The sequence below is a fragment of the Cydia amplana genome, chromosome 25 (genome assembly GCF_948474715.1).
Source record: "Cydia amplana chromosome 25, ilCydAmpl1.1, whole genome shotgun sequence".
In the NCBI taxonomy this organism is placed as follows: domain Eukaryota; kingdom Metazoa; phylum Arthropoda; class Insecta; order Lepidoptera; family Tortricidae; genus Cydia; species Cydia amplana.
The window spans coordinates 5,370,595-5,509,370 of NC_086093.1; the positions used below are offsets into that span (position 1 = coordinate 5,370,595).

General features: G+C 40.1%; 11 protein-coding genes across 12 annotated transcripts; 6 read left to right on the forward strand and 5 right to left on the reverse strand.

Moving 5' to 3' along the window:
• Nucleotides 1–2,571: 2,571 nt before the first annotated feature.
• LOC134659666 (gastrula zinc finger protein XlCGF57.1-like) lies at nucleotides 2,572–6,261 on the forward strand. The gene is made up of 5 exons (XM_063515347.1): nucleotides 2,572–2,750; nucleotides 3,144–3,279; nucleotides 3,831–3,884; nucleotides 4,384–4,440; nucleotides 4,678–6,261. The coding sequence occupies exons 1-5, from the start codon at nucleotides 2,622–2,624 to the stop codon at nucleotides 6,243–6,245; spliced, it is 1,944 nt and encodes a 647-aa protein (XP_063371417.1). The 5' UTR covers nucleotides 2,572–2,621; the 3' UTR covers nucleotides 6,246–6,261.
• Nucleotides 6,262–7,174: 913 nt separating this feature from the next.
• On the reverse strand, nucleotides 7,175–10,498 carry LOC134659682 (lactoylglutathione lyase). Its single transcript, XM_063515366.1, has 4 exons — nucleotides 10,418–10,498; nucleotides 9,179–9,402; nucleotides 7,861–7,971; nucleotides 7,175–7,344 (listed from the first exon to the last, which is right to left on the reverse strand). Exons 1-4 carry the CDS (start codon nucleotides 10,481–10,483, stop codon nucleotides 7,230–7,232), a joined length of 516 nt encoding a protein of 171 aa, XP_063371436.1. The 5' UTR covers nucleotides 10,484–10,498; the 3' UTR covers nucleotides 7,175–7,229.
• A 6,405-nt stretch (nucleotides 10,499–16,903) lies between these two features.
• On the forward strand, nucleotides 16,904–35,602 carry LOC134659407 (zinc finger protein 845-like). The gene is made up of 10 exons (XM_063515051.1): nucleotides 16,904–17,080; nucleotides 17,454–17,589; nucleotides 18,092–18,145; nucleotides 18,472–18,528; nucleotides 19,609–21,188; nucleotides 25,305–25,451; nucleotides 25,951–26,086; nucleotides 33,083–33,136; nucleotides 33,450–33,506; nucleotides 34,364–35,602. The coding sequence occupies exons 1-10, from the start codon at nucleotides 16,952–16,954 to the stop codon at nucleotides 35,587–35,589; spliced, it is 3,576 nt and encodes a 1,191-aa protein (XP_063371121.1). The 5' UTR covers nucleotides 16,904–16,951; the 3' UTR covers nucleotides 35,590–35,602.
• Nucleotides 35,603–37,650: 2,048 nt separating this feature from the next.
• LOC134659408 (gastrula zinc finger protein XlCGF57.1-like) lies at nucleotides 37,651–46,636 on the forward strand. Its single transcript, XM_063515052.1, has 5 exons — nucleotides 37,651–37,837; nucleotides 38,246–38,381; nucleotides 40,979–41,035; nucleotides 41,542–42,405; nucleotides 46,575–46,636. Exons 1-5 carry the CDS (start codon nucleotides 37,709–37,711, stop codon nucleotides 46,634–46,636), a joined length of 1,248 nt encoding a protein of 415 aa, XP_063371122.1. The 5' UTR covers nucleotides 37,651–37,708.
• A 1,305-nt stretch (nucleotides 46,637–47,941) lies between these two features.
• LOC134659667 (zinc finger protein 271-like) lies at nucleotides 47,942–52,639 on the reverse strand. Its single transcript, XM_063515348.1, has 4 exons — nucleotides 52,509–52,639; nucleotides 51,859–51,994; nucleotides 49,954–50,010; nucleotides 47,942–49,566 (listed from the first exon to the last, which is right to left on the reverse strand). The coding sequence occupies exons 1-4, from the start codon at nucleotides 52,635–52,637 to the stop codon at nucleotides 47,972–47,974; spliced, it is 1,917 nt and encodes a 638-aa protein (XP_063371418.1). The 5' UTR covers nucleotides 52,638–52,639; the 3' UTR covers nucleotides 47,942–47,971.
• A 6,860-nt stretch (nucleotides 52,640–59,499) lies between these two features.
• Nucleotides 59,500–63,371, forward strand: LOC134659409 (gastrula zinc finger protein XlCGF57.1-like). Its single transcript, XM_063515053.1, has 4 exons — nucleotides 59,500–59,509; nucleotides 59,986–60,042; nucleotides 61,126–61,188; nucleotides 61,810–63,371. Exons 1-4 carry the CDS (start codon nucleotides 59,500–59,502, stop codon nucleotides 63,369–63,371), a joined length of 1,692 nt encoding a protein of 563 aa, XP_063371123.1.
• Nucleotides 63,372–66,535: 3,164 nt separating this feature from the next.
• LOC134659664 (zinc finger protein 271-like) lies at nucleotides 66,536–71,831 on the reverse strand. The gene is made up of 5 exons (XM_063515345.1): nucleotides 71,656–71,831; nucleotides 70,280–70,415; nucleotides 70,042–70,095; nucleotides 69,151–69,210; nucleotides 66,536–68,224 (listed from the first exon to the last, which is right to left on the reverse strand). The coding sequence occupies exons 1-5, from the start codon at nucleotides 71,782–71,784 to the stop codon at nucleotides 66,573–66,575; spliced, it is 2,031 nt and encodes a 676-aa protein (XP_063371415.1). The 5' UTR covers nucleotides 71,785–71,831; the 3' UTR covers nucleotides 66,536–66,572.
• An 8,805-nt stretch (nucleotides 71,832–80,636) lies between these two features.
• Nucleotides 80,637–88,331, reverse strand: LOC134659665 (zinc finger protein 271-like). The gene is made up of 5 exons (XM_063515346.1): nucleotides 88,196–88,331; nucleotides 87,342–87,522; nucleotides 85,793–85,855; nucleotides 85,662–85,718; nucleotides 80,637–82,254 (listed from the first exon to the last, which is right to left on the reverse strand). The coding sequence occupies exons 1-5, from the start codon at nucleotides 88,319–88,321 to the stop codon at nucleotides 80,657–80,659; spliced, it is 2,025 nt and encodes a 674-aa protein (XP_063371416.1). The 5' UTR covers nucleotides 88,322–88,331; the 3' UTR covers nucleotides 80,637–80,656.
• A 763-nt stretch (nucleotides 88,332–89,094) lies between these two features.
• Nucleotides 89,095–93,902, forward strand: LOC134659412 (zinc finger protein OZF-like). Its single transcript, XM_063515054.1, has 5 exons — nucleotides 89,095–89,276; nucleotides 90,978–91,122; nucleotides 92,279–92,344; nucleotides 92,713–92,790; nucleotides 92,872–93,902. Exons 1-5 carry the CDS (start codon nucleotides 89,148–89,150, stop codon nucleotides 93,900–93,902), a joined length of 1,449 nt encoding a protein of 482 aa, XP_063371124.1. The 5' UTR covers nucleotides 89,095–89,147.
• An 883-nt stretch (nucleotides 93,903–94,785) lies between these two features.
• LOC134659413 (zinc finger protein 91-like) lies at nucleotides 94,786–97,374 on the reverse strand. The gene is made up of 2 exons (XM_063515055.1): nucleotides 95,543–97,374; nucleotides 94,786–94,893 (listed from the first exon to the last, which is right to left on the reverse strand). Exons 1-2 carry the CDS (start codon nucleotides 97,208–97,210, stop codon nucleotides 94,786–94,788), a joined length of 1,776 nt encoding a protein of 591 aa, XP_063371125.1. The 5' UTR covers nucleotides 97,211–97,374.
• A 16,883-nt stretch (nucleotides 97,375–114,257) lies between these two features.
• Nucleotides 114,258–127,477, forward strand: LOC134659775 (zinc finger protein ZFP2-like). 2 transcript variants are annotated; one of them, XM_063515476.1, is made up of 5 exons: nucleotides 114,258–114,511; nucleotides 116,283–116,418; nucleotides 118,939–119,004; nucleotides 119,445–119,522; nucleotides 123,205–124,559. In XM_063515476.1, the coding sequence occupies exons 1-5, from the start codon at nucleotides 114,344–114,346 to the stop codon at nucleotides 124,524–124,526; spliced, it is 1,770 nt and encodes a 589-aa protein (XP_063371546.1). In that variant the 5' UTR covers nucleotides 114,258–114,343; the 3' UTR covers nucleotides 124,527–124,559. The 2 variants fall into 2 exon arrangements, with proteins under 2 accessions (XP_063371546.1, XP_063371547.1); XM_063515477.1 differs by lacking the exon at nucleotides 123,205–124,559 and adding an exon at nucleotides 126,180–127,477 and having other exon boundaries at nucleotides 114,262–114,511.
• Nucleotides 127,478–138,776: the final 11,299 nt, after the last annotated feature.

Consider the following 138,776-nt stretch of genomic DNA (forward strand, 5'->3'; position numbering starts at 1 on the left):
TATTTGGATTTAATTAATAAAACTTTTGAGTCAGGTGATGTCCCTGAATTGTGGAAGCTTCAAATCATTCTTCCTATCCTGAAACCGGGAAAAGATCCTGAGAACTTCAGCTCTTATCGTCCCATTGCTCTCTCCTCGGTTCTATGCAAGATAGTTGAGCATATGCTTAAAAACAGATTGGAATGGTATGTTGAGAGCTCGGGGCTTCTCTCGGAGACCCAATTTGGTTTTAGAAAAGGAAGAAGTGTTACTGATAGCCATGCTCTATTATCAACAGATGTCAGAATAGCTTTTTCTCAAAAACAAGCCGTTGTTGCTGCTTTCCTTGACATATCCTCTGCCTATGACAATGTTCTTCTCCCGGTACTCTGCAGGAAACTGCGTTCCATGAGAATTCCGGAGAAAGTTGTTCTTTTCATTAATAATCTCTTATCAGGCAGGAAAATTTCATTAAGAGTAATTAACATGCATGATAATTCAAAACTTGTTTGGAGAGGTCTTCCACAGGGCTCGGTTTTAAGTCCATTACTTTATAGTATATATACCTCTGACTTAGATCAGTCCATCAATCAGCATTGCAATATCCTCCAGTATGCGGATGACATTGCAATATATTCGGCTCATAGGAACGTCGTTGATGCGACCCATTACATAAACAATTCTCTCGCCTCTTTGGGTCTTTGGCTAGAGGCCCATGGTTTAGACTTGTCTCCTTCTAAGAGCTCAGCTCTAGTCTTTTTCAGAGGCCGAAATTGCCCTCCTATTAATGTGTTTTTTCGTTCTCAAATCATCCCGGTCCATAGTAATGTAAAATTTCTAGGTGTTATCTTTGATTCCAAATTATCATGGATCGAGCATATTAAAAGTTCAATTGGAAAGTGTGAACATTTTTTAAATATAATCCGGGCCCTATCTGGCTCCTGGTAGGGAGCCCACCCATATTCTCAGAAATTATTATATAACGCCTTAGTCAGGTCTCTTCTCGATTTCGGTTCTATTATAATTGAGCCGTGTCGCAAAAAAGATCTTAAGAAACTAGATAGGATCCAATCTAAAGCCCTCAGAATAGTTACCGGTGCCATGAGATCTTCCCCCATTAGAGCGCTTCAAGTAGAATGCGCTGATCCCCCCTTAAAGATTCGTCGTCAGTATCCAGCTGATAGATATTTATTCCGTGTTGCTCAATTAGAAAACCACCCTATCTTCCCAAAGCTTCAAATATTACAATCCCATGTTGATGTGAATCGGTTATGGCTGAGAAGACCAAAACCAAATCTTGTTACCAGTCTAGTTAGATTAAATAATATTGAGGTTCCCTTAACTAAATTCCCTAAGATCCCCATTTATACAGTTCCTTTCGAGGCCCTCACGTTCCAGCAGAAATCAGTGAACATTGGCGTCAACCGTAGTTCGACTGACGTCAATGACAGATTCCTGTCTTCAGTAAGAACTAAGTGGCAGGAATGGGATTTACTCTTCTCGGATGCTTCAAAATCTAACAATAGTTTAGTTGGATGTGCCTTCATTCATGATAATTTGATGACAACCCACAAATTTCAACTTCCCTCAGTTTGCTCTATCTTCACCGGAGAATGCGTAGCCATTTTGAAAGCAGTTAAATATATAATAGAACTCAAGGTGCCCAAATCGGTGATCTTTTCTGATAGTTTAAGCTCGATCCAGGCCATTACCTGTAATTCTATCAAAAATTGCTCAAAAGCCCCTATAATTTGCCTAATTAAAGAAGCTCTTTTTTCTTGCCACTTGTTAAATTTAGAAGTACAGTTATCATGGATTCCAAGCCACAAAGGAATCCACGGTAACGAAAAAGCAGATGAAGCTGCCAAAGAGGCGGCTACAAATGGTAGTAGGTCCTTTTTTAAATGCTTCAGTAAGGACTTGGACGTAGTTTCATCATCAAAGCTACTTTCTGTTTGGTCGGATCTTTGGGTTTCTAATAACAAATTACAATTCTTTCAAATTCAAAAAAATATTTATCGTAAACCTTGGTTTTATAAACATAGGTTCAAAAAAAAAGTAACAAGTGTTCTGATTCGCCTTAGAATGGGTCATGTGTGCTCTCCGGAGTTTCTATTTAGGATTAATGTAAAAGGTAGCCCGGAATGCCAATGTGGGTATGGTGTAGGTACAATTGAACATATATTTTTCGAATGTCCGTTGAACCGTCTTTCCTTATACGATCTCTTGATAAAATTCAAAGTCTGCCTCCCCTGTAATGTCAAATCTCTTCTGGCTAGTTCTGAACCCAATGTATTAAAACTGTTGGCATATTTTATTGATAAAAATAATATAAGTCTATAAATATTTCTTATGTATGTTCAGCTATATGTGTTTATTGCTAATGTTATATTATTAAAACTATCTTTATGTGTATAATTCTCTAAATTCAAAATTCTGGGCTAAATCATATTAGGTGCACTCCTCAGTTTGTCCTTATATTATAACTAAACTTGACATTGGCAAAGTGCCCTGGCAGCAAAAGCCATTCTAACAAAAAAAAAAAAAAAATCGCCAAGTTTACGATCGATCGATATATCTTTCGTATTGAAAAAGTAAATTTCTGTTGTAAATGATAACCGTAGTGATTCCCAAGTAAGAAAATGGAGGAGTTGCACTCGTGTAGCTGCTGCCTGGTGCGGCCACCAGAGAAGGGACTCAAGACTGTGTATAAACATCTCGGCAAAACAGAAATATATTACGACATGCTGAAAGCCTGCTTCGATATTAATGTAAATATAGCAACTTCATCGAGAAATATTATTACGATTATGTTTGGATTACATATAACTTTCTGTAGCTATATCGTGATTTGCTTACATTGCAGGATTTTATAGTTTTATTTGATGCATCCATTTCTCAATCAACCAGTCCTATTGGTGCTTTAGCCTATTAAATGTTTTTTTTTTACAACAAAAATGTAACCAATAAATTTAGTTATTGAATAGATTGCTTATATCTATTCCTAAATAACCGGGTCCACACAGAGCGAGCATACGCGCGCGAGGCATTCCCTCGCGCACAAAACAGCCAGTGTAGACGTGCCGTGACTTGTACTTGTAACATTGCAAAGTTGGTACCAGTTAATTATGTTGTGTTAATTTATCTAGTATGTTATCTTGCAGCTCGGTATAGGAAATGAAGAGTGTGGTATCTGCGAGGTGTGCGTGGGGCGGCTGCGGGACGCGAACGACTTTAAGCTGCAAGTGCAGCGCTGCCAGACTGAACTGCATGCTCGGTTCAAGGGAGTACTCTCTACCAGTAAGATATTACACATACAAGCTTGAAACAGATGATTGGACTTCCTTGTTCTCCGTGTTTCCTCTGCAGTTAATGAAACTATGGAATACTACAACATAATAAATTGATTTTTAAAAAGTTTCTCAGGTGGACTTCTTACAAAATATTATAAGATTTGATTCCATGGAACTAGGGGTAGTTATTTTTGTATAAAATTAACTTTAACTTGAACTTCATGTGATCTAAAACAACAATATAATGCCTTGATGCTTAATAATGCCTTAAGGTATTAAGTCTGCCATTTGTGCTATTTTTTATTGTGCAATAAAGTTAAAATAATAATAATATACAAAAATAGGAAACTGGTGTTAAAGAGACATTTTAAATTGCAAAGTTTTGTAAGATATTCTAATCCGATCACATTAAAATATGTATATAAATATATAATAAAAGCTGGTTAGGTACCAGTTTAAAGAACTTACTTTGTAAAATTACTTTTAACTCATTTTTTCCATAAAGCTTAGTCAAACTCTTAGTACTGCGCTTGAGATATTTATTTATCCTTGTTTCAGGTGACAAGTTCAAAATTAAGTTGGAGAAAGCGGCTGGAGATGAGACCATCAAATGTAAGTGCAGGTATTATGTACTTGAATATTAACATTAAATTTCATGTTATTTCAGAATGTTGTTTTAAAATCAACTTTTAAAACTATTTTTGTTTTGAATGTATGTGAGCGGATTTCTGGTGGTGGATTCGTGTTACTCTTAAGGATTCTAGCTTCGTGCCAGTCGTGCCGCCCACCATACAAATATGGCCAAGGAAGTTTGAATCTTGTTGTATTATCAATTGGGTTGAATTTCATTTGTTCGAAAAGTTTACGAGACAAATGAAATGCTACCTACTTTTTTTTTAGTTAAGGTTGACATTCCATCGAAACTGAGTGTACATCCTAATGTACATGTACATTGGGCGGCACGAGGCTAGACAAATACTGTACAAAGTATACTAGTGAGACAGAGTGGTTCGAAATAACTAATTATGTGTAAAAATAGTGAAATTTTTTAATCACTGTTATAGTTGGGTGGGTCTAGTTGCCATATATAAAATAAAAGTTTGTGCTGCAGGTGATATCAAGCTGGAGAAGTCGGAGGTGGAGATGGCTGACGGCGAGGTCGTATCAGGTGTGTAGTCAGTATGTCTATAAAGTAGTTTTTAGTTTGTCTTTAAATATTAAGATTAACCTGTCGAATCCCACGATATGACGTTACCATAAGCGTTCTGGCTCATACAATCTGTTCTGTTCTGGTTCTGGTTATATATGAGCCGTGGGAGCTGACAGATTAAGCGTCTCGATAGGATCTCTTACACGTATTTCGTGAACACTACCTGATTTTAAGCTTTAATTCTTATTGTCCTAGTGGCCATATACGGCGGGCCACCAGGGCCTTCAGCGAAGCCCGTTTCTACCGCGAGCAACCGCGACACTTCACCGGCGGATACCGTCACCGATCTCGACGACTCCAAGCCGGCTCGAGCTTCTGGCCGCAATAAAGTGCACGAGTGCGACATATGCCACAAAAAGTTCGAGAATACAAACGCTAAAACCAGACTCATTATCCATCGCCGCTCCCACACTGGAGAGAAACCTTACTCGTGCAATGTATGCGACAAAAAATTCGCACAAAGGAGCCACTTAAACACACATTACGCATATCACATAGGGAAGTTCAAATTCTCCTGCGAAGTGTGTGGTACGCGATTTATACAAAAAAATCAATACGTTGTACATATGCGTGGGCATACAGGTGCAAGACCGTATTCGTGTGACTTATGCAACAAAACTTTCAGACAAAAAGGCCACTTAACCGTTCATATGAGGAAACATTTGAAATATGATCCTAGTAGCGTGGAGCCGGGAGAGATTACATGCAAATCAGAATTTGCTGATGAAACTGATGACTTTACATGTGATATATGCAGAAAACAATTTGCAGAGGAAAGCGCCTTAAACACTCATAAAAAAAATCATTCCGGTGATTATCCATTCACTTGCGATATTTGTGAAAGGAAGTTTAATACGCAGTTTGCCTTGAATAATCATAAATTTGACCATTCTGGAGGGAAACCTTTTAAGTGTGAAAAATGCAATAAAGGGTACACATCGAAAGGCGCTTTAAATCTACATTTGAAAGTTCACACTGAGGATTATAAGCACGCATGCCTTCTGTGTAGTAAACGATTCATAATAAAGGAGAATTTAAATGTACATATGCGCGTACACACGGGGGAAAAGCCTTATACCTGTGCAACTTGTGAAACTAAGTTCCGCTATAGATATAGCTTGAAGAAACATTTATTGGAAAAACACAACCAAGTTATGGACAAGCAGTTCTGTTGCGACATTTGCGGGAAACGATTTGCACTACAGGGGACATTAAATAAACACATGGAAAAGCACGCTGAGCAAAAAAGGGAGGAAGAAGCCAAAAAGGAAGGGCGGACTGAAGACAGGCCATTTATGTGTGAATTATGTAGCAAACGATTTTCAACAAAAGGTATTTTAAGAAATCACAGAGAGACACACTCCGAAGAAAGACCTTTCGAATGCGAAATATGTCATAAGAACTTCAGAATGAAAAAAAGTTTGCAAGATCACATGAAAGTTCACGAGGACTTTAAACGACACTCGTGTGAAGTGTGCGGACAGCAATTCAAACATAAATCGGCCTTAGCAGTTCATATCCGACGAATGCATTCTAAAAGTATGCCTCACACTTGCGATGTGTGTGATAAAGCGTATCCAGTTATCGCTGAATTAAAGAAACATTATCGAGTACACACTGGGGAGAGACCATTTGCTTGTGAAATATGCTATAAGAGGTTTCCACGGCAAGATGGTGTAAGGAGGCACCTTAGAAAGGTTCACCACGAGAAACCTTCGAAATATATTAAATTAAAAGAATTTAATAATCCTTACAATAAATAATACTATGTAGTGATATGCAAACCAAACGTCGTTTAGGACAAGGAATATTATACGCCAATTTTATTATTGAGTCCACACCACCTGATTTAATCAGATTGTGCAAAAAAAACATTACAATTAATTTATTATTCCTATAGGTATAGATGGTCAAAGCAATTTGTCAGTAAATAGAAACAAAAAAAACTATACTCATCCTTTTCTTTTGGGTGCTCTTACTAGTGTAAGACAAAGATAGTATGACTCTCTCCTTCTATGTTTGAAATAAAACAGTCCTTTGACACACTTTAATTATTAAATAAAATGAAATTTTATAGTGTTCAATAAGTACTAACCATATATTTAAGTTTTATTTGTACACGTGTTCATGTTATTGTTAACAATAATGATCTCAGTTAATCTTTGAATAATTTGAAATATTTAATAAAACTAAATATTATGGTTCATTTTATTTCCTTTAAGTTTTTATCGACGATACGACGGAACTATTAGTGTGAGAAGATAGGGCATGCAATGCAACTAGTAGTGTCATTCTATGGAACTTGCTAACTATATGTAAACAAACCGCCATATTAAAATTGTCTCTGAACGTTAATTTACTAGTGACTTGTTTACATAGTTAACAAGTTCCATAAAATGACACTTTAAATACAGGTTACTAAGTAAAAAAGGAAACACGTTTAACGTATATATTTTATTACATAACATGATACAAAATTTAAATTCTCACTTTTTCTTATTAATAATAATCTTTATAACACTTTGGGCCGAAATAATTTAGGTATAATGATTTTTATTAGATGATTTAGATGGCACATCATTAGTTACTACAAAAATAAACCACGAATAAAGTGACTTTAGAATTAGATAGACCGCAATTAGACTATCATAGAAATGTTCATATACAGGATCCCTTATATACGTACATATGTATAAGGGATCCGCATTTCGTAAGCGACATTCTCGTGGAATGCTCCGTAAGTATTTTTACATGGCCTTGAAGATCTCGATCCAGTAACCGTCGGGGTCCTGGATGAAGGCCAGGCCCTTCATGGTCCCGTCCTGCGGGCGCTTGATGAACTTCACTCCCTGCTCCTCGAATCTGTAATATTTTTTATATAATTATTTATTTTTGTTTTTATTCAGAAAACATGATCCTCCATTAAGTACTAGTGGCTGACGACATAATCTTTTCGAGCAATGGCCCCATACCTTTGGCCTATACTCGAGTAGGTGGCGCCATTTTTTGATATTTAAAGGCCCGTCTCCATATTGCGCGGCAAACTATCGAACATTGGCTCGCGAGGCAGCCGCGCGCAATGGATACCGGGTTGGCTCGCGAGCCAACGCGATCTGATCGAGTTGGCTCGCGAGCCAACCCGGTATCCATTGCGCGCGGCTGCCTCGCGAGCCAATGTTCGATAGTTTGCCGCGCAATATGGAGACAGGCCTTAACACATATCAGTGAAAGAATAAGGATCAAAATCAAATGGCGATCTAAAAATTTTGATCATGTGTCGAAAGATGGCAGTAAATTTGCTGACTGCAAAATTTACTTTGACAATCAGCCTCTATACTAAATTCTCTTTGACGCGGCCCTTCAGTCGACTCGACTTACTTAGCGCAGGCCGCCTCTACATCAGGCACTAATATACCGATGTGCCCGTAGCCACGGGGCTCGCTGTTGCCGTTGTGGTAGCTCGAGTCGTCGCTCTCGGTGCCCCAGTTACTGAAATAAACAACATTTCCTTAAATCGTGGTTAACCCTTTACTTTTAACCCCACTATTGAACGTCACGTCCATCGTAATCATCGGAAGTCATTAAACTGTCTTTAACAGGGGGCCTACTCTCGTATTAAATTGCAAATCCTATTGCGATCAATAATCCGATCTAATTACATACCCATGAAATATATAGGTACGACAGACGAGGCCGGCACCATTACTACTAAATTATTCATTCTCAGCACTACCAACTTGTATTGCTGTACGCTGTACATACAACTTTACTTCACCGAAGCACATGAGCAAACCCGATTCATAGAAAATTAGGTTGGCAACACTATAATAAATAAAATAAATTTATTTCGGATATGTAAATCCATAGAACAGTTGTTAGTAACATTTAACTTATAAATATTATAGTGTCAGTAGAATTACAATCTAATCTTAACCTACAAACTCGAACTATAGCGTAGCGTACTCTGCGTACCCTAACTTCACCGATGGCCCGCCCCCACCCGCTCCTGCCCCAAATAATTAAATTTTCCTAGATATTTGTTTGACTCATACGAGTAATAAGTATATCTAGATATAGGCTAAAGTAGCCGGTATCATATTCCAGTTTGTGAAGGCTACATGACACCCAGGCCACATTACGCAAATCTGCACATTATGTTTAACAATCTTTACATTCCACAGCAGTAATTACTACCTAGTTGGAATACTTTGTTTCTAATTGAAAATTAATAGATCAGCATTTTAACAAGCCCCAAATGATTAATCTTAAACCACTTTGAACATTTATTGTCCCGACGTATGTATAATTATATAGGTATACTTTATTGCACATAGAAATAAAAACACGAGAAACGCACAGCTACAGAGGAAATTAAATACAACAAAGGCGAAGCATTCTTAGCATTTTGGTTGCACCCTAGCCTAGCGAGCATAGTATTTAGAAACTTAATTCCGAAAATTGGCCCCAGGAACTAGTTTTTATAAACGAGGCTACCATCTGACCTTCAAAACCAGATACACAGCAAGTATAACTGCCAAAGCTTTAACACATTCACTGCTAGACAAAAAACGGCGCACTACCCCAGAAACTGGTCGTCTATGGGTCATCCGACATCTGAGCAACGTTCACGAGCGCCCACCAGGTGGGTTCCTGGCGGCGAATGTGTCAAAGGAGAAGGGTGATATTGAAACCTTACTGTGTCAACTCCAGCGTAGCTTTCCTTGTCGTAGCCCAAGTCAGCCTTTTTGCCTCATCCTGCGGCACCTCGGCCGGGTTCTCATAACCCATGAAGTACAGAGAGAACTTCATAGCGGGGAAGTCCAGTTTCTTGAGGAGGATCATCCCCAGCACGCCGGTGTAGAACGGGAGTGACTTGCGGGGGTCCTTGATGCGGTACATGGTTTGTTGGAACATGAAGTCCTGGTGGTGTAAGACATTTTATGAATTTAGTTAAAAATAAATTGCCTTGTGTTCATTATTTTAGTTTTATTTTAAAATAAAAATTTTTCTTCTTGTGACATAGCCATGTTAAGGATTCTAGCTTTAAAATAATTTTGCCTGGCAACATTATCGTTCAATCTTAAAAAAAAAACCGTCACCAGCGCCCCATGTCACCGCAGCGACGCGCCCAGAGCGGAATCCGGCCACACCAACACGACGGCCCCGCGCGGGGCGCGACGGAGGGGAACACCGACGGAGCTATATAAGCACGCGCAGCGCACAGTCCCGCCAGTCGCGGCCGGGGTGGAATACGTGCGCCTAGGCCAGGCTCTTCCCTTCCCCCACGGGCTGGAGCGGTCACCGCCTGCCAGTGGTATCCTGACATGGGCTGGAGCGGCTATCCGCCCGCCAGTGTATTCCCTTCCGTCACGGGCTGGAGCGGTCACCGCCCGCCAGTGAATCCCCAACATCCGCATACGCAGGGCCTGTAGCGGACACCGCCGGCCGGCGTTATTCCTGTCCCCGATCTTCCCTATCATTCCCTTACGTCCGTGTTACCTAGGGAACCCGCGTATCGACCCGCTACCGTATAGTCCCCGACCGATCGGGATTAGTTAGTGATAAGAGTAGTTAATAAGTGTTTACAATAAACGTCATAAAGCCCCGTCTATATCAGTGTACTATCCGTGTTTGTATTCACAACCCGTAAGTCCCCTTTCTCCCAAATCTGAGACTAGCTCGATAAACCTCTCCAGCCCTTCAGGCCGAGAGGATATGTGACTCCTGCTCAAGCAGCACATCACATTCTTATTACCAAAATCGCATAATGTGACAGATGGATTTACCTGAGTTTGAAGTCCATGAATCTAGCATTAGGATGCTACCTTCTATGTTGAAGTCAGATGTCAAAAATCAAGTGAAGTGGACACTTGATTTTCTTATCTTTACCACTTAGAGAAAAAGATAGTCATAAAAAATCATTATAAATATTTACCTTAGTTCCTTCATGAGGCTTCAGACAGAGGGCCTCGACCTCTTCGTTAGTCAAACCTTGAGCCATGGTCCTAAAAAGAAGTATAAATAAAGTTGTAGTTTCCTTTAGGTTATGTTGAATATCTATGTAAAGATTGAAGCATCGAACGTTGCTAAGGATCCAGTAAGAAAGGGATTAAGAATTTGGATTGGAAATTAGGTTATTTACCTGCAGTTATTGAGATAACGTATATACGTGCAAGTTCTAGAAGAAAATAAACTCGATAAGCGAATTGATAGGTGATTGTGCCGCTTTGACAGTTTGAGGGTGACTTTTTTTTTTTTTTTTTTTTTTTTTTTTTTTTTTTAATTAGTATGCAGTTTGGTCGACCTTGTGACCAGCGACTGCTCTTGTTGGGAGAAGATTGGTAACGTGGCCGTAAGGGCCACGTCACCACCAAGGACGAAAGGGAAAGGAAATTCACAGGAGTAAGAAAAGAGAAAAGCAAGAATAGAGAAGAGAAGAGAAGTTAATTTGTAGCAAAAACAATAACGCTAGGTACAGAATGTTTTGAGTTGTACAGAAGTTTTGAGTTATGAGTTCCTGGTCTTTTCCCAATGGGGGCGGGTAGAGTAGTACCCCACAGGTCTGCGCAGGTTAGGTTTGTAACGAATAGTAGGAGAATTATTCCCACTATTCGTCACAAACCCGCCTTTGTCAATTTCTGCCTCTCTTATTTGGTCCAACGTTGTTTGATCGTCTGGATCCAACAAGACATGCCTCGGGCGACGCACACGTTTTCTGGGCGGAAGCTCGGGAGTGTACTCCGAGGCATGACTTATTAGATCGTTGACGTGATTGGACGCTTTGTCAAAGTAGCGTCTGCTCAACACTTTAAAGTGTTGAGCCACAGTTGTCAGTCTTAAGTCCTTGTGCAAATCATTGTTTCTCACATACCACGGTGCCCCGACCAACTTCCGCAAGAATTTGTTTTGGAGAACCTGTAGGCTCTTCAGCTGGCGGGGGGAGGCCTGGGCGAAAGCAACCGAGGCATATGAGAATACTGTGCGGATACACACTTTGTAGATGTGCAGCTTACTGCGGACCGATAACTTGCTCTTCTTGTTAAGAAGGCAGTGAAGTCGGCATACATAATAAGCTGCACGATCGCGTACTGTCTTAATATGTCGATGGAAGTTTAACCGTTTGTCTAGAACTACCCCGAGGTATCTGGCCTCATCTCGCCATGGAATGGGACGATCGAAGAGGGTGATGTTGGAAATGGATGATATTAAGGATTTATATAATGTAGTGCGTGAAAATATGACCCCTACACTTTTGTCCGGATTGACTTCAACTCGCCACAATCTGCACCAATGCCCAAGAGCATCAGATGCAGACTGCAGGAGTTGAGCAACCCGAGCAATACAGGGGGATGTGACATAAATTGCCGTATCATCGGCAAACAGAGCATAATGAGTGTCAGGAAGTTTTGGAATGTCGTTGATGTAGATGGCGAAGAGAGTTGGGGAAAGACATGAACCTTGTGGGACGCCGGCCTTAATTGGATGAAAGGCGGAACGCGATCCTTCTACTTTATAGCGAAAACATCTGGCTGTGAGGAAGTTCTCTATCAACCGGACAAGCCGATTGGGCAATCCAATATTGTAGAGTTTGTATAGCAAGCCCGGATGCCACACCTTATCAAAGGCCTTCGCTATATCAAGGAAGATCGCTCCAGTAGGGATCGCATGGCGCCCGCTAGTCATCCAAAAGAGGATGTGCTCCACAAGACGGTGAACTTGATGGACACATGAATGACTAGCCCTGAACCCGAATTGTTCAGGTATGATGATGTTATGAGCAGAAAGATGAGTGTGAATACGGGTAAGTATAATGCGTTCATAAAGCTTACCCAAAGTTTGAAGAAGACTGATCGGGCGGTAACTAACTGGGTCCGTACGGGGTTTACCGGGTTTGGGGATGCCAATGACGTCAGCCTCCTTCCAACATGATGGGAAATGGCAGTGGATGAGAGCAACGTTGTAAATGATGAGTAGGAGAGAGAGGATTCTGTCGGGTAGCGTTTTGATTAATTTATTGGTGATTCCGTCAGACCCAGGAGCCTTGCGTAACTTGAGTCTTCGGATCTGCATCTTCAGTTCCGTCATAGTTACCTCGGGGAGCGGTGTCAGTTCGAGTGGGGTTGTGGCCTTCTGAGTTAACTCCTCAGTTACCATTTTAACATGGTTCTCGTCAGTCGGCTGATTACTTGGAGAACACTGACCTTCAAGGCTAACAGCCAGACACTCAGCCTTCTCCGAGTCATCAAAAGCGGGTCCTTGTCCGTCAGGTCGAGTCAACGGTGGCATAGATGCAATGCCGTCCGTTTTTAGAGATCTCACCAGCCTCCAGAAAGCCTGATGGCTAGGTGTGATCTCTCTTAGTGTGCTGTCCCATCGCTCGTTCCTATAAGAAGCCAGCTGCCGCTTCAGATGAGTCTGAATGCGGTTTAAAGCGTTCTTATTAGAAGGAGACGGGAATGCGTCGTATGCCCTAGTGGCAGCATTTTTCGCCCTCACCAGTTCTCTAAGATACTCTGGCAAGCGCCAGCGTTGTTCCCCTCCATTAGGAACCTGCCTGGAGCAGTTATTAATAACTGTACGAAGACCACTGGTGAGAGATCCAATTGCTGCGTCAGTCTGCTCGACAGTATAGATGCCATTTAAGCCAATGTCGTTGAGTGGAGAGTCATGTCTCTCGAGAGATTTGCGCACTTCCTCCCAGTCAGTAATAGACTTAAAGGAAGGTGCGCTATCTGGGTCAGGTCCGAGCGCTATGATTAATGGCCTGTGGTCGGAAGTCAGCTCATGAACGACCTCGATGGCGCGAAGACGAAGGGACACACCCTTGAAAAGAGCAATGTCAAGAATTTCAGGTCTGTGTTCAACTATTGACGGAAAATGAGTCGGCTCCATTGGAGCTATTATGTCAACGCCAAGATTGTCAGTCAGTCTGTACAGTAACCGTCCATTAGTCATTGTTACATTACAGTTCCAGAGCTGATGTTTGGAGTTGAGGTCTCCAGCCAAAATGACCGAGTCATCAATCCCAAACACAGCTTCCAAATCAGCCTGACGAACTGTTTTGTTCGGTGATAAATAGGCAGAGATAATGGTGATAGGTCTGTGACCCGTAAGCGCAATGCGACATGCTGAAACCTCCAGATCAATCAAATTTGGAATGTCAACCGGTGAGGCATGTAATGCGCGCCTATAATAAATGAGGGTACCACCGCCCTTGTCAGAAAGCCTATCATTTCGGATAAGAACGTAATTGGCTATACGTGGATCCCTTATGTTGGGTTTCAGGAAGGATTCCTGAACCAAAAAAATATCAACATTATGTTCTTTGAGGAATAGAGCCACTTCATCTCTTTTGTATCGAATACCATTTGCGTTAAAAACGCCAATAGTTAGCGATTTAGGTTTCAGTCGAGATCTTGTGTTCTCCATTATGGCCTATTAAGTAATTTAATCGCCTTGAGTAGAGCGGCATGTTTGGCGAGAAGAGCAAGTTGCTCCATCGGAGAAGACACTCTGCGAAACTCGGCAGCGAGTTCGCAGACCTCTTCAATATCGATGGAGTTGGCTAGGTTGAAAACAAATCGTAAATCTGCAGTGAGATCCTCACTGGAGGTTGAACAAAGAGCTCTCGTGTTAGAGCGTGAAGCAGGCTTAATGGTCGGTGCTTTAAACTGTGGAGTTTTAAAGGTACATGAAGTTTCCACTTGCGGGACTATGGGGGTAGAGGAGACTCTCAGATTGAGTGGTGTATTGGGCAGGTCTCTGTGCGACGAAGAAATGACTACTGGATTTGTCTGAAGGTCGGGAGCTGGGTCGCAACTTCTAACTCTCAAGGTGGGAAAGTCAGCCGGGTTGTAGTCAAAGTCACGATAGTTATTATTTTTACTACTATTACGGGGAATACCAGCATTACGAGCATTACGCCACGGGTTTCTGGTTTTATTCGCTTGGGGTGCCATAGGACAACCACCATAGTTAGCGGTATGTACGCCTTTACAGAGAGTGCATCGCACCGGGTCCACAGATTCTTTGGTGCGTGTACACTGTCTGGTATGGTGGTCTTCAAGACACTTCACACATCTGGAAGGCAGGAAACAATATCGGGCAGTATGCCCGTAATACTGACAGTTGTGACACTGCGGGATACGGCCATTCTTATAAGGGCGTTCTACCTTCAGCCCTTTTAAGCCACAGACGTCGGAGACGTTAAAGATGTCTTTACCTTTAGGGGTTTTATCCAATATTACTAAGACCGCGTCAAATGGCTCACGTCCGCGTGCACGACGCATGCGGTGTATTTCTCGAATGGGAAAGCCTTGCCTTCTAAGGTCTTCTAGAATTTCGTCGTCGCCGATCTCAACCGGGAGGCGTTTAACGACGACTCTGAGTTGTGCGTCATCTTTGTAACGATAAGTATAGTACCCATCTTTCATAAGTTTGACCCATGCCCTATACTGGTCAGGAGTCTGAGTGGTGATCTCTATTCCACCACAGCGCCAGCCTCCCTCGTCAGAGATAGGTCGAGCACTGAGGAAACCAATCCCTCTATTATTCGCCTCCGTTGACAACTTCATCCACCGACTCTTATCCTTGAGGACAAGAACCGGAGGACGAGGAAACTTCTTTGGTTGTTGTTCATTTTGGGTATTGGGAGGAGGATTGGTCTCCTCAGCTTGAGAAAGAGGCCGTGGTGAAGGTCTATCTCCCTGATTACGAGGGCGCTTAGAATTATCATCCTCCTGAGATAAGAGAGACACAGGGGAGTTAAAATTACTGGAAGGAGATGTCAGCGATGGTGGTGTCGCAGCTTTACGCTTATTGCGCTTCCTAACGACCTTTTTAAAACAAATTGCAGTGCCGTCCAAATTAACATCAGCATCGGCGTCGGTACTAGCGTCCTGATATTCCATTTCAGAGTCGGGTCGATCTCTGGGAAGTGACTCAAAAACATTCTGACCCAGCGGTATAGAAGCTGACGAATTAGAAATCTGAGTGATCGGTCGGGAGGGGGTAGTACCAGGCAGTGTCGCCTTTGCCTCATGGGCGTCTTTATGACATCTAACAAAAGAACCAACTCTATTTAACTGATTACGGTTACGCGAGCTAGAACGACTACGTGCGGTAATTTTAGTCTTGAGGGTAGACTGTGCGACAGCCAACGGCAAAGAAGGAGAGGACTCTTTTCCTCTTGAGGCTCCACCTCCTCCATCCGATAAGAACTCTTCCATGATGTCGGGACGGTTTTGTGAAATCCAGTCCGCCAACTGGAGATGGATAAAACCTGAGTCAAAACTCAAGGTACTTGGTAAGCTATTGCGGGCTGCTCCTCCGGATTGCGACAAGGCGTCCTGCCATTTGGGGCCCTGACCGAGGGGCAGTTCAGAATCTTGTGAGTCCGTATGGGGAAAGGGTAAACTTGACAGCGATTTCCGGGGCACGGCTTCCGGGACCGTTATCGCTATGTCTTTCACATCTTGAATGGTAACGAATGCACTAGGAGATGGTGGGGTTTGGAGGGTCAGGTTGTTCGACCCTCCAATTGCACCTGGGGAGCTGTCCCCCATAGCAATGGGGTTGGGTGTATGTTTTTACAATCCAAAAATGGGTTTGCAAATTTTTCAACTTGGAGTAACGTATACGATAACTTGATGCTTAAAATATTAATTAATATTCAGTAAGCGAAGAAATATTTCAGTGACTTAATATAACTCAGTTTGAGGGTGACCACTCTCGCCCCTCGACATTGATAATTGCGTTTCGTTTCCGCTTTACACAAAATTGTTTTTAAGTACAATGGTATCTAGATCGATTTGAGTCCGTAAAAATTGCGTGTCAACCTCCTAGTGAGTAATTGTTTGGTGTCAACTTATACTTTGGTTTAGCAAAAACTTGACACATTATTTACAAACTTGGCCTAAAAAAATGTCGATACAACACTAATAGGCAAATTAGACTCTCGCGCGAGCCACGAGACGAGCCGCGAGCCGAGCCACGAGACGAGAGTGTAAGCGGTGGGCTCGCGGCTCGTCTCGTGGCTCGCAAGCTCGTCGAGCTAATATAATTTAAACACTAACGGCACGGCATAAGGTTTATAACCGAATGACAAGCCGAACGCGAGTGTAAGCGGTGACTCGCGTCTCGTGGCGCGGCTCGCGGCTCGTCTCGTGGCTCGCGCGAGAGTCTAATCTGCGTATATAATAAATAAACAAAAAAAAAACAGACTGACATTAGCAGTCAGCGAGTCAGCCATTTTGCCCGTTTTTAGTGAATGACTGCGTTCTGCGCTGTAGGAATCGCTCGCCGATGGCCGATGGCTCGCCGACACCTATACTTGCAATCAGAAATCGATATTTTGCTGTCGTTATCTATATATGAATGGAATTGTAAAAGTAGATTTTAAAATGTGTATTATGTATTAGCGAAATCAGTTGTCTGTGACCCAATATCACAGTGTTTTATAATTTAAACAATGGAGGAGTTACATTCGTGTAGCTGCTGCCTGGTACGGCCCCCGGAGAAGGGGCTCAAGACGCTGTATAAACATCTCGGCAAAACAGAAATATATTACGACATGCTAAAAGACTGCTTCGACATAAATGTAAGTACAAACAATTTATTGATCTTGTTTTTCATAAGCTATTATGGATCTGATGCTCATTTTGCTGTTTGTTGTTTGGTTTTTGTTTAATGAGCGTTTTGTGATCACTGCTTCTGTGGAGATATGATCATCTTAATACCATTTTCCACGGAAGTCTGATTAATCAAATATCCTTAATGATAAAAAGATCAATTCCCAGAAATGGTTAAGTATGCCAATTGGGGTCATTTTGTCTTTATGGGCAGGACTGTTTTAGCAAAAGCTTTTAAAGCTGCAAAGAATTGAAAAATATTGCAAAGTAGTACACCTACCTTTAGATTATCTTATGAAGTCCAACATTTGAAAATATTACAATAAAGTTTTTATTTTGTAGCTTGGCATAGGGAATGAGGAGTGCGGGATCTGCGATGTGTGTGTGGGGCGGCTGCGGGAGGCGAGCGACTTCAAGCTGCAAGTGAAGCGCAGCCAGGCAGAATTGCAGGCACGGCTCAAGGGAGTAATCACTGCCAGTAAGATATATCAAATATCAAACTACCATACCCTAGAGCAGCAACCTTTTAGCAGCCAAGGGCCACATAGTAGTTAATGAAGTTGAAGCGGGCTGTAGTTTGTTAATATTTATGACTTTATCAGACATTGTCGTTTGTCAATATTACATACAAAATAGTCAGGGAGGGACAGTTCACGGGCCGCAGGTTGCCGACCGCTGCCCTAGAGTATGCTACGCTAGGGTATATTAATCATATCATACAAACTTATCCCTTCAACTAGTATACATAATTCTGAGTTATTGGAATTTTATCTTTCTATCAATTTCTTAAATTTAATTTCCAATACCGCTGGAGGTTGCCAGACACAGGGATATTCTGGGTTTTTTCTCTCTGTGGGTACTTACATTGTGGATATTATTATTTTACCACATGTATTTAGATTTCCATTTGTAATTGTGGCAATGAGACCTCCCAGTTCTTTGGTTCAACCTTTGTAAGGTGCAGTATTTTTTTGCTGCAGGTGACAAGTTCAAAATAAAGTTGGAGAAAGCTGCTGGAGATGAAAACATCATAGGTGAGTATAGTTGATGTAAAATAATTAGGGGTTCTATACATTTTTGCACACATTTACCATATATTTAAAAAGGTTAGGGACATTACTAATTATATACATAAATATTTTTTTTTTTAGTGTTAATTCATTATTTCGCTACTTAAATGACACTTAATTGCGTGTAATTAAGTTTTTAAATCTCCAACGTTTAGAAGACAACATTTCTAAACTAAAAATATACCTACTTTTGGTTTTTGTAAAAGCACTCACCTTTTTGGTATTTCCATAAACTTGATTAATCTTCGTAAGATGTCTATCAAAGTATCACATGTGTTATTGTGCTCCAGGTGACATCAAGCTGGAGAAGTCTGAGGTGGAGATGGCCGATGGCGAGGTCGTATCAGGTATGTACTGGACTGAAGGTGGTACAGTCAGCATCAGATATAATGGAGCAGCTGAGGTGCTCAAACATATCTGAACATGACTAAATCTAACGCCTTTACATTAGAGGCGTGTTCAGATATTTGCAGAGCCCGGAATTCTCGTAGCATTTTTGAGCTGTCATAGGGACTTCTCGTTTATCGACTACCGAATATACATATGTATATCAATAAATACAGTATACAATATGTAAAATTAGGGTTTGCTCCCGGTACTGAGTTTGTATGGCGAGAACCGGGAATTCCCGGTTCTCGCCATACAAACTCAGTACCGGGAGCAAACCCTATGTAAAATATGATTACGAGTAGAAGTAACAAGTAAATTTTTGAGCTGTCATAGGGACTTCCAATTATACATATCGATAAATACAGAATACAATATGTAAAATATTATTACGAGTAGAAGTAAACAACATGCAGTCTTATCGCGAATGAGCTATCTCTTCGAGATAACATTTGGATACCGACTTTTAGGAAATTATAAATAGAAATTAAAATAAATAAATTATAAATTAAATTCGCGATAAGACTGCATGTTGTTTACTTCTACTCGTAATAATATTTTACATATTGTATTCTGTATTTATCGATATGTATAATTGGAAGTCCCTATGACAGCTCAAAAATGCTACGAGAATTCCGGGCTCTGGATATTTGTGTGCGCCTTGGCCGTAGTACTCCCCTTGGTGTCTCGTTGTCGTAGGAATTATTAGGAAGCATTTGAAATTCTTTCCATGGCAGGTTAAAAAGTTGGAAGAGACTTAAAGATTCGTTGTTTTTAGAGTATTTATTAGGAAGTATCCTACGAAAAGACAACTTACTAGGAAGATATTAAATTCCGTTTGAATCAAATGGAATCGTTTGAAGCAAGTGAATTATTAAGATACATCTGTAATGCGGCACTATTTTATTCCATCAATATTTTTGCATGAGGGCTTATGCTTGTGTGTTGTCTTGTCAGTTATTAGCCAGCCCTTACATTTTCATTTTATTTCATTTCCTCCTTTGTATCTTGCATATCTAAAATTTGACTTATTGCTTCAGTGGCCATATACGGCGGAGCACCAGGGCCTTCAGCGGAACCCATTTCTACTGCGTCAAAACGAGTCACTTCCCCAGTGGACGAGCCTGACACCAACCCCGACGACTCCGATCCGGCTCCGGCTCTAAGCCGCGGCCGCGGTAAAGTACACACCTGCGACATATGCCAAAAAACATTCAAGAACCCTAATGCAAAAACCAGACTCATGATCCATCGCCGCTCCCACACTGGGGAGAAGCCATACGCTTGCAATGTATGCGATAAAAGATTCATACAAAAAAGTCATTTAAATACACATTACGCATACCACATGGGAAAGTTTAAATTCTCCTGCGAAGTATGCGACAGGCGATTCGTACAAAAGAATGAATTTGTTATACATATGCGGATACACACAGGTGCAAAACCGTTTTCGTGTGATATATGCAACAAAAAATATAGACAGAAAAGTCACTTAACAGTTCATAAAAAGACACATTTGAAATTTGATCATAGTCAAGTAGAGCCAGGAGAAATAACAGTATGTAAAACAGAGTTTGCAGATGAAACTAAAGATCAAGTATCCGCAGACCAGCAAATATTCACTTGTGATATATGCAAAAAACAATTTGCAGAAGAAAGCACCTTTTACGCTCATAAAAATAATCATTCCGGGGATTACCCATTCACTTGCGATGTTTGTGAAAGGAAATTCAACACGCAGTTTGCGTTGAAAAATCATAAATTCGATCACACCGGAGGGAAACCTTACAAGTGTGATAAATGCAATAAAAGATATACATCAAAATGTGCTTTAAAACTACATTCAAAACTTCATGATGAGGATTATAAGTACGCGTGTGTTGTATGTAACAAACGATTCATAAAAAAAGACGCGTTGAGTATACACCTGCGCGTACACACGGGAGAAAAGCCTTATAACTGTGAAATATGTCAAATGAAGTTTCGCTATAGATGTAGCTTAAAGAGACATCTATTAGTCCAACACAACCAGGTTATGGACAAACAATTCTGTTGCGATATTTGTGGAAAGCGATTTGCACTACAGGGGACTCTAGCTAAACATATGGATAGACATGCCGAGAAAGAAATGGAAGATAAAGCATTAAGGGAAGGAAGAAAGGAGTATATGTGTGAAATATGTAGCAAACGATTTTCAACAAAAGGTATCCTAAGAAATCACAGTATAACACACTCTGATGAAAAACCTTTTGAGTGTGAAACTTGTCATAAGAAATTTCGGAAGAAGAGAAATTTGCAGGACCACATGATGGTGCATGAGGACTTTAAACAACACGCGTGCGAAGTGTGCGGCCAGCAATTTAGGCACAAATCTGCCTTGACAGTTCATGTTCGAAGAGTTCACTCAACTGTCAAGCCACATGCTTGTGATGTTTGTAAAAAGGCTTTTCCAGTACTTGCTGCATTGAAAGAACACTACCGTGTTCACACTGGGGAAAGACCATATGCTTGCGAAATATGCTACAAGAAATTTCAGCGTCATAGTGGAGTTAAGAAACATCTTATAAGCGTTCACCATGAGAAACCTACTAGATTTATTAAATTAAGAAACATGAATAATTATAACTAATTCAGTAAAGAGAGTAGTGATGGCATTGAAAATATCCAGGCTATTTAATACAGTTTATGTTATAAAGAAAGCTTACATAGATTCGTAGGCGAAACATAGAATTAATGAGAACAGTAAATAATGGAATATTTAACTTAATTGTAAATATCCTCAATTTTATTCTAATCATTCAGATATACCGCGGCGCTACGCCAGTAGGCTTCAAAATAAGCTGGTGCAGGCCATCCCTTCAAAACTAAAACTACATTCAAACATGTAATATTTATATTGTTTATGTCCTGTCTGTTTAATCTATGTGTAATTTTGATAATTTTCTTATTCCTCTAATTATTACATGTACTAGGTACCTGTTTCAAAAACGTTCTGTTCTTTATATCCTGCTTCCTTAAGGTTGTCTGGAAGAGACCGCTGTCAGCGATGAGACCGCTTCTTGCTACCTTTATTTACATTGTAAACCTGTTTTCTTTGTGTTGCAATAAAGAATATACACGTAGATTCAAAAAGTCCTTTGATGAAGAGTTTTAACTAAAAATACGTGTTTAGTTAACCAAAACAAACGCGCAGCGACCAAGTGCAAGCATGGGGTCTAAAATGTCACATAAAATGACAGGAGCAAAACTTCGTAGAGTCCAAAATGATGTTTATAATGGCATTTTGTTATTTTTAAGTTGGTGCAAAGTTATCTTAGACGGAATAAGTTAACATACAATTTGATGTGCAATACAGAATTTGAGTACCTACCCTATAAATAGGTTTCTATCTGTGTAACTTGGGAAGTAGCTGTACCGTTCAGAAATGTTCTTTCACTTCTTTTTCTGTACATGGTGGCCCAAAAATATGTTGAAATCTTTTTTACTGCGACATTGTTGATAATTTTAACAAACGTTTGCGTTTCTTTGTTAAAGCCTATTTAAATTAATTATTCGGAGTTTGTGAAATTAAGGATATACGTTTTGTTTTCTTTTTTAATGATTGTAGTGTGAATTTTTAATGAAATTTTGTTAAAAGATGTGTATTTAAGAAAATTATTTGTCATGTATTTTTGGGCTTTCCCGTAGGTATGTGTGTTGGCTGTAAGGGGCCTACATTTGTTCCTCAAGTGTAAAAAAAATGTATCCTGAATTTATGTCTTGATAAAACAGTGTATGTAACTGTACATAATTAGGCATTATAGCGGTCACATAAACTACTAAAACGTGATAACTTTGTTTACATTACCTATTTAATATCCCTCTTATTTATTTATGTTATGTATTTATTTATTTATTATTCGGAGAACTAACAGCTATCAATTGCACATTGTACAATAGTTATATATGTACCTAAATAACAGAAAGCCAATTATAGGTTCCCATCAATAGCAACAGGTTACTACTGTTACTAGCAAGCAATTGGTGGTTAACACTAAATTTTTATATATCTTATAAGTACTACAAACTACTGATACGTTTTACGGTATACCCTAAGTATTTACATTTAAAGGGTTATTCGTTTATCTGTACTTGCAAAATAAACACGTACATTTTAAAATTATCAGTATTTATTTATTGTTAGTATCTACGTGCGACTGAGACGAAGCAAGTTCCAATTTTGTATATATGTATCAGGCGCTAGTCCTCATAGAACTAAAAAGCGTAGATCTGGGAATGGACATATTAATCGATCATCATCATTCCACGCAGAAGTCGCGGGCAGAAGCTAGTTGGAAATAAATCTTGTGTCTGTAAAAAGCGGTTTAGTTAGACTCTCGCGCGAGCCATGAGATGAGCCGCGAGCCAAGCCACGAGACGAGAGTGTAAGCGGTGGGCTCGCGGCTCGTCTCGTGGCTCACAAGCTCGTCGAGCTAATATAATTTAAACACTACGTGGCTCGCGGTTCGTCTCGTGGCTCGCGCGAGAGTCTAAATCGACTATAACACTTGAGTGCAACGGTATTTCCAAGCAAATAACGCTGGCTTTATAATGCTAGTATGCTGAGTTGGGTCCATTTCGTGACGCACAGTTAATACGCGGATTAGACTCTCGCGCGAGCCACGAGACGAGCCGCGAGTCCACCGCTTACACTCGCGTTCGGCTTGTCATTCGGTTATAGACCTTATGCCGTGCCGTTAGTGTTTAAATTATATTAGCTCGATGAGCTTGTGAGCCACGAGACGAGCCGCGAGCCCACCGCTTGCACTCGCGTCTCGTGGCGCGGCTCGCGGCTCGTCTCGTGGCTCGCGCGAGAATCTAAATTCCGGGACGTCGCTCTACAAATGTTTATCGCTGTCTTGCTTGCACATGCGTGGAAAATTCAGGAAAATTCCGTGCGTGTGCGGCCCAAAGAGAATATAACCACTACCTGTGCCCTCGGTCTTCATAACTATAGCTGGTTAAGCAAATCTTGTCAGTTAAAAAGGCGCGAAATTCAAATTTTCTATGGGACGATATAGTCCGTCAACCAAATCTTGTCAGTAGCAATGTAAAGCAAACTAAAGTAGGGCAACACTCAAAGAGCAGTATTGCGCTAAGAAAAGCAGCAATGTACATCGAACCAAAAGATTTTTTTTTCCGCTGAGCGCGCCCTGCGTACGTCAATTCAAATTGTCACTCGCGGTTTATTGAAAAAATTTGAAACATGGACGGACAATTTAAAAGCGATGTTAAACCAATGTTAATCAAAATGATGAACAAATTTGAACTATCGTAGTGCTTATATTCTCTTTGTTCCCTATCTATGTCTTCTCACTTCTAAGTTTACTAAAATAAAATCATATCAAAATGCAGATAATTAGATAGTGCATATATTTGTTATTTACAATATAATATGCCACTTGTTAATGTAAATTAGTGTACTCTTCTGGATGAATATGACATACCTGTGTAATTTTTTTGATTGGTATATATTGTACAATAGGATTACATATTAAAAATAAAACAACTGATATTTGGGTGTTTATTTAATTTAAAGGTAAATAAGAAATAAGATAAGGGTCACTTTAGCTTACACTATAATTCAGGTCATTAATTGAAAAAATATAATGAAGTTACCAATGTTACCGGGTCACTTCAACCAAGCATAATACTCTGTAGTAGGTATTCTATTGCATCTTTGTAAATAGTCACAACTGATTGCTGAAAATATTAGACATGTGGGCCTATGGACGGTTTCCAGGACACAATTTATGGTCTTGTTGGATAGATTTAGGCATACGTTTTAATTTTATTTATGCCTTTTAACCCTAAAACAAAAAAACTGAACATAATCTTAAAAGTTCGGAAGAGTCCTTCCAGTACGTACTTGTCATAAACTCAATTTTTAGTCATGTTTACCATGAACGAGCATGATTGTACATTGTAGGCCCCTTAGCTTTGCTTATTCTTATTTAATGTATTGGTATTTAATGGTGACAGCAGAAATATCTCTTGAAACAGAAACGATTCAGAATGAAAACCAAATGAAAACAAATAAGGTGACGGCTGTCATTCACGATCCCATCACTTTTCTCTTTTCTTACTCCTGTGAATTTCCTTTCCCTTTCGTCCTTGGTGGTGACGTGGCCCTTACGGCCACGTTACCAATCTTCTCCCAACAAGAGCAGTCGCTGGTCACAAGGTCGACCAAACTGCATACTAATTAAAAAAAAAAAAAAAAAAAAAAAAAAAAAAAAAAAAAAAAATCACGATCCACATTCCACAGATAAAACACAGATGACACGCATTTTGGAATTATTCGAACACAGTGTTGCTAACCCGCGATTTTTCAAATTTGCCGCCTTTTACTACTGACAAGATTTGGTTGACGGACTTTATATTATATTCTTTGGACGATATCCCTTCGCGCCTACTTTTTTCAAATTTGTCGCCATTTTCTACTGACAAGATCTGCTTGACCAGCTATAGCACAAACTTGGCAAGATATACAAACTTGGTCATCAACAGTAGTGGACAGCACTAAAAAAGTTAAAAAATAACAATGTGTCATGTCATGTCTATGGATGACCTTGGATGATTATGTCAAATGGCCGCTTCAAGGATCGCCCCCGACTTTAATATTTCTGCTCGTAATTGCATAAATAGATTATAATGTGTGTGTATCGATTGTGACTGTGATCTATACGTGTGCCAGTGGTTTATACGTTACATAATGGAGGAGTTACACTCGTGCAGTTGTTGCTTGGTGCGGCCTCCGGAGAAGGGCCTCAAGACTACGTATAAACATCTCGGCAAAACAGAGATATACTACGACATGCTGAGAGACTGCTTTAATATAAATGTAAGCTCTTATATACCTTCAAATCCATTTCTTCATCAGCGTGTTCTGTAGAATACCTTCTTCCACGGAAGTCTGCCTTAACCAACTAACCATAATGTTGTTATCAAGTTGATATTAATGATTGAACTTAAAAGTCAATGTGGTTAACCAGGTTAACTGTCTACAACTCTATTCACTTTTAACTTTTGCGTTTGTATATATGGGGCATTATCTATGAAAAGGGACCTTATTGTTGATGGCGCTTACGCCGCACAGCGTCGCGCGGCATTCTATTTATATCGGGGCATCGTTAATGATGGCGTAAGCGCCATCGACAATAAGGTCCCTTTTCATAGATAACGTCACATATACTCCACTTGCAGATGGTCGGTAGAGTAGAAGAAGAACTTCCTTTCTGTGAGAGTTCTTGCCCTATTGTCTTCCCATCCAAAAATATTATATGCCGTCTTCTCCACATTGTCCTTACTTATTTTTTATACATGTATCGTTCGACTTTTAGCTAGGCATGGGAAATGACGAGTGTGGTATCTGCGGGGTGTGTGTGGCGCGGCTGCGGGACGCGAGTGACTTCAAGCAGCAAGTGCAGCACAGCCAGGCCGAGCTGCAGGCACGGCTCAAGGGAGTGATCACTGCTAGTATGACATCATATGTACTAGACTTGACTGGTACACATTATAGTTATTTCTTTATCTACTGTACAGTAAGTTCTCTATGAATAGTAACTCTATTAATACTTTAATAGTAAAACTTGCCAGAGTATGGCAAAGTTCTTTGTTGTTTATTTTATTTTATTTATTTGGAGATCCAACAACCATGACATTAACATAAAGATTATAGTAGATACAGGAAGCCAATTACAGTAACTCACAGGTAGTGACATAATACTAAACTAATAGGTACTATACTAAGGTTACGCACTATAGCAGCCACTTATGTGAACAAAGCGAATTCAAATGATACCTAATAAGGATAATTTGGGTGTAACTAAAATACTAACTAACTTAGTAACATAATGAGCACTAAGGCAAAAAAAAAGAATAATAAATAAGTAAGTTATAGGTAGTGTCGTGAATAGCTCTTAATCATGCATGTTTTAGTTTAATCTTGATTTTACGTGTAATTTCGTGTAATTTTACTTTTATGTGTTTTTTACCGTTTATATCATGTTAATGTATTGTGTGGAATGTTATGTGCCTAGTTTTAAGTCTTGTATCACTGTATTTAATAAAATGTATTAGATTAAGGTGATTGGTCGAAATAAATAAAACTGACTCTCCATGTAACACTCCCTAGTTGCTGGAAAAGTACCTACGACGGGATATTCTGCCTATATAAACCCCGATCTTGGTTGCTTATTCAGAGAGTTTTACTCACCCACCCAAGCACTTTGCTTGAACACTCTCCAGTATTATTAAAGTTAAATATGTGTTTTTATTCCACATAAACACATCCCGGTAATTGGTGGTAAATTGGAGGTAAAGCGGACTTCTGGGCAACATAGCGGCCGGCGCGTTCCTGACTTGCGTTTCTTCACTTCGGAGAACAAATATAAAGAAAAAAGCTACAGTCTACGCTCGACAGTTTGGTCCTTCGCTGCCGAATGAAGAAAGAAACACGTACGCGCTGAGTTTCAAGCGAACTATTGCTTAACTCAGACAGCAAGAAAGAAACACGTACGCGCTGAGTTTCAAGCGAACTATTGCTTAACTCAGACAGCAAGAAAGAATAAAGTACGCGCTGAGCCTAGAAGTTCGCTTCGGTTCAGACCCTACCCCAATAACCTTTCCATACCCCAATTACCGGCTTGCCGGACGGACCGTGCAGTGTTGTAGGTTTACCTCCACTCACGTGTCCTGGCAACTTTCGTTGCATGTGTCACATGGTTGATACCAACACACTGCTTTCAAACGCTCTAGGCATTGCACTTTGCCATTGCGGGAGACTCAGTGCTACGAGGGATCCACGCTTAGGGCATCGACGTTGCGCACTGTAACGTCAGATCATAGGCGTAGGCAGGTATATAGTTAGGGACCCCCCGCGTGTGTAAAGTGTAAAGTGAAGTGGTTCCAAGAAGAAGATGTCCGAAAAGGAAGCACGAAGCCTTCGCTCGCGCACCAAGGGCCAGCCTGCCCCCGCACCGAACATGGACACCCCTACCCCCTCGGCCGGAAAGACTACGTCCGGCGAGACCAATACGTGGAGCAAGGGCACCAGTGGCAACCGGAACACTACCGGTGAGAACGAGTCGGTACACTCGGAAGCGTTCGACAATACGGTAGTAGTTCGCAGTAGGTCAAATACGCTAGTGCATAAAGACACCGATGTCGCGCCGCCGCCGCGGGCGCCGTCTGATCGCGAATCGTCAAAAAGAAATCGCGAATCGGTAAATAGGGAACGCGATAAGAAATTAGCCGTGCTAATGGCCGAGCTCGAGGTTCATAAAGCCACTCTAACCGTTGCTAGGGCAGAGTCCGACACTGCAAAGTTAAGGCTGCAGGTTGCGCAACTGAAGGCGCAGTCTGTCGGCAGCAGTGACGCGACCGTCGAAGAACGGACTAGAAGTTGGGTAGAACGACAAGCTAGGTTACAGCGCGAGATCGCGAGTGAAAACGTTAAAATCCCGCCGCCGAAAGAGACCGCGCCGCGTGCAGCCGCCGATCGGGCTAGCAGACCTCAACCGCGCTTTTTAGAGGTACCGCACGGTACCTACGCGCCAATGTACCATAAACCGCCAGAATTACCCGCATTCGGCGGAGATATCACCGAGTGGATATCATTTAGGGCAGAGTTCGAGGATACGTCGCCCATGTTTAGTGCCGTCAATAACGTGAGTCGGATTAGGCGCGCACTTAAGGGCGAAGCTCGGACCGCCGTAAAATCAATCATGTATACGGTTCAGGATCCGTACGAAATAATGGAAGCGCTAGAACGGCAGTTCGGCGACCCTGAGGAAATTGTTCTTACGGAAATACATAACATCAAACGCATGCCGCGTTTGTCCGAAGACAATGCGAATATCGCCTCATTTGCCGCGCATATCGCGAACGCCGTCGCCACCATTCGATCGTTGCGTCAAGAACAATATTTACACGCGCCTGAGCTTGTAAATAAAATCGTGGATAAATTGAATCTGATAGTGCGCTATGAATGGGCCAAATACAGGCAGTCTAACGTAGAATCACCCGGGTTAGTTGCGATATCCGAGTTTCTTAACGAAATTAGCACTGCGGCCAAGCGCGTAAACCGACATAAGCCGTCCAATAGATCACGGAATGCAGTGAATGCGGTTTCCTCTGTGCGCGAACCGAGACGATCGAGCCGTGCTCTCTCTGGGTCTCGTGCCCCCGCGTTCTACCGTGACGATAGGTCGGATTCGACATCACGGAATGCAGTGAATGCGGTTTCCTCTGTGCGCGAACCGAGACGATCGAGCCGTGCTCTCTCTGGGTCTCGTGCCCCCGCGTTCTACCGTGACGATAGGTCGGATTCGAAATCACGGACTGCAGTGAATGCGGTTTCCTCTGTGCGCGAACCGAGACGATCGAGCCAAGCTCTCTCTGGGTCTCGCGCCCCCGCGTTCTACCGTGAATATAGTTCGGATTCGGAGTCAGATTCCCACGAAACATACACACGTGATACGGGAAGTAGATCGCGTCCTAGTAAATCGACTATAGCTCAAGTGAAGCACCGCGATGGTAATTTAAAGAAAAAGCCAGCGTCAACCGGAGCTAAGCCCAAACGACAGATATCGTCTGTCTCTGTCTCGCGCGAGGCGTGCGCCATATGTAAGAACGGCAAAGAACACAAAGTTAGTGCGTGTTCGAAATTTCTAGCCGCGACTATATCTGAGCGATGGGACTTGGCAAAGGGTGCCAGATTGTGCTATAGATGTTTAGGCGCGAACCACCGTACGTCTTTTAAATGTAAATATGTCGCGTGTGGCATGAATCAGTGCGAAGCCGGACATAACAAACTATTACACGGATTAAGCGCGGCCGCGTCCGCGAACGGTAATAGTGCTCCGGCGGCACCTGCAGTACTCAATGTTAGACTGCCGCAGACGTATCTCAAAATCGTGCCTGTAGAGGTGTCGGGACCGTTAGGTACCGTTCAAACCCTTGCGCTGCTTGACGAAGGCGCGGCAATGACTTTGATGTTACACGAAACTGCGGACAGAATCGCGCCGCGCGTGCGCGGTGAAACGTTAGAGATAGAAGGCATAGGCGGTGTAGTACGAGACCCAGATTCGTATGCGTTACGGGTCGCAATACGGGGTTTTTGTAGCCGACATATGGAAATGATGGAGACGTACACAGTTTGCGATGTAGGTTTAGGAGCGCAGGGCGTACCGCGAGACTTAGTGGATAAGTGCGATCATTTATCTAAAATCGCGGACGAATTAAGTTACCCTCCCGCAGTACCTACTATCGTGATAGGTCAAGATAACTGGCATCTCATCGTTACTCGGCAAATTATAGACGGTCCGCCTAACCTTCCGGTCGCGAGTTTAACCAGGCTAGGATGGGTTTTACACGGTCCCGACCGTACACGTCGCGCCGCGGTACAGTTTGTAGGGCACGCACGGCCTAATACCGCGGAGGACGAAGCCTTACAGCTTATGAAACGGCATTTTGACATAGAATCATTAGGCGTTTCACAGAAGTTACCTCGGGCCGATCCCGATCAACGCGCGCTAGATTTATTAAAAGCCACCTGCGAAAAGATACCGGGGGAGAATAGGTATCGATCGGGCTTACTGTGGCGATCAGATGACGAGAAACTCCCCGATAACCGAGCGCAAGCATTGAAACGGCTGCACAGTCTAGAACGAAAGCTAGACCACGATGCGAATCTTAAAGCCGAATATGCGAAGCATATGAACAATTTGCTTGACAAAGGTTACGCGGAGAAAATGGACTCGCCGCCGCCCCCCGATGCACCCCGGACGTGGTATCTAGCGCATTTCCCAACTTTTCACCCGCAACGCGGCAAAATGCGATTAGTTTGGGACGCGGCCGCCACAGCTCACGGACGCTCGCTGAATAGCGCGCTGTTGGCTGGCCCCGACCTGTTAGAGTCACTTTTTGGCGTATTAGTGCGCTTCCGCGAAGGCAAAATCGCGGTGATAGCCGACGTCAAAGAGATGTTTTTACAGATCGAAATAATAGAGCCAGATCGCGATGCGTTACGTTTCGTTTGGCGGGGGGAGGACCGCACCTCTCCACCGCAAGAATATAGGATGAAGCGGCTTATATTTGAATCGGCAGCGTCGCCGACAACCGCGTTATACGTCAAAAACGAAAACGCAAAAACGCATAGTAAAGAATATCCGATCGCAGCTGAAAAAACGATAAAGAATACGTACATGGACGACATGTTGATCGCCCTCGACAAGTCCGAAGAGGAAGCTAAACGCGTAGTAAACGATGTTTACGAGCTTAATATGCGCGCGTCATTCGAACTTCGCGGGTTCGTATCGAACCATCCTGCGGTAATTGCTGACGTAGTTAATAGCAAAGAGGAAACGTCTCTGTTAGGCGCGAACGAGAGCGAACGTACCTTAGGTTTGAAATGGAATCACAAGCGTGACACCTTAGGTTTCAACGTAAACTTTCGAAATACGCCCGAAGACGTCATTAACGGTCAAAAGTTACCCATAAAACGGCAGGACACGAGTAGCGCGATGTCGATATTCGATCCGATCCATTACGTAAGTCCCATATCGGTGTTAGGGAAAACCTTAATGCCAGAGATATGGAGAACGGGAGTCGATTGGGACTCGCCTATACCCGTCTCGCTCGCACCCGCGTGGCGATCATTCATAGATAACGCACAAGTAGTTCGCGCCACCGCTAGTGTTCTGGTTGCCGCCGAGGCATTTAAGGCCTTATCGCTACCTAAGAAAACAGAGACCAATAAGGGGTATTTAGGTTTAGCAGAGATATTGCTAATTCGACGGAGTCAACATGCCGCATTTCCAGAGGAATTTAAGCTGCTGGAAACTGGGCGGCCACTCCCGAAGAAATCTCCGCTACACAAAATAGCTGTACATCTGGAGCTTGCCGCCTCACTTTCGGCATCCTCCATGATACTGTCGCTACGCCGAATGATAGCGCGACGCGGCACGCCTACAGTTCTCTATTCCGACAACGCCACCAACTTCTGCGGCGCGGAACGAGAACTAGCAGAGGCCATAAAGACGCTGCCCGACATTCTCAAGCCCTTTTTGACCGAGCGAGCCATAAAATGGAAGAAAATTCCACCCGGCAACCCCTCCGCTGGCGGTGCCTGGGAACGGCTCGTGGGCAGCGTAAAAACCGCACTAAAAGTAGTTCTGAAAGAAAGAGCACCCCACGAAGAAGTTCTACATACGTTATTGTTAGAATCAGAGCACATAGTCAATTCTAGACCGCTGACACCAGTGAATCCAGACTTAGACATCGAAGCCCTGACGCCGAATCACTTTCTTATCGGTCGATCGAGCTCCATGTCGCCACTGGGCGTCTTCACAGACGCAACTATGTCACTCTCTTCGTGGAGAACAGCGCAAACGCTAGCCGACCATTTTTGGAGGCGCTGGCAGCGGGAATACCGACCCAGCCTCCTCCCCCGGCCTGGTGCTCATCAGAACGTGAAAAAACTGCATGAAGGCGACGTAGTCATCGTAGCGGATAGCTCCATGCCACGAGGAACGTGGCCCAGAGGCGTAATCGTCCAGCTCTTTTCCGGCCCGGATGGTCATGTAAGAGTGGCCATTGTTCGCACCCGCGCAGGTGACGTCCGCCGCCCAGTTTCCCGGCTTATACCCATCCACTCCTCACATGAAGACGGTGTTGGCACACGTGGGGGAGACTGTCGTGAATAGCTCTTAATCATGCATGTTTTAGTTTAATCTTGATTTTACGTGTAATTTCGTGTAATTTTACTTTTATGTGTTTTTTACCGTTTATATCATGTTAATGTATTGTGTGGAATGTTATGTGCCTAGTTTTAAGTCTTGTATCACTGTATTTAATAAAATGTATTAGATTAAGGTGATTGGTCGAAATAAATAAAACTGACTCTCCATGTAACACTCCCTAGTTGCTGGAAAAGTACCTACGACGGGATATTCTGCCTATATAAACCCCGATCTTGGTTGCTTATTCAGAGAGTTTTACTCACCCACCCAAGCACTTTGCTTGAACACTCTCCAGTATTATTAAAGTTAAATATGTGTTTTTATTCCACATAAACACATCCCGGTAATTGGTGGTAAATTGGAGGTAAAGCGGACTTCTGGGCAACATAGCGGCCGGCGCGTTCCTGACTTGCGTTTCTTCACTTCGGAGAACAAATATAAAGAAAAAAGCTACAGTCTACGCTCGACAGGTAGTTATAGGTTTAGGGTTAATTATATCACAACTTTTTCATGGATTAAAACTGGATTACTCTTAATTCAATTTTGCAATAAGAAAGCTTGCCCTGGGCATGGGCAAAGCTACTTTAGTTTTGGAGGATTGGAGCGGAAAAATCAAAAACTCTTGCAGCAAATAAAATACATAAATAATAATATATAATCATATTAATTTCTACCTGTTTTACCATAAAGCAGAGGCCGCCTGTTCTCATAAACTATACATTTTTTTCAGGTAACAAGTTAAAAATCAAGTTGGAAAAAGCTTCTGGAGAGGAAACAATTATTCGTAAGTATAATCGTGGCAAAATAATTAATTACTCTTGAGTGTTTTTTACTAAAGAAGAAAAGGGTCCAGTTTTGTTGTTTTAGATCTGTAGATTTGCACACTTGGAATGTTATTTAAGAAAGAAGCACTCCTTAAATTTCTCTAGAACTATTTAAAATGAATGTATTATCTGAAATGGCTTCTTTTATTTATGTTTTGAACTGTTTGTATTGTGAATTTTTTTTAAACATATTTTTTTTATCCACCTAAATCAACTTTTAACACATAAGTGTTATTGGGAATTCTAGCATTAAATAATTATTGTTTTCTGCAGGCGATATCAAGGTGGAGAAGTCTGAGGTCGAGATGGAAGATGGCGAGATCGTTTCAGGTACTGATCGTACAGATTTACACACAGATTGTGCACTCTAAGGCTAGTTGTAGACGTCCGGTGTTTTCGCCGGACAATTGTCCGGGCTCGCGCGCCGGTGTCTTGTTTTCTTGGGTGTCGCTGTTGGTAGCCGTAGCCATATACAAAACTGGACTGGTTTCTGGCGAAAACACAGCGGTCTACAACCGGCTTTATACTTCACTTTGGACTTAGTGTTCATAAAACTCGATTCCCGCCGGCTTGCATATTTCGAGTTAGCCACTATCGTACAAGTGTCGACGAAAAAGTAAGCACCGGCTTGTTGAACTGATATGCAACGCGCCGCCACTAAAGTATACTTGGTCAACCAGATCTTGACAGTAGAAAAAGGCGGCAAATTTGAAAATTGTAGGCGCGAAGGGATATCGTGCCGTAGAAAATTTGAATTTCGCGCTTTTTCTTACTGACGAATTTGGTTGACCAGCTATATATGCGGTATGCTGAGTAGCTAAGTGGGTTATATTGTTTTCGCATGACAGCAGGAATGCCTATTTGAAAATTATTTAATTGATAGAAAATTTAAATTGACAGTATTTAAATTCACTGTCTGTATTTAACTCTAAAACTGTATGCCAGCTAAAGGGATAAATGAAAGGTTATAAGTTAAATTTGGGGGGCGGTCCACCGTCTATCCCGTCTACATGCTCTTTTGTCGGAATACTTGGTCGCTAGAGCAGTAGCAGCGGAGCTCTTCCTTTCTGACCGTGTCTGAGGGAGGTACGTACACAAATACGAGAGTTCTTGTCCTATGACGGTCATCTCAACTAAAAATTGTAAGTGCCGGTTTTCCTCACATTGACCTTAAATCTTATTTTCAGTTTCAGTGGCCGTGCAAAAGACACCGCCAGCGCCTTCAGCGGAGCCAGTTGTTACGACCAACTCTAGTTCTTTTGCAACCGCTCCGTCCCTCACCAACCTCAACAGTTCCGTGTCTGCTCCGGCTTCCAGCCACCCTAAAGAACACACGTGCGACATATGCCAAAAAACGTTCCACGACCCAAATGCCAAATCCAAACTTGTAATCCATCGCCGCTCACACACAGGGGAGAAGCCTTACGCGTGCAATGTATGCGACAAAAGGTTCATACAAAAAAGTCACTTAAATACTCATTACGCACTCCACTTGGGAAAGTTCAAATTCTCCTGCGAAGTATGTAACGCGCGATTTCTACATAAAAACCAATGGATCGTACATATGAGGATACATACCGGTGAAAGACCGTACGCGTGTGATATGTGCAACAAGAAATATAGACATAAAAGCCACTTAACATTTCATAGAAAAGGTCATTTCGAATCTGATCCTGTGGACAAAAATTACGGTTGCGATGTTTGTGGGAAACGGTTTGCTTTACAGGGGAATTTGTTTAAACATAAGGAACTACACGATGAAAAGGAAAAAGAAGGAAAGCAGGATGACCCAAAACCATACGAGTGTGAAATATGTCACAAACGATTTGCATTAAAAGGTGTCTTGAAAAATCATAGAGAAATACATACTAATGAAATACCCTTCGAATGCGAAACATGTCACAAGAAATTCCGGGTGAAGAAGTATTTAGAAGTGCACGTAAAGGTGCACGAAAACACGAAGCAACACGCCTGTGAAGTTTGTGGTCAACAATTTACGCACCGGTCGAGTTTTAAACGTCATATTAAAATACACACTGGTGAGAAACGCTTTTCCTGCGAAATATGTCATAAGCGATTCGGACGCACAACAATTTTGCGAGACCACATGCTTATACATAGCGGACTTAAGCTACACTCGTGTACAGTGTGCAATAAGCAATTTAGACAAAAGAATGCTTTAGACGTTCATGTGCGTCGACTGCACACTGACGTGCGACCATATCCTTGCGATGTTTGTAAAAAAGGATTCGCTGAACTATCCGCCTTGAAATTCCATTATAGAACGCATACTGGGGAGAAACCGTACGTTTGTGAAATCTGTCAAATGAAATTTGTTAGACCTGAAGGTGTCAGGAAACATCTCATACGAGTTCATAAAGAGAAACCTAATAAATTTGTGGTAATTAAATAATGGATATATTAACGGACATTTCAGTCAGTCTATTGCAAAAACACTGGATGTGACCACTAATATATTTATAAACACAGAGATTAAAATATATAAACTAGTTTTATGTTTAGGTACCTACAAATTAAAAATTAAGTATATTTATTGCCAAAAGTTATGGACGACTGTGTTGTTTGAATACAATCTTATTACTTTAAAAGGTTATTTTTTTTTTTTTTACGGTGGTCAGCACCTGCGCTACAAGGACGTGCTTAAACGGCATCTGGGCGCTCGCCCCATCGACCCTGAGCGTCGGGAGGAGCTTGCTGGAAGGTCATCTTGGCGTTCTACCATCCATAACGGTGTCAACATGTTTGAGGATAACCGCCTCACAAGCTTGGACACAAAACGCCAGTTACGGAAAGAGACCTAAGCCCTCCTACGTGTACACGGTCAATACAGCTGGCCAACTTTATTGTCACGCGTGCAATAGAGTATTTAAGAGCAAGTTCGGCCTGGCCAGGCACATTAGGACTCACGCTAGACAACGTACATGATATTTATTTGGGTTGGTCTCGGACTGTCTAGAACACAAAACGACTAGTGTAATATTCTGCCTATATCCCTTTTAGTCTACATCGCAAACGGTCTAGAATACAAAATGACTACAATGACCCCAATGACCTCGAATGACCCCGTTTCCTCCTACGTCTTGCTACCATCATCTGATGTCCAGACCCCCCCCCCCCCCATAGCCCCTTAACGATGAGGAGGACTATATATATTATAATTTTATTTAAATACCTGTGTCTAATACTTTAATTGTAATGGCAAACTGAAGCTCAATAAACATATTGCATTTCGGTCTTTAATTTTATTAAATGGAGGTATAAGAACTATATTAAGATAGAAGGAAAGAGCGTATGTCGGTTCGCCGCGAATTTCAGTAACTATCGGCAGCCGTAGCACTGTAGCCCGAAGGTTCTTTTTACAACAACTGCCGCTTGATTCGCCTTCCCAACTCGAGTTTTCGGCTCCTCGCCTGTGTTCACAAACTTCCGCGAGCATGCTAGAGGGACTAGCAAGAACTTGCATTAAATTTTCATTACATTGCGGTATCTGATCACTTTTGTAGAGTATGGCTAATGAAAGTTGAGACGATAACGCGGGAATTTCAATAAAAACCGCACCTGGCAATAAAATTACTATGAAATTAAATGACAGCTTATTTGATAGGAAAAAAAGTTGCCATATAAAAAGTTTTAAATAAATCTCAGTCTCAACTTTCATTAGCCATTCTCTATTCAGTTTACCTTAGTATAATCGGCAATGTTGTAAATTGCATGCTCGCTTAACAGCCATAACACACTATCGCACCGCAGACCTTGGTGCGTCGCAACCATAAATGAGAGCGAGAAACAGATATCTCTTGCTCGCTCTCACTTATGGGTGCGACGCACCAAAGTAGTCGCGGTGCGGTGCGATAGTGTGTTATCACTTAAGACTTGGCGTGCATTAAGCCCCTTCCACACTCGTGTTAGCGGCTTCGCGTATGTAGTACTAGTAGAAAACGGAGCGAAATTAATATCTGTTGGAGGAAATTTTCCGTCCGAAGCCTGTTCATTCGTGTGTAAGGTCGTTATCAGAACGACCGTTAAGGAAAGCGAGAAAGAGACATTTCGATCGGATCAAGGTCACGATCCTGTACTCCCGTCAAGGTTTTTGTACAGCCCCCTCCAGACTATGTGCGTGAATCGCAGACGAAGCCGCGAACGCGAGTGTGGAGTCGATTTCGCTGTCTGTGAAACGTGTTGCATCGCGGACGAGTGTGGAGGGGGGCTTACTATCGAACCTAATCAAAAACTTGGCACAATTGTATAAAAACTTGGATATCAACAGTAGCGGTACATCACTATAAATTCGTAGAAAAAAAAAACAATGTAATGTCTACGGTAATGTCAAAATTAAAAAAAAAATATATATATATATATATATATATAAAAAATTTGTCAATGGCCGCTTCGCTTCGAGAGGAGCGTCCCGGATTTATTAATATTTATGCAAAATTTAATAATAATAATTAGTAGATTTTAAAGTATTAGTAGTTGTAGTCAGTTATTGCCAGTGCCTTATACGTTACATAATGGAGGAGTTACACTCGTGTAGCTGTTGCCTGGTGCGGCCGCCCGAGAAGGGTCTTAAGGTTATGTATAAACATGTCGACAAAACAGAGATATATTACGACATGCTGAGAGACTGCTTTAATATAAATGTAAGTAAACAACTTCAAAATCATTTATTAATATTGTTAAGAACATTAATGTTGTAACATTATTGACGATAAAACCTTTCGTCTGTTTGTTAACTAAACAAGGTTAGGTATCTTGGCCAAACCATTTGCATTATTTTGTTCTATACGGCTAGAACATGTTTTGAACTCACGATTTTACGGCACCAGACGCAATTGGATGATGGGATAAGATAGACTTTGTGGTAGCCTTAGATTTGGCTACGAGTTTTAATCTATAGGGAGGCAGGTGCATTAGGCGGGTCCTCATAGAATGAGGGCGAGGCACGCCTCCACCGAACGTGATATTCATAATTTCATGCAAAAGTTTTAATAATCACCATTAGTACCAATCAAATTAAGTAGTTACCTAATTATAATGTCAACTTTTAGCTCGGCATGGGAAATGACGAGTGTGGTATCTGCGAAGTGTGCGTGGGGCGGCTGCGGGACGCGAGCGACTTCAAGCTGCAAGTGCAGCGTTGCCAGACCGAGCTGCAGGCGCGGCTCAAGGGAGTGATCACTGCTAGTAAGTTATCACGCTATCATTTTGCGTAGTTTGGAGCTATGTTGATTTGTGTAAAGCCCCGTCTCCATATCGCGCGGCAAGCTATATGGTTTGCCGCGCGATATGGAGACGGAGCTTAAGATGTCCCCCAATATGTATTTATTTACACATTCTAGACTTAACTAAAACACTTTGTAGCTATTTTACCATGTTCAATCTACCAGTATGTCCTCTCTGAATAATTACACCATTTATAGTATGTTTTTATTGCCTGTCCGTGTATTATCTTTCCAGGATAATGGTTGTATCATTTTATTTGTAGAAATTTGTGGCATCCCTGCCACACTCATAGCCCTGGCGATAAATCGACAAGAGTTGCGAATTAGTTACCTATTCGCATGTGGCCCTTTACATTTTCGACATACTCGTAGGCACGTAAAGTTCTTATGACCGTGCGGTAAAGGAGTAGTAAATATCGAATTATTTATTTATTTGTTCTTTCATAAAGCTAACGAGACTGCTTCGCATGAACCCTAGTTCATCAAGGATGAACTTGAAATTACTGAATGAGTTTGGGCTTGTGCACAAATCACGCGAGGTTCGTTAGGGGATGGGGGGTCACGAAAAAATCACAAAAGATCACGTTGGGGGAGGGGGGGTATAAGAAGACCTCACGTGTATTTTTCTACAGTGAACGAAAACGAACGAAAGGGGGGGTGTCAAAAAGTAGCCGAAAACAACTCGCGTGCTTTGTGCACAACCCCTTTCTAATGTTAGATATTTTTGTACAGGCAACAAGTTAAAAATCAAGTTGGAAAAAGCTCCTGAAGATGAAACAAAAATTATACGTGAGTATTATCGTTGTAAAATATTTCATCATTCTAGAGTTCTTTTATTCTCTAAACTCTAAAGCATATTTTCTTAAAGAAAAGGTGATCTCAAGGCCGGTCTATTTTTTTCATTTATTTATTGCGATATACAAGCTCATACAGCGAACAATAGCTCTTATTTACTCTTAGTTTTATTGTACACATTTTAAAATATGGAGTATTTGGGCGTTTTTTTTTAAGTTGTCCCCTACACTTTTTTTTCAAATTTGGGATTTTTTATGTTATTTCTACTCAGAATCACGAGCTCTTTCTATCCTTATAGGAGAAAAAAGTGTCCCAAAATTTCCATACATTTTTCGATCTTTCCATTCCGCGACCGCCATACAAAGTCTATGAAAAATGGTGACGGAATGGAAATAAAAACCTTAGGACACTTTTTTTCTCCTATTAGGATAGAAAGAGCTCGTGATTCTGAGTAGAAATAACATAAAAAATCCCAAATTTAAAAAAAAGTGTAGGGGACAACTTAAAAAAAACGCCTATTTCATTTCACGAAGTCGGCAAACATGTTTCTTATTATGAGGTTTTTCAGCCATAATATTCGAACTTTAAGATACGTCCAATAAAAGATATAGAAAACGATATGCAGCGGATATGTCAGTCAAAGAGAATATAATCACTACGTTTTAAGAGACGGGACTTCCATACTAGTCACCTGAAATTCTGAGTAGTATGAAGCGTATGCTAGAATCCTGTACCAATAGGACAGAAATTATGACAGCTTGATGACAGCAGATGTGGACGGCACTGCTGCCAACAAGAGCAACAAAAAGGGATGTGCTTCACACACTGTTAGATATTTTTATCTTCATTACCCGTCACTTGAACCCATCTTTTACACCTGGAAAGGAGCAATTTTTTTCGATATTAATAGAAATATATTATACTCGGGTTATTTTAGTCAAGTAGTGTTTTTGCTCGTCTCTTTCTATTTATATATACCCATGGCAAGGGAAACCAAAACATTTTTCAATAACATGGACCTAAGAACTGGTCAGAAAAAATATCGATATTATCTGGGTACTTACCGCACTAACTTTTACAATGATATTATTTTATTCCAGAATTTCTTTTAATTTCTAAAGAAACATGCGTTATGTGTTTTATGTAGAAAAACAAATCTATTTTTGAACTTACCTATCTTCATCCAATGGAAATTTAGCCATAAATGTTCGTTTTTGACCACCAACCACCAACACGACCGGCCTTTAAACCGCAAGTCTCACACGTTTTGTAGTGCATATTTGCTTTAGATCACATAATAGGTACACATTCACGGGCTCAAACCAAGTTATGGTCGTAACTGTTACGTCAAATCAGTAAATATCAACAGATTTTAAACACAAAAATGCACGATTCAAAAAGCCCGGCGAACAGTAAACATAAATCATGGCGGACAATGGCGGATGTGAAGGTAAGTGAGAAAGGGATGCCGCTGTTAGAGCAAGATATATATATATCCGCCATACCAGCTAGCTTAAACTTCATACAACGATTTTTATAAGGAGACTTTCGCCAGACTGATGTCAGTGTCAAACTATCTTTTATTTGCCGTTTTATTTTACTTATCCTAAAGTTCGAATATGGCTGCTAGAGTCTAATTTTCTTTTGATGTGCAATAAAAAAAAGTTTTGAAATTTATTTTTTTAAGAAACCAATTTTTTTAATTATAAAATATAACATATATTTACGTTTGTTCAAGTATTGATAAGTATTATTTTGCTGCAGGCGATATCAAGGTGGAGAAGTCCGAGGTGGAGATGGCTGATGGCGAGGTCGTTTCAGGTATTGGATGTATACATACCGTACAGATAAATCGGGTGCTTTTATTACTACTAATACTTCACTATGGACGACCACGTCAATGGCACGTTTTATCATTTACGACCCGCTCCGGCTTCGCACGGGTTAACAAATTATACATAAACCTTCCTCTTGAATCACTCTATCTATTTAAAAAAACGGCATGAAAGACCGTTGCGTAGTTTTAAAGATCTAAGCATACATAGGGATAGACAGAAAGCGGCAAGCGACTTTGTTTTATACTATGTAGTAATCATCATTCAGAAGGGGCGTACATGTTTGAGATTGAAATTGTATACTTTTACAGTATGTGATCTGTCCTGTGATGTTTCCTGATTTTTCAAAGACAGCTCGACTGATAACTTTTTTTGTTTGAAAGTGAAATTGCAAATCAAGATAACAAAATATGTAGAGTAAACAATACTTTGGTACTCTTGGTTGTTAAATCGGGGCTTTATTTTGAATAATTTTATCATTCTTATTTCCAGTTTCAGTGGCCCTACAAGAGGGACTGCCAGCACATTCAGCGGAACCAGTTGTTACTACGTCCAACCCCAGTCCTGCGCCCGATCCGGTCCTCACCAACCTCGACAGTTCCGAGATGGCTCCGGCTTCCAGCCACCTTATAGTACACTCGTGCGACATATGCCAAAAAACGTTCCACGAACCAAATGCCAAATCCAAACTTGTCATCCATCGCCGCTCACACACGGGGGAGAAGCCTTACGCATGCAACGTATGCGATAAAAGATTCATACAAAAAAGTCGCTTAAATACTCATTACGCACTCCACCTGGGGAAATTCAAATTCTCCTGCGAAGTATGTAATGAGCGATTTCTACATAAAAACCAATGGATCGTACATATGCGGATCCATACTGGTGAAAGACCGTACGCGTGTGATATGTGCAATAAAAAATATAGAGCTAGAAGCCACTTAGCTTTTCATAGAAAAAAAAAACATTTCGATTCTGATCCTGTGGACAAAAAGTACGGTTGCGATATTTGCGGGAAACGGTTTGCACTGCAAGGGAATTTATTTAATCACATCAAACTACACGATAAAAAGGATAAGGAAGAAAAAGTAGGAAAGCAAGTTGTCCCAAAACCATACGAGTGTGAAATATGTCACAAACGATTTGCATCAGTAGGTATCTTAAAAAATCATAAAGAAATACATACTGAAGAAACACCGTTCGAATGCGAAACATGTCATAAGAAATTCCGGGTGAAGAAGTATTTAGAAATGCACGTAAAGGTGCACGGAAACACGAAGCAACACGCCTGTGAAGTTTGTGGTCAACAATTTACGCACCGGTCGAGTTTTAAACGTCATATTAAAATACACACCGGTGAGAAACGCTTTTCCTGCGAAATATGTCACAAACAATTCGGACGCACAACAACTTTGCGAGACCACATGCTTATACATAGCGGACTTAAGCTACACTCGTGTACAGTGTGCAATAAGCAATTTAGACAAAAGACGACTTTAGATATTCATGTGCGTCGACTGCACACCGACGTGCGACCATATCCTTGCGATGTTTGTAAAAAAGGATTCGCTGAACTATCCACATTGAAATTCCATTATAGAACGCATACTGGAGAGAAACCGTACGTTTGTGAAATCTGTCAAATGAAATTTGCTCGACCTGATGGTCTCAGGAAACATCTCATGCGAATTCATAAAGAGAAACCAAATAAATAGATTTGTGGTAATAAAATAATGAGTATATTAATGGACATTCCAGTCATTAAATTGTACAACGGGACTTAATCGCGTATCTAAATTTTTAAGATTTACCTCCGACGTTTCGAGGACGGCGTTGTCCCCGTGGTGGTGGATTGCCAGTCTTCTCCGAGACCACGGGGACAACGCCGTCCTCGAAACGTCGGAGGTAAATCTTAAAATTTAGATACGCGATTAAGTCCCGTTGTACAATTTAATAATGTGTAATAATCGTGAAAGTTTAAATCAGTGACATTCCAGTCAGTCTATCTATTGCAAATACACTGGATGTGGCCACTAATAAGTTAATAATTTAGGGTTTTTTAAATATATAAATAATAAATAAATAAAAAAGTTTATTTACATTCACAATAATCATCTTAAAGTTAGCCATATATTAAACTAGTTTTATGTTTAGGTAAGTATCTGCAAATTAACCCATGTTCTAAGTGTTTTATTGGCAGAAGTTGTGGACCAGGATCCGGATCTATTTGAAGCTAAACTGGATACATACAAAACTAGAAGCCAGTATAGAAACAAATTAAAAATACCAAACTCTAAATTAGCCATCTATAGAAACGGGCCCCACTTTGTATGTATCCAAGTAGTAAACAAAATACCCGATGAGATCAAATTAGAACCAAATGACAAACTGTTTCACAAAAAATAAAAAACTTTGCTCATACATAAATGTTACTACTCAGTGGGCGAGTTTTTGAACGATGAAACCTTATAGTAATTAATGTAATAAACAATTGACATTTTATCTAAAACCTAAATTATTTGACACTAATAACCTATACGAATTTTATTTAATTTTATACGAAATTTGCTCTGACTAATTACTAATTATACATAAATTCAAATATTATACATAATAGCATGCATGGCCTGTAATATAATTTAGTATTAAGCTAGATATAAGACAATTTGTGTGCCCTAACGGGGTGTCATGGAAGCTTCCTGAATAATTGTAACAACATCCTATGTACATGACTATACAAATAAACATCTTATCTTACCACTGTGTTGTTTGAATACAGTCTAAACAGTCTTATTATTTTAAAAAGTTAATAGAGACAAACCAAAGAAAGTCTGCAGCGCTAGATTAAAAGTAGTTTTTAAAAATCAGTATGCGACAACACCACAGAAAATGGATGAAATAGTCTTGATACTTGTGAAATTTCTACCATATTTACCGTCTATGAAAAAATTAAGCTGTATGCACAGCTTAATTTTTATGGTAAAATAAATTTCATTCCAACAATAGATGTCACTATTAATATGTAGACATATACTAATATTGATAAATAATATTGGGAGAATGTGACATTTGGCTTCATCAAAACTAATAAGCTTTTGTAATATCCGCGACGGCGGTAAATAGCAGGGATGTTGCGAACATCCGCATCCGCAACCGCGGAACATCCGCGTTATTTTCAACATCCGCATCCGCATAAAATCGATGCGGAGCTTATGCGGATGCGGATGTCGAACAAGTCGGTACAGGAACGTCTTAGTGGCGGCGTAAGTGCTAGGTAATTTCGTCATTACCTATAACGAAATCGTCTAGATCCAGAAAAGTCGGCGAAGTTACTGTTTATTAAATATAACGCACCTATATTCTTGCTCAAATACTAAACGTTTGGTTTTTTTAATAAAAAAATACTAAAAATGTAATATTTGACGTTTTCTAAGTACCTAATCTTGACATCCGCATCCGCATCCGCATCCGCGGATGTGAGCCCTTAAAAATCCGCATCCGCATCCGCATCCGCGGATGTCAAAAAATCTGCATCCGCAACATCCCTGGTAAATAGGTACAGAGGGCCTACCGCGAACACCGAAGTTCTCAATATGCGAGCATCTTTCTCTTTTACTCCCATTAAGGCGTAATTAGATTGACAGAGAAATTGCCCGCAATTTGCGAACTAAAGTTTTCGGAAAAACGAAATAAACCATTAAAACAATATACATATATTAAAAATTAATTTTAGCTTTAACTAGTAGGTACCCATGCCGTGAGCATAAGCATGGAGGTTGTGGGTTCGAGCTCAAAACCCGGCTAGTACCAATGAGTTTCTCGAAATGTTAGAGGAAGTTCATAAGTATGCCTATACCTATTAGGTGTGTTCAATTTGCTGTGAAACCTTTGTCTAAACCAAAATTATATTATCTAAGTAGGTACATATGGTGAAGTATTAAGATGTTTCATTCCACTTACCCGTCATCAACTCCAAATTTTGTAAACATTGTCGTTTTTCAGCTTGAATCGCCTCGTGCTGACTTTTTACAAGTGTAAAATTATTCGTCATGCGGAAAAGTAACTCCCGCACGCCGGTTTTGTAAGGTTTCACCATGTTTATTCCGTTCATCACAAAACACAATGAATATTTAAACGATTTTGACAAACACAAACCATAGTGCATGACGTTTACTGACTGCTTAAAAAACATTGCCATATGTAGTTTTTTAATTCGATGTCAAATTATTGCGCTGCAGACTTTCTTTGGTTTGTCTCTATAATTTTATTTAAATAATTAAGTCTCATATTTTAATTGTAATTCCAAACCACAGATTATATAAGTTCTTACGTCCAAAGTAAAGCTCAATAAACATATTTTTTGCATTTCGAGTTTCTAAATTATTTTTCTAACGATCCCTTAGATATAGTGTGTCAAAGGACTGTCTTATTTCAAACATAGACAGAGAGAGTCATACTATCTTTGTCTTACACTAGTACTAGCACCCAAAAGAAAAGGATGAGTATAGATTTATTGCCTTATTCAACTGACATATGTTATTAAATATTTTTATGGTTATTACTCTTTATAAAGAAAAATTGACATAATATATATTTCATATTTATATTTATTGTGAATTACTACCCTGACGATCCTTTTTGGGAGATAAAATATTAAATTATATAATGGTTTATGGAATTCTTGCATGTTAGTTTTTAGTTTTTGACGATTGTAATGTAAATTCTTATAATTTTGGCTTAGGCCAAGTTGTACTGTAATTTATTTCATGAAATAAATAATCTAATCTAATAGTTTTTTTTGTTCCTATTTACTGACAAATTGGTTTGACCATCTATATTCTATAAGCATAGACTAGGAATCCTCTAGACGGAGTTTAGAGCAATTATTTCATGAAACCGATGCTGCCAAAAATACGGGGGTGCGGGGGGACGAGGTGAGCGAATCCCGTGCCGTGATTGGTCCGTTCAAAGACACGGGATTCTGACACTTTGACTCGAAGATGGAGTAAAACTATCGTATATAGTGGCAGAGGGGGTAGCGTTACTATGCTCGGTCTAGAGGATGTCTTGTCTGTGTCTATAAGTACCGGTTTTAGGTCATCTTAACACGTTCCCTGTGCATGACGTATCATATGTACCCTAAAATGCTACACATATGATACATGCACAGGGAATGTGTTAAAATTTATAGCCAAGTTTATTGATGGCTGTGTAAGTGAGGTGTGCATATTTGCATATTTTATCTTATCCAAGTTAATAGACATCACAGACAATCCAACCTCTAGACATAGCATAGTCGCGCTACCCCCTCTGCCACACATACGGTAGCGTTACTCCATCTTCGAGTCAATCCCGTGCCGTGATTGGTCCGTGTCTTTGAACGGACCAATCACGGCACGGGATTCGCTCACCTCGTCCCCCCGCACCCCCGTATTTTTGGCAGTATCGGTTTCATGAAAGAATTGGCCTAAGCTCAGTCTAGAGGTTGGATTGTCAGTGATAGACATAAAACATTCATATTCTAGACCCGTCAACATGCTGTTCAGTTTATAAGCTGCGCGACACAGATAACTATTTTATCAAGTAGAGCGAGTGCTCCAATATCCTAAAGATTTGTTGAGGGCATGAATGACAAACATGGTTTGGTTAGTTTGTATGCGGATGGCACGACAGGCGTGTCATCAAAGTTTTTAACGTGTGGCGTACGACACGATAGGCGTGCCATCCGCAACGAATACTGGAATCGCCACCACAGTCAAAAGTTATCGAAAATGGAACACGCAACGAAATCCTTAACTTGCCTATTGCGCTTAACATGCTGATGGGACGATAGCTGGTGGGTATGTTGGCAGGATTCCCGGGTTTATGGATGCCAATTACAGTTGCACATATTATACCATGACAGTTGCATAGGTACTCCAAGTTGGAGAATGCTCTGATTGAATTTAAGAAATAATATTTGGGAGACCGCGCTTTGCTCGGAAAACATAATAACTCAAAAATGCGCATTTTTCTAAAGATCAGACATAGCTAGATCGATTTTTCGCCCTCGATATAGCAAATTCCATCAGTTTCCGAGATCCCCGAAATACATAAATATACAAGAATTCGAAGAATAGCATCGGTCGCAGACGTTTCTGCTTGTAAAAAATTAAATTATACAAGAATTGCTCGTTTTTAATGGTATAAAATTCGAACTTTAATAGGCAAGATGATTTTTCTCTACCACCAGCTTGGGATCCAGTAGTATATCTAATAACGGAACAAGCAAAACATAGGACTGTGAGACTATAGTGTTGAATTATGTAGACATTTTAGTATATTTACGTGTAGTAGTGTTACCTTCTTAAAATAGTTGTTATGCAGCTGCTTCCCTCCTTCCTTGGGGAGCTCCAGGGTCACGAAAAACTTAGCATATGTGGTCGTGGTTTAGAGTTTGGCTTGTACATTTTGTGGCATGGCATGCAAGTATTAGAAGGCCTTGCTCTCTGATACTTTGAATGGCGTGATCTATTTATTCCGAAAGAGTCTTTATATCGTTCATCGTCCGTGAGGTCCTGAACTGTTCAAAATATTGGAAGAAAATAGCTATACCACCGCCACTTATTTTCAGTATTTTATATCCTCATGGATGGTGTTTCTTCCAGTTTTTATTGTGTTTGAACCTTTTCAAAGCCATATTGTCAGTATTTCCATTAAACGTGGTCTTTAATTTTGTGGAATACAAAAAACGCGTTCGATTTTTTTAAATCCTTTTACTTAGTAGTACAAAATCGTATAATACGTCTATAAGGGTATATATAATTAAAAGATAAATATATATACTATTGTTTTTATTACAATACAGTTAATACAATATTAAGAGATAACATTTGAATATGCATAAATTTATTAAATTTAAATACAAGAATACTACTTCAATTCAGTAAGGGTTATTATATTCTTTTAATTTAACAAACTTTGAAGGTTTCTCATGATGAACACTTATAAGATGTTTCTTAACTCCATTATGGCGCTGAAACTTCTTATAGCATATCTCGCAAGCATACGGTCTCTCACCAGTGTGCACCCGATAATGCGCTTTCAATTCAGCAAGTACTGGAAAAGCCTTTTTGCAAACATCACAACAATGTGGCCTGATGTCTGAATGCATTCGTCGGATATGAACCGTTAAGGCAGATTTATGTCTGAACTGTTGGCCACATACTTCGCAAGCGTGTTGTTTAAAGCTCTCATGCACCTTCATGTGGTCTTCTAAATACTTCTTCATCCGAAATGTCTTATAGCACACTTCACACTCAAAAGGTTTTTCTTCATTATGTATTTCTCTATGGTTTTTTAAGATACCTTTGGTTGAAAACCGTTTGCTACATATTTCACACATAAAAGTTTTGAGATCTTCCTTCCTCCCTTCCTTAATAGCTTTTTCTTCCCTTTCCTTCTCAGCGTGTTTATTCATATGTTTACTTAATGTTCCCTGTAGTGCAAATCGTTTCCCACAAATATCGCAACAAAACTGTTTGTCCATTATTTGTTTATGTTGTGCTAATAAATGATTTTTTAAGCCACATCTATATGGGAACTTCCTTTGGCATATCTCGCAGGTATAAGGCTTTTCACCAGTGTGTACACGCATGTGTATGCTCATAGCGTCTTTATGTAGGAATCGTTTATTACACACATCGCACGGGAATCTATAGTCATTGGAGTGAATTCTTGCATGAAGTCTTAAAGCGCTTTTTGATGTATATCGTTTATTGCATTCTTCACATTTAAAAGGTTTTCCCCCCGTGTGATCGTACTTATGGATATCTAATGCAGACTGCGTCTTGAATTTCCTATCGCAAGTTTCACAGGCGAATGGATAATCACCAGGGTGATTTTTTAAATGAGTGTTTAAATAATTTTGTTCAGCAAATTGTTTTTTGCATATATCACATGGGAAATACTTATGTTCGGTGGATACTTGATTTTTAGATTCTTCTGCACACTCTGTTTTGCATACTGTTATTTCTCCGGGCTCTACACGACTAGGATCATATTTCGAATGATTTTTTTTGTGAACGGTTAAGTGTCCTTTTTGTTTGAATGTTTTGTTGCATATTTCACACGAGTACGGTCTTTCACCAGTGTGTATCCGCATATGTACAACCCATTGGTTTTTTTGCGTGAATCTCGTGTCGCATTGTTCGCAAGAGAATTTGAACTTCCCAATATGGTATGCGTAGTGACTATTTAAGTGGCTCTTTTGTGCGAATCTTTTGTTGCATACATTGCACGAGTACGGTTTCTCTCCAGTGTGGGTGCGGCGGTGGATTATGAGTTTAGTTTTTGCATTAGGGTTTTTGAATGTTTTGTGGCATGTGTCGCACTCGTGCACTTTAGTGCGGCTAGACGCCGGAGCCGGCTCGGTGGCGTCGAGGTTGGTGAGGGTCGGGTCTGACGCAAAAGAGATGCGGTTAGACGCGGCAGGAACAGGTTGCGCTGAAGGCGCGGGTGGGCCGCCGTAAATGGCCACTGGAATGATAAAAAATAATTACAACTTCACAGCTGGTAGTATCCAAAATCCAAATTAAAAAGCCTTAAGGTTCCGTCACACGGGCGCGTTACCCCGGGCGTGAGCGTTTTATATGTAAAAGCGGCGCGCCCCGCTCACGCCCCGCCCTGAAAACGCGCCTGTGTGACGGAACCTTTACGTGGTCATGTTAAATGATTGGCGATTCGAAAAATCTGTCAATATAATCATTTTATAAGGATAAATTGATAGAAAAGCAGACATAATAATTTAAGTTTTACAATGTGTTTAAATAAAATTATTGTGCTGTAAACTGTAAAATTTAACGCAGTAGTTACGTTTTTTTTATTTCACCGTATGAGAGATGCCATACAAATATCTGTACACACCTGACACGACCTCGCCGTCAGCCATCTCCACCTCGGACTTCTCCAGCTTGATGTTGTCTGCAACAACAACAACGCACACAACACTACATTCAACACTCGACCTTTAACCCTTAATATTAATACAAATTAAATACCTCCAATGAAATTTAAATTGTTATTAAATGGAAATGAGTTGCTTTCATTTTATTCAATTTCAAAACGAAACAAATTCATAAATCATATGTATATATATTATATAAAATGCAGAGATGTGAAAAATACTTTATAAAAAGTATTTAAATACAAAATACAAATACTTCCTTGATATACTGTTTCAAATGCAAAATACAAAATAGTTTTTGAATTTGTATTTAAAATACAAAATACGAAATAGGTATTTTCAAAATACTTTTTAAAAATACAAATACTTTGCGATAAAAGGTACTCTGAATAGTGAATACCTAGTCTGAATTAAAAAGTATACTCAGAATATCCGAATTGAAAAGACTCTATTCATTCTTTGAAAACAGTGTGTCAATCAGTCCTCTATCTAAAGTGCAAATTTCTAGTTGTTTGCTCATATTAACCGGAAGGATGGATGGATGATGGTTTATAACGGACAATTTTTAAAAGCATTAATTTAGATTTGTAATGTTTTACAGCTAGTATAATGCCTCTCGTTAGTGTGATGAAAACGTCTCGTTTGTGCAGAAAAGTTTCATCAGGGCAGAAAAGTTTGTTCTCCTCTCGTACATTGAAACCCTCGCAACACTCAAGATTCCACTTTTCCAATATTATTGTTCTTCACTCATTGACAATTCAATTAACCCACGTGCAATTTTCCCCAATGCAGTTCCGGTACTTACATTTATATTATCGACACACGATGCGCGGCTCTAACGTTACGCTTAAAAAAGTTTACGTACGGACAAGCGCTTACGCCGTTGACCTAGAGACTATTATTACTTAATCCGCGCGGAAACAGTCCTTGTCGGTCTGCACTGCGGACAGTCCATGCGCGCCGTTGTCTTGTATAAACGACTTCTTGTGCAGCCTAGTGCGGTGATATTACGTCATGAATCGATATTGTTTAGTGGTTGTTTTTAATGATAAAGACCTTTATTTTTAACATTATCGTGTGTAAAAAATATGTAAATTTTTGGCATTTTCGAAATAAATTAAAGTTGGATAAGAACAAAGCCAAATTGAGAAGATTTTTACCATAAATTGTAAATATCGATATCACTATTTGCAATCCCTAAACTTTTTATTAGTTGTTTACTTAAAATTTGCTCTGGCGTGTGAGTGAGCGTCTTTGCGGACTAGGTCCGGCGGCCAAAAGGTTAACCACTCGCTACGCTTGTGGTCATGTGCGACGTTACTAAACAGATTCAACAGTATGAGAGAGTTGCCAGGATTGTAACATCAGAAGAGATTGTAACTCCTACCTACATTACCTAATACTATAAAGTATTTTGTATTTTGAAAATAGAAAATAGGTCCCAAAAACTATTTCAAATAAAATACAAAATACTTTTCTTCAAAAGGTATTTAAATAAAAAATACAAAATAGGTATTTTGCATTTAGTATTTGCATTTTAAATACAAGTATTTCAAATAAGTCACATCTCTGATAAAATGTCATTCAAAAGAACTATGTAAACAAACCACCATACTAAAATTGACACTGAATGTCAATATACTAGTAAGTTTTGTTTACATAGTTAGCAAGTTCTATTGAATGACACTTTATATATATATATATATATGTAGATCAATTATTGTACGACTAATATACTCACTTATTGTTTCATCTGCAGTAGCTTTCTCAAACTTTATTTTCAATTTGTCACCTGCGACAAAAAAAGGATGGTTCAAGCCTCGTAAGTCCCGGCGTACTTTTACAAGTTGTATAAATAATCTTACTGGCAGTAAGCACTCCCTTGAGCCGCGCGTGCAGCTGGGCCTGGCTGCGCTGCACTTGCAGCTTGAAGTCGCTCGCATCCCGCAGCCGCCCCACGCACACCTCGCAGATACCACACTCCTCATTCCCAATACCGAGCTGCAAGTTACAGCATAATAAAATTAATGACTTGCCATATCTTATCTAAGACGAAAAACAATCACTTAAATTCAAAACATAGTATGCATATTCGCTAACTTCCAGTGATCCGAATTTTCCAGTAATTCGGCTCTCCTGGATCACCATTAGTGCCGAATTAGTGATATTGTACTGTAGCCTAGAAAAAATCTATAACAGTAAGAGCATTTTTTGTATTTTTATATTATTATTTTTTACATCGATAATCTGTCCGTGATCTGGGTTCTAGCAGAATTATCAGTGCTTTACCCGAAAGAGTGGAGCGTATTAATGAGTGGAGCCAGAACCCTTTTGTTTTGCTGCAACGCACATAGCACATTTATTGATACATCTTGTTCCTGATTTTAGTTTTAGTTTGATATTGTTATATATTGTTTCTGTTTTTTCTGTCAATGTGTGTATTGTGGCAAGCTAATAAATGGTTTATCTATCTATCATTTGAGCAACAGATAAAGTACATTATCATTGAACTTACATTTATATCGAAGCAGTCTTTCAGCATTTCATAATATATCTCTGTTTTGCCGAGATGTTTATACAACGTCCTGAGGCCCTTCTCCGGAGGCCGCACTAAGCAACAACTGCACGAGTGTAACTCCTCCATTATAAAACACTGGCAAATGTACACTTTAAGACCAATTCTGTGTCTATTGAATATAGCGGCCACATATCGATCGGAAAATATTTTTTTTTTTTTTTTTTTTTTAAATGGCGTTTATTACAGTAGCCAGTGTCATGTCGATATGTATATAAAGTCCGTCAACCAAATCTTGTCAGTAGTAAAAGGCGGCAAATTTGAAAAATCGCGGGTTAGCAACACTGTGTTCGAATAATTCCAAAATGCGTGTCATCTGTGTTTTATCTGTGGAATGTGGATCGTGATGGGATCGTGAATGACAGCCGTCACCTTATTTGTTTTCATTTGGTTTTCATTCTGAATCGTTTCTGTTTCAAGAGATATTTCTGCTGTCACCATTAAATACCAATACATTAAATAAGAATAAGCAAAGCTAAGGGGCCTACAATGTACAATCATGCTCGTTCATGGTAAACATGACTAAAAATTGAGTTTATGACAAGTACGTACTGGAAGGACTCTTCCGAACTTTTAAGATTATGTTCAGTTTTTTTGTTTTAGGGTTAAAAGGCATAAATAAAATTAAAACGTATGCCTAAATCTATCCAACAAGACCATAAATTGTGTCCTGGAAACCGTCCATAGGCCCACATGTCTAATATTTTCAGCAATCAGTTGTGACTATTTACAAAGATGCAATAGAATACTACAGAGTATTATGCTTGGTTGAAGTGACCCGGTAACATTGGTAACTTCATTATATTTTTTCAATTAATGACCTGAATTATAGTGTAAGCTAAAGTGACCCTTATCTTATTTCTTATTTACCTTTAAATTAAATAAACACCCAAATATCAGTTGTTTTATTTTTAATATGTAATCCTATTGTACAATATATACCAATCAAAAAAATTACACAGGTATGTCATATTCATCCAGAAGAGTACACTAATTTACATTAACAAGTGGCATATTATATTGTAAATAACAAATATATGCACTATCTAATTATCTGCATTTTGATATGATTTTATTTTAGTAAACTTAGAAGTGAGAAGACATAGATAGGGAACAAAGAGAATATAAGCACTACGATAGTTCAAATTTGTTCATCATTTTGATTAACATTGGTTTAACATCGCTTTTAAATTGTCCGTCCATGTTTCAAATTTTTTCAATAAACCGCGAGTGACAATTTGAATTGACGTACGCAGGGCGCGCTCAGCGGAAAAAAAAATCTTTTGGTTCGATGTACATTGCTGCTTTTCTTAGCGCAATACTGCTCTTTGAGTGTTGCCCTACTTTAGTTTGCTTTACATTGCTACTGACAAGATTTGGTTGACGGACTATAAATCGAAAATTTAGGAATTATAGATGGTCAACCAAATCTTGTCAGTAGAAAAAGGCGCGATATTCAAATTTTCTATGGGACGATATCCCTTCGCGCCTACATTTTTCAAATTTGCCGCCTTTTTCTACTGTCAAGATCTGGTTGACCAAGTATATAATGAGATAATTAATAATAGTTGCTGATTTCAAAAATGGTATATATCAAAGTTTCAATTTATTAAGTTCACAGAAAGAAGCTAGAGCTAAAAATATAAATTTGTCCTTGGATTTAATCAATTGTATAATAGAAGTAGGTAAGGAAACTTTAAGGTGAAAAAGATCCGTATAAAGATAATCATGATTATATAAAGGGCATGCAAGAAAAATGTGATTTAAGTCACCTTCCTCCTGCCCACATTCGCACAGCGAGGAGTCTCGACTATGGATTTTTTTCAGATGGACAGGAGAACAGCAATGGCCCAGTCTCATTCGAATAATTATGGAACAGAACTGTTTTGGGATAAAAATCCTTGAGAACCAAGGTTTTCTTGGTACATCAGGTTGTACAAGGTAATAAGATTTGGTTCGGGATCGATTAGCGGCAGTCCACTTGGCCGACCAGGCTTGGAAAAGCCAACTAGAGGCCAGAGGGACTAAATCATAACAGTAGTTCCTGAAAGGCGTTTTGTCACCGCAAACCACGGCTTCCTTAGCTACCCGATCAGCTCGTTCATTCCCTGAGACCCCTGAGTGGCCCGGAACCCAGATCAAGGCAACCTCAAACCCCCTTTTTTTACAAATTAGAAGATTCTCCTTAATTTGGAGGATAATTGGGTTGTGGAATTTGGACGAAAACGGGTTAGATAGTAGTGCTTGTAGACAACTACGGGAATCTGAAAAGATGATAGCTTTCTTAAGTTTGAAAAGAATAATAAACTTCACACTCTCCAAAATGCCAATACATTCTCCAGTATATACAGACGTTTCAGGAGGGCATTTAATTTTTTGTACTATGTTATATTGAGAGTGGAAAACTCCTACTCCCACACAGCCAGTTGGTGATAATTTAGACGCATCACAGAATATAGTGTTCCAGTCATGCCATTCGCGCGTAAGGATCTGGCGGAGGTACTCATCTGCATGAGGATCATTATGACAAATGTCGAAGTTTAGAATAACGCGGGGCTGGTAAATGATAATCGCGTAGTTAAATTCATACAAAGGTAGTCGGCGGGTATGGTAAACTGGATCTTTGAGAGTTTGAAACTTTCTTAGGCTATTCACAAGACAGGGTAGGTCAAGACGATTAGGGGCAGACACTGCTTTAAGGTCATATAAACGGTGAATGATAGGATGATACGAGAATTGTAGCAATCGGAAAAAATAACTATCCGCTAAGAATTGACGGCGCAAAGCGAGGGGAGGCTCAACACACTCTACCTGCATAGCCTTGATTGGGCTAGACCTCATTGCACCCAAAATAATTCTTAGGGCTTTCGATTGGATTAGATCAAGTTTTTTCAATCCAGCTTTATTCCCTGGTACCAAGAGATGGGAGCCATAATCTAATATGCTTCGAACAGTAGCATTATAAATTAGTTTCAGGGAAGTAGGATGGGAACCCCACCAAACTCCCGCTAGGCATCTGAGAGTGTTAAGTCCACGTTCACATTTTTTAACTAAATATTCAAAGTGTAGGTCCCCGGTTAGTTTAGAATCTAAATTAATTCCTAAAAATTTGTAGGAGGGACGGAAGGGAATATTAGAATCGTTGATCGAAACATTCAAATTAGGCAGGGCTCTTTTACGAGAAAAAACGACTGCACAGCATTTAGAAGGAGACAGGGACAGACCATTAATAGAGAGCCAGTTATTTAAAGACTGAAGTGACATGTTGATAGACTCACTGGCAGAAACTAGGTTTTTATTTGAAGAGTAAATTAAAAGATCATCTGCATATTGGAGTACTTGGCAGTCAGAAATAGACCGCTCCAGGTCATGAGTGTAAAAATTGTACAGTAGGGGGCTCAGGACAGATCCCTGTGGTAATCCGCGCCAAACCAGTCTAGAAGGGTTGATGTGAGGGTCTTTGCCCCGGAATGTAACTTGCCTTTCGGAAAGTAGGTTACCCACAAGACAGGACAATCTCGCAGGTATTCTCAAATTACGGAGTTTTTCTCGGAGAATGGAAAGTTGAACATTGTCGTAGGCAGCCTCGACGTCCAAGAATACTGCAAGAACCGAAGCTTGTTTTGAAAAAGCTAGTCTTATATCCGTTGTGAAAATAGCCAAGCTATCAATTGTACTTTTACCTTTTCTAAAGCCATATTGAGATTTTCCTAACAATTCGTGGTTTTCAAGAAACCATTCCAATCTGTTCTTGATAAGATGCTCTAAAATCTTAGTTAGAACGGACGATAAGGCTATAGGTCGGTATGATTGTGGGTCATTTGGGTCCTTACCTGGTTTAAGAATGGGCATTATCAGTTGAGATTTCCAGGACCGAGGGGGCCGGCCCGAAAGCAAAATAGAGTTAATTAGGCCAAGGAAGTAATTAAGGAATCGGTCACCAGCTTTAGCAATAAACGAATAGGGAATACCATCATGTCCTGGGGCGGAGTCTTTTACCGCTCCCAACACATTCCTGAGCTCCACAAGTGAGAACAACTGATCTAGGGGGTCAGATGAATGGTTATTCAGCAAACCTATAGTAGAGTCAAGAACCCCAGGAACATATGGAGGAGCTATTTTGGTTAGAAAAGATTCAGCCCATTGTAAAGAATTTGGGTAAGGGCATTTACAAGGGTTATATGATCTTCTAAATTTTCTGATATTATTCCAAACAATTGTATCCGGGGTAGAGGGACTTAAAGAGGAACAGAATGATTTCCACCCTTCAGACTTCTTATTCTTAAGCAAGATTTTGGTATCCGTCATGGTTTTTTTCAGTGAATCAAAATTCTCATTTGACATATTTACAGCATACTCCCGCTCTGCTCTTTTTCTAGCCCTGATAGCCTTAGAGCAGTCACTGTCCCACCACGGGGGAGAAGCCAGTTTGCCAACAACTGTGTTTTTAAGGGGAAAGACCTTATCCGCAGACGACTTAATGGCTGCAATTAAGGCGTCGGAACAAAGCTCTATAGAGTGTGGAGTGATGGGAGGAAGATGTAACGTCTCATACTCTAGACGTTTTTTGTAACTATCCCAGTCGGCATTGTTGATATTATATATTAGAAGGGGATAGGTTATTGAGGGTCTTTTAGAGGAACCAAAAGGAAGACACAGTAAAATAGGGAAATGATCGCTTCCATAAGAGCTGTCCAGGACTTCCCAGGAAATTCGAGATGCAAGAGAAGGAGAGCAAAGCAAAGGGATAAGTCAACTGCACTAGCTGATTGATTAGGCAGAGAGCGTCGGGTGGGTGAACCCGAGTTTAGTAGGCATAAGTTGCATTTGTCCAATCTAGTAGAAACTGTTCTCCTAGAGCGTCATCTTTTTTCTCACAACCCCATAAAGCATGGTGGATATTAAAATCCCCAAGAACAATAATAGGTTGGGGGAGGGGTTCTATTAACTTCCTAAGAGACTTTAGGATGTTAGAAGAAGGATCAGGAATATAAAGGGATAAAAATGTAATGCCTTCCACACGAGCACAAGCTGCGTGGAAATTAGGGCTATTATTAGGCAGTGAAATAGGTAAGTAGGAAATATGGTCTCTAATGAAAAGGGCACTTCCAGCACAGCCATCAGCCCGGCAATCCATTAGAGAACAGTAACTGGGGATTTTGAAATTGGAGTTTTGCTTTAGCCATATTTCTGATATGGCCAAGATAGCTGGATTGTATTTATTGATAAGGTAAAGTAACTCTTGTTTTTTATTGTTGATACTGCGACTGTTCCACTGAAGTATTACTTGATCCATTATGCTTTAACAGAGATGAAATAAAAGGCGCTACGTGGGAAATCAAAGAAGGGTTAGCCAAAGGGCTGGCGGGAGAAAAAATTTTTACGAAGGAAGAAATCAACTTTATAATTTCTGTTCTGAAACTATGAAAATATTCTCTCCCGAGCCGTCCCGTTGAGTTTGACACTTGACAGTTTTTTTTTTTCTAAAATGACATTGTTGTAGTGCTGACTTTTTTCGATGTCCAAGCAGCCAAGTGCCAAAAATGTGCCAAGTTTTTTATATTCTTGTAAATAAAACTATAACAGACTGGCGTACCAAACCACTCATTTGGTGCGGTCCGAGGCCTAACCTATCGTCAAGGTGGTCAGACAGAATGGGATAGTCTTATGTATGTTGCAGTAGGAGTAGCAGCGTAAGCGCATGGAAAGCGCTATTATTGTTTGTCCTTGTCACAGTCTCACTTTTTTTTTATTCCCCACCGTAAATTAGATGCATGAATGGTTGAATTAATTTGTTGCTCAATGGTTGCTCCCATAACAAATAAATTCGACCAATCATAGCGTCGCATTGCGTAAGTTTTGTCCCTCACGGAGGCACGCGTACACCACTTCTATAGGATGCTACGGTACATTGTTGACTTGAAAATTGCGTTGTCGTAAAACTGGGTTAAAAGAACTAAAATTCGTATATGTGAATACAAAATTAGTGATGGAATCGATAAATCAGTGCCACTGCTGCCTGCAGCGGCCTTCGGCGAAAGATTTGAGAACGCCGTACACTCGTCTCGGTATAACGGAAATATACTCGGTCATGATCGAAGAATGCTTTGTAATAAAAGTAAGTAATGACATAAAGTAATGATACACAATAATTATTTCGTATGCCTTGTCCTGTATACACGCCAGACAATTTGGAATTTAATTTACAATTTAAATAATTCAATAGGAAGTATTTGATAAGGGCAGTATTTGATAATGGTTAGGTTAAGTTGTTTTATATACTACAGACAGACTACTTGCTTACTGTTATTATTTATTAGGTTCAACTAAGATCTATCAATATGTTATCATTACAAGTCCTAATTATGGTAGGGGAGCCCAAGAGGGGATTTAAGTAGTTACTACGTATCATCTTGCTACCTGTGAAGACCTTAACCCCTTTTAGCCACGTATGTTGGTGAAAGGTTTGGTCATTTTAATTTAAGTTAATGCTTTAATTCAGCGGTCGGCAACCTTTTAGCAGCCAAGGGCCACATAGTAGTTACTGAAGTTGATGCGGGCCTTACCTTGTTTATATTTATGACTTTATCAGACATTGTTGTTTGTCAATATTACATACAAAATAGCCTCGCGAGCCGTAAGTGACAGGTTCACGGGCCGCAGGTTGCCGACCGCTGCTTTAATTGTGCTATTACTCAATAGAGAATTATCTATGATCGTTGTGTGCAAGAATAGTCATAAATTACTACATGTTGCAGCTGGCACCGAGCGACAATGGCAGGAGTGGTATCTGCAAGGTGTGTCTGGAGCGGCTGCGAGAGGCGTGCCTCTTCAAGATGCAGGTACAGCACTGCCAGGCCGAGCTGCAGGAGAGGTTGGAGGCCGAACTCAGTGTCAAAGGTAAATATTAAGTTTTGATAGCAATACAGCCATGTTACAGTGTATTGACATTGCCACCATGCTCACGTGCAGGTCCCCAATAATGCGGGTTTTATTTTTGGCATTTCACTTTCCCATATCAAGGAAAGAGGTGCAATTACCACCTTGCTTACATATGAGAAATACTACCAGTTTACTGTTGTTTACTACCATTCCTAATGTTTTCTTTAGATATTTGTTTATAAAATAAAATAATAATAAAAAAGCCTTTTATTTCTGGTTTTCATAACATGCATTTTAAAGTATTAGTAACTTAACCTATGCTTAAATCTAAATTTCACCAGAACCCTCTTTGGAGGTATAGGCCTCTTCCAGATTTTTCCATTTTGTGCGGTCTTGGGCCTCCCATATCCGGTTGACCCCCGCTACTTTAATAATGTCGTCAGCCCAGCGTGCCAATGGCCGTCATCTTTTTCTCTTGCCATTTGGGCCTTTCCAGGCTGTCGCAGATATTTGTTTATTATGTGTTATATTTCAGATGATGATTGTTTGGACCAGCTGCCTGAAGGTGGCGCGTGCAGCGAGCCTTCTTTATGTAAGTATCCGAAGCCGTATTTAGAATTTGGTATAAAGGATATGGAAACAAGCGCTAGTGGCTTTGCAGTAAGGCATGTGGCTTCCAAACTGGAAGTCCTGGGTTCAAAGTATACATATGAGTTTCTTAGAGTTATAATACATGATGATATCAAGCTACATAATAAAACACAAACACAATGTAATGTTAGATTCATAGATTGTCTGTGACTTTTAGGTTATATACTCATATTCCATCATACCTTTATTTTTGACCCTTCCTCCAGGCCTGGCCTCCAGACGGTTTTTGCCAAGTTTTCCTGTTAAATATTTTTTTTACCTACTGGATAATCCAAATTATACCTTATTATATTGTCTATCCACAATAGCTAACATTTCTCTATTTGACTTTGGAATGTGGTAGTTCAGAGGTATTTTAACATTTGTGTATTTGCCTTTATGACAGAAAAATTGTTTATGTATAAAACAACTTTAAGTGATTGGAGTACACAGTCAAATAGAAAAGAGTTATAACAAATAACTTTTTAGTAAGATGATACTCTAATGAGCGTAAAACAGCTTCTTAAAATATAAATACAATTGTGGCATTGGTATGATGGAGTACATTCGGCGAAAACTCGTACTTGCACAAACCAACATGTTTGTAATATGATTGTAATTTTATTATATAGTATTATATCTGAAAATTATGAAAAATAAAAGGACTTCGCCTATCCTATTATATGAATAAAATAAATAAACTTTTTACATAAACTTTATTGCAACAAAATATAATAATATTTGATTTATTTTATGGCTAATTATAAAATGAAATAACGAAAACTTAACCTACCAAAAATAAAACCTAAATCCTACCTTCTCAACCTTGGCCCCGCATTCCTTTGCGCGAGAAAGCTGCCGGCACGAGAGTCCCCTTAAAATCCTTAAATAAATTTTATAGGACAGTTGTAGGTACTCAGATCGACTTAGTCCTATAGTTTTATCATGAGTTACTATTAAATTGTACCCGTGCGCGTTTGTGGCCGTGTTTGTGAAAGACCTAAAAACACGCGGGCAAATTTATACTGTATTATTTTGTGTTCAGCTTCAGACGAGGAGTCTCCGGTGCCGCCGTGTGAAGACGGCGCGCGAGACCAACATCTGTTACGTAAGTGCACACTTGTCATTTTAATATTATTAAGTTCACAAAATACAAAAGATAGTACTTAGGGTTCATCCACATATTACGTCATGCCAAGGGGTGATGCCAAGTGTGACAGTACGTATTAACGACCTATCTTAGAAAAAGTGTGACGAGGGGGGTCTTAAAAAATCGGTCACTTTGTCAGGCTCAAAATAAACAATTTAAATTTTGAAGTGGAATGTTAACAGCAGTTGTTTTTAGTTTTACAATCATTTTCGCTGATAATTATTTTTCTTATTATAACCATTTAATATAAAATTGAATTCCTCAACTGTATTTTACAGCAAATAACACCACTTACGCCCCAGTAGCCTGAACCCTTGTTTAATACAGGTTTAAATTCATTCGCACTGATCAGTGCTTAGACATACCCTTCAAATGTCTAAAAATATAGACCGGCATGCTTTCTGTTTCATTTTCACCCACTCTCTCTACTGCTCTACTCAGTGAGGAATTCATGTTCCCCCGACATTTAAAAATGGTCGTTCTGGAACTTTCGATCTATATCCTGCCTACTATACTACTATGGGTACTAGGGAGAGACAGCTTCCTAATGTGATGTTTCAGGTGAATTTGTTATTTCAGTGAGTTCAGCCGACGAGTACGGAGTGAGCGCGGCGCCTCTGTCCACGCGCGCCCGGCAGCAGCTCGCGCTGGCGTGCTCCGTGCGGCTCGAGCGCCTCCAGTTCCCCATTAACACCACCGCCGAAGAGCAAGCCTGTACGGCCGATACTGGTTCCACAGACTTCACACACGACTCTAGTTTAATCACACATAAAAATGTCGTTTACACACAAGAAACGAATCAGAACGCCTACTGTTGCGACATGTGTAGTGAGCAATTTACGTCAAAACTTACTTTAATCCGACATATCAGAACGCATGCACTCGTGGAACCTTATACCTGTGGAGTTTGTAAAGAACTATTTGTAAGTAGCTCATTATTGAGTAAGCATTTAAGATTTCACTCGGCAGAGAGACCGTACGTTTGTAGAGAATGCAACAAGCGATTTGCAACAAAACTCACTTTCTATCAACATAGAAGAACGCACACTGGAGTGAAACCATACAGATGTAATGAATGTAACAAGCAATTCGCACAAAGATGGGCTTTGTTGGTCCATGCAAGGACTCACAGTGGAGTGAAACCATACAAATGTACGGAATGCAACACGAAATTTGCACATAAGGATACATTAAATAGACATATAAGAAGTCACAGTGGAAGGAAATATAACTGTGAGCATTGTAACAAGAAATTTACACATCCAGTGAATTTACAAAATCACCTGAGAATTCACATTGGAAATACGTTTGTCTGTGACCAATGTAACAAGCGATTCATTGCCAAACATCACTTAATAAGACATATAAAAATTCATGCCCCCGAAAAACGAGAAAAACTATACGCGTGTCAAGAATGTCCCAAGAAATATATTCGTAAAGATAGTTTAGATGTACATTGTAAGACAAACCATGTTGGACGGAAACCGTTTAGATGTACAGTGTGCAACAAGCAATTCGCTTTTAAAAGTTATTTATTGAGTCATGAAATCGTCCATAGAGAAGACAAACCATACAAATGTAAAACATGTAATAAACAATTCACACAAAGAGGTTCTTTAGATTACCACGAAAGAGTCCATAGTGGCGTGAAACCATACAAATGTAAAAAGTGTAACAAGCAATTCTTACAAAAATACTCTTTAGTTGACCATGAAAGAATTCACACTGGAGAAAAACCTTTTAGTTGTAGTGAATGTGACAAACGATTTGCACGGAAAAGTAGTATAGCTGGTCATGTAAAAACTAAACACGGCAATACAAAAAACAAGATACAACTCGCACAGAAAGAAAACTTTGTTTGTTATGAACGACACCCCGAAGAACAACCATTCAGATGCAATGAACAAAACCAGCAATTAAGCCAAAAAAATAGTTTAGAAACACATACAAGTCACACCGGAGAAAAACCGTACACCTGTGAAGAATGTAAGAATCAGTTTGCATTAAAATTTGAATTAGAGAGACATAAAAAAATACATACCGATGAGCAATCATACGAATGCGAAATATGTGAAACAATTTTTTTCGATGAAATAAGTTTAATGAAACATGTAGAAACACATAAATCCAGGATACTATAAGTACTATAACCTTTTAAGTTGTTTCCTAAAAGGGTTATTAACTCACTCAGTTTAATGTTGATCCCATCGACAGTGACGCAGCTATACAGAGTGTCTTATTCTGATTCTGTTAACTTCACCATATTGCTAGGTAAGGCCGTAACTATCGTAACTATGGTAATAAATCAGCATTATAAAGCAGTTCGTGTAGAAACTGGCTTGGTTGTATCCGAAATACACAGCGAAAAAATAAATACGTTTTTAATTGTACCACTAACACCTTTTATTTATTAGGATTACGAGTAAAAAACCCAGTGATCAAAAAAGTAGGTAGGTACCTGTACCTACTAGAACATGTATGCAATATGCAGTATTCGCAACGAGACGGGAGCTATTTTGACGACGTCTTTACGCTGAAGTAGATGCCTGCGCAATGGTCCAGCTGCACTTTTGGGGTCCCGATTCCCAATACTGCTCTCCTAAGTGTAAGGCCTGAGTGGACGCTCGAGTTGGGCGTGCAGCGAGGCGGGGCGTGCGGCGTGCATGTTAAACAAATGCAAGCGTATAGGAGCGGCCTTAGTGCACGCCGCTCACACCACGCGTGAGCCCGACGCCACGCTGCACGCCCCGCCGAACGCTCCGCTTCGAGCGTCCACTCAGGCCTTACACTAAGCCAAATAGCGCTATTTCAAAAACAAATATTTTGATAATGGAATTCAGGTAAAGGAACTAAAGTATAAGTTTGCAATGAATTTTCTTTTGAGATAGCGCTATTCAATCAATTTTTCTTAATCTGACGTTTACAATGTGAAAATCGGGGTTCGATACTGTAACCGTCGGATGAAAGAGCTCGGTTGTTTTGTGCGTAAATCGCAGCGTTAAACGCATGCGATCAACGGAATGGTTTGCCGCGTCGGCCTCCCGAAAACACGTCATTGTTTTTGTCATCGTCATCGATAAGTGTGGGGAGAACCTAACCGCTTGCGTCAAACGTACGCGTTTCACGCAGTAAACAAGGATACACTTAAGAAATAGTAGATTGTTAACCAAGGGATGAAAGGCACTCATTTCTGCCGAGGTAGTTTGGTGCTCAAACGCAGTGAGAGCGCCGATAGTCCGAGGCTGAAATGATGCGCTCTCTATGTTTGAAATGAGACAGTCCTATGACGAACTATATTTGACATTATTTAAACCAAATATTCAAGACATTGCAGCGCCACCTATTTAAGGTTTTTTGACGGACACTTTTTGATACATGGAGATTCTTCTCCATATCTCTACCCTACCCTCCATAGTTTCTCGACCTTTTTCTTTATCGGTAAAAGTTATAAAACTAACTTTTAGGGTTAAAAAAATACTATATCTATGTCACCATTTTATTAACTAAAAGCCACATATGTATATAAAAGACACCTTTAATGCTACATTAGGTACACTCCAGAAATCAAAAATAATAAAGTGTATAAATATGATTTTGGTAAATAAAGTTGGATCAACTAATTATTTATGTTGTCCTGTGCAGTCAACCTGGAGCCTTGAATAATATCCAGATTGGTCTTTAGGACAACTGTACCATACATCTGTCCGAAATAAATATCCGAAATAAACACAAAGGAAAAAAAAATACGAAGGCATCCAGTGCCCAGGGCTATAACCGCGAAAATCGAAGTTCGCAAATTGCGGGCATCTTTCTCTGTCACTCTAATTACACCTTCATTGGAGTAAAAGAGAAAGATCCCCGCAATTTGCGAATTTCGGTTTTCGCGGTACGCCCCCAGGGCTGGAATCGAAACAGAGTCCTCCGATTACGCGACAGATACCTGAACCACTCGGCCACCTGGGCTCGGTGGAATGGGTCAAACTTCCAAGTATATGATAATTTCTAAAATTGAAGGGATGTTTACAAAAACAACATAACTGCTTAGAGCGGTTGACACTTTTTTAAGAACATTGTTAATCGTTTCAGGTGTCAACCAGTGTAGTCAGTTATGTTGTTTTTGTAAACATCCCTTCAATTGATTTTGTAAAAAACATAAATTAAAATATTTTCGTAGAAAGTAATTTACTCAGTAAGTACAGTAACTGTATGTCATATTTAACTATTTATATGCTTTAATTGTACCTAAATTGTACAAGTGTAATTGGTGTCAAAGCCATTCTTATAAATAAATGATCTTAAATTAAATCAACCACTTTGTTTGTATCTTACATTGTAATTATTGTATGAAGAAGTATATTTGCTTAATAGTCCGTTTTTAATAATTTTATATGTACAAGTTATATGCAATATTATTATTTTTAGGTGTGCAAAACGAAAATAAAGTACCCATCTAAACCACTTTGATAATAGAATAATAAAATTTACATTGCATGCTTATATATAATATCATGTTATTATTTAATATACAACGTAACAACAGAGCAGGATATTTAAATAATAATTAAAATAGTATGTAAGAACCCGTTGAATTGTCATAGTTTTGGTCAAACAATTTAGGGGTAGGTATTAATATATATATAGGGTAGGTACTTTACAAATACTTAGTCACCATCAAGTGGTCCTAAAATTAGGATAACTTTTACAATATAATATGTAAACGAATAGTAGCAATTGTAGTTAAAATAACTGTACTTAAAGAATATGTATGATTTCAAAATATTATTAAGTATATTTAGATTATAAAAAAATATATTTTTATTAACATAACTAAATATTCTTGCTTAAGTCCTTCAAAATAAAAAGACATTAGGCTGATTTTTAACTTAAATAGTTGAATGACGTAGACTAAGCGATTCAAAGGTTTTAAATATAACCTGTATAGACTAGACTTAAGCAATACCTACCTGTATAGGTTTTTGTATCGCTTCTAGGCTTAAGACATTTAGAGTTGAAATTGTACAGTATGAATTTTTTTACATTATATATGTCGTGCTACAATTTACCCAGTAAAACTTAACATTGTTTCTTATAAACTAGTGTACTTATAAATATATTTTTTATATTACACAAGAGTCTGACTGCGTGTTGTATCGCTCAAAACTACTGGAACAATTAGTATAAAATATGGCTGACGAGTTTCTTTCGCATGATACAAATATTATATTCTAGTTGCAAAAATCCCCAGTAGGTCATCAACTCATCAATCTCAACGCTGTATGTAGGGTAATATCACTAGGCCCTAGGGCATTTCACAAGTGTAAACATAATAATGATCTTTAAATTCAGTTAGGATTATTAAATTCTTTCAATTTAATGTATTTAGATGGTTTCTCATTATGAACTCGTATAAGATGTCTGCGGACCCCATCATGTCGTGGGAATTTCTTGTAGCATACTTCGCAAGCATACGGTCTCTCACCGGTGTGTACCCGATAATGCGCTTTTAACTCGGCAAGAACTGGATAAGCCTTCTTACAAACATCGCAAATATGTGGTCTGTTTTCCGAGTGCATTCGTCTGATATGAACCGTCAAGGCAGACTTATGTCTGAATTGCTGGCCGCACACTTCACATGAATGTTGTTTAAAGTCCTCATGTACTTTCATATGGTCTTGCAAACACTTCTTCATTCTGAATTTCTTGTGACACACTTCGCACTCAAAAGGCCTTTCTTCATTATGTATTTCTCTATGGTTTCTTAAGGTGCTCTTTAGTGAGAACCGTTTGCTGCATATTTCACACATATATGGTTTTGGGTCTTCCGGTTCCTTCTCTCCGTCTTTCTTCTGGGCGTGTTTATCCATGTGTCTAACTAAAGTTCTCTTTATGGCGAAACGTTTGCCACAAACATCGCAGCAAAATTGTTTTCCGACAGTGTGTGTTAGTACATGTCTTTTTAATGCGGGTTTATTTGAGAATTGCTTGTTGCAGTGTTCACATATATAGGTCGGAATAGGTTTAGTGGGGTTGTTCATGACTTGATTATGTATAACTAACAAATGACTCTTTAAGCCACATCTATATGGAAACTTTCTTTGGCATATCTCACAGGTGTAAGGTTTCTCACCTGTATGCACGCGCATGTGTTGCCTTAAGACCTCTTTTTGTATGAATCGTTTGCTGCATACGTCACATGCGTACCTATAATCTCCGGTGTGAATTCTTGAGTGAAGTCTTAAAGCACTTTTTGTTGTATACTGTTTATTGCATTCATCACATGAAAAAGGTTTCCCTCCCGTGTGATCAAATTTATGAACGTCCAAGCCAGACTGTGTATTAAACCTCCTTTCGCAGATTTCGCAAGTGAATGGATAATCTCCAGAGTGATTTTTTAAATGTGCGTTCAAGTTGCTTTTTTCTGCAAATTGTTTTTTGCATATATCACATGTGAAAAATTCAGCGTGTACTCGATCTTTAAATTCATCTGACTCTCTCTTATACGCAGTTATTTCTCCAGGCTCTATATCATTTTTCAAATGAATTTTTTTGTGAACATTTAAATTCCCTTTTTGTCTAAATTTCTTATTGCATATATCACACGCATACGGTTTCTCGCCAGTGTGTATAAGCATATGTTTAACCCAGTGAGACTTTTGGGTGAATCGCGTGTCGCATAAGTCGCAGGAAAATTTGTAGTCTCCCATGTGGTATGCGAAATGAGCGTTTAAGTTGCTCTTTTGTGCGAATTTTTTGTTGCATACTTTGCACGAGTAAGGTTTTTCTCCAGTGTGAGACCGCCTGTGGACCTTTAGACGGGCTTGGTGGTCGAACGACTTGTGGCATATGTCGCAGGTGTGTATGGTGCCGCGGTTGGGGGTCGGGGTGGGGTCGGAGTCGTCTAGGTTGGTGACGGTGGGCGCCGGCTTGAAGGAGATGCGTGACGCGGTGGGCACGGGCTGGGCTGAGGGCGCTGGCGGCCCGCCGTATATTGCCACTAAAACAATACAATAAATCATTTTAAATTCAGGGCATACTAAGTTTCTCTATAGGCCACACTATGAAGAAAAATGGGGGAAATAATCCTTTTTCCAAAACGCGAGTTATTTCGTAGTCGACATCTAGCGTCAATTAGCGGACAGTATCAGTACTGCTAGTTGACAATAGATAGTTATATTAAAATATGTACTGTGCTATGGCCTTCAAATACGTGTCAAGCGAGATAGTTCGAGGGACAGGGACACATCGCCTTTCTTTCTTTAGGGCAACTATAAAGTTTAACTTTTTTGGTACATAACTTTTGAATCTCACGGGTAGTAGAATCGGTTGCCATGTTTAAAAAAAAACTGAAAACAATTAATGTTCGAGTGTCACGGATTATTTTTTATTAAAATTTACATCCTATTTACTGAACATTGGTAATTTTATAAAAATCACGTCGACAAACTTCAGCTGGCTCGCTTTCGATAAGGGATTACGTTCGCAATTACAAGTATCATTTATTTCAAAAAAATCGTGTAACTCGACTAGAGTAACACGATCGCGAAGCGCCCATAGGCTGCCGTGTCTGCTTAATATCAGACGGGCCACAAACTTGTTTACCACTGTCGTAGACGTCGTAATGTATATAAAGCAACAAATCATTTAGCTAATTATTTAATCTGTTGTTTTTTTATAATTCATTTAAGTATAGACAGGCGATGTTGTTCCAGAGTTCTCGCAGTCTAGTATTTTTCTTCATCAAATATACTAGCGACCTGCCCCGGCTTCGCACAGGTTAAAAAATTATATAAAAAAACTTCCTCTTGAATAAAAAAACCGCATTAAAATCCGTTGCGTACTTTTAAAGATCTAAGCATACATGGGACCAGACAGCGGGAAGCGACTTTGTTTTATACTATGTAGTGATGAGTACCTACATACCTGATACGACCTCACCATCAGCCATCTCCACCTCGGACTTTTCCAGCTTGACTTCACCAGCTGCAAACACAGTTTACTCAACACTTTGTGTAGACTATAAAACTGTAATATGACATTCGATTGACAAGAGTTTGCTGAAATAAATTAAGACTTACACGGCTATTACCACAGAACATATTAAAGAGGTTAGAATGGCTATCGCGCGCAGTTAGTATCGGAACCGGTGTCGCCGCTCGTTCCTCTCCACAATTACTAACACTCGCGCAACGGTAGTAAAAACTTGTGTGCGTGGTGAATGGATACGCCTCCTTTAGACAGATTTGATGTCTGGCTTCTTAATCTGAAGGTTATTGTGGCGCAAAAAGGCATGTTTACTTCGTTTTTCGGTCAGCGCGGGCGAGTAGCATGCGAGCGTTTGCTCAAAACCGGCGGCGACACGTACCCTGCTCGCATCGCCATTCTAACTTGTTCTGTGGCTATTACGTTAGCGAATGCGTGAACTCGATCTCTCGACTCTATCGCACCCATTCATCAATGCAAGCTAGATAAACTGCGATCAAGTTACATAATACGCAGTCGCTCATGGTAAGGCTACTATTCATTATTCAAATAATTAATCCTTTTGCAAACGAATGTACGTTGCTGGTGATTATGATGACCATAATACTAAGATATCAAACTCTTAATTATACTTCGTGTTCTATGCACATACAAGTCCACATTGTATTTTATTGTATAATGATTTACTTAATTATAGATATGTATTGATTTAAATTGTCATGATTTATTTAACTAATAATAACAATGTATATAGATCTCATTACAAAAGAGACGTCACTGTGTGCCGAAAATCCTTTTTATTCCACCGCCCAATCAAAATAATATACTCACGAATTATGGCGACGTCTCCAGAAGCTTTTTCTAGCTTGATTTTCAACTTGTCACCTGTAGCAAAAAAAATTTAGTCATTCAAATTGGAGTTTCAGATGACTAAAGGCGCGCCTCCTAAACCAAAAGTCGGGAATTTGCCTTGTACCAATGCATTCTTTAGAACTTAGGAAATTGCCTCGCGCGTATGTCGCTCTGTGTGGACCCGGCTATTATCTATAATATATGCATGACATCTTACTGGCAGTGAGCACTCCCTTGAGCCGCGCGCGCAGCTCGGCCTGGCTGCGCTGCACTTGCAGCTTGAAGTCGCTTGCGTTCCGCAGCCGCCCCACGCACACCTCGCAGATCCCGCACTCATCGTTTCCTAAGCTTAGCTGTAAGTTAACATTAAAATGGATTGTTTATTGACCTCTAGCTTTACAGTATTTTATGGACTAGCTGTCACATAATGTTTGCAGATATTTTTATTACATTTAGAAAACATTTTATATAATAAAAATACATGAAAAGCCTATTTGCCTGCCTTTATAAGCCTGCAACTCCACAGAGGTGTTACATGCTAACCCTTTAAAACCTGTATACTCCTTTTCTGAAGAACACCATACTGGTTTATAGTTACCCTTGGTGCCCTTCATAAAATTAAGGGTAATTATTCAATTTTATTGGTACACTTAATAGTTACCGACAGTACTTGCCCAATAATAATTATATTGTGATCTGTATTATAATTAATATCTGGGAGACCGAGCTTTGCTCGGAAAACATATGAAAACTCAAAAAACCGCATTTTTTCCAGAGATAAAACCTAGCTAGGTCGAGTTTTCGCCCCCGAAAACCCCCATATAGCAAATTTCATCGAAATCGTTAGAGCCGTTCCCGAGATCCCCGAAATATATATACATATAAATAAATAAATATGCAAGAATTGCTCGTTTAAGGGTATTTGATATACTTGCAAAGATTCAAAACGTTACGCCTAACAGAAGTAGGTTAGAATCAACTTACAAGATTTTATTACATTGTTACAAGTGAAGTTACTATGAACATGTTAATTAAAAAACCGGCCAAGTGCGAGTCGGACTCGCGCACGGAGGGTTCCGCACCATCAACAAAAAATAGAGCAAAACAAGCAAAAAAACGGTCACCCATCCAAGTACTGACCCCGCCCGACGTTGCTTAACTTCGATCAAAAATTACGTTTGTTGTATGGGAGCCCCACTTAAATCTTTATTTTATTCTGTTTTTAGTATTTGTTGTTATAGCGGCAACAGAAATACATCATCTGTGAAAATTTCAACTGTCTAGCTATCACGGTTCGTGAGATCCAGCCTGGTGACAGACGGACAGACAGACGGACGGACGGACAGACAGCGGAGTCATAGTAATAGGGTCCCGTTTTTACCCTTTGGGTACGGAACGGAAAATAGGTATGCTAAAAACTTTAACTTGCTCGATTTGAGTTGACTTAAGTGGAAAATACCATAGGAAACAATGTGTTGATATAGGATTTGCTGTTTAAGAAATTGACTGATCAAACAAACCAATATTAAAGGATTCAGCAATGATATCATTTCAGGCTAATGGGAATAATATCAATGTAATTGTTGTACTTACATTAATATCGAAGCAGTCTCGAAGCATGTCGTAATATATCTCTGTTCTGCCGAGGTGTTTATACAGTGTTTTGAGCCCCTTTTCCGGAGGGCGCACCAGGCAGCAGCTACACGAGTGCAAATCCTCCATTTTGTTACAGTTACGTCCTTAATAACAACGGGAATTAAGACATATTTACAACTCCAAAACCTACTTAAATATTTCGTTGTGAAATTATAAGTTTCTAATCAAAACAGAGGCCACATATCGATCGGAATCGGAAATATTGAAAGCGTCCATGTCATTGACATACATTGACGTATTGTTTTTTTTTTTAATGATCGTATCGCTATAGTGCTGCAATTACGGGGGCCAAGTTTAAATACATTGTGCCAAGTTTCTGTATTCAATTATATAGTTTGTCAAATGACTGTCTCATTTCAAACATAGACACAGAGCATCATACTATCTTTGTCTTACACTAGTTCTAGCACCCAAAAGAAATCCTCATCCTGAGTATGGCTTTTTTTGTTTTTATTTACTGACAATTTGGTTTGACCAACTATAAGTTTTACTTATAAAGTCCGTCAACCAAATCTTGTCAGTAGTAAAAGGCGGCAAATTTGAAAAATCGCGGGTTAGCAACACTGTGTTCAAATAATTCCAAAACGCGTGTCATCTGTGTTTTATCTGTGGAATGTGGATCGTGAATGACAGCCGTCACCTTATTTGTTTTCATTTTGAATCGTTTCTGTTTCAAGAGATATTTCTGCTGTCACCATTAAATACCAATACATTAAATAAGAATAAGCAAAGCTAAGGGGCCTACAATGTACAATCATGCTCGTTGATGGTAAACATTACTAAAAATTGTACTGTAATAAGTACTGGAAGAACTCTTTCGAACTTTTAAGATTATGTTTGTTTTAGGGTTAAAAGGCATAAATAAAATTAAAACGTATGCCTAAATCTATCCAATAAGATCATAAATTGTGTACTGGAAACCGTCCATAGGCCCACATGTCTAATATTTTCAGCAATCAGTTGTGACTATTTACAAAGGTAAACCTTTTAAACAGTATTAAGAGCCTTGATTATATCGCCGTTCTTTCGCAATATCTACCTAATCCATACATGTTTGTTGCAGGATTAAATCTTGCCCAATATAAGGCGTTCGTAGTAGGTAGTATCTTTTCAGACAATACTTACCTATGGCGGTTTATGTACGTGTACAACGCAACCAAGTCGAAAAGTGACCCTTATCTTATTTACCTTTAAATTAAATAAACACCCAAATATCAGTTGTTTTATTTTTAATATGTATATTGTACAATATATACCAATCAAAAAAATTACACAGGTATGTCATATTCATCCAGAACAGTACACTAATTTACATTAACAAGTGGCATATTATATTGTAAATAACAAATATATGCACTATCTAATTATCTGCATTTTGATATGATTTTATTTTAGTAAACTTAGAAGACATAGATAGGGAACAAAGAGAATATAAGCAGTTGTTTTTGATATCTTCAGATTTGTTCATCATTTTGATTAACATTGTTTTAACATCGCTTTTAAATTGTCCGTCCATGTTTCAATTTTTTTCAATAAACCGCGAGTGATAATTTGAATTGACGTACGCAGGGCGCGCTCAGCGGAAAAAAAAATCTGTTGGTTCGATGTACATTTCTGCTTTTCTTAGTGCAATACTGCTCTTTGAGTGTTGCCCTACTTTAGTTTGCTTTACATTGCTACTGACAAGATTTGGTTGACGGACTATAGTTGAGTTGGTGAATTAAAGCTGGTCAACCAAATCATGTCAGTAAAAAAAGGCGCGAAATTCAAATTTTCTATGGGACGATATCCATTCGCGCCTACATTTTTCAAATTTACCACCTTTTACTACTCTCAAGATCTAGTTGACCAAGTATAAGTATTATTTTTAGTAAGTTTTTACTTATAGCTGGTCAACCAAATCTTGTCAGTAAAAAAAGGCGCGAAATTCAAATTTTCTATGGGACGATATCCCTTCGCGCCTACATTTTTCAAATTTGCCGCATTTTTCTACTGTCAAGATCTGGTTGATCAAGTATACTAAAAATAATACTTAATTCACTAGACAAAATAGTAATGTGAAGAAAAAATACCTAGACTGCTGTTAAGGAAAACTAGATTAGACAAAGACAATCTAACAACAGCAGTTAACAAACTTCAAGTGTAACATTCAATAACGGAATCTCCACAACAAACCATAATACATTGATTTTTAGAACAGCAAAATAACGGTTGCATATGTGCACAGCAGTAAAACGTAGTGATTATATTCTCTTTGCTGCACCGGGATCAGTTGTTTTGGAGGCTGTCACACTTTGGTTCACGGTGCCAGAGAAATACTTAATTAAGTACGACATTAAATAAAGGTTACAAAACTAAGATTTGAAAGGAATAGTAAAAAACTTCACTCTAGTTTTCATTTTATTATCAACTATCGTATACATACATATAAGCACTTTTAATAACATAATATTCTATAAATAAGTTATGTTGTCTTTATGAAAAAAGCACCATAGATATACTTTAAGGTGCTACGATACAGCCACAAAGACCCCGATCCCGACTCCCGAATCACCGATAAGTTTTATATTTGACACTTTTCTCACGCTGCGAAAAGGCGCTGCCTGTCTTAAAATACTATGGCAGCGGTTCTGTCTTTTTTTTGACGGAATCCTTTTGGAAAGCGAAATACTTGATGGAACCCTACAATAAAACAGTTTTTAGAAGTGTATTTTTTTTATTAAATAAGCATAATTCTTAATTCTTGCGGAACCCCTGCAGGGGTGTCGCAGAACCCCAGGGTTCCGCGGAACACACTTTGAGAATGGCTGTACTATGGAGTGTAGTGTGCTCAGTGCTGTCAACTACTCGGTGCGGGTGCACCGGGTAATGACGTGTCATCGTGGAGTGTAATTGTATTACCCGGTGGTCGGCCCCGTCGGCGTTGTCGTGCGTCAACAGTCGTGTCGTTGTTTGTCTCTAGTCTTGTCCATTCGTCAATTGTCCTAGTCACGACAGCGGGTCATCTGACACTCCACCTTTCTGGGGGTGTGAGGCCATTTCAGGGCGAGGCCCTCTTTGGTATCCTCCCATCTTGAGGTCTCGCTGACCAGCAGGATATCTACGTTCTGCTCGCGGAGGAAGTGGCGGAGCAGAGCTATCTTGCCGGTCAGTCAGGTCAGTGACTGAGCGTTCCAGTAAACAATCCTCAGCTTGCGAGTGAACTTGCCGGTGGGGATAATGCAGTCTTCGTAAGGGCCTTTGAGACCGCTTCTGGTCCCCGGGCGGCCGCTGCCAGGAAGAGGGCGGCTATCATAGCAGACAGGTCGCCTTGAGCCGCTGTGGATGGTGTTGCGCTTCTAGAGCTGGAGCTTCTTTGTTTGGGAGCGTTGGCCGGCGCCATCAGGGCACCTGGCGCCGACTCATCCACCATGGGTTTGGAGACGCTCGCCTTCATCGTTGATCCAGGTTTCTGGGGCACGGTGTGTGCCTTACTGCTCGCCTTCCAGTTGCGTGCCTCGCGGATGTAGACCGGGCATTTGCGGTAGTTGAAATGAAATGTTTATTTGCCAGAATACGTTACAATTAGGTCTTAATACAGTTTTAGCATCAGTATTCAGTCGACATAAAGCCAACATGCAAAATGTTTGTAAATTATAATACGGCCGGTTGGCCGGGTGAGGCCCCGCGCAGTTGGCACACGTGCAGGGGTCTTCTCTTGGCCTGGAGCATTCACTTGGTGGATGGGGTCTGCACCGCGCAAGCACTTCTGCGGCCTGTGACACCCCTTGGAGTGGTGTCTGAACCCCTGACAGTTAATTGTGGCACTGCGGGGGGCCAGTCTTCCCTCTCCACGGAGCTCATGCACAAGAGCTCCTTCACCCCCTAGATTGCAGTGAACTCGCGTGGGGGGCCTGAGAGCTGCACGAAGTACACGCAGCCCGGCTTGTCCCCCCAGGCGTTTATCTGCTTGATGTGAGCTGCCGGGTACCCGAGCTCAATGCATGCGGGAAAAATCCTGATTCCCGACTACCCTCCCCCTCCCCGGCGGCAGCGGTGATGCTCCCCGCCTCTGTGAAGTCGATCTCGATGTTGGGGGTAGACTGCGGGATCGAGATCGCGATCTACCCACATGCTGTTGCTTCTTTCCCTCCATGGGGCTTTACTGGATGTAGGCGGCTTTACGTTTCTCGTCGCCGGCTGGGGCCAGACCCCGCATTCCCTAGCCCGGGGCGTCCGTTTTAGCGGGACCGGGGTCGTGAGATGCGGTGAGGGCTAAACCGGCGACGGTGCTTCTTCTGTAATCCCCTCCGGCTAAGGCCGGGCCGCCGTATTCAGTAGTTTATTTTGTTAAAAATAATTACTGAATGAGTGAAATTGCAGAGACGTCTGTACAGCTCCGATCCGTATGCGATCCTGTCCTAGTCATGTAGCCGGTCGTGTCATTTAAAACGTCCTTAGGTCGGGGAACTTCTCTACCCCTAGGCCGCTTTCGTCGTCTTGTGCCCGTCGGTTGGCTCGCGGCAGTCTCGGTCATGTTGGTAAGAGCGGGGTTAGTGCCATCGGTTTGGGAGAAGGCGAGGCTGTGCGCGGCCGCCATTTCGTTTGTGTCCTGGTCCGCTTGTGACGTGGGATGTCTTGTTGTGGGTCTGGTATTTTTTTTTTTACTGTACGCTGCAGCATTCCGAGGAATTTGGCTGGAGGTCCTGGCTGCGGCTGGGAGGACTCCGTTTTTGGGCCTCCCGAACCGCCGATAAATATTTGTCGAGGGCACTCGAAGCGCGCGGGCGCCGCGAGGCAGTGTGTGGGTGAGTCAGAGTTTAATTAGTTGTCTTGAAAGGTGTAGAGCGTAGTGTGATTTTCAACTACTCGGTGCGGTCGCACCGAGTAGTTGAGTGTCGTCGTGTAGTGTATCTGAGTTTCGCGGTGGTCGACCACGTCGTCGGCGATGAGGTCGAGTGTGGGAGTCAATTGTCGTGTCGTTAGTCGTGTCTTGTCTCTGTCTTGTCCATTTGTCGATAGTCTGTGTCATGTAGTCTGTCGTGTCGTTTAGGACGTCCTTGGGGCGGCGAACTGCGCTCCCTTTCTGTTGTTGTCTGCTGTTTTAGTCGTCACTTGTCTGTCTGCTGTCGTGAGCGTGGGGCTGAGGGCGTCTTCTGTCTCGCTGTCGTCTGGTAGGGGAGGCCTGGTGAGAGCGCATCGTCGGGTGTCTTTAGGAGGGTCGGGTTTAGGGTAGGTTATGTAGTTTACGGATGCTTGAACTAAGGAGTTGGGGTGGTGGGGGGCGTTGTTAAAGTAGTGGCGGGAGGCTTTTCTGATAAATTCGTATACTGTGGGGAGTTGTGATTCGAAGTGAATATCTTGATTACGGGCGTACTAAGGCGCCTTTAAAAAGCGTCTTAATAGTTTGTATTGGAGAGTTTGTAGGGGTTGTAGGCGTTTTTCTCCGAGGTAGGAAAAAGTGGGGCATGCGTAGGAGAAGATTGGTCGGATGACAGTTTTGTAGAGATGTAGTTTGTTGCGTGTGGTGAGTTTGCTGTTTGTGTTAAGCATGGGGCCCAATCTGCCAGTGACAAATTGAGCCTTGGCTTTCATGTTGTGTAGATGTTGTCTAAATGTGAGGCGTTGGTCCAGAGTGACACCAAGGTATTTAACCTTGGTGTCAAACGGTATGAGTTTATTGTGTAGTGTAAACTGTGTCATGTCAGGTGTTGTGGTGGCTGTGGGGTGAAAGAGTATGGCGGCGCTCTTTTCCGGATTCAACTCGATCCTCCAGAGCTTACACAACTCCCCGAGGGAGGCGATGGCGGACTGGAGGTTCTTGTGAATCGCGGCGAGCTTTGTGTGTGTAGTAAATGGCTGTGTCGTCTGCGAAGAGTGCTAAGTGTACTGGGGGTGTTTTAGGTATGTCATTTGTGTAGAGTGAGTATAGGATTGGGGAAAGGACTGATCCCTGAGGAACCCCTGCTCGGATAGGGTGAGGGGCCGAGAGCGAGCCTTCGATTCTGTAGCGGAATTGGCGATCCGACAGAAAATCTCCTACAAGCTGTAAAAGACGGTCTGGCATGCCTAGTCGGTATAGCTTGTATACCAGGCCAGAATGCCAGACCCTGTCGAATGCCTTCGCTACGTCGAGAAAAACCGTCCAGAACGTGCTCGACGATCCTGTGGACCTGGTGTACGCAGGAGTGCTTGGATCTGAACCCAAACTGCTCCTGTATGAGGATGTCCTCCTCATGGCACCAGGTCTGGATGCGAGTCAGGACGATTCTTTCGTAGAGTTTCCCCAGGGTGCTCAGCAGGCTAATGGAGTCTGTAGGAAGCGGGTTCTGTCCTGGGTTTGCCGGGTTTGGGGATGCCTATTACCGTCGCTAACTTCCAGGACTTGGGGAAGTGGCTGTTAGCGAGGGCCGAGTTGAATGTCAAGTATTACACAGAAGTGAGACTCAGGAAGCATTTTCAACAGTCTGTTAGGGATGCCATCCGGGCCGGGTGCTTTCCTGGGTCTCAGCTGTCTTATGTAATACGCCAGGTCTTCCGGAGTGACTAGTCGAATGGGGGGGTCTTTAAGAGGGGAGGGCAGTAATTTGTCCACAGCAGTCTCGACGAGTGCGATGTGGTCGTTGTCCACTATCTTGGTATTGGGGGTGCATTGCTCGGCTAGGCTTTTGGCGAGGCACTCTGCCTTCTCCTCGTCTTCAAACGCTGGTGTGGGGTGGTCTGGTCTGTTGAGTGGGGGTATGGTGGTATATATAATATTTCGCCAGTCTCCAATAGGGCTGGTGACTTGGCGAGATATTCCCTAGCAGCTCGTCGAATTTGTTCGCCCGAAAAGCGGCGACGCCCTCTTTGACCTGTCTTTGGAGGGTCCTCAGTGAGCACCGATTCTCGGGCGAGGGAAAACGGGAGTAACTTCGTAGAGCTGCGTTCTTCCTGTCCAACAGTCTCCTCAAGCTGTCAGGTTTCGGGTACGTCGTCAAATTTATGGCTTGGATTACTAGCGGGGTTGGGTGGTGGGGGGAATTGTCGAAGTAGTGACGGGAAGCGTTTTGTGCGATTGATATATGGTAGGGAGTTGACTTCGGTAGTGATTATGTGTATTCCGTATATATTACCTACCAAGGCGCGTTTAGTATACGCCTAAGTAGTTTATTTTGGAGCGTCTGCGGGAGTTGGAGCCGTTTCTCCGCTAGGAAGAAGGGGGGCACACATGAGAAGATGGGCCTTATGAACTGTCTTATAGAGATGGTGTTTATTGTCTGCCCACGACTATCTGAGCCTTTGCCTTCACCTTCCTTATGTAAGGTCAGTCAGTCTTTGGTCTAGTGTGACCCCAAGATTTTTATCTTACCTTTTGGTCCATACCTTTTGACACCAAGAGTTTGTTGTGGAGGGTGATTGGAGTCATATTGGGGAGGGTAGGTGAGGAGGGGTGGAAAACTATTGCCGTACTCTTCTACGGATTTACTTCGATCCTACAGAGCTTGCACCATTCCCCGAGGCAATCGCTGGCGCTCTGTAGGTTCTTGCGAATCACGGAGAAAGTGGTGTACGTGTGGAAGATTGCTGTATCGACAGCGAAGAGTGCTAATTGTACTGGGGGTGATTTTGGGATGTCATTTGTGTACAGAGAGTATGTATAGAAGGGGTGAGAGCTGAGCCCTGAGGAATCCCTGCTCGGATGGGGTGAGCGGCCGAGAACAATGGGTTGGCCGCAAAGGGTACGTTCAGAGGGCCTACCGCGAGCCACGTTCGACTTGTTGCCTCTCTGTCACACTACGTACGAATTTACAAGTGCGACAGAGAGGCAGGGAGGAGTATGAGTATGACTTTAATTTTAAAGTTAACAACGACTCCATAGCTCACTTTAGTCTTACCGTGCTAAAAATACTCCGAAGCCTGGTGATTACTATTATAATAGGCCTGATGACAGTAACAAAGAATCATGGAAATAATGGTTTCAAAGAAATATATATGTTAATATGGTTCAAAAAAAATGGCCCAATCTCAGTATAAACATTAGGATTAATAATATATTCAATAAAATAAAAGTGCAAAATTCTCCAATCAGCCATTTTGACTGAAACGCCAATCAGAAGCGAGCTAAGGAGTGACGTCATCAATCCATGACGTATTTCTTAGAGCAGCATAGACAACCTCATTGACCGTAATCCATACATCCTCACCAAAGAGTTTAGAGGTTTAAAAAAAATATTATTTCGCCACTAAACATTCATTACGTCCAAAAAATATTATTACACGATGTAAAGCAAATATTTATTTGTTATAAAATAAATAAAATGCTAAATAATACGATATTTCACCAAAAACTTTTTTAATTATTTGGCTGAATGGAACTATCATTGCCATGTTGGCTGTCGTAACCAGTAAAAATGAAAAATTAAAAAGTAAAAACGGCGCTCGGTGATTTTCACTCAGAATTTGCATGTATCTAAATAATTCATCTTAAATTGCAACCGTGTGAGAGTTTTTGTATAAAATGAGTTATTGTGATTAATGTTTGTAATGTATTTATCATCCCTAATCATAATTATATGGTGCTGAATTAACAATATCATTCGGATTCAAGGGAAAATTCGTAACTGTAAGTATGTAAACAATGTCTATCACCCTTCCACCAACTAATTAATGACGTCACAAATGGCTTGCAAGGCGTTTTCGCGCGAGGTTTAATCTAGCTATAAAAAAATGCAATTATTTATGTTAAATCTTATGAGTATAGCTGAAATATTGTGTTTTTCGGAACCAATACAAGTGTACCGACAATAATAAAAGGGATTTCAAAATTTGTCATCAGGCCTATAATACAAACTTATCGATCGTTTCAAGTTAACGTGTATCGTAGTTTTAACGGTGGTTGTAGAAGCACGATATGTCGATAATTCACATACACATCTTATTAAAAATTACATACATATATATGGTACACAGTTTTAATTTAGCTATTATCTGAAAATTCTTTTAGTTTAATATATTTTGTGGGTTTCTCATGATGGACTCGTATAAGATGTCGCCTGATTCCATCGTGTCGATGGAATTTCTTATGACAAACAGAACAATCGTACGGCCTCTCGCCAGTGTGTACACGAAAATGCGTCTTTAGTTCTGCAAGAACTGGAAAATTCTTCCCGCATACATCACAAGTGTGCGGTCTCTCTCTAAGGTGGAGTCTCCGGATATGAACTGTTAAAGCAGATTTATGTCTGAATTGCTGGCCGCACACTTCACAAGAGTGTTGCTTAAAGTCCTCGTGAACTTTCATGTGGTCTTGTAAGCATTTGCTCAGTCTGAATGCCTTGCTACATATTGCGCAGGCGAATGGTCTTTCTTCATTATGGGTTTCTCTGTGAGCTCTTAAAGTACTTTTCAGTGTGAATCGCTTGCTACATATTTCGCACATGTGTGGCTTTTTCCCCATATGTATATCTATATGTTTAGTTAAAGAACTCTTTAGTGAAAATTGTTTCCCGCAGATATCACAACTGAATTCCTTTTCACCTGTGTGTGTTTGGAGATGTCTTTTTAATGCGGATTTAAATTTGAATTGCTTGTTGCATAGTTCACATGAATAGGACGGGACGGGTTGATTAGGGCGGTCTAGAACTTGGCCGTGTCTAACTATTAAATGACTCTTTAAGCCACATTTATACGAGAACTTCCTTTGGCAAATTTCGCAGGAATAAGGCTTTTCACCAGTGTGTACGCGCATATGTTTTATCAATGCTTCTTTTTGTATGAACCTTTTGCTGCAGACATCACAAGAAAAGCTGTAATCCCCCGAGTGAATTTTAGAATGTAGTTTTAAAACACTTTTCGTAGTATATTTTTTATGACATATCTCGCATGTGAACGGTTTTCCTCCCATGTGAACAAATTTATGAGTATCCAAGCTGGACTTTGAAGCGAATTTCCTTTCGCAGATGTCGCAGGAGAATTGATAATTCCCCGTGTGGTTTTTGAGATGAGCTGTTAAGTTACATTTTTCTGCAAATTGTTTTTTACATATATCACAGGTGTGGGGTTTTTCTCCGAGATCTTTTGAACGATAAATTGAGTTACTTGCTGTTTCTTTTTTACGTGCAGGCAGTTCTCCTGGTTCAAGACTATTACTTTCAGATTTCAAATGTATCTTCAAATGAACATTTAAGCTGCCTTTTTGTCTAAATTGTTTGTTGCACACCTTGCACGTGTGAGGTTTTTCACCGGTGTGTATCAACATGTGTTTGCTCCAATGAGATTTTTGTGTAAATCGCGTGTCACACTTGTCACAGGAGAATTTAAAGTCGCCCATGTGGTATTTGAAGTGAGCGTTCAAGTTGCCTTTTTGTGCGAATTTTTTGTTGCATATGTTGCACGAGTACGGTTTCTCTCCAGTGTGTATTCGACGGTGAACTTTGAGCCTTGATTGGTGGTCGAATGATTTTTGGCAAATGTCGCAAGTGTGCGCTGCGTCGATGGATGTGGCAGCTGGTTCTGGCGAGTCGCAGATGGTTACGTCAGCAAGCGCTGACGTTGGTGCCCCGCCGTATAACGCCACTGAAATAAAAAAGAAATATTATCTAACACAAATCGACCCAGACGACGACATCCTACACACCACTTAGGAACAAATGTCCTTACCGGGATTTGAACCCGAGACCTTCAGCTTCGTAAACATAATGTTTATGTTTTGCAACACAAATGAAAATTAAAATTGCGGGTGATAAGCTGGATATTTTTATGGACGAGTCGTTGTGGCCGAGAGGTGTGTATTTCAGGCGCTTTGTCTCATTAAAAGATTGGCGTAATGAGTCACACATGCAACCCGTTGAGAGAGGAGCCCGAGTTAAGGAATCGCAAAATGAGTAGTCAACTATGCAGACTAATAAGTTTTAATTGCAAGTCGATGAAAAGGTCGATGCAGGGTGTGCAGGCATTGTGTGAGACGGCGGATGTCCTGGCGTTGCAGGAACACTGGTTGTTAGGACATGACTTGCCGATACTGGGAGTAGTGCACAGAGACTTTGCGTACACGGGGGTATCTGCGGTGGACGCCGGGGCTGGTATCCTTACTGGCCGTCCGCACGGTGGCGTAGCAATTTTGTGGCGAAAATCAGCCTTTAGGCAGGTGTCGGTTATTAAGTGTGAAAGTGTGCGCTTGGCAGCTATTAAAATCGAAATGCAGAACAGGTCTATGTTAGTGTTCAGCGTCTATATGCCAGTAAATGCGCTTGATAACCTACCAGTGTTCACAGAGTGTTTGGCCGAAATTAGTGCAATTAGCGAGGAAAATAGTGACGTTGAAGCGATTTTTGTACTAGGAGACTTTAATGCTCACCCTAATGAGTTATTTTGCAATGAGCTTCTGCATTTCTGTGCGAATCAAGACTGGTTTTGCGTTGACCTCGAGATGTTGGGCACTGATTCGGGTACACATACGTACACGAGTGAAGCCCATGGCTGTAGCAGGTGGTTGGACCACTGCATTGTAACAGAAGCAGCGAGGCAAACAGTCCGTAATGTAAAGATAAACTGTGAAATGTATTGGTCTGATCACCTGCCACTTATAGTTGAATGTGACATGAATATGGTCCAAATTAAATGTGATCCTGGCAGGCCGCGCCATGACGGTGTGGTGTGGGGTGAGAGACAAGCGGAGCAAACCGAACTATACCACTCGATCTGCCACGAGAAAATGAAGTTGCTTGACTTTCTGGCTGAATTAACGTCTTGTGCCGATAAGGTATGTAATGAGCCAAAACATAAACAAATCATTGACAGTATGTATAACTACATTATCAATACAATGACGGAGGCGGCTAGGAGGTCGAGTAGGAAGGGGAGAGGCAGACCGCGGGGGCATATAGCGGGGTGGAACAAATATGTCGCAGACGCTCACAGGGATGCTAGGATTAAGTTCTTAGCATGGGTAGGTGCTAATAAACCATCTGCGGGCTTCATTTACGAGGAAATGTGTGAAACTAGAAGGGTTTTTAAGTCACGGTTGAAATGGTGCCAGGATAGGCAGGATCAAATAAAAAGCGACATCCTGGCGTCAAATCAGACTAAAAAGGATTTCAAATCCTTCTGGAAAAACACAAATAAGTTTAGTGCTAGACCGAGTATCCCTGTGAGCGTCGGAGGTGAAAGCGATAAAAAACATATTGCCAATAATTTTAAGCGTGCGTTTGCAGTAAGTCCACTTATTAAGGACACGACCGGGGTGCTGGGACTATCGGCCCCCCCCCCCCGCACTGTAACCTTTATGGCCAAAGACGTCAAAGCCATCATAAAAAACATGCAGAGGGGTAAGTCCCCGGGGCATGATGGTCTCAGTATTGAGCACCTCAGGTATGCCGGTGTACACGTGCCACGCGTGCTGGCAATGTTTTTCACGCTTTGTATAAGGCACGCGTATCTTCCCGAACAGCTCACACGCACCGTTGTTGTGCCGCTTGCGAAAAACAGAACGGGAGACCTTTCTGATCTTGGGAATTATCGACCCATCTCACTTGCTACTATAATGGCTAAAGTGCTTGACGGCTTGCTTAATGCACAACTACAGAGCCATATAAAGTTGCACGACGCGCAATTCGGTTTTAGGCCTAGGCTGTCAACTGAAGCGGCGGTATTGTGCCTTAAGCAAGCTGTCAGGTACTACAGGGACAGAAACACGCCTGTGTACGCGTGTTTCCTGGACCTGTCAAAGGCCTTTGACCTGGTTGTTTACCACATACTGTGGGATAAACTAGCCAAATCGGGAATACCTAATGAATGCATAGTTTTGTTAAAATATTGGTATAACAATCAGGTCAACCAGGTGAGATGGGACGGGGTGTATTCAGACGAATACAAACTACTGTGTGGGGTTAGGCAGGGAGGGCTAACATCTCCCACCTTGTTTAACCTTTATGTCAACGAGCTTATTGGGAGGCTCAGCGATGAGCGTGTCGGATGCTATATTTGGGAAACTTGTTTTAACAATATAAGTTACGCGGACGACATGGCGTTGCTGAGCCCCTCAGTAAGTGCGTTGAAAAAGTTGATCGCCATATGTGAGGGTTACGCTGATCAGCATGGTCTTAGGTACAATTCAACCAAAAGTGAAATACTAATTTTTAAGGCTCCAAAGTATAACTCAGATCTAACTGTGCCTAAGATCGTGCTGGGAGGAGTACCCCTAAAAGTCGTGGGCAGCTTCAGATATCTAGGGCATATGCTCACCGGAGATCTGAAGGACGATATGGATCTTGAGCGTGAGAGGAGGGCCATGGCGGTAAGGGGCAATATGGTTGCCCGCAGATTTGCACGTTGTAATACACAAGTAAAGTTAACGCTCTTTAGGGCATATTGTCAAACTTTTTACACGTGCAGTCTGTGGGCAACATTTACACAGAGGGCGTATAACTCGCTGAGAGTTCAGTATAACAACGTCCTGAGGATGCTGTTGAAACTGCCAAAGCACTGTAGTGCCTCGGGCATGTTTGCAGAGGCGCGAGTGGATGACTTTTACGCAATTAGGCGTAAAAGAATAGCGTCTCTGCTGAAGCGCGTGCGTACCAGTGGCAACAGCCTCCTGAGGACGTTGGCCGAACGTCTGGACTGCCGCCTCACGAAATACTGGGTAGAGGTGGTGATAGGCAGGGCTAAATAACCCATTTTGCCCCGTGTTCCTCTCTACACGCAGTAATATTAAGGTAGTAAATATTAGTATATGTGTATAGTTATAAGTGTTTTTATGTAAGTACTAACATAGGATGTAAGTTTCTCTGGTTAACTAACAAAAATATGGATCTCATGGTCTGAAATAAACAAATTTTATTTATATTATTTATTTATTTAAAAGTTATGAAAACAAACTGTCAACCAATAATTTACAAGCTGCTCTCTCAGAGCGATCTTTAAATTGTTTCCCCGCCGTCATACAAGATATTTCTCATATTAATATGACATCTTGGTTTTACCTGATACTATCTCTCCATCAGGCATCTCAACATCAGATTTTTCCAATTTGATTTCACCTAAGGAAAAACAGCTATGTTAACCGCAATATATTAGATATACACTTTATTCAGGGGCCAAGGTAAATATTTACGTATTACAGCCTCAGTTCCACAGGCTCTCTCCAACTTTATATTTAGCTGCGTGCTGGTATCATCTGCACCAAAAAGATAAGAAAGTTAAGTGTCAGTGGCCTATGACCTATCTTCCTAAGGCCCGGCCATACAAATGAAAAATCCAAAAATTTGACGTAGCTTTCATTAAAAGTATTGCCTGTGCTAATTCTTGGGATTAAGTTTTTAAATTGGACCCCTACCTGTTTTAGCATCTAACTAAGACAATCCATGGAGATACAAGTACAGTGTGTATGACAAGAGCGTGACCAGTGTACATGTATATTTTAAGGATGTGGCACAGAAAAAAAAGTACTAGCTGAATAGAATGTTCTTTTGCCTACAATGCTTCGTAAAAAATAATAAAAATCTTTTGACAGTTTCCCACCTAAACTTCAATAAAAAAAGAATGACGCTTACGATTCACGTTATTATGAGGTAGTGTTCTTTTGTACGTACCCGAAAGGGCCCAAAATGTCACTAAACCAAGCTGATTGCATATAAATAAATCGAAGGCGTATTTAATTAAGTGGGTGAAGCATTATATGGAGTATAAAAATATTTACGATTTACCAGAATACGGGAAAAAATAAAAAAGACCTCTTCGACATGGGATTTAAAATGGGTCTTGCAGATGTTTTCAAAAAATTCACTTCTATCATTGCGTTCTGGGCCTTCTGGGCAAGAAAACTAAAGAAAAAAGGTTTGAAGATTTTCTAGATACAATCAGAAGGCGTTTAAATGAAAATGGTTTAAAATATCGCAATACAAGTTTTACCAGTCACGCTCTCTTATCGTACATAGTGTAAGTATGTAATTAAAATTAGAAACACCTCGACTTTTTTATGAAGCAGCAATATTATAATTTTTTTATGTGCCTCCCATAGGCATGTTAACCAAAAGGAAGGAATGGAGAAATCTGCATGCTTCTGGTAAGCTTTGGTAGCTTGTGTGGTTAACAGAGATTAGACCAGTATTCTAAAAGGTTGTTTGAGTCTTGCCCAAACTGTTTTTCCATCATAACTTTTTTTTTTTATCTACTTATTTAAAAGAAGCCTTTATCAAAAAGACATGTCGGCTCCGTTGGGCCTCTATAACAAAGAATTTCAACAAGTGTTACTAAACAAAAACATCAAAAAAACTGTACACAAATATTGCACTTTTTGACAGGGGTTCCACCAATATAGATTGGAAAACCCCAATATCCATTACTGTATAATCCCTACCTTGAAATAGTTGCGCCCTCTTGTCTCGAGTCCGGACACATTCCATTAGGAAGTGATGTACATCCTCGACAGAGTCGCATATATCGCAGTTGGGCGACTCTGCTTTCCTCATCAGATGAGCAAACATATTTAATGGAATATGACCGGACTGAAGCCTGTGAGCCATAACTTTAATTTAAAAATGATAACTTTTGCAATAATATTTTAGCATCATACTATTATAAAATGTGACTTTATAATTTAGATATTTTTTAAACACCATAAACATACATAACTGGTCCTACATATTTAATTAACTACCTACCTGTTTCATGCTTCTCCTTGAGGGTTATTTCCTCTATCTTATTTGTGTCAGATAGCTCTGTTTGCAGACACTCTCGCAGCTTTGCCTGACTGCACTTCACTTGCAGTTTAAAATCACTTGCATCTCTCAGGCGCCCGACACACTCCTCACAGATTCCATACTTATCATTTCCCAAGATCACCTGAAAGTTAACATTGTATCAAACCATTTGTATTAAACATAGCTTTGGTATATTCTTATTTGTCCTTGCCAGGCACAGATGAGAATCACCGTATTCATACAAATCATTCCCTCCTGTCCCCATCTTGTGTACGTTAGACGGGGACAAATGAGACTACACCTTAGATTCTCAAAATGGCTTGATAAATTCAATAAAGTTTCCTATCCAAGATCTTACAATATCATGGAGTTCTTAACTGAATCCTGGAAGCACCTAAAGTTAACCCAAAATTATGAACAGAATGCCCAATTTGTTAACTTTATTTATCATTAGTATTGGTTTCCTAACTGTTGTCCCTAGCAAAAAGAAATTTATTGATTGGTCGCTCATCACTGAAAAATTAAATATTTGACCGCCAAACCAATATCAGCAAACGATAGGTGTGGCTTTCAAACTCAAAACAACCAGTAGCTTAATTTGTTATTTGTGCAACTTAGCTTAACTCATAACCGAGTAATATGGTAAAACATAGGCCTCCTGAGACTCAGAGGCAGCTGTTATGTTTTTCAATTTGAAACCTTTAGTTAAACAATAAAAGTTCAAAACACATTGTGGAATATGTACAAAAAATTGTACTATGGGTCTCAGGTGGTTAAAACTCACTATTAGGATATCCGTGTATTGTGATACTTACATTTATGTCAAAGCATTCTCTTAGCATGTTGGAGTACACCTCCGTGTTGCCGTTATGGTTGTACAGCGTAGCGAGCCCCTTCTTCGGCGGGCGCAGCAGGCAGCAGGTACACGAGTGTAACTCCATTTTGACAACAAATACATCGACATTAATTGGCTAACGTAACGCCCTTGTTTTTTATGTATGAAGTTTATTCTTATTAGGAACGGAGCCATGAGCCTGATAAAGGATAAATTGCCGAAATTGCGGGTAAAAATTATGGACGTAAATAAAAGTCAAATTTCGATCAATGCATTTGCAAATGCAAATAAAGACCGTTCGGTTTCCACAAAACAAAAATTCCTGCAACTATGTCGTAGTTGCAAGTGTCGCAGTGATCAAAATGATTTTTAGTTAAAAATAATTGTAAGAAAATATCTTGTTAATTTTGAGTCGAGGAATATTTTACCAAAATAACATTGAAGATATGTATATCGTTTCTTGTATTCCATTTATTTTGGCTTTGATGCCTTTTTTATGTATTCGAACGCTTAGACATTGGCGTATTTTTTTTACAAATCATTATTGCACATCTCTTAATACCGGTTTTAACAGCCAAGTTAAAAATAATATTTTTATCACTGGAGAAATTTTGTTTTGTTCACTATTTAATTTCAAAAATTATTGTGCGTTTTCTACGCACATATTTAACCATACTGAAAATCTAAATTAATTATAGCTGATAAAGGAAAATTATACTTGGCATTCAATGGTCTTTGCTATAATTCTCCCTACAAAAACAACCCTATTTCTCAGTGTCACGTCCAAAGAGTACAGTAAGTATCCCCCCCCTGGTCACGTCATTGTCAACTGTCACACTGTCGGGCAGTCTGTGGTTGATTGTCAACTATTTTACCGTAAAGAATTTCCCTATTTCACATCATAATTCAATAAAATTATCATTTGTTGTTAAATGGCCATGAGCAATTTTTGTCGTTGTTGCCTGCTGCGGCCTCCTGAAAAAAACTTGAAGAAACCTTATACACGTTTGGGCAAAACTGAAATATATTCGAATATGCTCAAGGAATGTTTCGAGATACATGTAAATTGACTTATTTAATAACTTATTTAAGATATTTAAACGTTGATATTAAATTTTATTTGTCCTAACATGTACACGTCATTGAAATGAACGAAATCAAGTTATTTTGTTTTCATACAATTCCATACATATCTGTGATGAAGCATTAGTAATATATAGCTCAATGAAGGTAATATATAGGTGATGAAGATTGTGGATGATCGTTCGTAGAATAGTAGTTGGGATCACCCCAGATCTTATATTTCTCCTGCAAAAGATATGTATAAAAGTTATTTGTACCATAAGAAACGACGTAAGTTGCAGACCATACTTCTCCAAATTAAATATACTCACTGGACAATATACATACTGGAGACCTGCAAATTTATGCGAATACATCAAAATTTATTTGACAATCCCGAAAACCCCAGGTCGGGACCCAACCTGCCAATCCATAATCTACGCCATCGTAACAAACTAGTCCATGCAATCCCCGCCAATCTGGAAATGTCAAAGGCCCCTACTTAATGTCAATTAAAATATATAACCAAATACCTCAGAATATAAAGAACATCACCAACCCAACCTTCATAAATAAACTAAAATCTATACTCTACATGAGTTCATGGACACTTAGCTCAAGTACTAGTTTAAGACGGGGCTTAATTGTTATAATTTTTATGTGTATTGTTCGAAATATTATGTCATATTCCATCTTTATCTTATGTTTGTGTACAAATTAGTTATAGATTAATTAATTTATTTCTTTATTTATTTAAGCTTCATATGTTCTACAGTCAGTATTGATATTTTATTTTTTTAACTTTGTTTTGGGGTTGACTGCAGATTCCATCTGCTGGGTGAAAGCCTCCTCACTTTTTCTCCAATTATATCATACTCAATTTTACAAGGGCTTGTCTTAGATCCAGCAATCTTTCCGGAGATGACAGTGGTCTCACATTGTATGTGCATATTTTGAGTATTTGGTGGTCTATAGATTAATTATAGCTTTAAAATGTTTCCACACCCTAGTAGGGTCCATGTATGTATTGACTAAAATAAGAAAATCTTGTAATACCATGGCTGCAATAAAGGATTATGATTCCTTAGATGGTATCTTGACATTACGCTGAGTGGAGACCTTTTGAGTGATGCTTAATAATAAATTACTTCTGTTGTCTCATGTAATACCTAAATTTAAGCGTTTTCTGAATACATTTCTTCTATTCTATTCTATTATAAAAGCTCCGCACAATAAAAGCAAAACCACATCGAAATTCTACTATTGAATTTATTGTAAACTCAATCAATGCCAATGTATCTTTGCTTGTCCTCATATTTTTGAATGTCCAACCAATTTACATCCGAACACAGACAAGACATCCTCTAGACTGAGCATAGTAACGCTACCCCCTCTGCCACAAATATACGGTAGTTTTACTCCATCTCCGAGTCAAAGTGTCAGAATCCCGTGCCGTGATTCGCTTTCGCTTCGGCTTCGGAGTCGCTCACCTCGTCCCCCGCACCCCAGTATTTTAGCAGCATCGGTTTCATGAAATAATTGCTCTAAATCCTCTAGACGGAGGATTCCTAGTCTATGCATCCGAAAAACCTAATAAACTTCTGGTTTAAAGGAATACACATGTCTGCTAGGCCACTAACACTTAAAGACTTTATTATGCTATTATTAGTAGTTTTTACGCTATGATTATTTACTTTCAGTTAACTTACCTGCCAAATGATGACGAGTGTGGTATCTGCGAGGTGTGCGTGGGGCGGCTGCGGGACGCGAGCGACTTCAAGCTGCAAGTGCAGCGTAGCCAAGACGAGATGCGGTCATGTCTAAGGCGAAAATGCCATGTTAAAGGTATTGTACATACGCATAAGATAGCTTTTATCATTATCACACACAGAACCTTGTTTTGTATAAAACCGTCATCGCGATATGAGATACACGGGTACAAAAAACCCTTTTAACACTGGCGTCTCTCGCGAGTAGCGAATTAATCGTAAACATTTGATTATCTTCTCAATTAAGTATATGTTCCCCATGATTCCCATGAATCTATGAACCACCACCGGGCCAAAGATCTTACAGAAAATACCTAGTAGTTGAAAATATCTATAAGTAAATAGATAAAATGCAATCTTTGGAGACGGTGGAGTTGAGTCATAGAGCTGTCTGAATGTAATTACGGAGGAGGAATACCAAAAACAGCTCATATAAAATGCTGGCAATCGTCACAGGTTTCTTATATGTATTACAATAATAAATCAGGGTTGGGGACTACCTACACGTTTGAATTTCTTCAGACGGCCTCCTGTGGTGGAATGTCCTCGATCCCAGTACGCCCTCGCGAACGGCAAGCTTGAAACGCCGAAGTGGGTTTAATGGGTACCCCCCCCCCCCCTCCACTCTCCTAGCAAGAGGGGAAGGAGGGGCGAGTCCCACATACTCCCCCACGAATGGCCTTCCCGTAGCCGTAGCCTTTTCTAAATTGAGAAAAGCAAAGCTACCATACCTTGCAATGAGTAGCACATTATAACTTAACCTTACCCTAAGCTGAGATTTAACTTAACCTAAGAATAGTATAGTATTACATAACAGTTAGTTCTGTACGTAGGTATAACCATAGAGAAAAAATACATAGATTGCTCACTCCATACATCAGTTTTGATACCAAAAAGACTATTAATTTCAGTGTCTACATCTAGCATCGAGTATATAGCGGAACTATCAGTACTGCTACATCTATTGTCAAGTAGCAGTACTGAGTTCCGCTACTCGATGCTAGATGTAGACACTGATATTAATAGTCTTTTTGGTATCAAAACTGATGTGTGAAGTGAGCACTCTTGTCTTACTATATTTCTCTATGGTATAACGCATAAAGTACTTACTTCTAATAATAATTGAGAGCGCACTATTCGCCAACTACCTGTCTACAGTTTGGCAAAACTTTTGTATACCTAGACATAAGTATTTTTTTAGAAATAAATACATTAAAATACATTTGTTCCAGTAGAAGAAGATTCACCGAAGGCGGAAATGTCAGATGATTTTAACGCTATTCAAGAGGAGCTTGTACGTACGTAATACGTATTTCGCTACTTTTTTTGAGGCTGTAAGTTATTAAGGGTCTGCCTTTATCTCAAGCGATTAATAAGGGAAATTGCGCTGTGCTTTTTTAGTAGAAGGTATCCGAGTTATCGGACGATAACTAGGTTATTATATTACTATTTTATTTATTTGCTACAATCATAGAAAAATAGATAAGTAACCTTACGCTTCGCTTCGCGTTCGCGTGTTGTTCGCCTACGTAGTACGCTGCGTTAGAGTGCTCACTCCATAGGTAGGTACTTAGAAAAAATCTCATTTAGGTACAAAAAAGTTATAAGCGAGTATTGAGAAACAAATATGGAAAATGTTTTCATTGATAGATTGAATTGTTTTCAGACGTTGCTATAGAAGTCAAGACGGAGGTTGATCCCTTACCGACTGAGGAGATTGAGGAGTTCAAGCTATTTATGACAGGTACGTGTGAACGAAAGGCTATTAGGCGATAATAATTTATATATTAATAATTCACCATTAAATCAAAGTCTTTTGTTTCAGACCTCGAAAACCAGACATTAGATGTTTGCAAACAAGAACCGGCCTCTGAAATTCCTACAAATGAACAGAGTCATGTGACGTCCCCAAAGAGTTGCATCACTGAGGTGCTTGGTCATGGCATGAAGCTAAAAAAGGAACGCAAGACCCGGACAAGCGCGAGAAACAAAAACGCACCATACAAATGCGATACCTGCGGAAGACAGTTTAGGAGGGAAGTGGGGTTAAATATTCACAAAAAAACTCACACTAGAGAAGACTTTCTTTGTGAAATATGCAACAAAAAATTTAAAATAAAATCACATTTAGACCTGCATAAGAAATTTCACCCTGGGGACAAACCTTTTTGGTGTGGAAAATGTAAGAAAAACTTTTCAGACAAGTCTAGCTTGAACAAACATAAACGCACACATAATGGTGAAAAACCCTTCGCGTGCGATATATGCAAGGCGAGATATACTCAAAAACAAAACCTCATTTCGCATATGGCGTTACACACGGGTTTGAAACATTTTCGTTGCAACTTATGTCCAGTAAAGTTTAAGGATCATTTAAGTTTAAGGACACATATTAGAAAGAATCACATTAGTCCGACCTACTATACCTGCGATGAATGCCAAAGAGTGTTCTGCTATAGAGGTGAATTAATTAGGCATATGAATAATACACATTACAAGTGGACTATTTATGCTTGCGACATTTGCGGTTTGACACTTGCGACTAAGTATGGTCTGCGACGGCATAAAATAGTTCACACCGGTGAGAAAGCATACACCTGCGAAATGTGTAACAAACAATTTAGTCACAAGCAAGGCCTGAATGCTCACATACTAACACACACCGGCGAGAGACCACACTGCTGCGAAGTATGCGGGAAACAATTTTCACAAAGGAATAACTTAAAGAAGCATTTGCAAATACATGTGGAAGGAAAAATATATGCGTGCCAACTTTGTACCAAATCGTATTCGACTTCAGAAGGTTTAAGGCAGCACAGGCGAACTCACATGAAGAATAATCAAGTTAAACGTTGAACCTAAAGACAAAAGGCAAAAATACATCATTTAAGTTGTAAACACTTTCACATTCGATTATTTGCCATCTTACCAGGCTTACACACTTATATTTATGGTGAATAAATTATGTGATTTATTTGATTATATGTACCTACTCTTTTTATTTATCTTCCCACTTACGCTTTCCAGTTCTGTGAAATACAAGCCAGGCTTTGTCGTGTGCCTATAATCAGGCGTAATCTAACATGTTTTGGATACGAAGATATATTAAATTAATAATTAAAGATATGTCTACTGTTATTTGACAATTATAGTTAAAATAAACTCCCACGAGTTGTATTAGTTTTTTAATATGTTTTTATTTTAATTGGTGGCCCTGAAAACCTGCGCCATGGCATAGAATGATAGTCATCGGCATTACGCTGAGTGGCATCCATTTTGGTGTCTTGTATTAGAATAAGATATTTGTATTTATTATGGGTAAAGCTTGCATTCAACACCAAATACATTATTTCTATTTCTAACCGTTTAGTTGCTCCTATTGCCTGGTAATTTCTTTGATGAATATATCAAAAAGTCATCTCCATAAACTGCAATTAGGTTCACGGCTCTCCTGTTGACATTTTAAATGTATGCTAAGCTAACATTAAGCTAAGTTTACCTACGGGTTTTAAACCCGGGGTTTAACCGATTCGGTGCGGATGGCACGACAGGCGTATCATCAATGTTTTTAACGTGTGGCGTATGACACGATAGGCGTGCCATCGTATTCTATGGCGTAAGGCACGCCTGTCGTGTCATGAAATAATTGTTCGCCGCCTCAGCCAAAGGTTTTCGAAAATGGAACACGCAACGAAACGTTAACTGACGTATTTTTAGTCACTCGCGCGTAGTGTTCCTGTTATTTCATGGCGAGCGCCAGCACGCGGCGCTCGGGCACCGAGACCGCTGCGCATGCACTCTCAGTGCTTTGAAAATGGAGACCTATGCTCTCCGAAACATCGAATGACTAAAAATACGTGAGTTAAACCGTATCTAAATAGGAAAAACCGGCTTCTTTAAATAGTTTTAAATGCCATTAAAATATATAAGACCATAGAGCTCGACCAAGCTAAATAGTGCTAAAGACAGTCGTACAGGAACGCGACCTTATTTCGGTTAGCATCTCTTTCTCGCACTCATAGCAGCGTCTTTAACGGAAGTACGGCGAACCGCGTTTCAATCGATCTATCAGGCCTTGGACCGTACCCACTTACCTAGGTCGCAGTCGGGTGATTTTACAAGATTGAAATTGTATTAAAACTTTTTTGTTGGTTCCTGCCTGGCTGACGGGACGTTATCAAAACAAACAGTTGATGTACTCATTTATTATACTTTTTTATTATACTAAACGGTTAAGTTTATTCGTTCACTACTATAGCAGACCGATACATAAACGCCCCTTCATATGCAAACAACTATACAATAGTTATTCGTCTGTAAAGAAGTTTCTATATATTTGGCACTCCTTGTTAAATATGTCCCTTTATTTATATTGTCGCTCCGCTCACAGCTGAGGCAGGGTCTCAGTGCAGTGATTTGTGGTTTATGCAATCGGCCACAATTTACAAGTCAAATATCGCATTATACATATTATCAATTCACACTGAAATACGTACAACGTCATAGATTTGCTGTTTATTGTCAATAGCGACAACTGCGCTTTTGTGCATTCGTTTCTTATGTCGCGTCAAATGATGGGCTCTCGTGAACGCTTGGTTACAATATTCGCAAGCATAAGGCCTAATTCCAAGGTGTGTCATCTTGTGTTTTTTGACGTAAAGGTTACTTGTAAAGTCCTTTTGGCATATATCGCAGGAAAACAGTCTCGGTTTCTCGCCTTTGTGTACTTCTTCATGTTTTCTCAAATTTGTGGATAAGATAAATTTTTTATTACAAATTTTGCATGAATAGGGATACGTATTGGTATGTATCCTCATATGCATCTTTAAACTATTTTTAGTTCTTACCTGTTTAGCACATATTTCGCAAACGAATGGTTTGCTGTCAGTGTGCGTAACCTTATGACCTTTTAGATTTCCGAGATTTTCAAACGGTTTAGCACAAATGTCACATAAATAAGGTTTGTCTCTTGAGTCCTTTTGATGTTCTCTAATTGTGTGCTGGTTCAAGGAGGATTTCCATTTGTACCGCGCTTTGCAAATATAGCACGAGTGCGGCTTGTCATTGCTGTGACTTATCATATGGCTGTTAAACTTCGGTCGACTCACAAACTTTTTATTACAAATTTCACAAGAAAGCGGATTTTCGTGGATTATCATATGACGTTGCAATGTGATATTTTGTTTGAAATGTTTTCCGCATACTAAGCAGGTGTACACTTGGCCAGTGGTGTTATTTTGGCTGAGATTCCTACGTACTGTTCGAGTTGGAAGCCCTTTATTACGTCTTATCTTAGCGGTTGCATCTTCCGCTATTGCTTTGGAGCGATTCATATGTCTTTTAATATGGGCTTCCAATTGACTTTTAGTTTTCATCTTTCTTTTACATATATCGCAAATGAACAGTTTTTCACTAATATGTGATGTAATCACGTGCTTTTTCAATTCTGAGCTACTTAAAAAGCATTCATTACAAAGTTGACAAGTGAATGCTTTTACATGGTGGAAACTGACGACGTGCGTCTTCAGGCCGCTTTTACTTTTGAATTGCGTTTTGCATAAATGGCAGGTGTAGCGTCTGTCATTTGTGTGAACTAACATATGACTTTTTAAAAGTTGAGGTTTTAGAAACTTTTTTTTACAAATCTCGCAAGAATAAGGATGATGTTGTGAACGTACGGTAATCTGCTTTATCAGATCGTCTTTTAATGTAAAATTGTTCCTGCATGAATGACAGACGTAAGTCCCATCCTTGTGTATGTGGTCGATCAAATGTAAAGGAGTTGAAAACTTCTTACTACAAATTTCGCAATAATAGGACCGTTCCATATGCTTTTTAATATGTTGCGTCAGGGTATTTTTTGAAGAAAGCTGCATATTGCAAATATCGCAAATGTAATGACTATATTTGTGACGTGATGTGTTTCGCTTGACTGAGTGAATTTTAAGGTGATTCCCTAAAATGTACGGAGATGTAAATGATTTATTACAAATATCGCACTTATAAGTTTCCATGTGTATCTTCATGTGAATTACAAGATAAGGTTTCCGTTTGAAATCCTTTTTACAAATATCGCAGATGTATTTATTGCCGGAGTGAATTTGTAGGTGCTTCCTCAAATTTGTAAATTTTTTATTACATATTTCGCAAGTACGATGCCCCATATTATTATGTAATTTAATGTGTACTGCTAGATAGTATTTTGTTTTAAACTGTTTTTTACAAATATCGCAGACGTATGGCCGTTCAGCCGCGTGAGATAGTACATGGCTATGTAATGTTGAGCGCTGTAAAAAACTTGCTAAGCATATTTCACATTTATAAGATTTAATATTTTTATGATTATTTTTTTTTATTTTACTATTGTGACATTTTATAATGTGCTGGGTTATGCTGCATTTATGTAACTGCTTATTGCAAACTTTGCAGGCGTAGGTTTCATTATCAGTTCTAATTATCATATCGCTATTTAATTCTACACAATTTGCTAACTTTCTTTCCATGTGAACTCTAATGTGTTTTATCAAATTGTTTTTATACAAGAACTGTTTATTACAAATATCGCAGTTGTATACTCTGTGGTTTTTCCTATGATATATTAAAGATTTCTTATCTGGCAATGTTCCATGACAAATTGTACAAGTGAAAATTCCCATATGTCTCTCGATGTGGTTTATAAGAGTGGGTTGTTTGCTAAATTGTCCCCCGCACATGTCGCAGGCCAGTTTGTGATGTTTTAAATCAATTTTATCTTCAAATGTTTTATGACAATACAAACAAGAGTTAGGACTCTTGTGTTTCCTTGCCACGTGACGGCGTAAGTCGCCTGTGGTTACAAATTTCTTTGGACATGTTTCGCAGGCATGCACTTTGTGTTTATGTTTATTTAGAGTTGAGGTAGGCGCGGGTTCTTCGGTCGCGGGCGGTGCGTCAGTCAACGGGTCTAAAACAAGAAAAATAAACCTGTGTTACCAACTTTATCGCTACCACTGATTTAAACTTTCACGATTTTTACACATTATTAAATTGTACAACGGGACAGTTATTAAAGATATCTTATTGATACGGTTTTAACACCCCCTGGCACTGATTAAAATAACCGACTTGGTTTCACATTAGCATTACATGTCAAAACTTTTTTGTAGTAGAAGCGTTGCGAGCTTGGAGGATACAACTAAACGGAGTAGCCATTAACAGGCTTTCCCCTCTGTCAAAAATAGGCGGCCAACGGTCATACACAATGTATGGACTGACGTTTATCTGACATGGCTATTTTTACGTTACGCATACATTTGACGTTCCCCTCCCCCGCAAAAATCGGCAGACTGTTTTGTACAGAAAATTACAGACATGGCGTCTCCGTTTGATTATATCCTCCAAGGTTGCGAGACTTGCACCTTTTTACATGTAATGTTTTTGATGGGATCTCATCTCTTTTTGTAGACAGTCCTTCTTTCGGGTACTCATACCCATACTATGTATACACATATCATAACTAAACACATCTTAATTCATACTCACATCGTACATACATCGTAGTGTACCTTTACTTTACCTACTATTTGTAGGAACTGCAACAGTAACTTGTAATAAATAGCATATATTTATATGGCATTACAAACTTACTTATGCAGTTCTTAGATATTTAAAACGTGACTGACATTGCAATATTTTTAGGTTTTCGATGGCTTGATAAGCTGAAAACTACTTATGTTTAAAATTTATTGCATCTTTTGGAAATCTAAAAAAATAAATCAAAATAACAATATATTTATAATGTTCATATAGATTTTATCGATATTGGTTTTTATGGTGTCCCATCACTAACTATGGTAGAGTGATACCAGAGTAATAAATTAAAAGTGCCTATTTATGGAAAATGACGGCAGTAAATACCTTAAAATAAATAAATTGCAATACAAACATTGGACATGTCAAATAAAAAATATACGATAGAAACTAAGAGAAAAATGAATTTTCAAACAGTAGTAGGGTAGGTGCATTAGTTTTCGTCCAGCTCTAGTTTTCGTCCACTTGACGAAATTGAATATAAATCTACATTGCTGCACAAATTTGGACTTAATGCAATCCTTAATGTCGAGACAATATATCTATTTACATAAAAAATGTATTTGGCAAGTAGCAAATTAAATATCAAATATGTTATTTGCTAATCTGTCATGTGGACGAAAACTAGAGACTAGAGCATGGACGGAAACTAGCACAATGACCCTATATCGGTAATATCACGTTATTTATGATTTATACTATTTATTTCATTGAATGGATTATGTTGATATAAAAATAAGGTGTTATAAAAAAATAATGTTATATAAATTATATAACAATAAGCAACGCAAATTAGAAGTTAGGTATACCTAATGAATATTTAGAAAGTCTGTTTTAAATTTTACCCTAAATTAGATCTAGTACCATGAAGTGGTATCACTTTCAGATTGACAATGTTTTTTAGTTTTTTGCTAAATTAGTGCACTATTTCATAATATTTACATGTAATAGTACTTACATATGAAAAGAAACGTGTTTTTTAAGTACGCTAGATGTTTCCGATCGGTTTTTACAGGAGAAAATGCTACAATTCGGCATTTTCTGCTCCTAACATTCCGCTTAGACTGACGTTTGCTGAATGGCGTATGACGTATGGCAACTAGTTTTATATAACCTCCTTGACCGGCGGCCGCCGACTTTTGGCAGAGGGGAACGCCTGTCAATGGCGGTTCCTGTTGTTTTTTATTCCGAGTGTCGAATGCTTTGTAGACATTTGGCAACACTATGCATTTAAGGGTTAATCGCGTATGTAAGTTTTAAGATTCACCTCCGACGTTTCGAGGACGGCGTTGTCCCCGTGGTCTCGGAGAAGACATACGCGATTAAGTCCCGTTGTACAATTTAATAACTTTATCGCTCTCTTATAAGAACAAAATGTTTTAAGATACATTCCACACCGCAGTTAAATTTTCAATAATTTAGCAATTTTATTCTTTAGAGGGGGGGGGGGGGGGCTCTGCTCCTCCCTTTGGGGCTCCCTCGACTGCCCCTCCCTGGCGACGCCCATGACGATAGATAGGTGTCGCTATGTACCTCCCTAATGCGTATAAAAAAGGGGATGGAAAGTTTGGCGTGCTTCTGGTAAGCTTCGGTAGCTCAGTTGGTTAAGAGCGATCGCACTGTTCCGGAATGTCGCAAGTTCCAGTATTGTTTTTTTACGTTTTTAGTTACCTTTACGTTTTACGTCAAAAACAAAAACCACACGCCAGGGCCACGGGCGCAAGCGAGCTAATGAGCACCTTACTTGAAAGTGTGAGTGAGTGTGGCCTGAGTGGACGCTCGAAGCGGAGCGTTCGGCGGGGCGTGCAGCGTGGCTGTGGGCTCACGCGTGATGTGAGCAGCGTGCACTAAGGCCGCTCCTATACGCTTGCATTTGTTTAACATGCACGCCGCACGCCCCGCCCCGCTGCACGCCCAACTCGAGCGTCCACTCAGGCCTTACACTGAAGGTTACATCGATAGCGTACGCATAAACAATAAGTATCCACAATAGCTGACACGAATGGAAGGAATGATTGACCGATGCGGGTGCCACTCGTACTCGAACAATGAAAGTTTCGATCATCCTTTCGTGAATCAACCTGAAGGTATGACGCCTGTAATAGGTATTTGACTGTATTTAAAATAAATTATTTTACACCATGCATGATATAAAGCAGCAGAAGATTAATAGAGAAACATAGACAGCAGTTATTATTAGACACAATTTAAGTTTTAAAACTCGTATAAAACTATAAAGAGGCACATGCTATAGTTCCTTTTTTTGCATTAGAAAGAACTTGAAAGAAGGTAAGCGATTTTGATATGTCTTTTAATTGAAAAACACTTTTTTAAAATCAATAACTATTACTTATGGAAGCAGAAGACTATAAAAGATCGTATTAGATTCATAATTGTTACATATTTACCGTAACTTAATTTTTAAAATGTGTTTTTCAATTAAAAGACACATCAAGATTGTTTACCTTATTTCTAATGCTAAAAAAACGAAGTATAGTGTTTCATATAAATTCCATAGAAGCAAAATCGTTTTGACAGTTCGTAAAAAGAAACTGATTTGACTAGTGTACTGTACTTATTCAAAGGTTAGTATAAAATAGGTACCTTGTTCTGGTGGAGGGCCCGGCCGCGCGTAGTTGTGGTCTATTTCCCAGTGGTTGAGGACTGCCGAGTAAGACAAAGAGTTCTTGCACAGTGGGCCTGGGAACAACAATGTTCAATAAATAGGATGTTATGGTCTAATTTAGTAGGTACTTGAATGTTACATTTCTAAAAAAAAATATGCTTAACATCCAAAAAAATTATATTATACAATATATGTTTGTAGAGACAAACAATAACAGCCGTTTTATAAACCGCGTAAACACTACGCGGTTTATAAAACGGCGTACTACGTAGCTTGCGACTATCGTAAAAAAAATTGGTATAAGTACTTATATTGAGAACGTCTAATAGTTACTTTTCCTATCAATCGGTAGAGCAAACACGGATTTTTTTATTAGTTTTTTTTTTTGTTTCTGCATCCATCCACAATTCCACACTACAACATGTGTTATTTGTTCGTGAAGAAGACATTTATTTCGCATACATTTTGGCATATTCGGGCGCCGGCGACCAACTAGCTTGATTTTCTACCGTGAACGGGAAGAGATTCGTAGGTATAAATCCGTGCTCGCGCGGAGAGTTCCATAGGCCTGAGCGCCTACCGCGAACCACGTTCGACGTGTTGCCTCTCTGTCGCACTTGTAAATTCGTACGTAAGTGTGACAGGGAGGTAACACGTCGAACGTGGTTCGCGGTAGGCCCTCTGTCCAGGGTATCTTAATGGAGTGGAGCGAAGATGGCATAATATAAATAATCGGATTTCGGTATTGACCCCGACGAGGCCATCAAACAAAAAAAAATGTGGAATGTAGTCAACGGTATCATGGTTTTAAATAAAAACAATGACTGGTTTTAACAGATAGGGCCAGTTGCATATCACAAATAAAGAAACATGTTTATTTGCAGTATGGACGGGCCCCGACTTTCCCCTAAAAACAGAAATAGTACAAAAAGACGACAATTTGTGGGCAGCAAAAATGTAAACAAAACTCATGGTTTGTCATGGTTTGTAAAAAAAAACAACGGGTTGCACTCCGGGAGTGCCGGCAGAAGTGAAAACTCAATGACTAGTGCAAAATGTCTGCAGCACTGTGTATAATTGATGTTAATGCCATCTAGCGTTATTTCGTCGCATTACTTGAAACCCCTAAGCACATCACTGTTGGTACTCGAGTTATATTAATACCGGTTAGAGGGAAACTCACTAGATGGCATTTAAATCAATAAAGAAAAACTCAATAACATTGTAACAGTTTTTTGATCAGGTCACGTGTCCGTCTTACGGTCACGTGATCTGTCGCGAGTTTAACATTTTTTCCCCACCTCAAAAAGTGCACAGCGCCGCTAAAGAAGTTTGAAAATACAACACTACTACAATGACGAATATTAGTAGTAAGGTTTATTCGGGTAATTCCGAAAATCATTGTAAAATCACTCATATTCCGTTGTAGTAAGAGTCAGCTTTCGGAATTATCCGCCACTATTCGTTCATTCGGAAATACCCGAATACACCTTATTCATAAGAAGAGTGATTGTCACAATAATTCCATGCCAGAGGTAAATATTGTTATTATTTACTCGCCTCTGGTTACATATTATCCCAACACATACACTCTATTGACTACTACCATGCTTATAAAATAAAATAAAGAGTGCCAATATAACGCTAAAAATAATGTTACTTTGCAATTAAATTGAAAAGTATCAATATTATTCTCGCCTGCGTTGAAACGCGCTTAACTTTGCCGGCGCTCGCGTACCGAGCGCCAACGCCATCTATCGAGTGTTATTTCGTGAAATCGGTGAACGCTCTAAGGAATAAGGCCTCTTATGTACGAAATATAATTTGATATTTACCATTTCGGTGAAGGAAAACATCGATTTAAACTCACGATTTTTACACATTATTAAATTATACAACGGGACTTAATTGCGTATCTAAGTTTTAAGATTTACCTCCGACGTTTCGAGGACGGCGTTGTCCCCGTGGTCGTGGTCGTGGACTTCAGTCTTCTCCGAGACCACGGGGACAACGCCGTCCTCGAAACGTCGGAGGTAAATCTTAAAACTTAGATACGCGATTAAGTCCCGTTGTATAATTTAATAAGGAAAACATCGTGAGGAAACCGGACTTATCCCAAAACGGGCCTAGTTTACCCTCTGGGTCGGAAGGGCAGATGGCAGTCGCTTTCGTAAAAACTAGTGCCCACGCCAATTACTGAGATTAGTTGCCAAGCGAACCCCAGGCTCCCATGAGTCGTGGAAAAATGCCGGGACAACGCGAGGAAGATGATGATGATAATGATTATGAACTTACGTGATATGAAATCAGTCTCCAATTGTGTCACCACTGCAGACTCTATTTCCAGTCTTTCGTCTGAAACAAAACGGTAACTCTCATATAGGACTATTATACCTCTCACGTAGAATGGTGGTTCCTATTACTATTGTGCATTCCGTAAGTTTGTCTATCTAATTTAAATTCTCCCCCTCATCCACTCCAACGTTAGCTGGAAGAGATCCCTTATAAGGAGAAGTTCGCCTTTGTACCTTTATTTATGTAAATCTGTGTTCTGTACAATAAAGTGATTACTACTACTACTATTACTTTACTTCAAGTCTCTTTTGGTTAGACTTAATATAAACTTAAGTAGTTCGCCCCGAACTGAGAACTCGCGGTTCGAAAAATGATAGATCGATAGAATTTATTGCACTGGCAATGGATCGAAAACCGCATGCGATTTGCTGCAATAATCTGTAGAGTCTGTGCGGAAAGAGAAGAGTCGTGGAATATACTGTGGTTCATCTCGCTAATCTAATCTAATACCTTTAAACGAGCAATTCTTGTTTATTTATATATTTATTTATATATATATTTCGGGGATCTCGGAAACGGCTCTCACGATTTCGATGAAATGGGGTCGGGGTTTTCGGGGGCGAAAAATCGATCTAGCTAGGTCTTATCTCTGGGAAAACGCGCATTTTCGAGTTTTTATATCTTTTCCGAGCGAAGCTCGGTCACCCAGATATTTATTTTAAAATGGCAAATGCAAAAACAATATTATAAATGTGTAAGCCGAGCACTTTCATTTGATACCAAACTCGACCATACTTTCTTGCAAACAAGATGACCAGAATAGCAAGACCCCTCACAAATAGTTTTTTGGGTTTCTAGACTCTTCTAGCTCCATAATCCCTAGATCAAGCCTGCTCATAATTTAATCACTAAAATATAATGCCCTTCTACACGTTTGCCTAATTTCATTTAAATTAGAACAAATTTACTTAAGTTATTGTGTATCAAACTATCCTCTCATAGTTCAGCTTAAAAACTTCGAAATGCCGGTGCCCCTAGCCAACCGCGTGTTCCAAGTTGAATGTAAGAACTTCACTTCGCTTCGCTCGCTCGTTCGAAAATAATTTAAGAAATCTGTTTTTACCATATTTTCATGAAGTACGTAAATATTACATTTCTGAATAAATTAATGTATGCACAAAACTTCAAAAAATGTGTATTATCTACAAACATAAGCATAGAAAACAGAGTACGAGTAGTGTACATATCCTAAATATCTTACACAATATGGCGTTATTAATAAACGGCTGCTAACTTAATCAGTTCATGATCGTCGTTCGTCCCTATCTGTCGTTATGACATAGAGAGGGACAAACGACGATCATCAGCTGATTAACTTAGCAGACGTTTATGAATAACGCCCTAAATCATTATGAAAATTATTACTCACGTGATATAAAATCATTCTCCAATTGTGTGACCGTCACAGACTCGGTTCCCAGTCCCGCGTCTGAAACAACGCGTTAACTCTCCTATTGCAATAGAACTATACCTCTCACGTAGAATGGTAAACAAACAAACATATTACGAACAAAAATTGCAAGACAGGGTTCCGTTGTTTCCCATAAAGTTTTAAGTCATAATGTATTGTTTGTCATATTATCATTAGTCATAAAACTGAAACCATTAACATTTCAGGATATTCGTTAGGTTATCCTATAGATAGGTTAGGTTAGGTTTGTTTTATGGCAATCCTGAAAAGTGACGCGTTTCTGAACCAAATGAATTATGACTAACGAAAATTCGGGCAAACAATATATTATGGCTTAAAACTATTTGGGAAACAATAGAGACCCTTGCAAGATATTTAAATGAAAGCCAGTAATAACGGAGAAAACTCACTCTCTGTCGTTGCAAGCGATACATTGTCATCATCACTCGCAGCGCCATCTGACTCCGACTTGATTGACGACTCCTTGTCTGAGGCAAACACAACATATGAAATCATTGCCATATATCTATATTAGACTTGATAACACATATTACAGCGATGACGTTAAACATCCAATCATATTATGTAGCATCGATGGTCACTGGTTCATATCCGGTTCGAAGGACCAAATGTTGAGGCTTAGGCTCCTTTCTATGGTGATGCAGGGATGCCTAAGTGGATCTTCAATGAAGACTTATTATTTTAACTTATGTACAGAGATTTATTTGTAAAATTAAATTAATTTATTACAACTACAAGTACAGTTTGTCGTTCAATAGATTTTGGAAGATTGCCGTTGGCTGCTGGCGGCGGACGTTATATACGGATCCGATCATTGCCGATCTTCAAATTTCGGACGCAATCGGCCGTCCGTGACGTCACATAGGATGCGTTCTGAACAGACGGGCCTTACGGGCAACAAGAATCGGGCCAGTACAGCGTTGTCACGCACGCGAATCAAGTCAATCGTGCAGTCTAAAGTGGAGTCCAGACGAGACAATTTTTCGCCAATCTGATGATATTCTCCGATCGAATGAGGCCGTCCGGACGCAAACACCAATTAAATTCCCTGATCAAATCAGCAGGTGCAGACACAAAAATGCCAATTTTCGAAGTTAGTATCTATGGAATGCAAATTGGTGATTAAATTTGTGTACGTGTGGACGCTAGATGAGATTGGCGCCAATTATTTTCCTGATCAAATCGGTCGATTTGCCCAGCTCGTCTGGACTCTACTTTAGCTGTGATGGAAAGACAGACCGACGCACAAGTGATCCTATAACATTGACGTATAATATCTAAAGACGGGCTAATGGGGCACTAAACATCGTACTAATTCAGCGGTGCTACCCACAAATTCCAGCCAATCGTGCAGTCTAACGCGACTAGTTGCGACCAATAGCGCGCGTAATGCGAACTCGTCAACCAATCGCGCGCGTGATGCGAACTCATCAACCAATCGCGTTGTAGCGATTTCACACCGCTGTACTGGCCCCTGTCATGCCTCATTATTATTGCCCGTAAAGCCAGTCCCTAGATATCTATATGTCAATGTCCTATAAGGATTTCATTTTGCTTTTTGTGGTATGGATGGAACCCTGAAATAATGCAAAATATTGAAATCCGAAGATACATACATGGCATTGAATCCTCGATAGTCCCATTGTTATCTTCTTCCTTCCAGTTCAAAGGCTCCTCCACTTCATCTGAAGGAAAAAAAACGATACCACTTAATATAAATTGTTTATTTTATAACACCCCAAATAGAATAGACCATCTTATTTAAAATTCGTTTATTTCTTACACATCTGTTTTTGTGTCACCAATTTATATACATGTATGTATGTATGTATGTATAAACTCTTTATACTACAACACACACATCTCTGTATACATTACATACATACTAGCGACCCGCACAGGCTTCGCACGGGTTGCCCTTAACAAATTATACACCTAAACCGTCCTCAAGAATCACTCTATTGAGAGGTGAAAATCACATGGAAATCCGTTCAGTAGTTTTTGAGTTTATGGCAATCATACCTACATACAGACAGACGCGGCGGGGGACTTTGTTTTATAAGATGTATAGATAGGTATTAATGAACCAAAGGGTGTAGCAGGATAGCCTTTGCAAAGTTGCCCCCAGAGCTTTAGTTCGAAACTATAACCAAACAATGCCTTTTAAAGTGAACTAGCGACCCGCCCCGGCTTCGCAAGGATTAACAAATTATACATAAACCTTCCTCTTGAATCACTCTATCTATTAAAAAAACCGCATCAAAATCCGTTGCGTAGTTTTAAAGATATAAGCATCATACATAGGGACCGACAGCGGGAAGCGACTTTGTTTTATACTACAATAGGTTTTTTTTTCTCCCAGTCTATGTGACGGACGGATTCCTAAATGTTATTGAAATATTAATTTAGCAAAGTCTATCCTGCTTCACCCTTTCAACTCAAATAGTTCAGTAATTTCGGAGCAAATTGGCTGCGATAGAAAGATAGACCGACACACGACGAAACACTTACAACTTACTGAGACCTTTTTGACTGGCTAAAGTTTTTGTAGGTACTTAGTTGGATAGTTCGTTAAAAGTTCAGTTCAGTTAAAAATTCTTATTTAAAATGTAGTAGGTAGCTTTAATAATCTCTCGTCTCTCAGCTCTCGTCCATCTAACTTACGACCCAATACAAGATTAGCCCGCCCTAACTCAAACATGAAAATCATCCACTCTGGTCCATTTCCCATGTCAGTCAATAAAATTCCAAAGTCAATACAGGTGGAAACAAACATAAATAGATTTAAAGCGCAATTAAAGCGATATCTAATTAGCAAAGCATATTAAGGCTTCGTCACACAGGCGCGTTTTCCGGGCGGGGCGTGAGCGGGGCGCGCCGCTTTTACATATAAAACGCTCGCCTGTGTGACGAAGCCTTTATTGTATCCAATATTTTTTAAGTGAGATCTAGATGTTTAGTTTAGTTTAAGTTAGTCTGTTATGTTGCTATACCCTCGCACGGTTCATGTTGAAACTGTACTTAGCCCTAAGATCCTCTGTACACATGAAATGCAATAAAATATATGAGTATGAGCATAATATATTCTGTCGAAATAAGAGCTGCAACACTTCGATATTTCTCTTTCCGCACAGACTCTATTCTCATGTTACAGGCTGAGCCTAGTGTGGGGATAATTGTATTTTTCTCTTAGAATGCTAATTTCTTAAAATAAATATATATATTTTTACATTTTTAGCTTTCCTTTTTTTCATACAAGTTAATTTCCAATACATTGTCTCATAGAATAAATTTTAAACATTGAAGTTTACTAAAAATCTCGACACAAGTTATTTTTAAAAGTCGCTGAACAAATGTTGGTCATCAGTACAGCCAAGAGTTTAATTTATTGCTTCTGCTACAGTATACGTTGGTATCTATCTATATATGAATCCACGTACCCTCCACTTGGAGTGCGGCCGCCAGCATTGCTTGAAGCTCGACCTGGCAGCGCTGCACTTGCAGCTTGAAGCTGTTTGCATCTCGCAAACGATCCACACACACGTCACAGATGCCACACTCGTCATCATTGCCAAGTATTACCTATATTGCAACATCAAAACCTTAAATGTGACTTTATCTATGAAAAGGGACCTTATTGTCGATGGCAGTTACGCCATTATTAACGATGCTCCGATATAAATACAATGCCGCGCGACGCTGTGCGGCGTAAGCGCCATCGACAATAAGGTCCCTTTTCATAGATAATGCCCCAAATATCCAGAAACTAACACTCAAAAGTAACTGGTGGTTTTAACATCATAGCTTAGGAAAAAAAAACTCTTAATAAATTTTCTTTAAAATAGTATATGTTCAGCAACTTTAGAATACTATAAAAAGCGGCCAAGTGCGAGTGGGACTCGCCCATGAAGGGTTCCGTATTTAGGAGATTTATGAAGTATTAAAAAAAACTACTTATTAAATCTCGTTCAAACCAATTTTCGGTGGAAGATTGCATGGTAATGTACATCATATATTTTTTTTAGTTTTGTCATTCTCTTATTTTAGAAGTTACAGGGGGGGAACACACATTTTACCACTTTGGAAGTGTCTCTCGCGCAAACTATTCAGTTTAGAAAAAAATGATATTAGAAACCTCAATATCATTTTTGGAGACCTATCCAATATACCCCACACGTATGGGTGTGATGAAATAAAAATTTTGAGTTCTAAGTATGGGGAACCCCCAAAAAATTTTTTTTTTTCTATTTTTGTGTGAAAATCTTAATGCGGTTCACAGAATACATCTACTTACCAAGTTTCAACAGTATAGATTTTATAGTTTCGGAAAAAGTGGCTGTGACATACGGACGGACAGACAGACAGACAGACAGACAGACAGGCAGACATGACGAATCTATAAGGGTTCCGTTTTTTGCCATTTGGCTACGGAACCCTAAACAGGGTAGAAAAGAGCCAAGTTTGCCCGAAGGGAGGAGTGTCTCCCCAATGGCAATGCTTCTGTGATTGAGGTGTGTAATATAGTACAATTAACAGTATGTGATTATCTATCTAAACCTGACTAGGCTAATATTTTTGAGTGATAGTAGGTACTCAATATTCCACATAATGTATAAGAAAATAATATTTGTATAAGAAAATAATATTTGTAAACTTAGGTAGCTATACCGGGTAACTGTGGTCCAATTTTAAACTTGTTCATACATGTAACATATGGTTAATAACCAGTTACACTAATTGTAAGTATAAATGTTATCTATTCGAAAATTTCCCTACAGTGCCACTTCAGTGAAGGGAAATGTTTCATAATACATATAACATAACACACCTGAACCGACAGTCAAAAACCTTTTATTTGTAATAGATTATATTCTACGCTTTTACTTTCCATAGTTTCCGTAGTATATAATTTTAATTATTAGTACATACATAACTTTACTGACTGATTGGTTGAAACTTAACTTCTTCAACAATGTGTTATTAGCCTATTATCATCTATTATACATCACATACTCAATATAATTTCAAAAACCTCACCTTTGCGTCTGGAAGGGCGCGGGACGAGTTGTTTGACTGAGTTAGCCTTGTTGAGTTTAGTTTTAATTTAGTTTATAGTTAACTTTAATGTATTTTTAATGTAAATTTATTAATTTTCTTATTTCTAATATTAAAACTATATTTATTTCAAAAATATTTATGTATCTGAGTTTCAAGTCATCACTGAGAATTAGAAACTGCGCTTTTGACCTTCTTTTTCTTCCAAAAAATTTTCTTTATAATTCCTGGAACGCCCGGTGGCACGTATCGAGTAGGACAAAGGCTAAAAATTATGCGTTGTTCACGTTGTTGCAGCCGGATATAGGGCAAAACCATGGTTTCACAAGGTCTTCTTGAGCAAAAGGGCGACCTCAACAATAATCCGAATGAGACTTAATCACTGTCTCTCCTTAGTTCGCCTATCTAAAATGCATTATCGGGACACATCATTATGTGAATGTGGCCTTGACGATGGAACCCTTAACCATCTGTTCTTGAACTGCCCCCGTTTGAATCACTCACATCTCTTCTCTGGTCTTATCTATCAAAAAATCCCTCTTCCGACGCATATGCCCTCTCTTTTAATCCCTAACCCCTCTATATTTCGACTCCTTTCAAATTTTATCAAAATTAATAATCTAAAATTGTGACCCTACCCGGCTCCCTAATCTGATCAATCCTTTCGTAGTTCCTAATCCCGTATTTCAATTTTCTAATATACTTTTTCTTTATCATATTGTCGTGATGCTGGCAAATGCCTTCATGGCGATAGCCATAAAAAAAAAAATTAGAACAAAATGTTAGAATTGTCAAAAGAGGTTTGGCGCCAGAGTACTGGCCGTATTTTGATTATCCTGTAATTTCATACTTAGTTTTTAAATTGTGTTTTAAAAATACTCTTCTATCCATTGATGTAGCATAAAGAACAGCCAGCCTATTATGGATAGCTTTATCCATCTTTATCCACGTGATAAAATAACTGTCACTGTTTAACACCGTGGGAAAGAAAGTGACGGACACCGTTTTATCACGCTGTCACGTAGACAAGAACGACCATCATATCCGTACTGGATACCCAATCAGCCGCCAAAAATGGACCCACAAAAGTAATGTCAATACAGATCATGCATTACTTTTTCGTTTAGTCTTGTTTGAAACGCTCAAATGTGAAGTTGTCAACAATTACGAAATGTACCGTTAAAATATGTAAAAATAACAATGATAAAACAAGGAAAAAGGATGGAATGTATTTCTTTCGGTTAGTTCTTTGATAAGATAAGATAAAGATAAAAGATAGTTTATTCAAGTAGGCATAATTACAATGCGCTTATGAACGTCAAATAAAGCTAGGTAGACCGGCTCCAACCCTACACCTCTGCCCCGAGAAGATTTAAATCCCCCCTCAATTGGAGGAGGGTATCCCAATATGGGACCGGCAACAAACTCGGCGGGACACATCTTTTCTTTTTTGGATAGCATTACATAATTTATGTAATCTGGTGGTAATTTTATGGTTTTGAATAAATTAATTTGTTAGTACCAAAGAAGGGATGTCAAGGAACAAAAGTCTAATGAGTCGATGTGAGGTCAATATTTTTTTTATTTTATATGGAATTCATGAGGAATAATATTATGTTTAAATTCAAGATTTCCAAGAAAACCTATGCGTGCAAAGTGGACTGCTATTTAATTATAGCAAGAGATAGGGGTGATGCAGTTTTAAACAAGGCAAAACGGCACTTGTGTGTTCGGCCCATTTCCCTGTTTCCGACATATACACCACCAATAAGGGCTTATATCGACTAACTGTAAATGCTAAACCTGTCTGAACACAGTGACAACCACAGGATTTTTTTTATACTTTTAGACTTTATAAAAAAAATCCAATCAGTACCTAAATGTCCCCGTGCACCCGTGCTATGAGTAAATGTAGATCTTAAATACACAGTTATTTAATAAGTAGAATTTATTTCAAGGAAATTAGTATTTAAAAACGTATAATTACGAATTAAAAATTTAATTTGTTTGAATTTGAACCACGAATTAATTTTATTTGAGCTCCCGATTAAATTAAATTTGTTTTATTTATTACTTCAATTGGTTTTCCTGTACAGTAATACATATTAAAGTGTACCAAAGTGACTCCATTCGCTCATTATTCTCGTGTGACGTTGTTTGACGTAAATACGTTACGTTTAGTGCCATCGGACTAAATTTTTTAACAGTGTTGGTACTTATCTTTGCAAATTTGACACTTAATGCTTATGACATTAAGCTCTTTTCTGTACGAAACATTTATCTTGACTCAAAATTTACGTAAGCGTTTTTATCAATGCAAATGGTGCGAAACGTCATTGGGATTCACATTTCTTGATGTTTTTGTTCTGCTTTGTGTGTCTATTTCTTTTATATTAAGTCAGTGCTTCTATCAAATGTCGTGCGTAACTGTCTGTTTTTTCTTGTTCTTTGACAATATTTTTACAATAATAAATTAGATCTAATTTATTATTTACAATATTAATGGGACTCTCTGCGTTACACGATGTTATGTGTGTGATAATATCACAAAATTATAATCTTAATGTTTCTATCTGTATAGAATCCTACTTACATGTATCTCAAAACATTTTTCCAGGATATCCAAGTACACCTCTGAGATTGACTGACTAACACCAATTCGAATATACGGAGTCTTTAAATGTTTGTCTGGGGGCCGCAGCATGCAGCATCGACACAGATTTAAGGTCTCCATCACACAAAGAACGGCATTTATTATAAGTGAAACTTCATATTAAATTAACAATTGAAATGATGATGAAATGATGCAAATCTTAGGCTAGGGCTGTGAGGCTGTGTCATGAATCTCATTATTTTATATGTGTCTAACGAAAAAGCAGTCCCAACCCGCGACCCCATTAAATTCTCGTCAAGCTAGAGTGATCTCAAATAAAGATAATAATTATTATTTTAACAATAAACACAAAACAACATATTTTTATAGGTTATACGTCATAGGTTTTTTTGGTAGGGATACTAGGGATGTACCAACGCTTATTATTTTTATCGATTTAATTGCCAAGTATGCCAAGTTTCAGCATAGACAAAAGGTAAACAAATATATAGCTGGGCAACCAAATGTTGTTAGTAGAAAAAGGCGGCAAATATGAAAAATGTAGACGCAAAGGGATATCGTCCCATAGAAAATTTGAATTTCGCGCCTTTTTTTACTGACAAGATTTGCTTGACCAGCTATAAACAAAAAACTGTCTGAGGGCATTGACGTATATCAAAAGAGTACCATTCTCTTTGAGAGTACCTACCAACCTACCATCTATGAATATATACGCATATCTCAGGACCGTCTGTTCTCGCTCTATGGTTGGCTAAAACGTAGTTATTATATTCTCTTTGGTTGGCTCTATGAGTACGTATGACGCACCAAGGTCGCGGTGCGGTGCGATAGTGTGTAATGGGCCTTAATTAAAGTGATAACACACTGTCGCACCGGACCGCGTGACCGCGACACGGACCTAAAGTGTCATTCAATAGAACTTGCTAACTATGTAAACAAACCGCCATACTAAAATTGACACTGAATGTCAATTTACTAGTAACTTTTGTTTACATAGTTAGCAAGTTCTATTGAATGACACTTTAGAATATAAACCACGGTTTTGTTTACTTGTTGTCTATGCCAAAACTTGGCAATTAAAACCGATAAGGACATCTTTAGGACATCACTAGAGTTGCGTAAAAAAAAATAGTGCATTAGTCTATGGTGGCAATCTGGCAATGTTGCCATATACATAGATTTAACTGTAATTACCTGGTTTTTAGATAAGCTATGTAGAAATACAGGTAGAAGTTTTGTATGAAATAAATAAATTCGCTGTATTTTTTAACTTTGTTAAGTTAATTACAGGCATAGTTACACCTTATACTATTGTAACGATAAAGTTTCAGAGCAATGTAGCAAGTGACTTTAAAATGAGAGCGTAACTAAAGCGGACTTAATGCGGACTCTTATATCTCTACTGTACCTACCTAATACCTAATATATAAAATATGGATGGAGTTAATGGAGTGTTTAAAAACTGAGTTAAGTTAAAGATTTGTATGGTTAACCATGGTATATGATGGTTAACCATATGGGAACACTGTAGGTATGCCAACGCCATTGAGGCCATCGAGTCATCTGTCATATTCATACATTACAAAAAGCTTAAATAAATAATACTAGTTAAGTAAATGTTTTGAAATTGAAACAAATTAGTTTTAATGATGGAAGATTACGATAGTGATGCGGTTATTAATGCCATAGAGGCGATGCATTCCTGTCGCTGCTGCCTGCGGCACCCTCCAGACAAGGGCTTGAAGACTTTGTATACTCATGTTGGAAAAACTGAGATATATTTTGATATGATTGAAGAATGCTTTAATATACGTGTAAGTACGGCCGCTTTAAGACTGATTATTCATTTTAAACATAATTCTAATTAAATAAACTGAGTTGCACACAATTATGGCTTACAAAATTAGGTCATAATTTTGCCACTCGTTGCCACGGTTACGTCTATTCTTTAACCCTTTAACCGCCAGAGTCTGAGGGCCTACCGGGAACCACGTTCGACGTGTTACCTCCCTGTCAAAAAAACTCGTACTTGCGACTTTTTGGAACATTAATCTAATCACTCTTTACCAACTAACTAAGCTACTGAAGCTTACCAGATACATGCAAACTTTTCCATTCCTTCCTTTGTTTAGACGCCTCTACATCTACTATAAGAATTAGGGTGTTGCTTATTTCGTCGAAGTTAAAATATGCTAAGTCTCACCCACTTAATTTGTTCTTTTATACTAAAAAACAAACATAGATTTTTTCAGAATTTTCAATTGAAGTGAATACAAGTGAATTTAAAAATAAATATTGTCCTATGCTGCCTGAAATACAGGGAATCCTAGTGCAGGCATTTGTAAACCACTTTTCTTTAAGAGCAACCACTGTACTATACTTTTCTCAATAAATTATTTGTATTTGAATTATGTTTTAGGGGTCACTACCAAATTTAGAAAATTTGGACCCTTACTTACTTACTTAATGGTGCAGCAACCCAAAATGAGTCTTGACCTCCGACATGAGTACACACTAGTTGTCTTCATACAAGATAAAATTTTTTTTTTAATTTTTATTATCATTATAAATATCTCATAGCAAAAAAAAAATTGTGCTCATCAAGATGCAGGTGCTAGAGTGGTAAGGAAAATATCAACATAACTTCATAATCAAACTATGTTTACTAACTGTGTTTTGTCTACTGGCAGTAGTTGTTGTAATCCCTGTCCGTTTCCTCTTCACGCTTAAACAGCTGAACCGATTTAAATGAAATGATGTATGGAGATTGCCCATGGAAAGAAATAGTATACCACACAAACATCATTATATGCAGACTTGAGTAGAAGCTAGTTAAATATCCCTAATTCCCTACTAAATATATGTGCAAGTAACTCTGTCTGTTACCTCTTCATGTTTCAACTACTGAACCGAATTTAATTAAAATTGGTATGAAAAGTTTGAGGCTCGGGAAAGGAAATAGGGTGGTTTTCTTCAATCAACATCATCATTTCACGCAGACAAAGTCGCAGGCAGCTAGTTTTTATAATTTTTAGGGTTCCGTACCTCAAAAGGAAAAAACGGAACCCTAATAGGATCACTCGTCAGTCTGTCCGTCCGTCTGTCACAGCCTATTTTCTCCGAAACTACTGGACCAATTAAGTTGAAATTTGGCACACATATGTAAGTTTGTGACCCAAAGATGGACGTGTAACGTCAATAAATTAATTTTAAATATGGAGGCCATTTTTGGGGGGTAAATGAGAAAATTAAAAAATAAAGTATTTCAAACTATATGTTACATATCAAATGAATGAGCTCATTGTAAGAATCTCAATTTTTTTTTATAATTTTTAGGATAAATTATTCAAGAGAATAGGCAAAAATTACCATTTCCCCTCCTTATCTCCGAAACTACTGGGTCTAAAATTGTGAAAAAAATACACAAAATAGTTCTTTACCTATTGATGACAGGAAAACCTATTAGAAATGTGCAGTCAAGCGTGAGTCGGACTTAATGTACGGAACCCTTGGAACGCGAGTCCGACTCGCACTTGGCCGGTTTTTTAAATATACATTTTTATTAAAAGCTACATTGCCTTCTAGGTTGCCATGAGCAGTGACGACGAGTGTGGTATCTGCGAGGTGTGCGTGGGGCGGCTGCGGGACGCGAGCGAGTTCAAGCTGCAAGTGCAGCGCAGCCAGGCCGAGCTGCAGCGGTTGCAGTTCATTCATTTTTTGGGTAAGCTATGATATTCACACATACATAAAGTGCCATTCTACGACAAAGGTGGAGGATATCTAATACCTTTAAACGAGCAATTCTTGTTTATTTATTTATTTATTTATATATATATATATTTCGGGGATCTCGGAAACGGCTCTAACGATTTCGATGAAATTTGGTATATAGGGGTTTTCGGGGGCGAAAAATCGATCTAGCTAGGTCTTATCTCTGGGAAAACGCGCATTTCCGAGTTATTATATGTTTTCCGAGCGAAGCTCGGTCACCCAGATATTAGTAATGAAAATAAGACAGCTAAAATGGCGATGGACGGGACACATGACAACAGATAGCAGGATAAAATGGACCAAAATTATAACGGAGTGGTTCCCACGGGATGGCAAAAGGAAAAAAGGCGGCCAATTCAAAAGGTGGGGAGATGATATAAAAAAATCGGAGGAGTAGAATGGCCCAAGAAAGCAGCGGACAAAACAGAATGGAGGAAGCTGGAAGAGGCCTATGTGTCACTTGACACGCTGACCACTAAACCGGAAAAACCGATGTGCTAGTTAATAAGATTTTAAGTATGTAAAAATTTGTTGTATTTATGTTTAGTATCAGCAATAAAGGCTATATAGTGAAGCGGTTAGGGTTGGGAGGTTTAAATTAAAGTCCCAAACGCTTTATAACAAATAAATTTATTTAAAATAATAACCCGAGCGGTGGTCGTGGTAGTGGTCCGTTAAATTTTAAATTAGCCTGTCTGATTTCACTGACGTAGGTGGGTACTCCCCTGACGTGGCAAGGTGGTCGTGCGAGCCCTGTGTTCGGACGCCGGGACGTCTCGGGAAGCGCCGAGGTCAGCTGGTGCGCGAAGCCGGGAAGCCTCTGGAGGGCCTCCTACTCTGCGGTCGGATCAGCAGGTCCCCCCTGCCGCCGTAGTTTTTAAGCCGTCTAATTGCACCCTGGAATGTACATCGTCCAGCTTTATGTCCACGTATTAATTGGCCGCTCGGTATGAACCCCAACGATGACGCTAAGCAAGCAAGGGAGTAGCAAAAAGTAGATGGTGGGTGTTCATAACCAGAACGGAGTTACAGCGGTTATGTGATATGGCAAGTAGGTACCAAAAGCAGAGTGCAAGATTAGAAAATTAAATTACAATAATGGGGATCAACTAAAATGATAAAAATGCTATAAGCTAAGCTTGTGAGCTAAGGCTATTAATAATCTGAAGTTAAATAACACGCTGGGCAAAATGTATGAGACGCCATGTTATAACGGTACTTTTACCGTTACGCCGCGACGCGGCGGCTAACAGCTCTTACTAGAAAAGAATTATTTTAAAATACATGACACAGGCAAGGCACAATTAACATTACGTACTGAAAATAAGCGTTTTAGCACAATAGAATTTAGCACACTAGATTCTTAAAACTAAGTAACGTTCAACACTTACCCAAACGGGGTGCAGGACGGGTAGTAACTAACTAGTACTTAAAATCATTTGCTTATAGCAAATTAAAAGATTTAACTACACTTGGCTAGCATTGCCGATTTAAGAAAATATTATTTTAATTTGCGCCGGCGCGTGAGAGGACACGGCTCACGGCTCGTGAACGCGGCCGGCAGCGTCTGTCCTTAGAGACGATCGAACGAAGAGTGGGGCGCGGAGTAATGGCCGGTGGTATAAGTAGGGCAAAACTGCTGACATCGGTCGTTCGGCCGAAAGTACACTCGCGCACAGAAATGTTATGTTAATTTCTTAATTTCACATTATTTTAAATAATACTTTTGATTTAGATGCCTATAGTAACGTGCATCGTTACAATAGTAATAACAAAAAAGTGTCATTCTATAGAACTTGCTAACTATGTAAACAAACCGCCATATTGAAATTGTCCAAAAATATGAATTTACTAGACTTTTGTTTACATAGTTAGCAAGTTCCATAGAATGACACTTTAAGCACAAATAAAGCCATAGTTAAGTTATAACCTGATGACAAGCGATTACGGTTGCAGGCAACACCAGAGGGGTTGTAAATGCGTTGCCGGTGTTGATGGGAGATAAGAGTATACTCTTCTCTTAAAGGTTTGATGCGGGCTGTACACACTCGTCGAGAGACCCCGAGACAGGCCGAGAATGAATGTGTTCATGCTGCTCCCTTCTCGTCTCGTCTTGTGCTTGTCCGATTGGATCGAAGCGATGCCAAGACTCAGCGAGTGGCTTTCGACGAGTGTGTACAGCCGCCATGAAGGTTGTATCGGCCCAGAAATTCTGCAGGCGACAGTTGATAAAGTTTCCGGAGAAACGCACGGTTGAGGACATGAGGACTGCCAACAGTGCCAACCATCTTCGTGAAGATGGAATGTTATCGAGGCGGCAAGGATTAAATAGCCTCTTTCATTAATCCATCACCTAAATACATATTTAAATTCTAATATTTTCCTTTTTTTTACCAGTGCAACTGGTAAGCAAGTGGTATGGCTAGCTTATACCTATGGTAGAATAATGCAACTAAATTTCATGTTTCAGATGAGAAACCCGCGATCAAGTCTGAGGCTGTGGAGGGAAGTGCCACAAATGATGATTTTACACTACGTGAGTATTTCTACATAAGATTCCTACTATATTCACATTGTAAATGCGTTAGGTACTCTGTTTGTCTGTATGGTAACATAACAGTTTTCACGCTCAAACTATACTGAAATGATTTACAAGAAATTTGGTATGGAGAACGTTTGAGATCCGAGGATAGCTAAGGATGGTTTTTATATGTCATCATCATCATTATCTCACGCAGACGAAGTCGCGTGCAGAAGCTAGCACCTAATAAATAAATAACGGATGTCTTACGATTGAATTTAATATGGCATTACAGCTGAATATATAAATACATAATAAATGCACACACCCCGGGGTATTCCTTAATTTTGTTTTATTATTTATTTATTTTCGGCATTTGGCTACTAAGACTTGCTCTCTACCTTATTCCCGATTTACCATTCAATGTCTGTGTGTAAAGTTGCTGTTTTCTTCAGGCGAAGTGCACCCGGTCAAGTTGGAGGCGAAGATGTCGGAGGGTGAAACAATCAACAACGAAGAATTGGTACAAGCACGTATGTACCTATTTTTATAGCTGAATATTAAGCCCCGTCTCCATATCGCCGACCATTTTGACGACCGGTCTGGCCTAGTGGGTAGTGACCCTGCCTGTGAAGCCGCGGTCCTGGGTTCGAATCCCAGTAAGGGCATTTATTTGTGTGAGCACAGATATTTGTTCCTGAGTCATGGTTGTTTTCTATGTATTTAAGTATTTGTATATTATATATATCGTTGTCTGAGTACCCACAACACAAGCTTTCTTGAGCTTACCGTGGGGCTTAGTCAATTTGTGTAATAATGTCCTATAATATTTATTTATTTATTATTTATATCGCGCGGCAAACCATTGAACATTGGCTCGCGGGGCAGCCGCGCGCAATGGATACCGGGGCTGCCGCGTGAGCCAACTCGATGCGCCCGGTATCCATTGCGCGCGGCTGCCGCGCGAGCCAATGTTCGATGGTTTGCCGCGCGATATGGAGACGGGGCTTTAGGGTTACTCGGGTTTACACGCCGAAAGTAGGTACTCATGAATTACCAACATTGATATAGTATAAAGAACTGGATACCCAATCAGCCGCCAAAAATGGCCCCACAAAAGTGATGTCAAAACAGATCATGCATTACTTTTTCGTTTAGTCTTGTTTGAAACGCTCAAATGTGAAGTTGTCAACAATTACGAAATGTGCCGTTAAAATATGTAAAAATAACAATGATAAAACAAGGAAAAAGGATGGAATGTATTTCTTTCAGTTAGTTCTTTGGATAGCATTACATAATTTATGTAATCTGGTGGTAATTTTATGGTTTTGAATAAATTAATTTGTTAGTACCAAAGAAGGGATGTCAAGGAACAAAAATCTAATGAGTCGATGTGAGGTCAATATTTTTTTATATTTTTATATGGAATTCATAAGAAATAATATTATGTTTAAATTCAAGATTTCCAAGAAAACCTATGCGACGTGCAAAGTGGACTGCTATTTAATTATAGCAAGAGATAGGGGTGATGCAGTTTTAAACAAGGCAAAACGGCACTTGTGTGTTCGGCCCATTTCCCTGTTTCCGACATATACACCACCAATGAGGGCTTATATCGACTAACTGTAAATGCTAAACCTGTCTGAACACAGTGACAACCACAGGATTTTTTTTATAAAGTATAGGTAGACTTTATAAAAAAAATCCAATCAGTATCTAAATGTCCCCGTGCACCCGTGTTATGAGTAAATGTAGATCTTAAATACACAGTTATTTAATAAGTAGAATTTATTTCAAGGAAATTAGTATTTAAAGACGTATACTTACGAATTAAAAATTTAATTTGTTTGAATTTGAACCACGAATTAATTTTATTTGAGCTCCCGATTAAATTAAATTTGTTTTCTTACTTCAATTGGTTTTCCTGTACAGTAATACATATTAAAGTGTACCAAAGTGACTCCATTCGTTCATTATTCTCGTTTGACGTTGTTTGACGTAAATACGTTACGTTTAGTGCCATCGGACTAAATTTTTTAACAGTGTTGGTGCTTATGTTTGCAAATTTGACACTTAATGCTTACGACATTAAGCTCTTTTCTGTACGAAACATTTATCTTGACTCAATATTTATGTAAGCGTTTTTATCATCAATGCAAATGGTGCGAAACGTCATTGGGATCCACATTTCTTGACGTTTTTGTTCTGCTTTGTGTGTCTATTTCTTTTATATTAAGTCAGTGATTACCAAGTTACTATTTTTTAATTTCTTTAGTGGCTCGACAAGTGTAACCCGATTGGCGAGTATTTTTTTTTACAATCATGGCTTATACTCCTCGCTAAATTTTGCAAGGTGGATACTGCCAATCTCGAGGTAGAGAATTTTGACTTGTGCGACGAGAATGTTCGGTTAAGTTATGATTTTTGTGGAAGGATAGGCCGGGAACTTAAAACAAACAAATATTATGGACATCACAGACAAACACATGACAAGACACAATTGACATAGTACCAAAATTTGTGAAAAAGAGAGGAAAGCGGATGACAGATTGTTAAGGCAAGCAACATAGCGGATTAAATGGAGGAAAAAACGTAGAAATTAATGTATAGATAGATAGAAATATAGTATAAGGCGAGTCTTTAAAAATTACAAATGTCCCTAGCCAACATGGACACGGTGCGTTAACATGATCTACGTGTTGTCCTTCCTGGGTCACAAGGCCTCTTGTCCGACGATGGATTTAACCAGATCGACTGCCCAAAGCAGGCGTTGTCAACATGGTTGGCAGAATTGGAAGGGCATCGGGTATACCTACAGCAACACTATAAACTAGAACAGAAATGTCTAATGATCACACCACCCCACTTCGACATTTGGTTTGGAGAACGGTAGTTAGTGAGTTTGAATCGACGGTAAGTCGAAGACTATTGCTGCGTTGTCTCAATGTACTTATTCAGTTTCGTGTACGTTAGGAGCGACGTAACGGTTAATCAACCCTTTGTACACCATGCCTATCGGGTGCGGCGCGTCTTCGTGAACCTTATCGGAATGGACGAAGGTTGATATGGACGTCATTGCCAGACAAAGGGTTAGCTGTAAAATAAATCTACCGACGAGGATTTTGGAGTCACCGCCAACGGCGCATAGCTGCGAGCAACGATTTTTTGAACAGCCCAGGAAACGGACATGGATATGTTATTATAATGTTCAACAAAAAGACAGTATTATGTTAACTGTAAAAGTTAAATTGTGAAACACATTTGGTGTTAGATTAATGTATCTTTTTTAATCATGTAGCTTTTTTCTTTTAATAAATATTATTCTTATTCTTATTCTAATGGTGTGTAATAAACGCTGAGTATTAATTATTTATTATTTACTAAGTTGAAATTATCCAAAGTTTCGACAAGGATTCTAATGGGTGAGAAGTACCCCTAAAATATTGTAGGAGACATGCAAGGAAAACTAATAACAGACGAGTACTTAAAATGTCAGAAAAAATAGAAAAAGGTTTTTGGTTAATTAAATTAAATATCTTTATTTAAGACAACATATGGTCCATAAATTTGTTAGTTATAGCTTATCATCTATGTTAATAACAACAGTAACCTAATCAGCAATTATTAAAAATATACATATATGTTGTTACTAAAAATATTAAGTGTTTTAACATTTCTAAGCACATTATTAAATTGTACAACGGGACTTAATCACGTATCTAAGTTTTAAGATTTACCTCCGACGTTTCGAGGACGGCGTTGTCCCCGTGGTCTCGGAGAAGACTGGCTTAAGTTGACATCAGCATCTTCTAACCGCGCGAGTTTTTCGAACTACCCGCACTTCGTCTTGTTTATCCGCTTGAACGTTTTGTGCACTAGGGATGTCACTCTGTCGACACACAACACTAACGATATTCGATTTATCGACTGTCGATATTCGTTTACGCTTACAATTTAATAATGTGTAAAAATCGTGAAAGTTTAAATCAGTGTTATTTCTAAGCACATTTGGAGCTTACTACCTATTTTTAATTCATAGTTCGGTAACTATTTTAAAATAACCAAAGTTATAAATATACGATATCATTCCCATACACAAAACCTCGGGGTATGCATATGAACACAACACACCCGTGTCACCATATGAACCGTGTGTTGAAAACTTCTAAACATTAAGTGTAGTAATTACATCCTATAAGCAATTTTTCTTTCTAGTGCCATTAGCCGTCCCACCACCAGCTCCAGCGCGGACGAGGAACGATTCCAACCACGCCTTAGTACAACAAGTTCAGACGCTGGCCGGCTCAGAGTCAGCAGGCACTCTCACGGAATCTTCTGCGTCCGCCATTGCAAGGAAACAAATTGCGAAGCTGGCCCACCTTCCCCCCGCACCACCCTTGGACGCTCAACCAGGACAGCCTGCACCTCGCAACAGGGGACCCCCCAAACCTGTCTCCTGCGATATATGCAAAAGACAATTCCAGTTTAAACATCTCCTAGTCAAACACATGCCTAGGCATACTGGAGTAAAGCCTTACGCATGTGAAGTATGCAACAAAAAGTACTCACTGAAGTCCGTCCTAAAGAACCACCTAAAAACTCACACAGACAACAAGTTCTCCTGCGACGTATGCCAAAAGGAATTCAGTTATGGATATAACTTAAAATCCCATATGCGTGTGCACACAGGTGTCAAACCGTTTCCGTGCGAAGTTTGCAATAGAGAGTTTTCTAAAAAGCTTTCTTTAAAAAGTCATTTAACCAGTTCTGGTCATTTACTTCCAATTTCTTGCAAAATTTGCAAAAAACGGTTCGCTCATGAAAGTGAATTAAATGAGCACATTACTAGTTTGCATGGAATTAAAGAAACAAACCCACTTCAGCCAAAAAAACGACACATTATAAAACAACATACTGAGTTTCTAGACGATCTTCAAACAAATAATCCGCATACAAAGGAACAAGAAGAACAAACAAGAAATAAAACAAATCTCACAGGCCAATTATTCTGCTGTGAAATATGTGGAAAGCAATATAGACTTAAGAAACTATTCGATGCCCACATGAACAGACACACGGGAGTGAAGCTCGAGTACTGTACTTTATGTGACAAACGCTTTGCAGAAAAAAGTACTTTGAAAAGTCACATGCTATTACATACCGGGGAAAAACCTTATCCCTGCGCTATATGTCAGAAACGATTCCGGCAGAGCTCAGCTTTACAATACCACATGTTAATACACAAAGGCGTCAAACCTTATTCCTGCGAAGTGTGTAATAAAGATTTCAGACATAAATCTGCTTTGAAAGTTCATAGCAAACGGCACACGGGACAGAAAGCACACGGTTGCGATATATGTAAAAAGGAGTTTATAGTACTAGCTGCATTAAAAGAGCATCAACGTATTCACACTGGAGAGCAGCCTTACGTGTGTAAAGTTTGTCAGAAGCAATTCCGGTTAGCCAGCCACGTCCGGAGACATCTCAAACGCGTCCACAACGAGGCGGTCTCCAATTATATTGTCATAAAGAAGTGATATTCATTCCAATTATAATAAGATTCACCGGTGTATGCCATGAGGCGGAGACAAATAGGAATGAATTATATGAGAAACCTATTCCCATTTGTCCCCGCCGGGCACAAATGGGAATAGGTTTTTACCAAATATCTTAAGAGATTTTTATTAGTTTCACATGTCAAGTGAGTATTTGTTTTTAACACAACACCTTTGCCAGTCTGAACTGATCTGAACTATATGCTTATTTAAGTGAATATGCCATTGTTATTTTATTATGCTGACTAAAAGTTTTATAAATATTAAATACAGTCAAAAATATCTCTGGTTTTGAAAACACTGGAATACCGAATTAATCATTTGAGTTCACTGTAAATTTGTAGATAGAATGATGACATAGATCGATGTTGATATCGGTTTTGCCTGATGTTGATTTTAGTTGAAACAAAAGTGCCAGGTGTTCAAATCTCCGTCAGGTCTTCTAATACTTTTATATCTGTTGCATATAATTGAATGACAAACAAAGCTTCTTTTACTCTTTTTATGCTATTTGCCTCGGACCGAAATATTAGTAAGTAGTAACGTTTTGCTGAAAGCTGTGCGGAAAGAGAAGAGTCGTATAATGTATGAGCTCCCTTACATTTCTCTTTCCGCACAGACTCTAACACTAAGTCTGTAAAGCTTTTTAAACTATTGCTAAAATTGTTACACAGCAAATGTCGCTTCTGCCCTGTATGAATTCGTTACAAATAAAAGTATACAATCAATCAGTTCTTTTTTATTAACATTCACATGATTTACTTTTATTTCTAGTTGGGGTAACGTAAGAGTTGATTTTCGACAGTTATGAATTGACCCATTGATTATGAAGCTAATGCTCAGTTAAATAGTACGTTAAAGCTTCATATGTATGTATGAATATGATATGAGTCAATTAATAACCGTCATAACTCTTCTTACGTTACACTTACGAGTAGACTACCTCAACTCAATGCACTAATTTTTTTTTACATAGTTATCAACTTATCACTTTTAACCCTGAAGGTGGCATACATCACTTCAGAGTTTTTGTACTTATAACTTTCTGTCTCTTTCTGTCGATTAATTAAATTTCAAATAGACTTTCCCACTGCGAGACTATGCCACGCGAAGTGTTAACAGGTTAATTCAAAGCAATCAAAACTACTACGAACAAGTTTACAAACAAATTTAGGGTGTATAACACGTTTAGCTCTAGTCTTGTCACAAACTTCTCACTTATTGCAAATGATACTCATCGAGATAAAACATCGCATCCTCATTGTGTTTGGGCTTGTTATAATTGTTTCGATGAGTATTAGTTGCCTGTTGAAAGAAAACAACAACAGTATGCTAATTACGGCTGTTTAAAAAAAACAGTCAGCGATACCTAAAATCTTGTACTTATCGTAAGTGAAATTTTTGACAAAAAAATCTTAATGCATATTTAAACAATTAATTTTTGGCAGCCTTACTCAATTATCAGTATTTCCCACTAACATAACAAATAACTATTTATTACAATACTCGTACCTACACATCAAACTATGAAATTTCGGGAACAATACTGTGAGATCAGTCAGACCTTTGTATTGCGTTTTATTTAAAGCGAACACATAAATAATTTGCTTAAGTGAAGTGTTACTTTTTTTCTAGTGCCATTGGCCATCCCAACACCGGCCCCGGTTGAGTCAGACGATGCTTCCGACCACGCATCGGAACAACTCGAGAAGCTGTCCGAATCGGCGGGCCTCACGGAGTCAGCTGCGTCCGCCATCGCCAGGAAACAGATAGAAAAGCTGGTCCACCTACCCCCCGCCCCACCCTTAGACGCTGCACCCACTGGCCCAGTGCCCCGCTCTAGGGGACCTCCCATACCTGTCTCCTGTGATATATGCAAGAAAAAATTCCAATATAAAAGCCTACTCGTCAAACATATGCCCCGTCACACTGGGGTGAAACCGTTCGCCTGCGAAGTATGCAACAAACAATATTCACTTAAATCAGTCTTAAAGAATCATTTAAAAAGTCACACGGACAATTTTTCCTGCAAGATATGCCAAAAAGAATTCGCTTACAGACACAACTTAAAGTCTCACATGCGTGTACATACAGGTGAAAAACCGTTTTCATGTGAAGTGTGCAATAAAGACTTTTCAAAAAAACTTACATTAAAAACGCATTTGTCGAGTTCCGGTCACTTACTTCCAATATGCTGCAACATATGCAAAAAGAGATTTGCAAATGAAAGTGGATTAAATGAACACATTGTAAGCTTGCACGGAATTAAAGAAACCAAACAACTGCACACAAAAAAACGACATTTAAAACAGCAACAATCAAATGAAACTCAAGCAAAAGAACTAACAAAGCAACAACCTAACACTAACAAAACAGTAAATTCTGCAGACAAATTATTCTGTTGCGAAATATGTGGAAAGCAATATAGACTTAAGAAATTATTTGAATCCCATATGAACAGTCATATGGGAGTGAAACTAGAATACTGTAATTTATGTGAAAAACCATTTGCGGACAAAAACACTCTGAGAGGCCACATGCTCATACACACGGGAGAGAAACCTTATCCCTGTGAGATTTGTCATAGGCGATTCAGACAGAGCTCAGCTTTACAAGATCACATAATGATACACAAAGGAATTAAACCATATTCCTGCGAAGTATGTAATAAGGAATTTAGGCATAAATCTGCTTTAAAAGTTCACAGCCAACGACATACAGGACTGAAAGCGCATTCTTGTGATGTATGCAAAAAGGAGTTTATAGTTTTGGCTGCGTTGAAAATGCATTATCGTGTTCACACTGGCGAGAAACCGTACGCCTGTAATGTTTGCAATAAGCAATTTCGCCTTCCTAGCACAGTCAGAAGGCATCTTAGACGCGTCCACGGCGAGTCACCCTCGAGATACGTAGTAATAAAATAGCAACAAATGTGATATATACTTGGTCAACCAGATCTTGACAGTAGAAAAAGGCGGCACATTAGAAAAATGTAGGCGCGAAGGGATATCGTCCTATAGAAAATTTGAATTTCGCGCCTTTTTTTACTGACAAGATTTGGTTGACCAGCTATAGTTCTGTTTATTTCAAGTCTACATTAATAAAATTTCTAAATTAAATCTCTACATTAGTAAAATTTATATTAGTTAAGGGTTAGTAGAGGCAAACCAGTTTAAAAATACGCGCTCCTTGTAATCATGTATATTAGTCATATACACACAACGTACACAAATTCTTTACTTTTGGCGTGTTTGTGTGCATTGCGTTTATAAGTTTACACTATACATGTGGGTGTAGATGTCCTGGAGACAGATGAGCTCTTTAAATTAATGGTTTATCTCTATCGGCAGTTGGAATATTAGCTGTAAACTATTACATATTCTACTGTAACAGACCTAAAATCAACTTGTTTCCAGTTGCAACGTTAATAAAATTTGGACTTGTAGTTGAAGTCACTTTTTTTGCGTCACATCCATAATGCTTAAAATTAAGAACAAGACTTTACCTTTGCGCGTATGACAATCACAGGATTAAAATTAGATCAATACGCGTATTATAGTTTTGCCATTAAAAGCTAGTAGCTAATGTATGAAATCGAATGTAATAAACACCATTGTGAAGATCAGCCGCACTTACCAGCATTGATCTTACAATTAAGCAGAATACTAAATTACATTGTCATATGACTCTGGGGCGGCGTACCAACGTCTACAACAATGTCGTATGCAATTCTCTCTGATAATATCTAACTTATGCAATCAGGATAGTAGAGTATTAAAATCTGTGTAAAATCACAATTTAATCGTATTATTTATTTATGAAATGGATTGTTCTGTATATATTTTAAGTAATAAAATTGAACAGTAATCTAATAGGTATGTATTATGTGTAATATCAATGTAATAAAACACATTATTTGCACTGTTTCATTTAGTATAAAAGAATTCAGTTTAATCTAAATAAGAACTGACCTAAGTGACACTATTTTTACATGTCATATTCGAAATCATAAAAGAACGAATAAATTAAAGCGCCTGTCAGCAATAGAAATGCAAAGGTTTTAATGCCAAACATTTTCGGCCCTTTCAACCTTCGATCAACACGGGCTTCCGACAGGTCGGAAGGGATAGGCCCAAGCGATATCTTGACATTCAAATCATTCTGCCATTTTTCGCGGGGGGGAACGTGCACACAGTCGCACTTCTCACACACTTGCATACAAAATCCAATCTGTAATGACGACACAAATTATAGTTATCCATGCCGTAATCGGCAACGGCGACCCTAGCTAATTACGAGCGTGAGCTCTGATATGGCTGGCAAAGCCGAACTTATTTTTAAAAACTCTATCGCAGGTGGGGCAGTAAAGTTGACCAGAATTATTGTACGTATAATTATAGGAGGGTTTTGGCCGGGATTTACGTATCTGACGTTTCGCATCAAGATCAGTGAGACGAGCGTCTTCAAAGTTCTTTACGCTCAACTTAACGCGAGAACGCCATTCTGGCCGCTGAGAAGCAAGCTTCTCCCATTTGTCAGGTGGTATACCGCAGGCAGTTAGGTGGCGCTTAAGCACATCCTTGTAACGTAGGTGCTGCCCACCTTGCTTCCGTTTACCAGCTGATAGCTGGGAGTAGAAAACGGCTTTCGGTAGTCTGCAATCACTCATACGCCAAACATGCCCACACCATCTTAGCTGACCCTTCATCAAGAGCGCCTCCATGCCAGGCATCTTGCAGCGACGAAGTACTTCAGTGTTGGGAACGCGATCTTGCCATTTTATACGCAGAATGGAACGTAGACAACGCAAGTGGAACGTGTCTAGCAAGCGAATGTCGCCTTTGTACAAACACCATGTTTCCGAAGCATACAAAAGAATCGGAAGAACCATGGCTCTGTACACCGACAACTTCGTCCGCAGCTTTAGATCATGCGATCCCCAGACACGATGCGTTAACCGACCGAAAGTGGACGCAGCCTTAGCAATTCTAGATGGGATCTCGGAGGCTAGTCTGTTATCCTTTCTGATCTGGCTCCCAAGATACTTGAAAGAGGACACTTCGGTTAGGGGTTTCCCTTCTATAGTTAGGTCGGAAGTGTCCGCTTCGCAATTACGGGCTGGTTGTTTAAGCACTTGAGTCTTGGATATGCTTATTACTAAGCCAAATCTAAGGCACGACCTTTGCAGAGCATCCATGTAGGACTGAAGCGCCTCCATGCTATCGGCCATCAAGCAAACGTCGTCGGCATAGAGAATCTCGAGAACGGAGAGCTCTGTGGTTTTCGTTTTAGACTTAAATCGAGACAGGTCGAATACACTTCTGTCAGAACGGACGCTAAGTTGTATTTGTCCAGAGCACGCAAGAAGTGAGTCCTCAAGCACTGTGGAGAAATACAACGCAAAAAGAGTTGGAGCCATCACACAACCCTGTTTGACACCGCTGGTGACTGGAAAATGTTCCGAAAACTCGCTTTCATGTCGAACTGTAGCCATCATATTTTCATGAAACTGTTTGACCAAGTTAACGAACTTTTCGGGACACCCAGTTTTTTGCAAAACAAGCCAGAGAGCTTCGCGCGGCACGCGGTCGAAAGCCTTTTCAAGGTCCACAAAGCACATATATAGGGGACAATTTTGTTCTAAGCTTTTTTCTTGGATTTGTTTTAGAACAAATATAGCATCAATAGTGCCCCTATAAGGTCGAAAACCGCACTGGCTCTCCGGCAAGAGCTGTTCTGCTAGGCAACCTAAGCGGGTGTTAAGTATATGCGCTAAGATTTTACCGGCAGTGGATAGAAGGGAGATGCCTCTATAAGAACCGCAGTCAGAAATCTGACCCTTACCCTTGTACAGTTTACAAATAGAGGCATCTCTCCAATCTTGAGGAACAGTTTCTGATTCCCAAATCCTCAGTATCAGTTCAAACAACCTGTTGTTAACGTTTGGTCCGGTGTACTTAAATATCTCTGCGGGAAGGCTGTCTGAACCTGGTGTCTTATTATTTTTAAGTTTCCTCACTGCCGCAACGTACTCGTTGTAATCCGGAGGTAGAGCAAGGTTATCTGATAAAGGCTGGTTCTTCAAGGTACGTATGTAGGCTAAATCAACGCTTTGGGTGACAGGGTTTAAGACGTCTTTAAAGTGTTCTGCCCAACGAGCTAGCACCTCATGCTTGTCTGTGAGACGTCTTTCCTTGTCACGCGAATAAATAGGCGCTATTTTCCTACATTTCGGGCCGAAAACCGCTTGAATACCCTGAAAGAACCTGCCCGTTTGATTTGTATCAGCAAGATTTTGCAATTCATTCGCTTGCTCATTCCACCATTTATCCTTTTGCTCGCGCACTTTCGCTTTTAACACCTCGATCTGTTTTTGTGTACGGACGAGTCACAAGTGTCACAACACGCACACTAGCACATTTTCGTCAAGAGATGAGAAGTCGGATTTGTTGCTCGACCGATCCGCAATTTGTACTGGGCGAGAAAAATCGATAAATCCAGCAATTACATGAGACTAAAATATAATAATTGTGTTTAAATATCATTAAACGTATGACATGTAAAAAAAATATTACGTGTGAAATGTAACACCTTCTTTTTGTGAATTTGATGTCCCCGACCTCTTTTTACAACAAAAAACCGAGCAATTAGGCATTTTTTCTGCTGCTGTGTTCACTCGCGCGTCTGGACTCTGTCTAGTTAAAAATCCGAGCGCAACTAGTTTTATTACCCGCGCTAGATCAGTTGATCTTGTACCTAGGCAGAGGGGAAATAGTGCGAATGCCGCATCCCTTCCGTGTTGATCGAAGCTTTCAACAGATAATTAACTTAACTAATTGACAGGTAACAAACAAAATGTGTATTAGGATTCCGCTCCCGTACGCCGCGTCGAGCGCACGCATGCGCTCCGCGAGCTATACGGATAGTGATCCTTTCGAATAGTGCTCAAGCCACGTTATAGCCTTGCTCCGTGTGCCTTCACTGGATTGCTGTGCAGTGCCTATACAGAGATAGTGACTTGTAAGCAGTGCCACATTGCAGTGTACGAGTGTTTAAAAAAATTGTGAATATAATCATAAACATAGATACCTCAGTGCGTCCCCCCTTCGCCCCTCACCATGTCTATCGCCAAGGCACATTGTACTGGGGTAGATTGACCCATCAAAATGGTAAAACGTACGGAAGCTATGGACGGCTTTGTAGATTTCTACTGCCCACACCTCCACAAGGAATGGCTCGAATACAAGATCAAACTAGCGGCAGCGACCCGCGTCGCTGAGCAGGCCGGCGCCTCCACGTTGGCTCCTCATCAGCCCACAGCGGCGCCGCAGGGACACCAGCCCCTGCAGCCAGTGGCCAAAAACATCAACACGGACTCATCTGATAATAAAGGCAGGGTTACACCCACTCTTAATGCAAACCCCACCTCATGAACAACTCACATTCTCGCTCTGGCCGCGCTGCCGCCCGCACGCGCCGTTCGAATACGCTCTCGCTAGCCACGATTACCGCGATCTGTACGGTTACCATCAGTTTGTCACTGACATAAACGCCGTCGAGAACGTAATTTACTTTCTATACATCTCGCTCGCACTCGCATATTCGTGCAAACGGGATGTATAGAAAGTAAATTACGTTCTCGACGGCGTTTATGCCAGTGACAAACTGATGGTAACCGTACAGCATGGTGCGCCCGGTCTAAAAGGATTACAGTGCTTACTTTCAAGATTAGTAATTACTTGGATTTAGTGCCGCTCGGGCTAGGGAATGGATAGCCCAACTACGTTAACGAGTTAAATCAGGACCTCAGTAATGTTAAACTAAAACACCAATCATCATCAAATAAAGGATTTAATACAATAAAACAGACATAACTCGGGAAACTCTACTACTACGCCGCCATTGCGGCGATGCTCATCTGTCAGTCCTCGCCGGGGTATAGTGATGTGACCTTTTCCAATACCGATTGTTGGGCTGCACTCGCGAAAGCTCATTATCGGTTATCAGTTAGTACACAACTCGAGCCGTCCAAGGGCGGCTCGAACACACTATAGGAAAACCGAATGAAAATAGGGACAATATGGTCAAGACGGACAGCGACATAGCCTCGGATAACCCCCGAAAGGCAAAGCTCGATGGCATACATATACTGATGGAGCTTTTCGGGGAATATCTGAAACAGATAGATGAAACTCACGTGGAGAAGTTCAATGCCGTCTTCAAAAATAGCTGCAAAAAGCTAGGCATCGAACTTACACCACTAACACAGCACGACACGAGCCGCCGCAATGGCTCCCGCCAATATTGCGGCTCGCCCGGCCCCGCCCACTGTGGGTGTGCCCGGGCCCGCCGCGCACGCCGCCATCTTGCCTGAGCCAGGATTGGCGGCGGGCGCGGTGGCGCGGATAGACCCGCCCTCAAAGGGGACCCCGGGGACGATTGGACCCCGTAGAAACAAAGACCGAACAATAAGGGAAAGAAGTTGTTCCCGTTCGCCCTTTAGGACTCTTAGCGACAGTGACGGGGGCAAGGATGTAAATAAGATTAGGGATAGGTCCCCAGCAGCGGCGAGGAGGTCATTGCCCCCCCCCCCCCATGCGATCCCTATTTCCCCCCCGGATACCCAACCCATCCCATGTGGACAGGCGGTGTTACTGACCCCAGAGGGGTCATTGACTCTGGAGGGGTCATTGACCCAGGCTAGCGGATTGAGCGAGGTAAGCTCATCCCCTCCCATTCCCCCCAGCCCGGCAGCTCCGAGCACTCAGGCTGCACCCGCAAAGGTGACTAATAATTATAATAATCTAATAATAATTATAAAAATAATGGTCCTAGCGACAAGGAAATTGTAAACAAGGAAATGGAGATGGAGACCGCCAAGAAAGAAGGTGGCCCCCGATCATTAGTTATCACGCAAAACAAGGAACAATTTCGGGCCTGGGAAAGGCTTATTGACAGAGGGTACTACACCTACGCGTTTCGCATTCTCGCTCTGGCCGCGCTGCCGCTCGCACGCGCCACTCGATACGCTAGCCACGATTACCGCGATCTGCATGGTGCGCCCGGTCTATACGGATTTCAGTGTTATCATACAGGATTGAGGATCTTTTGGATTCAGTGCCGCTCCGGCTAGGAGATGGTAACGTCAAATACGTTAACGAGTCAAGACAGACAACAGTAAGTACTCAACTCGAGCCGTCCCAGGGCGGCTCGAATACACTAACCATAGATACACCGAGTGTTAACACAGACATAATGGACAAGACTGACAAGGACATTGCCTCGGATGGCCCCCGTAAGCTCGATGGCATATTGATGGAGCTCTTCGGGGACTATCTGCGTCAGATCGACGAAACTCACGTGGAGAAGTTCAATGCCGTCTTCAAAAATAGTTGCAAAAATTTAGGCATCGAACTCAAACCACAAGCTCAGAAAGACATGAAGGACAAGTCTAAAATAAAGGAATTCCCTTCGGACGACATCGGGAGGGACCTCCGGGAAAAGGGCATTGAGGCCGCAGAAGTTCATCGCCTACATAATAGGAAAAAAGGCCAGTTTGATATGGTATGGTATTAGTAATAAAAATAGTTAAAAATGAAAACCAAGGAGACATTTTTAAAACCAATGAGGTCTGCTTCCTGCAGGGTGTCAGGGCCGAGTACCCCAGGACCCACGACTGGGAGGTGCAGTGTTTTAGGTGCCAAGGCAGAGGCCACACCCAGAGGGTGTGCACTGCGCCTCCCAGGTGCGTCAAGTGCCCGGGGCACCACCTGTCTTGGGAGTGTGAGAGACAGGACGGTGACCCGGTAGGGTGCTCACTCTGCGGCACTGTAGGAACTCAGCCGGCCAGCTTCAGAGGCTGCCCTAATGCCCAACGACCCCCACCTAACAAGACCACCAAGACCCATCCTGCCAACCCAAAAAGCCAATTCCCCTACATCATCATCCTCCCGCCCCCCTCAAAACCAAACCAAAACCGGCTCCTACTCACAGGCGGCAGCAAGGACCGCACTCCTGCCAATCCCAACGACCCGCTCTACCCTAACGCCCCGGCACCAACCAGCCTGGGCACCCTTATCAAGTAAAACGACCCCCAAAAACCACCAACAATTACCCTGGACCCTGAATTACCCTGTCGGCGGAGGCAGCAGCAGCCCGATGCTCGACAGAGCGCGCGCATCCCGCGCGCGCTTAGTCGAGATCGAGGCCAGGCTCGCTGTCGCTGACGGCCGGTAGACACTTCTCATATTAGAGGAATATGAGAGAGAAATGGCAACATTTAACGGCCAACGTCCCTCTTGCCCTTAATGGACAGTACAAATTTAAAAATCAAACCAAAATCGTTATGCATAGCCACCTTTAACGCTAACGGCATCAGTAAGAAGGACGAAATAAAAACATTCCTCGCCAAACAAGACATCGACATTATCCTAATTCAAGAACCCCTCCTAGAACCCGCAAACATACCATACGCGCTACCAGGCTACGCAGTGTCCCGCAACGACAGACTGGCCGTAGATTTGGTGGCACGATGATCTACTACAAAAGACACCTACATTGCATCCCCCTAGACCCTCCCCCCCCCCCTCGAAAATCTAGAAGCCTCAATTTGTCGTATTTCCCCTCACGATCACCAACAAATCACCATAGTATCAGCCTACCTGTCTCCCGGAAAAGAGCTTCTCCTTGAGGACCTGAGGTTGCTTGCTGACCTGGGGCCTTCGGTCTTAGTGGCCGGAGACCTCAACAGCAAACATACCTCCTGGAACTGCGTCGCCTCCAACAGGAACGGGAACAGGCTTTTCCACCTCATGCTTGATAATAAATAGTTATTTGTACAACAAGAGATCAAAGTTTGATATTTCCTCGAGTGCTTATTTGGAGTCCCGTGCAAGCGAAAGATTCTATACTAGATTCACGAGCGTAGCGAGTGAATCTAATTTAGAATCTTGAGCGTAGTAAGGGACTCAAAAGCGCACGAGATGTAAATAACTTTGATCTCGTGTAGTTCACAAAACTTTTCACCTCAGCAGTGAGAACATATTAGAGAACCCGAAAAATATATTCCTTCTTCATCACTTACCTCTATTCACTCATGTTTTCTTAAGATATACCAGCAATTAAATTTTCACCTCAGCAGCTCGAACAAAGGTACTTTGCTACTTAAAAACAGTGAGCAAAATAGCATTTTTCTCATTTTGTCTCACTCAGTGAGCAAAATGCGATTTTGCTCACTGTTTTTAAGTAGCAAAGTACCCTTGGTCGAGCTGCTGAGGTGAAAATTCCTTTTAACCTAATCTCCCCCCTAACCTGACATCCTCGACATATCCCTCCTAAAAACGTTGCGCTCCCCCTACACTCTATTGAAGTCCATCACGAACTTGACTCTGATCACAGACCGGTCATTCTACGCCTAGGTAGGGTTACCAGACGTCAGGAATTTTCCTGACATGTCAGGAATTTTGACCGTTTGTCAGGAATGCGGCCGGAATACGAAAATGTCAGGAATTTTTGTGAATTAAAAATATGTACCTAAAAAGGTACATTATTCAATTTTACTTATCTAGCATACATAGATATCGCATACGGCTAGACCCCCCGTCGCCCGCCGATACGAGCAGCAGGAAAAAATTTTGCAAATCAGGAATTTTGTCAGGAAATTCCAAATTGGCATCTGGTAACCCTACGTCTAGGCCCTGATCCCAGCAACCCTCCGAGTACCAGGATCAAAATAGACTGGGGAAAGGTTGAACAAGGCCTCCTTAAGGAGCTCACTCACATCCCCACGTCCCCTAACATGACCAAAACACTGACGGACAGCGCGGTCGACCTTTACAGCAGTCACCTCACCTCTGTACTCAGAGAAGCTTCAAAGGAGGTTCCGGTTGACAATTCTCGTCGCCGGCCCCTCCCTGACAGCTTGAGGAGACTGTTGGACAGGAAGAACGCAGCTCTACGAAGTTACTCCCGTTTTCCCTCGCCCGAGAATCGGTGCTCACTGAGGGCCCTCCAAAGACAGGTCAAAGAGGGCGTCGCCGCTTTTCGGGCGAACGAATTCGACGATCTGCTAGGGATTGTCTCGCCAAGTCACCTGGCCTATTGGAGACTGGCGAAATATTTTAAATCAGACCTGGTCACCACCATACCCCCTCTCAACAGACCAGACCACCCCACACCAGCGTTCGAAGACGAGGAGAAGGCAGAGTGCCTCGCCAAAAGCCTAGCCGAGCAATGCACCCCCACCAAGGTAGTGGACAACGACCACATCGCACTCGTCGAGACTGCTGTGGACAAATTACTGAACTCCCCTCTTAAAGACCCCCCCATCCGACTAGTCACTCCGGAAGACCTGGCGTATTACATAAGACAACAGCTGAGACCCAGGAAAGCACCCGGCCCGGATGGCATCCCTAACAGACTATTGAAAATGCTTTCTGAGTCTCACTTCTGTGTAATACTTGACATATTCAACTCGGCCCTCGTTAACAGCCACTTCTCCAAGTCCTGGAAGTTAGCGACGGTAATAGGCATCCCCAAACCCGGCAAACCCAGGACAGAACCCGCTTCCTACAGACCCATTAGCCTGCTGAGCACCCTGGGGAAACTCTACGAAAGAATCGTCCTGACTCGCATCCAGACCTGGTGCCATGAGGAGGACATCCTCATACAGGAGCAGTTTGGGTTCAGATCCAAGCACTCCAGCGTACACCAGGTCCACAGGATCGTCGAGCACGTTCTGGACGGTTTTTCTCGGCTAGGGGGACTCAGGACCGGGGCGATCTTTCTTGACGTAGCGAAGGCATTCGACAGGGTCTGGCATTCTGGCCTCAACTGGGTCTGGCATACAAGCTATACCGACTAGGCATGCCAGACCGTCTTCTACAGCTTGTACGAGACTTTCTGTCGGATCGCCAATTCCGCTACAGAATCGAAAGCTCGCTCTCGGCCCCTCACCCTATCCGAGCAGGGGTTCCTCAGGGATCAGCCCTTTCCCCAATCCTATACTCACTCTACACAAATGACATACCCAAAACACCCCCAGTACACTTAGCACTCTTCGCAGACGACACAGCCATTTACCACACACACACACACACACACCACTCTCTCCGCGATTTACAAGAACCTCCAGATCGCGATCACTTCCCTCGGGGAGTGGTGTAAGCTCTGGAGGATTGAAGTAAGTAAATCCGGAGAAAAGTGCCGGCATACTCTTCCACCCAACCGCCACCACAACACCCGACATGACCAATTTCACACTTCACAACAAACCCATTCCGTTTGACACCAAGGTTAAATACCTTGGTGTCACACTAGACCAAAGACTCAGCTTCAGACCTCTATTAATAACGTAAAAGCAAAGGCCCAGTTTGTATCAAGCAGACTGGGTTCCATGATTAACAAAAATAGCAAGCTATCCACACGCAACAAGATTCACCTTTATAAAACAGTAATTAGACCCATTTTCTCTTACGCATGTCCCACTTTCACCTTCCTCGGAGAAAAACGCCTCCAACCGCTTCAAACCTTCCAGAACAAACTGCTCAGGCGCTTCTTAAAAGCGCCCTGGTATGGTACACCCGTAACCAGGACAACCACTATCAATCCCAACTCCCTACAGTTTACGAATTCCTCAGAAAAGCCTCCCGCCACTACTTCGATAACGCCCCCCACCACTCCAACCCCTTAGTCCAAAAATCCGTCGACTATATTACCCACCCAAAACCAGACCCACCTAAAGACACACCACGACACGCCCCCACCCTACTCCCCGCACAAAACGACAGTGAGACTGAGGACGCCCTCGCCCTCATACTTACCCTCACACCAACTGACGGACCATCGACAATGACTAGACGAAAACCAAAGGGCAGCGCGGTTCGCCGCCCAAAGGACGTACTAAATGACACGACAGACTACATGACTCAAACTATCGAAATATGGACCAGACAGAGACAAGACACGACAAACGACACGACCATCGACTTCCACACGCGTCCTCGTCGCCGTCGACGAGGCCGACCACCGCGAAATCAAGATACACTCCACGACGACACGCCTCTAGTGCACCGAGTAGAGGCTGACAATCACATTACACTCCACACTTACTATAAGACAGCTAGGTAACTTTAGACACACCCACACACTGCCTGCCGCAGTAACATAAAATCCCTATCGGCGGCTCGGGAAGCCCAAAAAGCAGACCTCCCAACCGCAGCCAAGACCTCCAGC

What these genes read in the sequence shown, in the direction of transcription:
- LOC134659407 (XM_063515051.1), top strand. Translation starts at nt 16,952, where the DNA reads ATGGAGGAGTTACATTCGTGTAGCTGCTGCCTGGTACGGCCCCCGGAG. An exon ending in CAAGGGAGTAATCACTGCCA is followed by an intron (nt 17,590 to 18,091) that starts GTAAGATATATC and finishes TTTTTGCTGCAG; the next exon opens with GTGACAAGTTCAAAATAAAG. An exon ending in CGATGGCGAGGTCGTATCAG is followed by an intron (nt 18,529 to 19,608) that starts GTATGTACTGGA and finishes TTATTGCTTCAG; the next exon opens with TGGCCATATACGGCGGAGCA.
- LOC134659408 (XM_063515052.1), top strand. Translation starts at nt 37,709, where the DNA reads ATGGAGGAGTTACACTCGTGTAGCTGTTGCCTGGTGCGGCCGCCCGAG. An exon ending in GAGACTGCTTTAATATAAAT is followed by an intron (nt 37,838 to 38,245) that starts GTAAGTAAACAA and finishes GTCAACTTTTAG; the next exon opens with CTCGGCATGGGAAATGACGA. An exon ending in CAAGGGAGTGATCACTGCTA is followed by an intron (nt 38,382 to 40,978) that starts GTAAGTTATCAC and finishes ATTTTGCTGCAG; the next exon opens with GCGATATCAAGGTGGAGAAG.
- LOC134659666 (XM_063515347.1), top strand. Translation starts at nt 2,622, where the DNA reads ATGGAGGAGTTGCACTCGTGTAGCTGCTGCCTGGTGCGGCCACCAGAG. An exon ending in AAGCCTGCTTCGATATTAAT is followed by an intron (nt 2,751 to 3,143) that starts GTAAATATAGCA and finishes GTTATCTTGCAG; the next exon opens with CTCGGTATAGGAAATGAAGA. An exon ending in TGACGGCGAGGTCGTATCAG is followed by an intron (nt 4,441 to 4,677) that starts GTGTGTAGTCAG and finishes TTATTGTCCTAG; the next exon opens with TGGCCATATACGGCGGGCCA.
- LOC134659775 (XM_063515476.1), top strand. Translation starts at nt 114,344, where the DNA reads ATGATGGAAGATTACGATAGTGATGCGGTTATTAATGCCATAGAGGCG. An exon ending in AAGAATGCTTTAATATACGT is followed by an intron (nt 114,512 to 116,282) that starts GTAAGTACGGCC and finishes ATTGCCTTCTAG; the next exon opens with GTTGCCATGAGCAGTGACGA. An exon ending in GCAGTTCATTCATTTTTTGG is followed by an intron (nt 116,419 to 118,938) that starts GTAAGCTATGAT and finishes TTCATGTTTCAG; the next exon opens with ATGAGAAACCCGCGATCAAG.
- LOC134659682 (XM_063515366.1), bottom strand. Translation starts at nt 10,483, where the DNA reads ATGGCTCAAGGTTTGACTAACGAAGAGGTCGAGGCCCTCTGTCTGAAG. An exon ending in GCTACGCTGGAGTTGACACA is followed by an intron (nt 7,972 to 9,178) that starts GTAAGGTTTCAA and finishes TGTTTATTTCAG; the next exon opens with TAACTGGGGCACCGAGAGCG. An exon ending in GTAGAGGCGGCCTGCGCTAA is followed by an intron (nt 7,345 to 7,860) that starts GTAAGTCGAGTC and finishes AAAATATTACAG; the next exon opens with ATTCGAGGAGCAGGGAGTGA.
- LOC134659413 (XM_063515055.1), bottom strand. Translation starts at nt 97,210, where the DNA reads ATGGGGCATCGTACTTGCGAAATATGTAATAAAAAATTTACAAATTTG. An exon ending in AACAGCAAATCTATGACGTT is followed by an intron (nt 94,894 to 95,542) that starts GTACGTATTTCA and finishes ACGTATTTTTAG; the next exon opens with TCATTCGATGTTTCGGAGAG.
- LOC134659412 (XM_063515054.1), top strand. Translation starts at nt 89,148, where the DNA reads ATGGCCATGAGCAATTTTTGTCGTTGTTGCCTGCTGCGGCCTCCTGAA. An exon ending in AGGAATGTTTCGAGATACAT is followed by an intron (nt 89,277 to 90,977) that starts GTAAATTGACTT and finishes ATTTACTTTCAG; the next exon opens with TTAACTTACCTGCCAAATGA. An exon ending in GCGAAAATGCCATGTTAAAG is followed by an intron (nt 91,123 to 92,278) that starts GTATTGTACATA and finishes CATTTGTTCCAG; the next exon opens with TAGAAGAAGATTCACCGAAG.
- LOC134659409 (XM_063515053.1), top strand. An exon ending in GTGCAGCGAGCCTTCTTTAT is followed by an intron (nt 60,043 to 61,125) that starts GTAAGTATCCGA and finishes TTTTGTGTTCAG; the next exon opens with CTTCAGACGAGGAGTCTCCG. An exon ending in GCGAGACCAACATCTGTTAC is followed by an intron (nt 61,189 to 61,809) that starts GTAAGTGCACAC and finishes TTGTTATTTCAG; the next exon opens with TGAGTTCAGCCGACGAGTAC.
- LOC134659665 (XM_063515346.1), bottom strand. Translation starts at nt 88,321, where the DNA reads ATGGAGTTACACTCGTGTACCTGCTGCCTGCTGCGCCCGCCGAAGAAG. An exon ending in GAGAATGCTTTGACATAAAT is followed by an intron (nt 87,523 to 88,195) that starts GTAAGTATCACA and finishes GTTAACTTTCAG; the next exon opens with GTGATCTTGGGAAATGATAA. An exon ending in TGATGGAGAGATAGTATCAG is followed by an intron (nt 82,255 to 85,661) that starts GTAAAACCAAGA and finishes TTTTTATTTCAG; the next exon opens with TGGCGTTATACGGCGGGGCA.
- LOC134659664 (XM_063515345.1), bottom strand. Translation starts at nt 71,784, where the DNA reads ATGGAGGATTTGCACTCGTGTAGCTGCTGCCTGGTGCGCCCTCCGGAA. An exon ending in CAAGGGAGTGCTCACTGCCA is followed by an intron (nt 70,096 to 70,279) that starts GTAAGATGTCAT and finishes TTTTTGCTACAG; the next exon opens with GTGACAAGTTGAAAATCAAG. An exon ending in TGATGGTGAGGTCGTATCAG is followed by an intron (nt 68,225 to 69,150) that starts GTATGTAGGTAC and finishes GTATTGTTTTAG; the next exon opens with TGGCAATATACGGCGGGCCG.
- LOC134659667 (XM_063515348.1), bottom strand. Translation starts at nt 52,637, where the DNA reads ATGGAGGAGTTACACTCGTGCAGTTGTTGCTTAGTGCGGCCTCCGGAG. An exon ending in CAAGGGAGTGCTTACTGCCA is followed by an intron (nt 50,011 to 51,858) that starts GTAAGATTATTT and finishes TTGTTGTTGCAG; the next exon opens with ACAACATCAAGCTGGAGAAG. An exon ending in TGACGGCGAGGTCGTGTCAG is followed by an intron (nt 49,567 to 49,953) that starts GTGTGTACAGAT and finishes TTATCATTCCAG; the next exon opens with TGGCCATTTACGGCGGCCCA.